This window comes from Phacochoerus africanus, chromosome 8, assembly GCF_016906955.1.
Source record: "Phacochoerus africanus isolate WHEZ1 chromosome 8, ROS_Pafr_v1, whole genome shotgun sequence".
Classification (NCBI taxonomy): Eukaryota; Metazoa; Chordata; class Mammalia; order Artiodactyla; family Suidae; genus Phacochoerus; species Phacochoerus africanus.
Window position 1 is genome coordinate 14,687,101 of NC_062551.1, and position 142,363 is coordinate 14,829,463.

The 142,363-nt window shown below is 44.3% G+C and overlaps 4 protein-coding genes and 2 long non-coding RNA genes across 19 annotated transcripts; 3 read left to right on the forward strand and 3 right to left on the reverse strand.

Annotated features, from left to right (window-relative positions):
• Positions 1-1,257: 1,257 nt before the first annotated feature.
• ATXN1L (ataxin 1 like) lies at positions 1,258-12,813 on the forward strand. Of its 2 annotated transcripts, XM_047790862.1 has the most exons (4): positions 1,258-1,390; positions 3,802-3,869; positions 3,969-4,332; positions 5,366-12,813. In XM_047790862.1, exon 4 carries the CDS (start codon positions 5,483-5,485, stop codon positions 7,547-7,549), a length of 2,067 nt encoding a protein of 688 aa, XP_047646818.1. In that variant the 5' UTR covers positions 1,258-1,390; positions 3,802-3,869; positions 3,969-4,332; positions 5,366-5,482; the 3' UTR covers positions 7,550-12,813. The 2 variants fall into 2 exon arrangements, with proteins under 2 accessions (XP_047646818.1, XP_047646817.1); XM_047790861.1 differs by lacking the exon at positions 3,969-4,332.
• A 2,004-nt stretch (positions 12,814-14,817) lies between these two features.
• ZNF821 (zinc finger protein 821) lies at positions 14,818-34,224 on the reverse strand. Of its 11 annotated transcripts, none has more exons than XM_047790867.1 (10): positions 34,095-34,224; positions 33,370-33,432; positions 31,673-31,790; positions 30,759-30,901; positions 29,933-30,047; positions 21,902-22,027; positions 18,629-18,774; positions 17,841-17,945; positions 16,505-16,671; positions 14,818-15,778 (listed from the first exon to the last, which is right to left on the reverse strand). In XM_047790867.1, exons 5-10 carry the CDS (start codon positions 29,970-29,972, stop codon positions 15,124-15,126), a joined length of 1,239 nt encoding a protein of 412 aa, XP_047646823.1. In that variant the 5' UTR covers positions 29,973-30,047; positions 30,759-30,901; positions 31,673-31,790; positions 33,370-33,432; positions 34,095-34,224; the 3' UTR covers positions 14,818-15,123. The 11 variants fall into 11 exon arrangements, with proteins under 11 accessions (XP_047646823.1, XP_047646822.1, XP_047646824.1 ...); XM_047790866.1 differs by having other exon boundaries at positions 31,596-31,790; XM_047790868.1 differs by lacking the exon at positions 30,759-30,901 and having other exon boundaries at positions 31,596-31,760.
• Positions 33,777-75,071, forward strand: IST1 (IST1 factor associated with ESCRT-III). Of its 3 annotated transcripts, none has more exons than XM_047790877.1 (10): positions 33,777-33,892; positions 60,243-60,345; positions 60,555-60,735; positions 61,901-61,988; positions 68,127-68,210; positions 68,725-68,835; positions 69,734-69,928; positions 70,608-70,700; positions 71,956-72,001; positions 73,729-75,071. In XM_047790877.1, the coding sequence occupies exons 2-10, from the start codon at positions 60,258-60,260 to the stop codon at positions 73,926-73,928; spliced, it is 1,086 nt and encodes a 361-aa protein (XP_047646833.1). In that variant the 5' UTR covers positions 33,777-33,892; positions 60,243-60,257; the 3' UTR covers positions 73,929-75,071. The 3 variants fall into 3 exon arrangements, with proteins under 3 accessions (XP_047646833.1, XP_047646832.1, XP_047646831.1); XM_047790876.1 differs by lacking the exon at positions 33,777-33,892 and adding an exon at positions 46,812-47,087 and having other exon boundaries at positions 71,995-72,001; XM_047790875.1 differs by lacking the exon at positions 33,777-33,892 and adding an exon at positions 46,814-47,087.
• An 89-nt stretch (positions 75,072-75,160) lies between these two features.
• On the reverse strand, positions 75,161-90,709 carry LOC125132969 (uncharacterized). The gene is made up of 6 exons (XR_007136364.1): positions 90,389-90,709; positions 88,862-89,163; positions 83,426-83,504; positions 80,510-80,734; positions 79,767-79,868; positions 75,161-75,777 (listed from the first exon to the last, which is right to left on the reverse strand). It is a non-coding gene; the product is annotated as an uncharacterized LOC125132969 (long non-coding RNA).
• A 15,593-nt stretch (positions 90,710-106,302) lies between these two features.
• DHODH (dihydroorotate dehydrogenase (quinone)) lies at positions 106,303-119,410 on the forward strand. The gene is made up of 9 exons (XM_047791977.1): positions 106,303-106,350; positions 108,798-109,010; positions 110,863-111,062; positions 113,376-113,458; positions 116,139-116,326; positions 116,858-116,971; positions 118,115-118,268; positions 118,403-118,562; positions 119,056-119,410. Exons 1-9 carry the CDS (start codon positions 106,330-106,332, stop codon positions 119,108-119,110), a joined length of 1,188 nt encoding a protein of 395 aa, XP_047647933.1. The 5' UTR covers positions 106,303-106,329; the 3' UTR covers positions 119,111-119,410.
• Positions 108,963-113,852, reverse strand: LOC125133629 (uncharacterized). The gene is made up of 4 exons (XR_007136483.1): positions 113,272-113,852; positions 112,073-112,214; positions 109,188-109,310; positions 108,963-109,029 (listed from the first exon to the last, which is right to left on the reverse strand). It is a non-coding gene; the product is annotated as an uncharacterized LOC125133629 (long non-coding RNA).
• Positions 119,411-142,363: the final 22,953 nt, after the last annotated feature.

A 142,363-nucleotide genomic window follows, 5' to 3' on the forward strand; every position in this document is an offset into this window, starting at 1 on the left:
GGTGTAGGTCACAGATGCAGCTTGGATCTGGTGTTGCCGTGGCACTGGCTGGCAGCTGTAGCTCCAAGTAGACCCCTAGCTTGGGAACCTCCATATGCCATAGGTGTGGCCATAAAAAAGCAAAAAAAAAAAGCAAAAAAAGAAAAAGTGGAAAAACCCAAGTCTCAAGTAGTAAAATGACTTTTTTTCCCCCCCCAGAGCTGCTCTCCACGGCATATGAAGGGGTCCAATTGGAGTTGTAGACCCCGACCTACACCAGAGCCACAGCAACACCAGATCTGAACCACGTTTGCAACCTACAACCACACCTCATGGAAATGCCAGATTCTTAACCCGCTGAGCAAGACCAGGGATCAAACCTGCAACCTCATGGTTCCTAGTCAGATTTGTTAACCACTGCACCACCACAGGAACTCTGTAAAGCAACTTTTGAAAGGCTGGATAGTACTTTCAAAATCAAACAAAAGTCAGCTACTACTTACTGAACAAAATTTGCAGCAACTGAAAAGGGGAAAATCTACTCAGAATCCAATCTCCCCAATAGCTAAAGTTATTTTCTTCTCAGCTCAGCTTCTGTCTGGACGCAGAACTACTTTTTGTACATAGTTGTAATCAAAGCACAAGTTCAACTGATGTTAATTTTTTTCCACTTAAGTTAATCAGATGTTTATATAAAGTCGACTAGTTAACTGGCAAGGAAGGGTGACCTAATAATAGCTCATCGAGTACTCAAGCCCTCTTCCCACTAAATTAGGCTGCTTGCCATCGTAACTAGCTAACCCCCTTCCTCTCATTCCTCAAGATATTCAAGTCAGTAGCTTCACCTTCCCCTGAATCCTGGGTCCTGTCCATTCTCACCCCTCTCAGAGCCATTTCTCAACTCCTAAATCTCTAGGGGAATCCCTTTACTCTCCTGGGCTGGGCTTGCCTCAAAGTTTCCCGAGGTTCCCAAGAAGAGCTTCACAAGATTGTCCAGGAAATGAGGATCGCTGACCGCCACGCCTCAGGGCTCTTTTTGTAGCCCCCAAAGTTCATTGAGTAGAGACTGCAGGGTCATTGTAGGGTCAGGGTGAGGACGCCTGGCCAGGCCCTATTCACGTGACCGGACCCAGGAGGAGGACTTCGTTTTCCCACCAGAGGGGGCGCTGGTGGCAATGGGCGGGTAGCCAGCCTCCTCCCTTCCCCGGTACTCCTGGGCATTGCTCGCCAGTCCGGGTCGTGACGTAATCTCCCCGCGCCGGGGGCGATACGCGCTTGACGCCATCTCCGGGCGCCCGGCTGGGGGGGCGCTGGGTGTGGGGCGGCTCCGGGGCCGGGGATGGCGGCGGCCGCGGTTGCGGCGGCTCCGGGACAAGCGGGAGGAGCCCGGGGAGCGCCGTGAGATGGGCCGGTGAGTGTCGCCGGGAGTGGGGGCTACCGAGTCGGCCTTACTGCGGCCAATGAGGCCTGGGCTCGCAGCTCTGGAGGAAGTGGCCCCCCGGAGCCGGTTGCCCCGCGGACCGAGGGAGCGAAAGAGGCCGCGCCTAGACCCCCGACCGCTTCTCACTGGCCCGGCCCAGAGAGCGGCCCCAGGCTGTGTCCCTGTGGGCCGAGGTATCCGAGTCCTGGGGGCGGGAAGCTGCCCCCAAACAAGGAAGCATTGCCTGCGGGGCCTCGCCCCTGCCCCTCTGCCTGAAAGGTCGACCCCGACTTTCTGACCGCAGATTTCCCAAATTCGGGCCCTTCCTCTGTTGTTGAGAGGACTGAGGGTTCACGGGAAGCCATAACCCCTAGTCTCTTCTAAGCTCCTCTCTTTCTGGCGGGCGCACCTCTCTCAGCGAATTCGAGTCTCAGGCTGGGATCAGCCTCTTGATTCCGGGCTCTGCTGGCAGTGTTGGCAGTTCTCCGGAATGGTCCCCCTTTCCTGTTAGCTCGGTTGGGCTCGCAAGCTAGGTCTTCCCTTGGAGAAATCCTCATTGAGCCCCTACAGAGAGGAGGTTTCAGATTCCGAAATGTGTTTTGCCGTCGTGGGAACCTGGTGCTCAGGCTTGGCTCTTTGTTGTCATTCCCGCAGACCTTTTACCTCTTTCAGTCCTTTTATTAGCTTGTGATTGGCTAACCCCTCAGTGACCTAGAGGCAGGTTTTCTTTAATATTTTAATTGTATGGAGCAAGGATCATTCTGGGATTGAATGTGTGACCCCAGTTTCTCTTGGAAATGAGGGAGAAAGCCAACTGCTTTTCACTTACTGGAACTGCTGGCAAAGAGGGTATACAGACTGTGCCCACTGTGAAAATTTGTGTTTATGGAACCAAAGATTTGTGTTTCTACCTTGTTTTCCTATCTTGTCGCATTTATTGTACCCACGCACCGTGTAGATCTTAAAAGAGAAATGTCTTCAGTTTGGTTTGAGGCTTGCAGGGTTCTGTAGGACTAGGGCAGCACAGTGGGTAGTTTCTCCAAGTACTGGTCAGTGCTGCTTTCTCTGTTTTCAGAGGTTAAGACTCTCTTCTTCAGTGCTTATTGTTTCTGGTGTGTGAAGATTCAGATATTGACAGCTTAACATGAATTTTGTTTCCCCATTGTTAGCTAGGTGAGGATGAAGGCAATGCTTTCAGTTTGTGTCACACTTGATTCAGCACTTAGTACAAAGTTGTCACTTAGAAAATTTTACACATGCACACAGACACAGGAACCTGTTATTTTTTTTTTTTTAAACCCTGGAAATCTGTTAATAATGCTTCCTCTTGAGTGACTCCCCCTTGACCTCTTTTTCTGCCCTAGAAACATAAATAATTGTTCTTTTTCCTCTAGTACCGCTTTTCTCGTTTAAATAACCTCCACATCTGTGTTTTCAACAGCGCTGAATACAGGTGAAATCCATGAGGTTGATTTTTCCTGCTTCCCTTTGTTCACATGGACACAATTTGAGTCTTCCACTTTTATTTGTGCATTTACCTGAAATTGGGATTGGAAGTAAATTTAATCTTTGGGAATAGGTACAGATAGAGAATGATGAATACAATGTAGTTCTCATCATGGCTCATTGGTGACAAACCCCCCTAGTATCCAAGAGGAGGCAGGTTTGATCCCTGGCCTCACTCAGTGGGTTAAATATCTGGCTTTGGCGTGAGCTGTGGTGTAGGACCCAGACGAGGCTCGGATCCCACATTGCTCTGCCTGTGGTGTAGGCCAGCACCTACAGCTCCGATTCCACCCCTAGCCTGTGCACTTCCATATGCTTTGGGTGTGGCCCTCAAAAGGCAAAAAAACAAAAAAAAAAAACAAAAAAAATGATGTTAATGAAAGCAGTGAAGTTTGACAGGTGGAAAATTTTTCGCAGGGATGTCTTCCTACAAATTAGAGCTTACTGGATGGCTTTTTCTCTGTTCAACTGCCTGGGCACTCTGGATAAATGTGCTGTTAACTCTGGAGAAAAGGACATGTCAGGGACTCCTAGACTTTTAATATCTTTGTGGTTTTGGAATTACCTTTCTTGATGATCCTGGAGAGGGTTAGATGCTAGACTCCTGCTTACTTTTTCTCTTTCCTTTTTTTTTTTTTAGGGCCGTACCCACAGCATATGGAAGTTCCCAGGCTAGAAGTCTGATCGGAGCTGCAGCTGCCAGCCTGTGCCACAACCTCAGCAATGCAGGATCTGAGCCATGTCTGTGACCTACACCACAGCTCACGGCAATGCTTAACCCACTGAGCAAGGCCAGGGATTGAACCAGCATCCTCCCGGATACTAGTAGGGTTCGTTGACCATTGAGCCATGACGGGAACTCCCTTGCTTACTTTATTTCTATTTCTGTCTTTTAGACTCCCAAGCCAGTGGGGAGGACACTGCTTCTTACTACAGCTGCTCAGAAGCACCACTGGAAGCTCAGGTAACACAGATGCTTTGGATACCTTGTTGTAGAGAAACATCTGAAATTCAGCAGTGGAAAAACCAAACAGAGTGTAATATCATAGAAATCTCTTTGCAGATCCAAAGACCTGAAGCCTGATTAGAAGAAATAGGTGACAAATTTCATATGGGTTGAAGCATTCAGACCAAAAAGACTACTTTATTACAATGGAAAAAAGCATGTGTGAAAGGTGACAGAGAAAAGGGGGAGAGAACTTTCTTATGAATCACACACACTTAAGAAATAAACAGGTATATTTGGAGGAATGGAACCAGAATTTTAAAAAGTGCTGCCTAGAGCAGACCTATAATGGAAAAGGAGCCACTGGCAAAGGAAAACACAAAGGAAAAAATAAAGGGAATGAATGAAGAAGGAAAATTAAAGGTGGTTAATGAGAAGAAAGAAGCATCGCCAGACTAGGGAGTCACCAAGTCTGTGTGAGGTCAGAAGGGGTTTGTTTTGTGTTTTGTGTTTTTTTTGTCTTTTTAGGGCCGCACCTGCGGCATATGGAGCTTCCCAGGCTAGGTGTCAAATTGGAACTACAGCTGCCAGCCTACACCACAGCCACAGCAACATAGGATCTGAGGTGTGTCTGCAAACTACTCTACAGCTCATAGCAACTCCAGATCCTTAACCCACTGGGCGAGGTCAGGGATCAAACCTGCATCCTCATGGATGCCAGTCAGATTCGTTTCCACTGAGCAACGAAGGGAACTCCATGGTCAGAAGTTTTGTTGCTTTTTGGGATAGAGAGATAAATTGTAGAAAATGCCAGAACAGTCACTCTCCCTATAGGGCCCAAGTTTGAATGTAGTATTTCATGGGCAAAGAAGATACTAATCTTTATAACATAACATGTTTAGGGAACAACATTGAACAAACAAAGAAGACAGTCAGACCTCAGGGCCCTTGACACCTGAGTCCTTGGGGTACTGGTGATAGGAGGAAAAGGAGGACAAGAATTTAGCCTGGCCTGGGGTCGTGGGGATGGAGATAAGGAAGATCATAACCCCGAATTAGGGTGGGGAAAGGAAACAAGGATGAGGTCATACATTCAGGAAAGGAGATAGCACAGTAGTCTTTGGTGGCAAAAGGAGAATCTTGGGAGAAGGAGCCAGCAGCAAAGACCTTGTATTCAAATTCCTCTTAGGGGAAAAGGCTTAGAATACTCAAGGTCCCCATTAGAGGCACAACTAATCACGAATTGTTGGTTTCCCTGAGCTTGTAGAGCCCACAGGTTATTTACGCATTGTCCTTGTAGGTCTTTGTGGTTCTGTGATTGTTTCTTTTGTGTCCTAGGCTGGATGAGTGAGAAGGGTAGCATTCTTTTCTGGCCCTTTCTCATTCCTCTCTCTTTTTTTTCCCCAGCAGTCTCTTTTGTTACATCTTTCTCCATGGGCGCAGTTTCTGCTCTTTCCTTTGACTTGGTTTACCCCTAGGTTATGTTTCTTTGCTTCTGATTTGTTCCCAAGCAGATGTGGGCGCCCCAGCCAGCAGCAGAGAGGGGTGCAGGGGAGCCACAAAGAAGCCCCTTCTGATGCCCCAAGGAGCAAGCCGACCACTTCCAGGCTCCAGGAACACCACAAAGCAATATGAAACCTGTTCATGAAAGGAGTCAGGAATGCCTTCCACCAAAGAAACGAGACCTCCCCGTGACCAGCGAGGATATGGGGAGAACTACCAGCTGCTCAACTAACCACACACCCTCCAGTGATGCCTCTGAATGGTCCCGAGGGATTGTGGTGGCGGGGCAGAGCCAGGCAGGAGCCAGAGTCAGCCTGGGGGGTGATGGAGCTGAGGCCATCACTGGTCTGACAGTGGACCAGTATGGCATGCTGTATAAGGTGGCTGTGCCACCTGCCACCTTCTCCCCAACTGGCCTCCCATCCGTGGTGAATATGAGCCCCTTGCCCCCCACATTTAATGTAGCGTCTTCACTGATTCAACATCCAGGAATCCACTATCCCCCAATTCACTATGCTCAGCTCCCATCCACCTCTCTGCAATTTATTGGTTCTCCTTATAGCCTTCCCTATGCTGTGCCACCTAATTTCCTTCCAAGTCCCCTCCTTTCTCCTTCTGCCAACCTCACCACATCTCACCTTCCACACTTTGTGCCATATGCCTCACTCCTGGCAGAAGGAGCCACTCCTCCCCCCCAGGCTTCATCCCCAGCCCATTCATTCAACAAAGCCCCCTCTGCCACCTCCCCACCTGGGCAGTTGCCACATCACTCGAGTACTCAGCCACTGGACCTTGCTCCAGGTCGGATGCCCATTTATTATCAGATGTCCAGGCTACCTGCTGGGTACACCTTGCATGAAACCCCTCCAGCAGGTGCCAGCCCAGTTCTTACCCCTCAGGAGGGCCAGTCTGCTCTGGAAGCAGCTGCTGCCAATGGACAGAGACAGCGAGAGCGAAATCTAGTGAGACGGGAAAGCGAAGCCCTCGATTCCCCCAGTAGCAAGGGCGAGGGCCAAGGACTGGTGCCAGTGGTAGAATGTGTGGTGGATGGACAGCTATTTTCAGGTTCTCAGACTGCGCAGGTGGAGGTGGCAGTGCCAGCACACCGAGGTACCCCAGACACCGACCTTGAGGTCCAGCGGGTGGTTGGCGCTTTAGCTTCTCAGGACTATCGCGTGGTGGCAGCTCAGAGGAAGGATGAGCCCAGCCCCCTCAACCTGTCCCATCATAACCCTGACCCTCAGGGTGAGGGGCGAGGCTCAGCCAGGAACCCTGCAGAGATGGCTGAGAAAAATCAGGCCCGAGGGCTCTACCCACAGTCCCATCAAGAACCCATGAAACATAGACCTGTACCCAAAGCAATGGTTGTAGCCAATGGCAACCTGGTGCCCTCTGGAACTGACCCAGGCCTGCTGCCCATGGGCTCGGAGATCCTGGTGGCATCAAGTTTGGACGTGCAGGCCAGAGCCACCTTCCCAGACAAGGAATCAACGCCACCCCCCATTACCTCTTCCCACTTGCCCTCCCACTTTATGAAAGGCGCCATCATCCAGCTGGCTACCGGGGAGCTGAAGCGGGTGGAGGACCTCCAGACCCAGGATTTTGTGCGCAGTGCCGAAGTGAGCGGGGGGCTGAAGATTGACTCTAGCACAGTCGTGGACATTCAGGAGAGCCAGTGGCCTGGATTTGTCATGCTGCATTTCGTGGTTGGTGAGCAGCAGAGCAAAGTGAGCATCGAGGTGCCGCCCGAGCACCCCTTCTTTGTATATGGCCAGGGTTGGTCCTCCTGCAGCCCTGGGCGGACTGCACAACTCTTCTCTCTGCCCTGCCATCGGCTCCAGGTGGGAGATGTCTGCATCTCTATCAGTTTACAGAGCTTGAACGGTAACTCAGTTTCTCAGGCCAGCTGTGCTCCCCCAGGCCAGCTGGGAACCCCCCGAGAAAGGCCTGAGAGGACAGTCTTGGGACCCCGAGAGCAATGTGACAGTGATGGGAAAAGCCAGCCGTCAGGTGAGAGCTCTCGAATGGCAGAGCCCTCGCAGCCAGAGCCAGGTGCTCAGGCCTGCTGGCCAGCCCCAAGCTTCCAAAGATACAGCATGCAAGGGGAGGAGGCACGGGCTGCGCTGCTCCGTCCCTCTTTCATTCCACAAGAGGTAAAGCTGTCCATCGAAGGGCGTTCCAATGCAGGAAAATGAACCTCTCCCAGACCCAGCCTGGGGCTCTGCCCCAGAGCTGGGCCTCACCGTGAGCAGGCAGAGGATTTGCACATGCCGAGCAGGGGGTGGCTCTCTTGGCGGTAAGGTTGCAGGGGAAGAGGAGGCATGAAGGCAGCCTCCCAAGGCAGAGTCTGTTGCCCATTACCCCATGGCCTCCTTTCAGGACAGCCACAGAGGGTGCTGTGATGGGGAGCAGAAGGCCTGGGCCAAGAAAGGAAGGGGGTGCACACAGAATGAGAAACATTCCAAATATCAGGGCCTCCCTGTTCTTTCCTCCCCATCCCTAGCTCCTGCAAGGGGAGAGTCAGGCTTTGGAGCAGGTGGCAGAGGGAGGGAGCAAAGAAAGAGCCAAAAATGATGATCCACAGCTTATAGTAGCAGTTCAACTGTCTGAAGTCTTTTTTCCTTTATTTTTGTGATGGGAGGGCGGGAGGCCCCATGGTTGGAAATAAGAGGGTTCCCACCCAGAACTCCTCTTTTGAGAGCCGTGCACTTTAAAGGGTAGTTTTGTTACAGACGACTGTGGCTGGTTTTGGCTGGGGGACTCCCCTTGATCCTCTACTTCAGCCCTTTCCCGTCTCTCCCCACCATCCCTCCCACAAGGCTTCTAGCACCATGAGAGAGAAGCCTCGCCAGGGTTCAGTGTGAAGTACTGCCTTGACGGGGACCCAATCAGGGGCTTTGGGAGAGAGACCTGATGGCCAGGCCGACTGGACTCTAGGCAGGGCTTCTAGAAAGGTAGCTGACCTAACAAAGCTCTTCCTACTCAACATGTCAGACCCACTTTGAAACTGTACCGAATCCCTAGTTGGTAATGATGACTTTTGAGAGAACCAGTGGACCCTTTCCCCAGAACCCTCCACCCCCTCCCTCCGTCTGTCTATGTTGTGCCTAAGTGCCTGCGCTGCCCCCACCCTCTCGCTGCCCTAACTTCTCTGCATGGTGTCTTGACTTGGGCCTAATTCGTAACTGCACTGCCTTTCCCCTTCTGCAAAACTGGTTTTGTCCACTCTGACCAAGACCTCTAGTTTTTGGTGTGTAGGGGTCTCTCTGGTTTCCCTCTCACTTATATTCTCTATTTTTAAAAACTCAGAATCATGTCCCTTTCTCTTCTGCAGCTGAGCTGTTTGGTGGTGAAACAAGAAGGGAACAGGGCAAATACAGCTGGCTGGGCAGTGCCCATCCTTGCTTTTTTATGGAGTCCGTCTCTTACGCTACTCCCTCTCCTAGGAGTTCAGACTTCTCCAGGCTGTCATTTCCCACAGCCAGCTCTAAGGTTCCAGGATGGTCTTGATAATCTTTCAATACCTGAAAAGTCTCCTAGATTTCATTTCATGGTGGAGTATTCCTCTGCAAAGAGTATTTTCAATCTTAGTTGCATTTGCCCCACTGTGTCTTAAAGTCCACTTTTTCTTCAAAACTTTTAGCATCAGCTTGGACAGTGGGATTCCAGTGGATATTGAGGATTAGACTCCCCCCATCTGCTTTCAGGTGGGTTGGGTGGGTTTTTTGTTTGTTTTTTGGGGGTCTTTAGACTCTTGAAGCAACTCAGGGTATTGTCCACTTAGCTCTCTGGTGAGGCTTCTCCCAGGGTCTAACCCTGGCATTTCCTTTCGAGATGGACTGGCCGAGGCCTGGCCTATCATCAGGAGTCCCAAACCTCCGAGGTCTGATCTCTGCTCTGTCAAAGACTTTAGGCAAGTCTTGTGACCTCTCGCTCTTTCACTTCCTCCCCAGCTGCCAAATGGGGATAAATAATCTTACCTACCTCCTGGGGGAGGGAGAGTTCTGAGAATGGAGTCATTCTTAATGTTCAGGTGCTACAGGTTGTTCTCCTGGGGGAACAAAGTGACTGAGATGGCTTGTTTGCTACAAGCCCTACACTCCATTGTTTCATTCCTTGAGAGCAGTTACCTGGTCAGCTTTTGGAGGCCCGCCCAAAGGAAGCTGCTGACCTGACCCCAAGTACTTAAGCATCCAGTTCACCTCAGAACCAAACACCGCCCCTGTCTGGAGAACACTCAGCCTTGTACGTGTTTGGGATCATGTCCTTTCCCTTCTCTGTCCCCATTCTCTTTGAATGCTGCTTTCTGTGGCTTGTTCCCTCCAGGGGGCCTGTGAGACTGAGTCCCGAGGAGTCTTCTCAGATGGCAGCCCCAGGAGAAGGCCTCACTAACTGTTCCATGAGCAACTCATTCCTAGTGTCTCATGCATGGGTTTCTCAGAGACATTCTCATTAGGAAGGCTCATCAGCTGAATATAGTGACAGGCACACAGTAGACACTCAAGAAATATCCACCAAGGATACCAACTGAGCTTCCTCCTTATGGGAGCAAACCTGTATCTAAAGCAGGCCAAGTAGTTAAAATCAAACAACCTTCAACTTCCTAGCCCGGCAACTTCCACTCAATCCTAGAAAGAGGAAATCTTGTGCACCTTGCCAAGTTGGGCCCTGAACTCTGCTAATATTCCTCTTCTGTCTCTTGCTGGTGAAGCAATACCAGCAGCTCCCCTAACACTGTGCTGTGCATTTGTGGTATGTTAATGCTTGATTCTGCTGAGCTGCAGAGGTGGCTTTCGTAAAGTATGGCCTCCAAGGGAAAGAAGCTCTGTGCCATAAAACTTGGCAAGAGCTGTGGCATTCCTCTTACCTTTTCCCTCTGGTTCAGTCTTTTCTTCCAGGCATGAGGAATAAGAAGAACCGATGGTGTGCCCATTCTTCCTTATAAGGATTTCTTAGGCTTTATTGTAAGAGACCTAAGAGCAGTTTTGAGAGAGAGCATTTTGGTGGCAAGCTATCAGGTTTGGGGGGAATTGGGCAATTGAACAAGGCCCACGTTAGTAGTAGAACAGCCTGAGAGCTTATGGATAGAAAGGAAAATGGCTAATTCTGGCACTAAACAGAAATGCCTATACCAATTTGGGCATTAGGGGAACCGGGTAGAGGACAGGTAATGCATTCAAGTCTTGAATCTTCATTCCTATCAAGATTAGTGTCAACAGGGCGGGGGGTGGGGAGTGTAGGGGGAGGGGAAACTGGGAGGTCAGAGCTGAGCACTCATACCCGAGGGAAGAGGTTCCAGTAGGTCTGGACTGACCTTTCTACACTCTTGGTCCCAGTTGGCTGTAACACCAAGGGCTGTGGTCTGTGCTGCTTTGCCACTGCTGCTGTCTGCTCACTGTCCTGCCTGCTGCCCTTTATAGCTCCCTGTCTTTCTGTCTTTGGCCATTTAAATGAAATTCAGGCATTCTGTCTATTCTTACATGTGCAGGTGTTATTTTATATCAAAGTCATTGAGTAGGGATAGTATGAAATGCTGCTGGTGGGCTGATAAATCCAAAGGGATATGGCTTCAGTGCTTGTTGGGAGCCCTTTGGCTCTAAATATCTGACTCTTTTGAAGCAGAGACAAGCAAGTCCTATTAGTGGGTGTTTTCTGTGTATTAACTTCTTTCCTTTATGCTATCTTGTATCCTGTTTTAAAAAATAAATGATGAGGAACCAGGTTAGGGCCCGTGTCAGCATCCCAGGAAAGTTTATCTGGCTCCAGTTATATGGATTCTGGGGTTGGGGAAGGGTTTGAGGTTTGAAATAGCCCCTCAACTGGGGTTCGGTTTTATTTTTACCACTGGGCACCGTAGGCGATACACAGGGTGGTGGTATAAAAACCTGCAACAAGCAGGCATGTTGAAGAGTTGAGTTTCACACTGGAGATAAAGGGTGGACATGGGTTGACTGGGAAAGCACCTGGGTCCATTAGAATAAAGATCACCTGATTGATTGGATTGGCCTTGGGAGAGTAAGTCAGTCTTAAAAGCAAAGTAAAATTGGGCAAAGGCCAAGTTTTTCGGGAGATGTCTTGGCCTCCTAGGGCTAAGTTTACCAAACCACACTGAAGCTACAGTACTTTCCAGATGGGAAAAAGTGAACACTACAGTTGAGCAAAACCGTGCTAGGTTGGATGTTGACCGGGAACCTATTAGCCCTTTGCTGGGAAGCCTTCATCCTTCAGCTTCCCTGGGGTAGGGAAGGCTTCCCACATTATGCAATAATAAAATAAGCATCTGGGTCTTCACAGCTGTCAGTTGCTCTTTCAGCTCTAGAATCCATCTTTGGGCCAGAAGCCTGGTCTGGGCCTAGAATGATACTGGCCCTTGAGATGCTAGAGTTGGCTGCACTCTCTCCTTACCTGCAGACTATGCACAGTGCCTGGGGCGGAAGAAGGAGAGGTGGTGCGCTTTGCCCTGCTGAGCCTCCCCAGCAGGAACAGTAGTAATAAATGCACTTTTCACACTAAGGTTTCTTTATTAGTCCTCCTGTTGAGCCTAGATCCTTCCCCGGTAGATTGCAAACTCAAAGTCTGTGTGATTTCCCCAAGCCATTCTACTGCAAATGCCCAGCAGTGAAGATGGCCTCAAATTGGGTTCCTGTCTGCAGTGTGTGTGGCGGCAGCCCATGTGCCTTTACCTATTGTCAGACTTGCAAACATTTATTTCTGTCTTTATGACTCTCATGGGGATTGAGGTTCTTTGGAGAGAGAGTGCGAGCGCAAGCGAGCTGATGACACAGTGGTTTTACACCCACTCCCTGGACAGGGAGCTTGCATGTAGTTGTGAGCTGTGAGTGGTTGGTGCATCGCTGGTGTTACTGAAGGCAGGGTTCATCCCTCATTTGCTTGACACTCGCATTCAAGAGAAGCTTGTATTGGGGAAGATACTGACTGTATTCGTGGCAAACTTGAAGTATTAAAAATAAGGTGTCCCTACAACCTTTCTAGTCACACACAGGTTCCCTGTAGCCAAAACAGTATATGTTCCAGCTGCAGAGAGCAGGTTGCTCTCAGCTTGCACAGCACCTTAGGGGAGGGAAGAATAAATGGATGGGGAATGGGGTGGAGAAAGGAGGATGGGAATGTTGTCATCCAGGTGGCTTTAGGGTCCTGAGGAGTAGAAGAGGACGCCACTGGGGAGGTCTGACGGATGGATCTAATTTGTGTAGGAGTTCCCTGTAGATAAATTACTGATCTCCCAACTACTATCCCCAGTATGTAATGGCTAAATTAATATGTAATCAACTGCATTGTATCTAAAGCCTTAGAACTAGTCAGGTGCTCCCCCCACCCAATACCATTTCTTACCCTCTAATCCTACCTGATCTTTAACAAAGCATTAATAATTCTGAGGATAATCTCTATTTTGTTGTGCTTTTTTGTAACTGTTTTAAATAAATCAATTTGTACTGTATATTTGTACTTTTGTGAGATCCTTTTTGCTGTTTTACCATTTTAAGTCTCTGTACTTGGCTACACACAGATTGTATTTTTATTGTTAATGCTCTTCTTATGGATACCTGCATTTAACTTGTGGACTATGTAAACACAATATATATATATATATCTCAATATCTATATATCTATATATATCTATCTATATAAACTACTAGCTTTTCCTTTTGGTGTTTGCGCCTTCTTCCTGTCCCAGCCTTAGATGGTGGCCATTGGGTGGGGGCTAGAAGCCCTAGGCGGCAGAGCTTGTAATAGCAAATGGTGCCCATCTTTGTGTGTTGGCCTGGGGGCATATTGTGCACGCTGGTCCTGGAGCATCGTCTGCAGGTTCTGTTGCTCTGTATCTTGGAGACCTGGAAGTCCACCTGTAGACTCAGATACTCTACTAACACAAACAGTCACACAGGGGCCTGTCGATGCCCCCACTGCTGGCCTCTTCTCCAGTTCTTTTCTCAGGAATACTGCTGGAAATTTCTGGAATAGGTCAGCTCCAATCATAGCTACTGCTTCTAATCTAGGAAGCTGCCACTAGTAAGAGGTCACTCAGATACGTGATAGTTACTCATACATTTATTGAGCACTTGCGGTGTGCCACCAACTATCCTAAGTGCATTATATATTAGCAACCATTTGTTGCTGGTACTATTTCCATTTTTGTTGTGGGTAGGGAAACCAAGATGTTTAAGTAACTTGCCCCGAGTTCCAGCTATTAATTGGCAGTACAGAATGTTAAATCCAGACATCTAATTCCTGAGTTAGTGTTAACTCACAGTTTGTTGTGAAAATTAAATGAGATAATCCACTAACGTGCTCAGAGCAGTCAATGACACAACCACTGCTCAACCATTTTGAAACATTCCAGATAGGACTTCAGTATGGGGCTCTGTGAGAGAAGGCCATTGGCTTCTGGCTCAATTAAATATATTCTTTTAAACGTCCAGTATTTTCTTATAAGCTTATTAATATTTTTGTATTTTTCAAAACGACTACTTAAGCCCGCCTCATAGGAATTAACTAGCTTGGTGGTTCGTAGGGGGAGGCGGGGAGTCAGTTAACACTCTTAAATAGCCGTGAACCTATGGAGGTCAGAGAGGAGTCCAAGTTTCCTTGTTATGATATTGGAAGAGATCCACATTCCTGGCATAGTTATTTTTCTGGCTGCAACTTAACTAGGGCACTTCCTTCTGGACCTCAAGATCTATAATTATCTAAACTGTACACAACCTTCGGTGCAGGCTAAGGAAAGTTCTGTGCTTGTTCTGTACCATCACAGAAGCTTTTTAGAAATGACCTCAGTTCTTGTCTCCTCCATGGTTTGGCAGCCAGCCAAAGTGCCAGAGTAGTCATTTTGCTCTGGCCTTGACCATCACTGACTGGAGAGCTCATATCCCCTTAATTTTGAATTTTCCTCCATGGGTTTTATTATCTTACTTTGGCTCTGGGGAATAAATAAAACCATGGGTTACCTCTTCTCTAAACATGAGTTCTTGGCACTATGGACCTTAACATTGCAGGTATTTCTATGACAATATTCCTTAAGGCAGCTGACTGCTATCTGGGGTAGAATTTTAAGTTTGGCAAAGTGAATTCTGATGGGAAAAGTAGCCAGTACCTAGTCTAAATGCTGCATCCTCTTTAGCAAACAACAGTTATGAGGAAAGGCGTCTACTTCTGAGTTTGGAAAGGTAAGTTAGGTTGAAAGAGCTCTTGGGACCACAGGTGATCTTCATTAGGGTCATGGGAAGGGACCCTTACAAACTCCACATCGGTTCGTTCTTCATGCCACCATTGACTTGTGAAGGCCCGAAGCGGGATCTCTGCCTGGAGAGCCTCTCTTGAGGACCACCCTCCCTCAGAAAAGGACAAGCTGCCAGAAGTCACTGACTGAAAATGTCCAGCCGGATCTCCCCTAGATCACGTCCCTTGCTGGAATGAAATCAATAGAAAGGCAGGAAAGGGCCAGAAAAGATAAAATTAATTTATTTGCCCTCGACTGGGAGGCTGCGGAGGGGGCTCCAGTCCTATGTGCATGCCCTGCAGCAGAGGGCGGGGAGTCCGTCTCTCTGGAGTGCCTGCTCCCTCGCCCATAGCTGCCTTGAGCCAGGTCCCTCCTGACCCCATCATCCTGCTCCCACATGCAAGGGGTACACAGGTCCACCTGCAACACACTCAAGCCGGCCTCCGGCAGCAAAGACAGAGCCCTGTGGGAGGCTGGAGCATGAATCCCTGTGGGCTGGGGTGGCTGGGGAGGCAGGCAGGAGGGTACGGTTCAGTGCAGAGAGCTATTGTTTTGCTCTTCAAAGGCCATCTTTCCCAGAAGCTGGCTGTCCAACTCCACCCCACTCACAGGTAGCTGGAAAAAGTTCATCTCAGCTGCTAAGGCTGCCATGGCAGAAGGGTCCTGGCCAAACTGAGCTCGCAACATCATGTCCATTTTCTCCAGCCTCCTCTTGAGCCGCTTGGCCTCCCGCTCCCGGATGAGCCGGGCCTGCCGCTTCTCCGGGGTTTCATTGGCGCGCTTCAGTCTCATGGCCTCCCGATCTCGCTGCAGCCGGCGTGCCCGCTGCTCGTCCGTCTCCTGCATGCGCTGTAGGCGCTTGGCTTCCCGGTCCCTCATGCGCCTTACCTCCCGCTCCTCGGGGGTCTCATTGTCCCGCCGACTCTTCTTCGCTGTGCGCTCTCGTTCCAGCCGCTGCAGCCGGACTTCCAAAGGCTCGTTCTGTCGACGCAGGGCCCACTTGCGTACACTGGGGGTCTGGGCCTCTAGCAGCTTCCGGTAGGCAGCACAGTTGTTGCACACAAGCAGAATTCCAGCAGGGTACACTGGAGGACTAAAGGCAATGTCCTTCCCCTCGGCACTGGAGGGGCCCTCACTGTGGGCTGGGGGCAGGGATTCCATATTAAGGACTTCGGGAAGCTTCTCGCTGGAAAGCAAAAATGGTGAATGGTTAGTGTCACCGTCTAGCAAGGCTCCAGTATCCAGGCCTGGGTAACTCTGTCCTACTAGGCCAGCTGCTCCAAGTTCACCAGTAGGGGCCAAAGAGAATGCTTGGGAAACCTCCCCTAGCTTTCCACCCTTGCCCTTCTCTGGGCTAGGGAGTCTACCAAGTCTTAAAGCCCACATGGAATTAGAGACTGAGCCAACCGCCACAGCCAGCCACCAGAAATCAGACAAGCCCCTACAATGCGCGGTCCGTTCAAGCCAGACTGGTGGTACTTATGGGAGCTGTGCAGGGCAGTCCCCTCTGAACTAGAGGCTGTCCAGTCTACTGGCTCAACCTCCCCTCCGCCCACCCTGTGTTGTACACGAGCAAACAGGACTCGGACACAATTCACATGGTTCTAATCCTCCGGGGACACAGTGGTACCCTATAATTCCTTTCTCCATGCTTATCATGAATGTTCTTGGACTTCCCCACATCTCTTTCTAGATGAAAACATTCTGACAGAGAAAAGAAATGGGAGTTCATTTTCCTTTGGGGAAATCTAATGGAAAGGGCCTATTTACCAGCCTCACGACTTGTATCTCCAAAGAGTCAAGGGTCAGTTGCCTTTGTGTTTCCTAGCTCTAGCCTTCACTTTGACTTGGGAAAGCAGAACCTACACCCAGTAATTTGTTCCCAGCACAGAGGGTTAGGTGCCCAGCTAACCTGTTAAATGTGGCATGGCTGGTGAAGCGGGCTCCACACACAGCACAGTTAGACCGCTGGTCCTCCGAGTGGATTAAGAGGTGGCGACCCAATGACCCTGGGGAGCTAAGGGCCCGGCCACAGACAGGACACATATAGCTCTTGGCGCTGACCACTGCTGCAGTGTGCTGTAAAAGAGAGCCTTAATCGGTCAACTCACGCCACGGCTAGGACAGTCTACACCCTCTTAGGAACTACTTTTGGGGAAATGTTCCCTTTCCTTAGTCTCAAGTAACAAGGGACTTATTTAGCACCTGGAAAAGTAAGAGTCTCTTGGGTCATAAAGGGTTGGACCATCCAGACCATTGTTCAGATTTCATTCATTTGCATTGTGACCACATTCTGGCTTGGGGAACAATGGGACTCCAGAGCCAGGGCCCTCTTCAGAGCCTGAGAAGAATTCCTGTTCAGGATAATTTCTCATGGTCTGCTTGCCTCATGTTGTGTAGGTACAAGAGCATTTTGAGGGAAGGTTGAAGGCCAACTCCAGAAGCTGGTTTGGAAGACTGGTCTCCAAAACGTATTTAAATGCACTGCTTTTCCTTCAGTCTTTTAAAATCAGTCTTCTGAAGAAATGCTTCTCCTCATGAACCAATTATCTTTATGGTAAAAGTCAGGCTGCCATATGTGCTGATGCCTGTTCAATACACATCCTAAGGCGCACGTGCTTTGCAACTGGATCAGGGGGAAAAAAATCAAAAGTTTGTCTTGTTCTGATACCCTGGTGTTTACTAACTTTCTCCAGGATTTCAGAAACAGTTAATTCATTTTTTTCTTCTTTGAAACAAAGCCCTCATGCTTAATGAATGTTTCTATTCCTGTATTTACAATATGCATTAATTAATTTAGAGAAAAAAGAGACTTTTCTTTCTTTTTTTTTTTGCTGCACCCATAGACTATGGAAGTTTCCGGGCCAGGGATCAAATGTGAGCTACAGCTGCAATCTATACCACAGCTGCAGCAATGCCAGATCCTTAACCACTGCACCAGGTCCGGGATGGAACCCTTGCTGCCACAGAGGCAAAGCTAGATCCTTAACTCCTTAACCTGCTATGCCACAGTGGGAACTCCTTTCTTTCTCTTTCTCTTTTTGTGATACTTAATTTTCACAGTGTGTCTGCCTGGAAATCCAGAACATATTCACCCAACATATCCCACTTATTCTGTAAAACGTTCTGAGGATTGGAGTGGAGTCTTGGTGGACGCGACAACCCAAGGTTCTTTCACAAGCTGGTGATTAACCAAGTTGCTGGCCCTCGTGTCCCCACACACGTGCACGCAGCTCCCCATGCCATACCTGGTATACGTGCGCAATCAGCTGCTCCCGACTCCCACAGTCTAGCTGGCAGAGGGGACACTGGCAGAGCCCAAGTAAGGGGTCAGAATTCAAATTCTCTGTGACCTGCAATTTAAAAGCAGGCAATTCATTAGGACAGTTTACCAGTCTCTTTCCTGCCCCTACTTCTTTTAAGATAGTATCCTGTTAAAAGGAACACAACCACTTATCACACGTTATTGCTAGGGTCCCCTTGTGAGTTGAAGGAAAAAGTAATATGGGAAAGGGAATTAAATTTGCTCCCATCTTCATTTTCTCCAAGGCTTCCTGCCATGAAGACACAGGATTCCTCCAGAGAGAGCTTATCTATTTTTTTCCTTAGTGTAAACTTTATAGAGAGAAGATTAGCTTCCCTCCTGCCATGCCTTTTGCGGGAATCCTCAGGAAACAATTTGGTGAAAAGATGGCACCTCAGTTAACACTTCCACTTAAATTTGCAAGCATATGCAAGAGTACACCTCAGGAAATCAGCTAATAGTTTTACAAAGGTGGATGTTCTTCTGGAAAGGAGTGGGGAGCTTACGAAGGAGAGCTGTGTGTGGGTGTTGTGATGTGTGGGTGGAAAAGGAAAGCTGGGTGTGAAGAGAACTGTGTGTCTGAGGTTTGGGTAACTGCTGTTGTGAAGAGAGAGGCTTCCTATGAAGGCCCAGGAGAGCTTCAGAGGCAAGAGTGGTACACGTGGAAGAGAGGCATCAGGGCAGAGCAGACGGGTAAGGGGCTCCCGGACTCAGGAGCCATTTGTCACTTGCCTCATGCTCTACCACTTTGTTCCCACCAACAGGCTGTTCTGCATTTTCTAACTCTTTTTCCACTTTGACCACCCCTCCATCTTCCTCTGATGTGTGGGAAGAAACTTCATCTTGTGTGGTCTCCTCTTCATCACCCTCACTGTCACCTGGAACACACAAACTGGTCACTTGTTCTGACTTTTGCATGAATACATCTTGCGTTGCTTTCCACTCTAGAATTTGCAGCTATAATGGAAAATACTTTCAGATCTTCCATAATATAGTTTGTATCAGTGCTTATTTGGGTACAAATCATGTTAAGTGGAAGCCAGCTATAACTGTTGTTTATAATGTCATATACACACTAAAGAGAAAATCGGAGGCAAACTGCAGTGGAAAATGGTTATTAGGCCCTGTGTATTATCATTAAAAATGATAACTTCTTTCACGTAGTTCCCAAATATCTCACACTTCAAATCACACCTCCCACGCACCTCATACCATGCTCATTCCCACACATCGCTTCTGACTTACCAATACTTCTCATTGATTTTATTACTTAGTCTTCTCTGTAACCTCCCTGCACAATTTCCCCATGGTGTCACACATGCTATTCTATTCTGAGACCCACTAATCTGTCCTCTCCCAACAAACTCCAAGGCACACTTACAGAAACGCCAATAGGTTTTTCTTTCCTCTTATCAATAAAGGTGACAGTAGGAAACTAGGTGGAAATGTTACTTTATTGGGAAAAAGCTGCTCAGTACAGTGGAAAAGTTAGTTCAGCAAGAAACACTGGGCATTTTGCGATGGTATTCGACTCACTGTGTCCTTACCCTGCTAGTAACTCATCATTCTAAGCTAAATGAGTCCATTGTTTCTGTTAGTTCTTTGGGTGATCTGATGGACAATTGAATGCATTTAAGTGGAGGGAATGGGACATTCATTACTTTAGGATGAAATATAATTTCTTGTGACTAAGGTAAGACCTGTATTTGTTTTACTTTAGAGGCCAGAATGTGGCTATATGGAGGTTGGCCTATGGCTGGAGACCTATGGCTGCAAGGTTTGTATGAGCTGATTTTTTTCCCTATTATTTATCAAATAGGAGAAAATGATTAAAAAAACCACATAATAACATAGGGAATTCTTTCTCCAAAAAAAAAAAAATGAGTTCTAGTACTCTGAAGGTCAGGAGAGGAAGCCAAGCCTAGGGAAGCTATCAGACTCTGGTCCCATCTCAACAACACCTAGATCCTGGACTCCTGGGCATGACGGTCAGCAAGGGAAATACAGGATAGAGTTTTACCAGGCTCTCCGCATCAGCAGTGAGACTCCACTTTCCTAGCTAACAGTGCTTATCTTTTCTCTGCTATCTCTTGTATAATTTCTAAATATACCAGTAACTGGACAAATCTGGTTATATTCCCTGTCTTCAAAAGAAAATTGAAATCTAACCAAATTATCTGGTAGTAGTTACATGTGTCTGTCAAATACTCCACTTGGTTGGTGGACTGGATGTGTGCCCTAGAAAGATCTATAGTATGTATGCCTTATTCCTCAGTCCAAAGCTTTAGTTTGAATCCATCTCAGTAATAAGGATTGGCACAGATTAAATCATACCACATTTTCTCACCAGCTTATTTGGAATACTTGTAGTCTAAGACAATATTGTATCAAACACTTTTTGTAATTTATCAAAAATATCCAAATATATCTCTCTACTAGAAAGATTTTTTTAAAAAATTAAGTATGCCATCTAGAGGGATGATGCAACTCTTCCAGAATGGAAACCTACCAGACTTTTATAGATGCTTCCATTCCTACCTATTACTCAAACTCATGGCTCCCATAGGCCTTCTAGATTATGTGGGTTCATTTTTCTGTACTTAAGCAATTACTTGTTAAATTACTATTATTTTTGTTGCTGAAGTGTTAGTTTGAGTAGAAACTGCATTTCTACTTGAGAAGAATGCAGAACTCTCTCCCTCTTCTTTCTTTTTCAACCCCAAATGTGGAGAAAAATCAGAAATGCCAATTTGAATTGACTCTAATAATAACCACTATCAGAAGGATCAGATGAATAAAGTGTGGAAATCATCCTAGGAGATAAGACATCTCAGAGTGACTTTGTTCAGGTAAGCTATGGAACAGATGATCCACGAGGCTCAACAGGTTACCAGCCACTGTCTTTTCCATCTCTTAACCAAAGGGATCTACTTAGGACTTAAGACCTTGACATTAGCATTTTATATGCTGCATAATCTCACTAGTAAAGAAATCCTTGGGAGCTCCCATCAGTGGCTCAGCAGAAACAAATCTGACTAGCATCCATGAGGATGCAGGTTCGATCCCTGGCCTCGCTCAGTGGGTTAAGAATCTGGCGTTGCCATGAGCAGTGGTGTAGGTGGCAGATGTGCCTTGGATCTGGCATTGCTGTGGCTGTGGTGTAGGCTGGTGGCTACAGCTCTGATTAGACCCCTAGCCTAGGAACCTCCACAGGCTGTGGGCGCGGCCATAAAAAGCAAAAAAGAAAAGAGGGAGTTCCCGTCGTGGCGCAGTGGTTAACGAATCCAACTAGGAACCATGAGGTTGTGGGTTCGGTCCCTGCCCTTGCTCAGTGGGTTAACGATCCGGCGTTGCTGTGAGCTGTGGTGTAGGTTGCAGACGCGGCTCGGATCCTGCATTGCTGTGGCTCTGGCGTAGGCCGGTGGCTACAGCTCCGATTAGACCCCTAGCCTGGGAACCTCCATATGCCGTGGAAGCGGCCCAAAGGAATAGCAAAAAAAAGACAAAAAATAAAAAATAAAAATAAATAAATAAATAAGTAAATAAATAAATAAATAAAAAGAAAAGAAATCCTCTTGTAGCACATTAAAACTGGGTCCTCAGGCAAAACTTTCATTAATACCACTCTTACATTTTATTAATTATGAATAAAAAGATCCTAGGAAATAGGGATTTTTTTTCTTTTAATTTGACCTAACCTAGGGACTGCCTGAGCACTAATTATTCTTATGCCCTATCAACGTCACAGCAAACCTATCTCTATGTGGCACTGTGCCAAGTACTGCAGTCCAGGAGCTTAAAAAAAAAACAAAACATAATGCCAAACCTGTTCTCTCTAGACAAGCATATGCCCATACACCTTAGAACACCTTGGGGAACCTGAGGATCCACAAATCTCCTTCTTCATGTCTTCCTCCCAACCCCCATGCACAACCCCAGAGCACACACACCCTGATAATTCTTCTCCCATTGCCCTGAGTCATTACCAGAAGGTGCAGAACTCACTGCTACTGGAGTCCTGATCTCTTAGTTGTTGGATAGCTTGTCGCTGACTGCCAAGGTCTCCAGGAAAATCAGTTTTCATCATCGCCTGGCGGGCTTGCTCTTCTAGCCCAGCAAATACTTGATCCCCTGGTGGTCATAAGGAAAAATAGTCAGGCCACCAGCTGGGCAGCACATCCCCAGGCAAGCTGGTTGGAAAGTCAGACCATTCAAAGGCAGGGGACAGCCAGGTACCCTGTGGTGGGACCATTCATCTCCAAGTCAGCTTGTTGCCTCCAACTGTTTCTGGGCACAGCTACTCTTCCTGGGCAATAAGCCAGATGCTCTAGGAAGCATCATTTGCTTCTTTTAAATCCTAAACTTGACTCCATTTAAAAGGTCATCAATTGCGCCTTTACCAATTTAACTTCAAAATCTCAATCCCATTTATAACCTTCCATCAGAAGTGGGGAGACAGAGGCAAGAGAAGGCAAAGTAATGGAGTGAAGACAGAACAACAAACCTGGGCACAATCTCTGAACCTCAGCGTAGTAGCAACATGGCCCTGACTCTGTCTCCTTCTGATTATAAACAAGTGCTTCAAATACTCCATCTAAAAACAGTACCTCTTGGAGTTCCCATCATCGCTGAGTGGTTAACGAACCTCACTAGCATCCATGAGGATGGCGGTTCGATCCCTGGCTTTGCTCAGTGGGTTAAGGATCCGGCATTTCCGTGAGCTGTGATGTAGGTTGCAGACACAGCTCGGATTTGGTGTTGCTGTGGCTCTGGCGTAGGCCGACACCACAGCTACAACTGGACCCTAACCTGGAAACCTCCACAGGCTGCCGGTGTGGCCCTAAAAAAAAATAAAAATAAAAACAGTATCTCTCACCCCATCTTTTATCCATTCTCCTTACAAGACATACTCTAGAAGTTCTCCCTTAACTTTCTCCCATTTATCAGAATTAGTCATGAGCAAACAAAAACATTGGCTGAATAATGGATTGAAAGGAGAACAGGTAATACTGGATCTCATTTCTGCTGAGGAACGAACTTCCTGAAACATTCCAACCAACTGGCAATGAATATTTCACCTTATCTCCTTGGTCTACTATTTTTTTTTTTTTTTTAAGTATGGAGTATCCAAAAGCCCTGGGCACATCCGTGACCATGCATTTACTCTGAGGGACCCTGTCTGGGATCTGTGGTTACTGAAGAGTTAACATCTAAGTGCTCTTTTATTTCCAAGAGGCCAGGCATAAGGAGAAAAGAGAATTGGGTTTCTCCAGGTTTCCATTATCTCAGTCAGAGTGGAAACTACAGTCCCCATTCTCTAACCACCAAGAGAGAATAATAAAAAGCTCTGGTGAGATGTCTGACAATAGACTAGGTGCTTTCTTACTGAAGTCAGAAAGAAAAGTAAACAGGCTCAGGTTCCAGGGCTGATACAGTGATGTAGGAGGAACAAACTGGTCAGGTGACCGGTACAACTAGTCCCTGGGCAACGAAAGAACGGATGTGAAGTAGGTTTCATGTGCGATTCACTTAGGTATTTGTCCAGCAGTCACTGAACATCTACTATATGCTAAGGGCTGGAGGCTCCTAATAGTGATTATTTGATACTTCCTAGTTCCAAGCTTTATGTTAAGTCCTTTATAGTTACTACTTCACCTTAATTCTCTGCAAAACTCTCTGTGATAGGTATTACTATCTGTATTTTAGTTATGAGAAAACGAAAGTCTCTGGTGGAACTAAGTATTCAAACCCCGGTCTGTCCAAATCTAATAACCATATTTTTCAATTGCTTTCTAGTAGAGATGTAAAGAGAAGTTTAAGCAGTTCATTAAATGGTTTTACCAAAACCAAATGCTTGTTTCTGTGTGAAAAGGATGGCTCTGATCCTTGCATCAGTGCTACCTTCCTACCATGAGAAAGTGATACACAGAACTCAAATATCTCAGTAACGTTCTCAGGGCCAGTACTGACAAAAGGAACCATCATTTTTACGGTTCTGATTCCTTGGGATGATCTACCATGCCTGGGTTAGAAGGTACTAATATTACGGCTACTCTGATACTGTGAGTGGGCATAAAAGACTTCAAGTGTACCTCTAGCCACACGGTCCTCAAGGAAAGGAAAAACAGGCTACTTTAAGTCCATTTTCATAATATTCAAAATGACATACTGGATATAAATTATCACTAGGGAGAGAAAAAAATGAGTTCTGTGTTATAGCGCCTTCTCTTTCCTTTTTGCAAGAATAAAGCGTTTAATTTCTCCATGTTGGTTCCTCTGTAACCACAAGACTGTAGCCAACTGGAGTAGTTACTGAATTCTTCTAAGGAAATGCATGTTTTTGGACCTAGTGGCCATGGGCAGTTATAACATTAAGGAACGTTATATGTAGCAGCATATAATTATCAAGGGGCAGAGCATTCTCATCAGTGACATCTCCCCCTCTTTCTTTTTTTTCTTTTTTTTTTTTTTTTTTTGCCATTTCTTGGGCCGCTTCCCGCCGCATATGGAGGTTCCCAGGCTAGGGGTCAAATCGGAGCTGTAGCCACCAGCCTACACCTCAGCCACAGCAACGCCAAATCCGAGCCACGTCTGCAACCCATACCATAGCTCACAGCAACACCACTGAGCAAGGCCAGGGATCAAACCTGCAACCTCACGGTTCCTAGTCGGATTCGTTAACCACTGAGCCAGGACGGGAACTCCCTCTCCCTCTTTCTTAATAGGGAATCAGCACTGGATTAGAAGGATATCTAAAAGATATGTACCTTTCAAGATCAGCTATAATCCAGTTTAGCCTCCATCAACTTGAGCTGAAAATTTCTGTCTGTTGAAGTTGTCTAAATATTTAGATCCTCATAGAACAGAGTCTGTTTGATATAGCTGCCTATCTAGGATTGTGGGGCGACCTCACCTAGGATAGTTGGAATATATTTATTCTGTCATTCCTTTTTGGCAGTTTGGAAAGAAAAGCTATGCTCTTCTATTTTATTCTATTCCTGACCTGGGAAAAGGCTAAGGCAGACTTTATTCCTCAGGGCTATTCCTCTTTTGAATATCAACATAAAGTAGGGAGTTACCATCGTAGCTCAGTGGAAACAAATCTGACTAGCATCTATGAGGATGCAGGTTTGATTCCTGGCCTCACTCAGTGGGCTAAGGATCCAGCATTGCCATGAGCTGTGGTGTAGGTTGCAGACATGGCTTAGATCTGGCATTGCTGTGGCTGTGGTGTAGACCAGAGGCTACAGCTCTGATTCAGCCCCTAGCCAGGGAACCTCCACATGCCGAGGGTGTGGCCCCAAGAAGACAAAAAATAAAAAATAAATAAATATCAACATAAAGCAAAAATATAAAAACCATAAAGAAGTGATTCTGGCAGACCTCATTAAAAAAAGATATGTGAATGATCTCCCAGTAGTCATTATTTACCTAATCCCTAAATCTGGCTACCCAGAATTATCCTTCCAAAGGAAGACAGAGGAGTTCCCACTGTGGTGCAAGAGGATCCCTAGTGTCTCTGGAGCAGTGGGACACAGGTTCAATCCCTGGCCCAGCACAGGGGGTTAAGGCTCTGGTGTTGTTGCAAGCTGTGGCATAGGTCACAACTGTGGCTCAGATCCAATCCCTGGCCTGGGAACACCATATGCCTCAGGGTGACCAAAAAAGAAAAAAAAAAAAAAGAAGGTAGAGATACTTGCTAAAAGTATGTCATATTAACTCAAGTACAATGTGATCTATAGAGATACTAGTGATTAAAAAGTATTATACAGGAGTTCCCGTCATGGTGCAATGGAAACGAATCTGACTAGGAGCCATGAGGTTTCAGATTCAACCCTTGGCCTCACTCAGTGGGTTAAAAGATCTGGCATTGCCATGAGCTATGGTGTAGGTCGAAGACTCAGCTCGGATCCTGCGTTGCTGTAGCTGTGGTGTAGGGTTGCAGCTGTGGCTCTGATTCTACCCCTAGCCTGGGAGCCTCCACATGCCACGGGTGTGGCCCTAAAAAAAAAAAAAAAAAGGATTATACAATTGCATGCTTTTATAATGTAGTATTATTATTTCTTCTATTTGGAGACTGTTGGAGTAAGTTAGAAAAAAATCCTCTGGTCTCTAGATATTAAGGTAGGGCAACCATCTTACTTAACATGGGTATTTATTTGTCTCTTAATAGTTGAGAAAGTCATCTAAGCTCCATAGTGAAAAGCAAGCAAGGAGACGTGCTACCTCTCCTTTTTGTGGTATGATTTTGGCTAAGGTTTGTCACACCAGATAAGAACAAGGCCATGCAAGTAAGTTTATAGAACGGAAACAAAGCTTGAGATGAGTTACTGGAGAGGCCAAGATTTTATAATTCTCTTTCTTGAGTCCTTGGTGCAGTTAAATAATGCAATGTCTGGCTGACAAATTAAGTAAAGCAGCTGAGATGTATTCTAAGAGAGAAGATGTCAAATTCAGAAAAAATGAGCTAGTATTGGGAGTGAGGCACTTAGGATTCCACCTCTAGCTGATGGTCTCTATAACCCAAAGTGCTATCGCTTGTTGGGGACAGAAACATTTCCCTCACAAGGACACTGATAGAATGAATGAAGACAAAACAAGCTGCAGTTTTTAGAAGAAAAGGGACTTTAAAGGCTTTTTTACCTACTTTTTTGTAAAAGGGGAAAACTTTAATTGAAGTTGGAAGCTTTTAGTCTCATATATACTCTGTAATCTGAAAACCAAAGTCTCTAAAAAAAAGTTTTCCTTTACTTAGTGGTTTGCTTGGAACAAAGTATGCAAAGGATTGCATTTTCAACCTCTCTAGGAACAGTTTACACAAATCTGTACTCAGAAGGGGGTGAGATGAGGAAGGAGGGAGGGGAGAGGTCTAACAGCAGCAGTTCCTCTATGACTAACAATAATTCTAGAGTTATATTCCAATAGCTCTGCATCAAGTCTATTAACAAACTGGGCAAAACACAAGAGTCTGCCTAGATGTTTCTGGGGAAAGGAGAGATCATGATGGAAATTTAGATACAAAGACAGTCCCGAGGAAAGCCAAGTATATGCCAAAGCAGCCTGCCCGCTGGCTTCGAAAGTGGATCTGACAGATGCTGCTAGGCTACAGCAGTGAGATTCTTAATATATTCTTTAAGGCGGGCTTTGAGCTTCATGCCACACAATCCTCTTCTTCCCAGAAAGCAGATCTAATGGAGCTCAGCCACTACTCTGCTCAAATGCCGACTGGCTCTGACATTTACGCAAAGCTTCTGCAGACTTCCTGCCTCACAGACCTTGAGTCCATTCCACTTACTTTAAATAGATGAGCAGCATTAAATTCAATATGTTTGACTGGTTCTGTTTCACTGCTAGGGGACAGGAGACTCACAGTGAGAAGACTGAAATTACCTATTTCTATTTGTCATTATTGTCAATAAGAAGTATTATGAGAAGTCAATGGACAATGAGAAGATGACCTTTTAAAAAAGACAGGATCAGCTTCAGGTCCAAGATAGTAAATAAGCAGAAGGCCTTCAGAGACCAGCAAACCCCAGTGACTTTCTTCTTTCTTGGCCCATCACTGGAGATGCCTTCACGATTCCCTGCCCAAAAGCGTCACTGACAATAGTCCCTCCCTGAGGGGTCTGCTTTTGAACTGCACCTGTTCATAGCCCTCTTAACAGTCACCACTGCAGAATCTGCAAAGTCCAACCAGCTCCACAATACCACAATGTTCACTCGATCAGCTCTGGAAAATACATTTCTGTAGTTGAGGATATGATACTCTCTCCTTCTCTGAGGCCTTTTGTCCATCTGTTTTCCAACTCCAATACCAGCTCATCCTGGCTTTGACTGACTACGGTGGGAGGAGATGCAGCTGATGGATTTATGCTATGTGGGCGCAGGCACAGGCAACACAAGCATTTACTGGCTCCCCTGGGTGCTTACCACATCCCTGCCAGCTATTTTCTTCCAAGTCTCTTTGGGCAGGTGGCTTTCATAGGTAAATGCTCAACTCCTATGACTGCCTTATTTGTGAACCTGTCACTCTACGAAAAGTTTCTTTCCTGCCCTGCCTTCTTGGGGTCACATCTGTGTCTTTTATCAATACACATCTCCAGCCAGAGAGGAGACAATCCTCCTGAGCCTCTGAGCTGGATTCCCTAAGTTAGAAAGAATTCATTTGATTTTTCTTGACAATCCTCACATTCAAGGCCCACTAAATTTTACTGTTTAGCAGCAGTTTCTAAATCCTTCATGAACTTCTTACCCAAATACTAAGCAGCCTTCCAATCCACCTATCCCAGAACACTCTCCTAGAAGCATCCAACTTGATCTGTCCTATAAAACTTTTCTGGGACTTTGAAGAATTAATTGTATATGAAGGTTTGCTCCCTAATCTCATTTAATCTTTAAAACGTTGTGGGGGTTTTTTTGTCTTTTTTTTTTAGGGACGCACCCTCAGCATATGGAGGTTCCCAGGCTAGGGGTCCAATTGGAGCTGTAGCCGTCGGCCTACGCCACAGCCACAGCAACACTAGATCCGAGCTGCATCTGCGACCTGCACTACAGCTCACAGCAACGCCAGATCCTTAACCCACTGAGCGAGGCCAGGGATCAAACCTGCGTCCTCATGGATCCTAGTCAGATTCATTTCCACTTAGACATGAAAGGAACTCCAATCTATAAAACGTTGAAGTCTTCTTAATTCCTCTGTTCCTACTGTTTAATCTCCTACTCTTCAAATTACCCAATAAGATAAGGAACATACTGCCTGGCATATAGTATGTTTTTAATAAATTTTAGTCCTCTTAACTCCTTGACTAATCTCTCCTTTCAAATGTCGATTTTTTCCCTAAAAAAAACCACTTTCATATGTTATATCACTGAATTCTCCTCAAATGTTGCTGTACTTTCATCAGCCCTTCATAGTAACAGGGAGCTATTTGTCTCTTTTATGGGTATTTAGATGAGGATACTAATATCCCCAGATCACAGGAAACTGGTTAACAGTCTAAAATCTGCATATTAAGTTAATTTAATAAGGCACTTTTGAACACCCTCTATGAGAAGTGGCAGAAGTAGAGGGACCACGGGAATACACATGCGACACAGTGTCTGCCCCCTCTCAATTTGCAATTCAATAAAACATACATATGACACTGCTGGAAATAATGCAAGGCAACAGTGCATAGCTGGTCTTCCTGTTACCAGTCTCTACCTCATGTGATCCATCCCACACACGATTGTGCAGTCCCAAAACACTGCATTCTAAATGTCACTCCACTTTCCCTGCTTAAAAACCTTCAGTAGCTCCTTACAGAATGAAGTCTGATCTTGGCCTGGCCTTCAGGCCTCTACAACATAGAGTTAAATGAAACATATGAAACTTCTGCTTCATAAAGTCTTCTTGTCCCCTGAACATATCACATACATTCTATCTTTACTCACGTAGTTTTTCCCTACCTGCTTTTACCTCTCCTTTCCTCTTTTTAAAAAAATCCACTTTCTACCCTCTAAGGTCCAGTTCAAGTTCATGGTCTAGGTTCCAGTTCAAGGGCCTCTTCCATGAAGTATTCCCTCACCACCTCAGTCCATGGAGCTCTCTCCCTCCTTTTAACTTCTGTAGTATACACAGTCTGTAGCATCCCTATTTGGCACTTGGCATATATTATCTTGCTATGTGCCTGCCTATTTCTCTATCTATCTATCTATCTATCTATCTATCTTATCTATCTGTCTGTCTGTCTATAGCTGTGGCTACATTATAATCCTATAAATCTTTCTATTGTTTTATAGCCTTGGCATCTAGCACAAGGCTTTGCACACAGTAGGAATCCTATAAACGTCTGTGACTACGAACACTAAGGATGAATTAAGTACACCTATTCCTAAGACAGCTTTCTAACATCTCCAACACAAACACGTTTTAAATCCATCATGTTCAACACCTTTAAGCCTTTTTTCTTCACAAATTAGTGTGAGCCTCTCACCTACTCTTCCATTCCAACCCTCAATGCTCCCAGGTTCCAGGAGACAAAGACCAATACTCACAGTGAACTTTATTTGGATTTGTCTGTTTCCGACGGGACATGTTTCTCTGATCCAAGAGATCTGGTCTTTCCCAGTTTCAGGACTGGATGTTACTATCTCCTTGCAAGGTGCTAACCTACAATAAAAAGGGTAATGTTAGCACACGTCCAGAAATTATACACAATTAAAAGACAGAAAGACTTAAAAAAAATAGTTCCTAGTTCCCGTTGTGGCTCAGCAGTTAAAGAACCCAACTAGCATCCATGAGGATGCAGGTTCGATCCCTGGCCTCACTCAGTGGGTTAAGGATCCGATGTTGCCATGAGCTGCAGCGTGGGTCGCAGGCGTGGCTTGGATCCCACATTGCTGTGGCTCTGGCATAGGCCGGTGGCTTCAGCTCCGACTGGACCCCTAGCCTGGGAACCTCCATATGCCTTGGGTGCGGGCCTAAAAAAAGAAAAAAAGACATTTAAAAATAAATAAATAGTTCTTTATCATATGAAACTCACCAGTTAACAATCACTGAACTACTTAAAGAAAGAAATGAATAAATCTCTAGCATCAAGGTTCCAAGAAGTCTGGAAGGCAGTTAGGCTCACCACGGTACCACCAATGCTAGATTCCAAGAATTTTGAGAGGGGACTTCAGAGGATTTAGGGTATTCCACTCTAAATCCACCTGTGGAATCCAGAATATTGTTAAGTGATCACAGTCAAGGTCACAGAGTAGATAGAAAAGGAAGGAAAAAATTCAGGCAACCAGCGTTAGAAGCACCTCGGGCTCAAAGGGATCATCCCCATGAATTGTAAAAGGAAGCAAAAAGAAGCTAAGGAGGGTGGCAGCTCACATGTCACATGCCCTCTGAAATCAAGCCCTGCAATCTGCACCAATGGGAGCCTCCAGATGTTTTTTTCAAGAAGTTATCTCTCCCGGAGGTGACAAAGGCATCATATCCTTGTGGGACAGGAAACATCTCAAAACTCTTAGGCTCTGTAAATGAAAACATGAGAAAAAGAGCCTCTGTCTAGTGATGCGGACACAGTGCTAGGCACTGAGGATGACAGGGCACTAAAGCAAATCAGACTTGCAATGCTGAAGATGCACTTTCACCAGAAGAGCCAAGTGCTGTCCACATTGTTGAGTACTAATTCAACACCCCAATGTGAAACATCGGCCTAAACCTGCTCACATGTTTCTGAGCAGTGGTCAAAGTTAATAACTTTAGTGCCTCTTCTCAATCCAGCCTCTATGTAACAAAGAGTAGGAAGAATAAAGAGAAAAGGTGCCCAGATGAGAAGTGCTGCAGAGACATGCACCTGCTTTCATGAAATAGGAGGGAAGAGATACTTCAGCCTGGAGGTACCTGGTTAGTTATAGGAAAGATTTTCCCAGCATTAGGGGGTATTAGAGAGTCTGAAATGGATTAGTAGTGGAAGCTATGAATTTTCTTTGAAGGATAGAGGCAATAAACAGATAAAGATTAAAAAGAAAGATTTTTCTCTTTCCTACTAAAAACAAGAACATGGATCTGGTCATCCTCTACCTTTTCTTCCAGTTCCTGCCTTCTCAAATTGTACTTACACTGAATAAGCAAATATAAAATTGTAGCTTATTGCCTTAAGAGGAATTACGGGAGACTACGTACTACCAGCTATACTTTGCACTCTAGTTAGTGAAGACTCACCTCCTGTTACGCCAACTAACTCCTCTCTGTAGCTAGAAAGGACCTCAGACCTGTAATCAGATCCTGCCTTCCCTTACCAAAAGAAGAAAGAAACCGCAAATGGCAAAGACAGGCCTCCACAGGAAGTGGTAAAGGAAGCAGCTTTCAGGCAGTCTTCTATCATATCTGCATATCAAACACAGTTCTTTTTCAGACCTTTAATTAAAAAAAAAAAAAACAACAACTCCAAATGTATACAGTAAAAATCAATTTTAACTATTTAGGGGGGCACTATGCTGAAGGCTAATGCTAATGAAATGTGTTCTCTAAGTTCTGTTTGTGTAGATCATCAGCATCAGCAGTTATTTATTAACCAAAGCAGTGAATGAATTTTACACTCTTGGTTTTTTCCTGTAAGTTTGTGGAACCACAAGTGGAAAGCTGAATCAAGTGCAGGATGCCTATCATTACTTTTCCTAAAATTTGTAAAGCTACAGCTCTCTATTGTATGAGAAAGAAAATGAATTCTTAACTATTCCTTTTTTTTTTGTCTTTTTGTCTTTTCTAGGGCCACTCTCACAGCATGTGGAGGTTCCCAAGCTAGGGGTCCAATCGGAGCCACAGCGGCCGGTCTACACCACAGCCACAGCAACGCCGGATCCTCAACCCACTGAGCAAGGCCAGGGATCGAACCCGCAACCTCATGGTTCCTAGTCAGGTTCGCTAACCACCATGCCACGATGGGAACTCCCTTAACTATTCTTTAAATTTTCTTCCCATCAAGATCAGAAATTAGGAGTTCCCAACATGGCTCAGTGGTCAATGAAACCGACTAGTATCCATGAGGACACAGGTTGGATCCTGGGCCTTGCTCAGTGGGTTAAGGATCTGGCATTGCCCTGAGCTGTGGTGTAGGTTGCAGACATGGCTTGGATCTGATGTTGCTGTGGCTGTGGTATAGCCAGGAGCTGTAGCTCCGATTCCATCCCTAGCCTGGGAACCTCCATATGCTGCAGGTGTGACTCTCAAAAGCCAAAAAAAAAAAAAAAAATGCAGATAATCTTGGTGAGACAACAGTTCTATACTAAAGCTACAAGTCAGAAACAAAAATCACCATCTGCATATTTAAATCGCCAGTGTCCACTGCATCTCACAATCCTCCTAGTGGCCAAATGGGGAACCAAGCAGATGGTACCCAGTGAGACTTCACACCTGAGGGATTAAGGGGAAAAAATAAGGAAATACTCTTTCCTCCCTTTAAAAAAAGAAAGCCTATGGAGCTGTGGACTCCGGAAAATAAGCTAAAAATTATTTAATTAATTAACAATAAATAACTAGCCCTGGAGCTACATTCTCGATTGCACAACAAGATCTCTGAGGTTAAACAACTGTTTTATAGGCAGTAAAAGCTAATAAAGCCATGGATACATTGCCCTATAGTTCACTAACTCAGTTTTACTTTCAACACTGCCTCAATTCCCAGGGTTGAATCTGAAACCAACATAAAAATGTAAAAGGAGAGCCTGAACATCACCATCTGGAAGAAAAACAGGATGGGAAGAAAGGTAACCGGTGAGATTCAGGTCTACAAGAGGTTCCATTTACAAAGGGAGGCAGTTTTGTCTGTCTTAAGAACGAGGTTAAGAATCCTTGGGAGCGGGACCAACGTCTCCCTTTAACACTATTCCTGCTCTCCCACAGGTGTTAGGTTGCAGCTTCCAGGACACACCATAGACTTTAGCAAGGAAAAAAATGGGTGAAATCCAACCTTTCAAAAAAGAGGGTGCATTCTTACCTCCAGCTCTGGTGCAGTTCCCACGGAGCAAAGTTAATTTGCCTGAATCCCAGTGATTTGTATCTGCCAAAAAGGAGAGGACAGGAAAGCCGGTCACGTAGCCGCCTCACTGCTCACCCTGTTCCCACTTGTGTTTGGTCTGGAGCGTGCGTATAATCAGCCGAGATGGTCCCTCCGGCATCTTCAAGCGTGAGCACAGGTAGATTCCCGGGAATTATCATACAAGAGACAGAGGTCTTCCGATGCGGCTCAGACAAACCCCAGACAACACGGGCTACTCAGAAATCTAAATTTAGAAGCCCGTTTGCGAGACCCAGACGCGGGACAGATACCCCGATCTGCACTCCCACGCCCATCCTCCCCCTCCCCCAGAACAGCCTGTCAGACGCCGGGGCCGTCCCGGCGGTGCCCACTGAGCCCGACCTGGGCCCACGCGGGGAGGGCGGCGGCGCGGACGCCCCTCCCTCGCCCGAGACCGCCGGAGAGACGGAAAGAGGAACGGCCGCCGCGGGGAGGCAGCCAGGTCAGGCCTCGTCGCGGGAGCCCGGGGCAGGGGGAGGGTCAGAGCCTGGGCTGCCCCCGCCCCCCAAGCCGGAGCGAGCCCCTGGTCCCCTCCCCAGACACAGACAGACAAAAGGGCCGACAGCCGGCGACCGAGGGTGGGGGGTGAGGAGCCCTGCATCCTCTGTCTGGCCTGGGAGGGAAAGAGTCGAGGGTCTTTTTACCCGGCGCCTCCGCGCTCCGCGGCTCTCCGGGTCCTTGGGCCCCGCCTACGGACAGACGGACCGCCGGACAATGGGCCCCGGGCCGCAGCTCAGGCCGGCCGAACCGGGGCTTTCCGGGACTGGGCCCCAGCGGGCAGAGGGCAGCTCCGGGCCGAGCCGGTGGCGGGGAGCCGAGGGGTGGCGCTGCAGACGGACAAAGCCCACGGCAGACAGACAGACGGAGGGGGAAAAGATGGCGACGCGGGCGGCGGGAGCGCGCAGCTCGCGCACCCGCAGCGAGTGGGGCGCGTGCACGAGCCTCTCCTCTCCCTCCCCCTCCCCCCTTCTCCAGTTCGGTCCCCCTCCCCGCTCCCAGGCGCGCGCCCGGTGGCGTGGGCGGGGCTTGAAAGGCAAGGGGTCCCGGGAGGTGGGCCTTAAGGGAGCATCCAATCTCAGACATTGGAGAGGGGCCTCGCCTCCATCCTCGCGCCGGAGAGACCCCCCCAGCCTCGTACACTCCCACGTCGCGCTATGGCCCTGTCGGCCCCTCAGCTCCCCTATCCTCTCCTGAACCTGAAACCTCCACCGGGACTGTCAGCTCTGAACCTGGTTTCTTACCCCACCTTCGAGTGCAGCCACAAAACCCACATCCCCCAACCACAGCTCCACCGCAGCCACCCCTTCTCCTTCGTTCAACCTTAGTATCCACCTCCTTTCCCCAACCCAAGCCCTCTTCCCTTCATTTTCCCTCACCTCACGGTTTCTTCGGCCCCCAGGGAGTTTAATGTGACGTAGACCTAGGGTCCACGGGCCTTTGTGGGAGGGGCTAAGTTCAGCTGTCAGAACCTAAGAGAAAAAGATTTAGATTTTTTTGACATTTGTGTCTCCTACATAATTTTTTTTTTTTTTTTCTTTTTAGGGCCGCACCTGTGGCATATGGAGATTCTCAGGCTAGGGATGGAATCAGAGCTGCAGCTACCGGCCTACGCCACAGCCACAGCAACGCCAGATGCGAGCTGCATCTGCGACCTGCACCACAGCTCATGGCAACGCAGGATCCTTATTAACCCACTGAGCCAGACCAGGGATCGAACCCGCGTCCTCGTGGATACTGGTCTCTCCTACATGATTCTTAACTAATAAAATAACAGTAGCTGTAGACCTAGGGGCATAGGATTGATTTAGAAGGGTAGCTTGTGCCTCTTTTGCCACTAAAGAGGCATTTTGGGATAATTGAGAGTGGTTAAGCTCACCTCCTAATAAAACACTTCCCCTCTCATCATCCCCTTCTATTTCCTCACCACTTTCCTTCCTTTCCTCCCATTCTGTCGCCCTGTAGAGTGCCTAAGCCTGCCTTTGATATAGCGCACTTGGAGAAGGAGGGCATGCAATGGAAAGAAGATTGGGTCTGACTTTAGAATATCCAGCTTTGAGTCTCAGCTCTCTGCTACTGACCAGCCTGATTACTTTGGGCAAGCCACTTCCCTATTCTGAACTACTTGGTAAAATATAAAATGGATAACGATGTAATAATTCCTGGCCTCTACTCTCTTATAGTTGTTGTGCTAATTAAGTAAAATGAATATATGAAAGTATTATGCAAATATTCCTTGTGGTCACTGGCCCCACAAAGACAGAGCTAATGAGGATACCGAGCTTTGCTTATAAAGCAACAAGTCCTTGTATTTGCATAAAGCGTTCTTGCAAAATGTTTTTTTTCAGAAATCTCTAAGGAGATGATCCCATTGTCTTCATCCTGTGTTTAATGTGAAAGGATCTTGGTCCTTCAAATTCTGTGGTGAATGTCTTACTTACTCATTCATTTCTTTGGCTGGGATATGAGCTGGGAGTTATTCTTAATTTCAGTTAAGAAAACTTGTAAATTTCATTGAAAATTTTAATTCCTGGGTAGCCAGAAAATGGATTATTCTTATCCCCCTAGAAGGTTTTCAGACAGTGTAAGAATGCAAGCTGGAATAAATATTGGCTTTTATACTTAACAGTAATTCTTGATGAGTTTAGACTGAGGAATACAGATATAGCTTTATTATGTCACTTTAAATTTGATGTAGTTGATATTTTCAACATGAAAATAGCTATCAGGTAAAGCATTAGGAGAGAGCCTCCAGTGAAATTTCTTGGCTTCTTCAAATAATAATGTGTAACACTGGGCTGCTTGTTTCATCTCCTTGAGCTGAAAAAAAAAAAAAAAGGAATTGTAATAAATGTTCATGTGTCCTAGAAACAGCTCTGAAGTGTTGTGATTCAGGATTATAGTCAACTGAGGGGAAAATTGTTGAATAAAGAATTAGTTTATTTTTCCTCTGTTCTCACCTAAACTTGTTCTGAATCTAGAAGACTTTTTCATGAATCATGGATTTTTTTTCAGCTTCATTTTTAATTTCTACTTTCCCAGTCTACTCATGGAATTATGCTATTCTGACACTTTAAGTATATAAACTTTCCCTTGAAATAGCTTCTGGTTTATGTTTATTGGCTCCTAGGAAGAACTTGTTAGGACTTTACAACAGTATTGGTAGGACAATTTAAACTTCATTTAAAAATTTATTAGGATATAATTCACATACAATGAAATTCACCCTTTTAGAGTGTAAAAATGAAATTTTTTTTTCAGTATCTTCACAGGTTGTGTAACATCACCGGTATCTAATTCCAAAACATTTTCATCACTATAAAGAGAAACCCCATACTAATCACTTCCCATTTTTCTTCCTTCCAGCCCCTGGCAATCACTAATCTTTCTGTTTCTATGAATTTGCATATTCTGAGCATTTCACATAAATGGAATCATACAATATGGGGCCTCTGTGTCTGGCTCCTTTAACTTAGCATGACGTTTTCAAGGTTAATGCATGTTGTAGTATGTGGATCAGTTCTTTGTTCGTTTTTATGGCCAAATAATATTCCGTTGTATAGATATAATACCACATTGTCCTTTGATTAGTCAGTTGATATTTGTGTTTCCACTTTTTGGCTGTTTTAAATAATGTTGCTATGAACATTTGTGTACATTTTTGTGTGAATATGTGTTTTCACTTCTCTCCAGTATAATATAGCTAGGAGTGGAATTGCTGGTACATATGGTAACTGTGTTTTACACCTTGAGTAACTGTCAAAGAGCCTGCATCATTTTATATTCCTACCGGTGAGGCATGAGAGTTCCCATTTCTCCACATCCTCTGCGAGGCTTGTTATTGTCTATCATTTTTGTTACAGTTATTGTAGTGGGTATAAAGTGATATTGCACTGTGGTTTTGATTTACATTTCTCTGAGGTCTAAGAATGCATGTGGAAATTCCTGGGCGAGGGATCAAACCCTTGCCATGGTAGTGACTCAGGCTGCTGCAGTGACATGTCCTTAATCTGCTGTGCTACAAGGGAACTCCTTGAACATCTTCTTGTATACTTATTATTGACCATTTGAAGAGTGCCTATACAAATTCTTTCTCCATTTTTGCATTGAGCTATTTGTCTTTTTGTTGTTTTGTAAGATTCGTTTTTCTAATATTCTTGGTACTAGACCGTTATGGCGTATGTGATTTACAAAAATCTTCTTCTGTTCTGTAGGCCGTCTTTTCACTTTCTTGATAGTGTCCTTTGAAGCACCAAAGTTTGTGGGGTTTGTTTTTGTTTTTGTTTTTTCTTTTTTAGGGCTGAACCCACGGCATATGGAAGTTCCTAGGCTAGGGGTTGAATCAGAGCTGCAGCTGCTGGCCAGCATAGCAATACCAGATCTGAGCCATGTCTGCAACCTATACCGCAGGTCACAGCAATGTCAGATCCTTAACCCACTGAGTGAGGCCAGGGTTTGAACCTGCATCCTCATGGATACTAGTTGGGTTCATTACATCTGAGCCACCACAGAATCTCCTATACACCTATATTTTCTCCTAAGAATTTTATAGTTTTAGCTCATATATTCAACTCTTTGATTCATTTTGAGTTAATTTTTGTGTAGGTGTAAGGTAGGTAATTTCAACTTTACTTTTTTGCATGCAGATATGCAGTGTTCTCAGTACTATTTGTTGAAAAGTTTATTCGTTCCCCATTGAGCTATATTGTTATCCCTGTTCAAAATCAAGTGATCACAGGAGTTCCTTGGTGGCACAGTGGGTGTTGTCACTGCTGTGGCTCAAGTCACTGCTCTTATGAGGGTTTAATCCCTGGCCCAGGAACTTCTGTATGCTGTGGGAGTGCTCCCCCCCTCCCCCACCACTAAAAATCAAGTACAAAATCAAGTGACCACAAATACATGGATTTGTATCTGGGATTTTCATTTCCCTTCCATTGACCTATGTCTGTCCTTATATCTGAGTCATAGTCTTGATAAGAGGCTCATATTTCAAGAAGATAGTTTAAACTTTTAAGTTTATATTTAGAATCTAGAGTTATAAGTTTTCATTCCTTTTTTTTTTTAAGGGCTGCACGCAACATGTGGAGGTTCCCAGGCCAGGGGTCCAACTGGAGCTGTGACTGCCAGCCTACACCACAGTTACAGCAATGCCAGAGCCAAGCTGCGTCTATGACTGACACAAAGCTCTCCGCAACACCAGATCCTTAACCCACTGATCATGGCCAGTGATTGAACCTGTATCCTCATAGATACTAGTCAGGTTCCCTTTTTTCTTTTGGTCTTTTTAGGGCCGCACCCGCGGCATATGGAGGTTCCCAGGCTAGGGGTCTAATTGGAGCTGTAGCTGCCAGCCTATACCCCTAGTCGGGTTCTTTACTGGTGAGCCATGACAGGAACTCCAAGTTTTCACTCCTTTGAACTCACTTAAGGAGAAAAATTAAGTTTTTAGGATGATTGCAATTATGATAAATGTCATGAAAACAATCTGATTTGAGAACTCCCTTTTGATCTGATCTGTGAACCCAAGTCAATATTTATAACTGTGATTTAATGCATTTTTCAATGCATTTTTCTTTTCATTTATTGAGAAATTCTGTATACACAAATTGAAGGTAAAACTGGAATGCAAAATATTATGAAAATATGGATATATGAAAATCGTATGATGTGGAGTCTCAAGATCTGTGTTTAATACCTGATCTTGGCACTTAATGATATATATACATATTTTTTTTTGGCCTCACCTGTGGCATGCAGAACTTCTGGGGCCAGGGATCAAACCTGCATCACAGCAGTACCTTAGCCACTGCAGTGACAATGCCAGATCTTTAACCCATTGAGCTACCAGGGAACTCCACTGCTGTTGATCTTAGATTGGTCACTTTACAGCTCTAAGCTTCATTTTCCTCCTATAAAAACTAAAAGACATTTCTAACCTACAGCTGCTTCATAGGAATGTTGTAAGCCTCCAGTTGAGGTATTGTGCTTGTAAATACCCTGTAAACTGAAAAATACCATGGAAATATTTAATATGTGTACATTACCCTAATTGTTGATATTGGTAAATTCTCTGAGGAATCATTTCATAGGTGCTCTTTAAAAAATTCTCTCAATTTTTTTCTAGGTCTTAGGAAGTTCAGTTTCTATTTCATTTTATATTTTTTAGTCTAAAAACTTTATGAGACTTTCCTATTTCTAAACATTAGTATCTAAAAAAAAGGGCAGAGTTCCCGTCGTGGCACAGTGGTTAATGAATCTGACTAGGAACCTTGAGGTTGCAGGTTCAATTCCTGGCCTTGCTCAGTGGGTTGAGGATCCGGCGTTGCCGTGAGCTGTGGGGTAGGTCGCAGACGCAGCTCAGATCCCGTGTGCTGTGGCTGAGGTGTAGGCTGGCAGCTACAGCTCCTATTAGACCCCTAGCCTGGGAACCTCCACATGCCTCGGGAGCGACCCTAGAAAAGGCAAAAAAGGGGGGGGGCAAATTACTCAATTCTCATCATCTTTCCCTTCTCTCTCATACAATGTGTGAGTCAGCACACATTCTACTGTGGGAGTCAGCAAACTTTTCCTGTGAAGGGTCAGGTAGTAAATATTTTAGGGTTCTGAGTTCTGTCACATATTCTTCTTCCTTTTTTTTTTTTTTGGTTTTGTTTTATTCTTTACAACCCATTAACAATGTAAAAGCCATTCTCAGCTGGAAGATCTGTAGAAAAACAGGCCTGCCTGATTTTTGTCCTACCTGCCTGTCACAGATTTTTATTTTAATGGGTTTCGGTACTAACTATATCATGTTTTGGTAGCAGCCACTAGTTACAATTGTGTACGTAATAAAGTGTTAGTGGTTAGTTAACCTAAGAAATGTTATGTGTTATTTTTTATCCTAACAGCGAAACAGGATTTTCTAGAGAAACAGTGTGAGTCAGTTTGTTTTTTTGGATTATGTTCAGCTTCTGATTGAAACTGGTCTGTTCAGCCAGGGACAGAGACATTGTTTTGAATAATTGGTTGGTTGTGGTACAATTCACACTGGTATATTTTAGGCTGTAAATAATTAGGGCAGAACACAGGTGAAGAGTGCTGAATCCAAGCAACTGCTGAGTAGGAATCAATTTTTTTAAGGTAATGTCATTTTTAGCAAGACCTGGGCTCAATGACACTTTTTACCCTACTTTTAAGGTTTGTTCAGGATGCAGTAATGTCAAGGATTCCAAAAATTATCTAAGCACATGGTGTTACCGAAAGCATGGGGAAATAGAAACCTCACATACATTGGTGGTGGTGGTGGTGGTGTAAATTGCTACTTCCTCTCTGAAGGGTAATTTGGCAATATCTATCCACATTAAAAATATACCTACCCTTTGACCCAGTTCTTCTGCTTCTGGGAATTTACCCAATAAATGCAATCCATGCAAGCAAATATCTGGTTATTGTAGCATTGTTTATAAAGGCAAGATTTTGGAAATGACCTAAATGCCCATCAATAGAGCAGTGCTTAAAAAACATGGTACAGGAGTTCCCATCCTGGTGCAGTGGAAACGAATCCGACTAGGAACCATGAGGTTTCGGATTTGATCCCTGGCCTCACTTAGTGGGTTAAGGATCTCAAGTTGCCATGAGCTGTGGTGTAGGTCACAGATGCGGCTCAGATCTGGTGTTGCCGTGGCTGTGGTGTAGGCCAGCAGCTACAGCTCCAATTTGACCCCTAGCCTGGGAACCTCCATATGCCACAGGTGCAGCACTAAAAAGCCAAAAAAAAAAAAAAAAAGGTACACATATGCAATGGACTATTATGCGGCCCTTTAAAAGAATTATTGATAACTACTAACATGGAGCAATATCCAAGAGACTTTTTTTTTTCCTTTTTAGGCCTACACCTGTAGCATATGGAGGTTTCCAGGCTAGGGGTTGAATCAGAGCTGCAGCCTACACTTCAGGTTGCAGCAACACCAGATCCTTAACCCACTGAGTGAGGCCAGGAATTGAACCCACACCCTCATGCATACTAGTCAGGTTCTTAATCTTCGGAGCCACAACAGGAACTCCTCCAAGATGTATCTTTTTAAAAAAAATTTTGGAGTTCCTGTCGTGGTGCGGTGGAAATGAATCCGACTAGGAACCATGAGGTTGCAGGTTCAATCCCTGTCCTCATTCAGTAGGTTAAGGATCTGGCATTGCTGTGAGCTGTGGTGGAGGTTGCAGACGTGGCTCGGATCCCACATTGCTGTAGCTGTGGCACATATCCCACGGGTTCGGGAACCTCCATATGCCGAGGATGCAGGCCCCCCCCCCATTTTTTTTTTTTTTTGCCTTTCTTTAGGGCTGCATCTGCAGCATGTGGAAGTTCCTAGGCTAGGGGTTGAATCAGAGCTATAGCTGCAGCCCTATGCTACAGCAACATGGCATCTGAGCCGTGTCCGAGACCTACACCACAGCTCACAACAACGTTGGCACCTTAACCCATTGAGCGAGTCCAGGGATTGAACCCACATCCTCACATTTACTAGTCGGATTCGTTTCCATTGTGCCACAACAGGAACTCCATAAGATATCTATCTTAAAGCAAGTTGTAATAGTATAAACGAGTTGCAGGATACAGTCAGCCCTCCGTATCTTAAAAGTTCCACATCCACAGATTCAATCGACCTCAGATCGAAACCATTGGAAAAGAAACTTCCAGAAAGCTTCTAGAGGCAAATATTGAATTTTCTTCACACTGGTGACTATTTTCATAGCATTTACATTGTTTGGGGCATTATAAGTAATTTAGAGATGATTCAAAATATATTGGAGGATGTGCACAGGTTATATGCAAATACTACAGCATTTTATGTAAGGGACTTGAGATTTTAATATCCTTGGGAGGTCCTGGAACCAATCTGCTGCTGACACTGGGTGACAACTGTAGTATGTATGGTATTTGTTAAAAAAAAAAAAAAGAGCGTTATGTATACAAATCGTTTTACATGCAGATAATATCACTGGAAGGATTTTGATAGCATTAAACATTGTCTGTCTGACACTGTTTTAAGAGCTTTTCATAATTAATATATTTAATCCTGGTAGCAATTTTATTAAGGTAGGTAATGTTATTCCCATTTTACGTTGAAGAAAGTGAAGCACAGAGAGATTAAGTAGCTTCCTCAAAGGCACAAGACTCTGATAATGATGGTTTCTCATAGAGCAAGGGACTGAAGGACTAAGAGTCAGAAAGAAGAGACAATTTTCAATATACATCTTTTCCAGCTGTGTGTTACTGGGGGGTGTTTTGACTTGTTTATATAATACTTTAACGGTTATTTTTAGGAGGTCCCATCGTGGTGCAGGGGAAACGAGTCCGACTAGGAACTATGAGGTTGTAGGTTTGATCCCTGGCCTCTTCAGTGGGTTAAGGATCCAGCGTTGCTGTGAGCTGTGGTGTAGGTCACACACGCATTGCTGTGGCTGTGGCTGTGGCTGGCAGCTACAGTTCCAGTTCTAGCCTGAGAACCTCCATATGCCTCGGGTGCGGCCCTAAGAAGGCCAAAAAAAAAAAAATTATTTTTATTATTTTTTGTTGCTGTGTTTTGGTTTTTTTGGCCACATCCATGGCATGTGGAAGTTCTGAACCCCTGCCACAGCAGTGACCCAAGCCACTGCAGTGAGAATACTGGATCCTTAACTCATTGAGCCACACAGGAACTCCTAAACATTATTTTTTAAAGCATCTGCACCATTAGGAAAATGGGCAAAAGACTATCATGAGTACTATTTATAAGAGAGTCAATCCTATAACTTCTTAGCTTCAAAAGATTAGAAAGGTTGACAGTACCTGCTGTTGGGGAGTATGAGGAACTGGACATTAGGTGGATAAAGTCATACAACCTTTTGGGAGAGAAGTCTGTTAATGAGTTTTGCTAGTTTGCCTGTGATGCCATAACAAAGGACCACAAACTGGTATGTATGTGTGTGTGTGTGTGTGTGTGTGTGTGTCTGACTTCAATTCACCTTTCTATAGGGTCACAAATCATACTGGATTAGGGCACACACTGGTGACCTCATTTTAATTTGAGTACCTCTATAAAGAGTCTATCTCCAAACAAAGTCACAAAGTGAGATACTAGGGGTTGGAACTTCAACATGTAAATTTTCATGGAAACACAAATCAAACCACAAATAACATGTGTACCAAAGTTTTATACATGCATGCCTTCTGAACTGGCAATGCCACTTATGGGAATCTGTCTTTAAGAAATAATCTGGGAGTTCCCGTCGTGGCGCAGTGGTTAACGAATCCGACTAGGAACCGTGAGGTTGTGGGTTCGGTCCCTGCCCTTGCTCAGTGGGTTAACTATCCGGCATTGCCGTGAGCTGTGGTGTAGGTTGCAGACTCGGCTCAGATCCCGCGTTGCTGTGGCTCTGGCGTAGGCCGGCGGCTACAGCTCTGATTCGACCCCTAGCCTGGGAACCTCCATATGCCGCGGGAGCGGCCCAAGAAATAGCAAAAAAAAAAAAAAAAAAGAAATAATCTGTGTTGTGGCACAGTAGAAATGAATCCAACTAGGAACCATGAGGTTGCAGGTTTGATCCCTGGCCTCGCTCAGTGGGTTAAGGATCCAGCTTGCCTGAGTTGTGGTGTAGATCACAGACACGGCTCAGATCTGGTATTGCAGTGGCTGTAGCTGCGGCCAGCAGCTGTAGCTCCGTTTCAGCCCCTAGCCTGGAAACCTCCATATGCTGAGGGTGTGGCCCTAAAAAAAAAAGCCAAAAAAAAAAATAATAATCTGAGGAGTTTTCATTGTGGCTCAGCAGGTTAAGGACCCGATGTTGTCTCTGTGAGGATGTGAGTTTGATCTCTAGCCTTGCTCAGTGGGCTAAGGATCTGGCATTGCTGAAAGCGGTGGCGTAGGTCTCAGACATGGCTTGGATCCATTGCTGTGGCGTGGTGTAGGCTGGCAGCTACAGCTCCGATTCAACTCCTAGCCTGGGAACTTCCATATGCTACAGGTGCGGCCATAAAAAGCCAAACAAACAACCCTCAAGATGCATTAAAGACCTAAATTTAAGACTGGAAACTATAAAACTCCAAGAGGAAAACAGGCAGAACACTTTGACATAAATTGCAGGAATATTTTTCTAGATCAGTGACTCAAGGCAAAAGAAATAAAAGCAAAAATAAATGGGCCTTATTAAGCTTTGCATAGCAAAGGAAACCATTAACAAATGAAATGAACAGACAACCTATGGAATGGGAGAAAATGCTTGCAAATGATGCAACCGATGAAGGGTTAATATCCAACATACACAGACAACCCATACAACTCAATATTAAAAAAAAAAAAATCAAAAAATGGGTAGAAGGATTGGCCATTTTTCCAAAGTACGGATGGCTAACAGGCATATGAAAAGATGCTCAACATCTCTATTTATTAGAGCAATGCAAATCAAGGCTGTGGTGTAGGCTGGTGGCTACAGCTCCAATTGGATTCCTAGCCTGGGAACCTCCATATGCTGTGGATGGGTCCCTAAATAGACAAAACAAAAAACAAACAAACAAAAAAACCCCAACAAACCATAATACAAATGACTGTATAAACAAAACAGAAGCAGACTCACAGACCTAAGAGGGGGAAGGGTCAAATTAGTGTATGAGATTAACAGACACAAACTAATATACATAAAATAAACAATGCTGTAAATCAATTGTACTTCAGTTAAAAAAAAAGAAAAATTTCCCTTTTTAACTGGTTATGCTGAAACAAAATCAGTAAAAGTTAAAAAAATACTTGATAGAGAAAATAGTACAAAAATAACTGTCATCTAATTCAACCATTATCAAGACTTTTGCCACCATTTTACCCCTATGTACAGTGTATGTTTTTTTAAAAAAATTAAAAAGGGCTTTTTGGGGGAGGCTGCTGTCAGCAGAAGCAAGTAACAGAGCTAGGGATCCAGCCAAAACCACAGCAGAGCCTCCAGCTGCTGCAGTGACATTGCCAGATTTTTCACCCGACACACACAAGCGAAGTCCAGAAAAAGGGACATTTTCTTACAAAATCTCGATGACATTTTCATGCTTAACAAAATAACTCTTTGACATCATATAATACTTGGTCCACAAACGAATTTTTCCAATTGTCTAAAAAATGTCTTTGTTAAGAGACTGTCCTGGCTCAGTGGAAACGAATCTGACTAGAGGATAGAGGTTTGATCCCTGGCCTAGCTCAGTGGTTTAAGGATCTCACATAGCGGTCAACTATGGTGTAGGTTGCAGATGCAGCTCAAATCTGGCGTTGCTGTTGGTGAGGGGTAGGTCGGCAGCTACAGCTAGGATTCTACCCCTAGCCTGGGAACCTCCATATGCTGCGAATGCAGCACAAAAATTTTAAAAAAGATTAAAAAAAAAAAGGTCCATATATTTGTGTTTCTAAGGCTCTTTAAATTTGAGCAAGCCGCCTCCCTCCCTTTTTTAAGAGGCCATTATTTTATTGCAGAATGGACTCAATTCGTATATGTATGTATTTACAAAAAACAAACAAAACCCACACATTTTAAAGGACCCAAACACTGTGTATTTTGAGGTTCTGGAAGCTGGTTTTAATTTAGAAATAATGCAAGTGGTTGTAAAGACACATTATTTCTAAATTCATGTAAACCTCATATGGTTGAGTGTAGCTCCATCCTTGTCATATGACCGCATCACAATTTAGCAAACCACAATTTTGGGCTCGTAGATGCAGCCTGTACAGCAGGGGGCAGGATTACCTCATTCTGGAAGCCAAGAGCTCAGGAAAGCCCTTCCAATGCTAGACAGAGAGAATGGCTTTCAGGTTAAACACAAAGATAAATGAAAAAGTTTTCTCTAAATACAGAGTTAAGGTAAATTCCCAGAAAACGTGGTACTGAGTAAACATCTTAAATAATACAGATTGAAAGAGCAACCAGACTTGGTTTAAAAGCAGGGTAGAGAATATCAGAGTGGAGATGAGGGCTGGTGGGCAACCTAAGGGTCTGAAGAGTTGGATAATGACCGAGTTGCCCGAGAAGGGTGGTCAAATCTCCTCAGCAGGTCATCCTCCCCGCCCCCCTACCCATGAAAGAAACTGAGACTCAGGAGGAAAACGCCCACGGCAAGTGGAATCGAGAGAGGGAGAGAGCAAATCTCAGGGACTGTGAGCGTTTGAGAGTGCTGAAACCGACTGTAATGTTTAAAAGGCAGTGCTGAAGCCGGTTTTTCCAGGAACTGGAACAAACCGGAGCAAGGCACTGGGCGCGGACTCTGAGACTAAGCCTCCGCGGCCATCCTGGCGCCCAGGGCAAGACCTATGACACCCAGGGCGCGCCCAAGTAGGTGACTCAGACGGCGAGAGGGAACTCTGCCGCGGACAGTATCTCTGCAGTCGCAAGTAGTCCCCAGCCACCCAGCTAGGAAAGGAGCTGAGTGAGAGAACCCGTAAGGCCTCGGAGCGGTGAGTCCCGGGCCCTGCGGGCGCGCAGCCAATCCCTGGAAAGGGGGCGTGGTTATCTCCCCTCCCCCCGCTCCCGCCGCCGCGGATCCCTCCGCCCGCTCTAGCAGTGCTGAGGCCGAAGGAGCGGCCATTTTGGATTTTAAGCCCGGATTTCGAAGTCGAGTCTCTGCCTTTTTCGCGTCCAGATTTGGCCAGGTGAGTGTGGCTTCTTCAGCGTCGACGGTCTTTGTTTTCATCCTCCCTCTGCGCTCTGATATTAGTAGTCCCTACCCCCGGGTTGGAACGAGGTGGCAGGTGAGAGAAAAGGCTTCCGGATGTGGGGGTCGGGCCGGAGGGCCGCGGCACCGGAGGCTGGTTAGGCCCGGCCCGGGGGCGTGGCAGGGCCGCGAGCCGCTTGGAGACCGCTGGTCCCGGATTCTTGACGCTGCCAAACTTTGCTGTTGTTCTCCCTGCCCCGAGGCGTCTCCTTACTGGGGTGGAAACGCCGCGGCCTGGGCTTTGGCCCCCTCCCGTGACAGGGCCGGGGCAGCGCTCTCGGCGACTCCCTTAGCCAGCCTCTTATGTCCCGAACAGACTTCGCTAAAGCTCTGTCTCCACTGCCCGCAGGAGTCTGTTCGCCTCCGACTCCGGGAGCCTCCCCTGGGCGGACTCCTTGCTGGGGTGGTACCTGGGGGCCCCGTACGAAATTGTATTTTTCTTTAGCGGAAGCAAAAAGCGATCTCTGCCCCGTTTCACCGATTCCTGCCTGTCTGATAAGCAGTCTTGAGAGGAGCCTGTGGCCCCCCTCTTCTTTCTGTTTTCAGCGCTCCTCTTCCGGGGGGCTGGAGATGAGAGGACTTGAGAGTCGATTGCATAAAGTTTTACAAGGATCCAGAGGCAAGAGCGCGTTTTTAATAATTAGATAGTAGGAAGGGCACCGCCACTACCACTCTCTGTAGTAGTAAAATTGAAATTAAGAGCTGGTCTTGACTTTTGGAGGGATTGTAGTTTAACTTACTGGTAAAATTTCAGACAGACCAAGCTGAAGAGTGTAACGAATTCCCTCCTCGTCTAGCTTCATTAACAATCAGTTCATCGCCAATCTTGCTTCATCTATACCCCCGTTATGCATTTAATAAAATAATTATTTATATATATATTTCCCACCCCGCCCCACACAGGCCTTTTGACTCCTATGCCTACGGAGAAATTAACATGGGAAATTGTGTTTACGTTCTCAGAACCCCATCTTCTGGGATAAGAGGACTTAGTAATACCCTTTTATTAGAGGAGAGTGTTTTGAAACATCAGTGTTAGTATTCCTTTTTTTAAAATTTTTTTCTTGGCCGCACCCGTTAAGGATCCGAAGTTGCCCCTGATCTGTGGTGTAGATTGCAGACGTGGCTCGGATTCGCAGTTGCTGTGGCTAGGCCTGCAGCTTCAGCTCTTATTCCACCCCTAGCCTGGGATCTTCCGTAGCCACAGGTGCAGCCCTAAAAAAAAGTACACCTTAAGGGAAATTTTTTGTAAAAAGCACACCCAATGAATTTTTTGTTTTGTTTTGTTGTTGTCTTTTTAGGGCCACACCTGCAGCATATGGAGGTTCCTAGGCTAGGGGTGGAATTGGAGCTGTAGCTGCTGGCCTACACCGCAGCAACGTGGGATCTAAGCCACGTCTGCAACCTACACCACAGCTCATTGCAACGTAGGGTCCTTAACCCATTGAGCAAGGCCAGGGATCAAACCTGTATCCTCATGGATGCTAGTCAGATTCGTTTCTGCTGAGCCAGGGCAGGAACTCCCCCAATTGATTTTTTTGTAATTTTTTATATTTCATTGAGAAACAAGATAAAGTGCTTTCATAATGCCTACGCATTTCAGTATTTATAGCTTCTTCCAGAAAATCTTGGTGGCTTCTGAATGCTGAAGCCTGCACTTTTTTTGTGAGTTACACATGCTGCTACTGGTTTTGTGGTCCTTTATTAAAATTTTCAATTTTAGCTTAGTCAGTGAAGATTTGATTACAGTTTGTAGTGTGAAAATAGAGTGAACTTGGCCTTCTGTAAATGAAACAGTTTTAAGAATTTGACGGTATTTAGAAGTGCCTTCTAGCTGGTTTCTACCTTTGTCACACCTTCATATCTGCAGTACCTAAATCATGCCTAAATATGTTCCTACCACTTACAACAAAGAAGTATACAGGATAAATAAAATAATACATTTCAAAATGGAAGTTTTCCTATATACTACAAAATTATTCTAGCTACTCTTGCCTCCCTCCCCACTTGGTTCTTTTGGAGCCACAAGCTGATGTCTTAGGACCTAAGGGCGTTTTTTTTTTTTTTTTTTTTGCTATTTTTAGCTACATTAACTTTCAGGATTACTGCCTCTGGGCAGCTTTACTGTTTTGGGTAGCTGTTCTCAGCTACAGCAGTCTATCCCTTCTTCCCTAAATAACATGAGGAATGACCCAATCCATAGTTTTGCACTTTCCCTTATTCAGAATGGAGAGATAATCCAGTTTTTTGTTTGTTTTTTTGTTGTTGTTGTTTTCTTTTCTTGGCTGCCCTGCAGCATATAGAGTTCCTGGGCCAGGGATCAGGTGTGGCAGTGCTGGATCCCTAACCCACAAGTGCAGGGTCAGGAATTGAACATGCCTCCCAGCACTCCTGAGAGGCTCCCAGTTTTATTTATTTAATTATTTATTTTGTTCTTTTTTTGACCACACCTGCTGTATTCTGAAATTCTTGGGTCAGGCATTGAACCTGTGCCACAGCAGCAACTGGAACTGCAGTGACAACACTGGATCCTTAACCTGCTGAGCCACATGGGAACTCTGAGATTATCCACTTTTTGTTGTTGTTTTGTTTTGTTTTTGTCTTTTTAGGGCTGCATCCACGGCATATGGAGGTTTCCAGGCCAGGGGGCGACTCCAAGCTGTAGCTGCTGACCTGTATACCACAGCCACAGCCATGCTGGATCCGAGCTGCGTCTGCGACCTACACCACAGCTCATGGGCAACGCCGGCTCCTTGACCCACTGAATGAGGTCAGGAGTCCATCCTGCATCCTCGTGGATGCTAGTCAGATTCGTTTCTGTTGAGCCACGATGGGAACTCCATTTTTTCTTTTTTTAAGTCCAGTTTTAAAAGGCTTCTGGAGCTGAGTGTTGCAAGAGAGACTAGATAAGTTTGTTGTTCCAATGTTAAGGACTGGGTTAAAGTGAGGGGTTGGAAAGAGCCAAGAAGAGCGCATGAGATTGCTGATAAATGTGTGACATAATGGTGTTACATTAATAAAAATAGTATAATACTGAGAACTAGGTTTGCAATCACTAGTTCATAATCCTTTTATAAAGTTTATGTTACACTTGTTTATGCGTCGTATAGTTTTTAGATTGTGAGCCCCTTGAAGCACTAGGGTCATGTCTGTCTTGGGGTCATGTCTCTTGTCTGTGTTGGCTTAGCACAGTACTTGATAGAATAGTGATCACCATATTTGTGAGTGAATGAATGACAGTAAAGATTGAGGCACCAAGTGATCTCTCTGAATCAAAAGGGACTTTTAACTTCGCTATCAGACAGTATTAATATGTGGTAATGTATTCACATATACATATATTTGCTTAAATGTATGTTTTATGTGTGTAGATGTTTGTATATGTATAAAACAGTTATTTATCAGAATAAGACTAGTTTATTGACTTTTAGGTTATTCCTGAAATTAATATTACTATTGAAGTGAGGTAAAAAGTTTATGGTAAATAGCTGTGGAACCACAGGTTCAAATCCTGAAATTAAATTGATCTTTTGTATTAGGTTAGTTTTGGGTCTCATGATGTTTTACATATATTGGTAATTATTTAGGACATAGCCTAAATAAAGTAAATAATAGTCATTACCTTTGTGTTTTTGTTTGGTTTTTGGGCTGCATTTGCAACATGCAGATGTTTCCAGGCCAGGGATTGTACCTGCATCATAGTTGGGACCTGCGCCACAGCTGAGGCAACACCACATCTTTAACCCTGTGCACCACAAGGGAACGTCTGCCTTTGTGTTAGTGTCATTCTCTTTAATGATTAGTTTTTGTAGGATAGAAATCGCAAAGTTGAAAATCCTCAGAACTTAAGTTACAAAATATTTCAACGAATATTCCTTTCCTTTCTTTCAATCTAAAACAAAACTAGATTTTGTAGGTTAGTGGGATTCAAGAAAACAACATTACATTTAGTTAAATTTCCTATTAATTAACATAATAAGTGAGTGACATCTTTCTACTAAGTGCTATACTAGCAGTATGGGAATAACAGTTATACTGATTATATACAGTTGAAGTCCTCCAATGAGGTCAAAGGTCAAAACAGGTTAATCAAAAAAGTTAAAGCAGGGGGAAAAAAAGATAAAAAGCATACCTTGAACCTTTTATTTTAACCTAAAACACATAAAAGTCAGTAAGAGGAGTATAACCTTTAAAAATTGTGAATCACTATATTGTACATCGATTATACTTCAATTTTTTTTGTGTTTTTGACTGGACCATGTGGACTTTTCCTGGACCAGGGATCGAAACCACACTGCAGCTATGGCAACACCAGATCCTTAACCCACTTTGCCATAAAGGAACTTCCTATACTTCAGTTTTTTTTAAAAGCTCATTTATCACCTTTTCTTTAGATGATTAGATCTTTTCTTTGAGTATGAGTCGGTTGACTAGAGTTTATTTTAACAAATGTTTATACAGTGCTTACTGTGTACCTATAACCCTATGTGCTAGGCGCTGTCCTCAATTCTACAAATTTTTATATTGGTGCTAATTTTCCTTAAATGTTTGATAGAATTTTCTTAAATGTTTAACAGAGAAGCTACCTGGGCTTTGATTTTCTTTTGGAATGGTTCTAAACTTGAATTCAATTTTTGTAATGTATGGGGCAGTTACATTTTTTGTTTCTTTGTGTCTGTTTTGGTAAAATGAGTTTCTAAGAGATATGTCCTTTTTGTTTCATTGTTGAATTTATAGGTGTATGTTAGTAATAATGTTTACTTTTAATATCTGTAGTTTTAATATCTATAATGATAATCCTCTCTTTCAGTCCTGATACTGGTAATTTGTATCTTCTCTCTTTCCCTCTCCTAACCTTCCCCTCCCTCCTCCTTTTCTCTTCCAGCATTTGGTTTTATTGATTTTTCTGTTTTTCCTTTTTTCACTTTCATTATTTTTTCCCACTTTTTTCATTATAGTTGATTTAGTGTTCTGTCAATTTCTACTATATAGCAAAGTGACCCAGTCATACATATATATATATTCTTTTTTTCACGTTATCCTCCATCACGTTCCATAACAAGTGACTAGATATAGTTCCCTGTGCTATACCACCATATCTCATTGCTTATCCAAAGGCAGTAGTTTGCATCTATTAACCCCAGACTCCCAATCCGTCCCATTCCCTCCCCCTTGGCAACCACAAGTCTGTTCTCCAAGTCCATGTGTTTCTTTTCTGTGGAAAGGTTCATTTGTGCCATATATTAGGATTCCAGATAAAAAGTGACATTATATGGTATTTGTCTTTCTCTTTCTTTTTTTTTTTTTTTTGCCATTTCTTGGGCCGCACTCATGGCATATGGAGGTTCCCAGGCTAGGGGTCAAATCAGAGCTGTAGCCACCGGCCTACACCAGAGCCACAGCAACGCAGGATCCGAGCCACGTCTGCGACCTACACCACAGCTCCCGGCAACGCCAGATCCTTAACCCACTGAGCAAGGCCAGGGATCGAACCTGCAACCTCATTGTTCTTAGTCAGATTCGTTAACCACTGAGCCACAATGAGAACTCCTGTCTTTCTCTTTCCGACTTCACTTAGTTTTGAGAGTCTCTAGTTCCATCCATGTTGCTACAAATGGCATTATTTTGTTCTTTTTTATGGCTGATAATATTCCACTGTGTATGTATACTATATCTTCTTAATCCATTCATCTGTTGATGGACAGTTGGGTTGTTTCCATGTCTTGCCTTTTGTGAATAGTGTTGCAGTGAACATAGGGGTGCATGTATCTTTTTCAGTGAAAGTTTTGTCTGGATATATGCCCAAGAGTGGGATTGCTGGATGGTGTGGTAGTTCTATATTTAGTTTCCTGAGATACCTCCATACTGTTTTCCATAGTGGTTGTACCAATTTACATTCCCAGCAACAGTGTAGGAGGGTTCCCTTTTCTCCACACCCTCCCCAGCATTTGTTATTTGTAGACTTACTTCATGCCATTCTGACTGGCATGAAGTGGTGCCTCATTGTAATTTTGATTTGCATTTTTCTGAAAATTGGTGATGTTGAGCAGTTTGTCATGTGCCTGTTGGCCGTTCATATTTCTTTGGAGAAATGTCTCTTTGAGACCTCTGCCCATTTTTCTTTTCCCTTTTTTTTGTCTTTTTGCCTTTTCTAGGGCCGCTCCCGTGGCACATGGAGGTTCCCAGGCTAGGGATCTAATTGGAGCTCTAGCCACCAGCCTACGCCAGAGCCAGAGCAACGCGGGATCTGAGCCGAATCAGTGACCTACCCCACAGCTCACAGCAACGCCGGATCCTTAACCCACTGAGCAATGCCAGGGATCAAACCCGCAACCTCATGGTGCCTAATTGGATTCGTTAACCACTGTGCCACGACGGAAACTCCTGCCCATTTTTCAATTGGGTTTTTTTTTTTGTTTTGTTTGTTTGTTTGTTTTTTGCTATTGAGCTGTTTTGTATATTTTGGAGATTAGGCCCTTGTCAGTTGCATCATTTGAAACTATCTTTTCTCATTCTGTAGGTTGTCTTTTTTTGTTTGTTTGTTTGTTTTTTATGGTTTCCTTTGCTGTGCAAAAGCTTTTCAGTTTGATTGGGTCCCATTGATTTTTTGTTTTTTTTTTTCTATTGCTTTGGGAGATCTCTTTTTTGGGCTGCAAGTGGGGCATATGGAAGTTCTCAGGCTAGGGGTCGAATCGGAGCTACAGCTGCTGGCCTACATGACAGCCACAGCAATAATGCAGGATCCAAGCCTCGTCTGTGACCTACACCGCAGCTCACAGCAGTGCTGGGTCCTTAAAACACCGAGTGAAGTCAGGGATCAAACCTGCATCCTCATGGATAGTAGTCAGATTCCTTTCTGCTGAGCTACAATGAGAACTACCACTTTGTTTTTTTTTTTTTTTTAACTTGGTTTTATTGTTTCCTTCTGCTTATTTTGGGGTTAATTTTGCTCTTTTTACAGTCAGATTAGGTTACTAATTGGAGACCTTTCTTTCTCTTTTTTGTTTGCTTTTTAGGGCCCCACGTGGGGCTTATGGAGGTTCCCAGGCTAGGGGGCCAATCACAGCTACAGCTGCCAGCCTACACCACAGCCACAGCAATGTGGGATCTGAGCCGAATCTGTGATGCACACCATAGCACACAGCTACTCCAGATCCTTAACCCACTGAGCAAGGCTAGGGATCGAACCTGCGTCCTCATGAGTACTATTCAGGTTCATTTCACTGAGCCATGACGGGAACTCTCTTAATTTTTTTTTTTCCTTTTGATGAGAACTTTTAAGATTTATTCTCTTAGCAGCTTTCAGACATGCAGTACAGTATTGACCATAGAAGCACACTACATGACATGCTCATTATTTATTTATAAGTGGAAGTTTGTAACAAAATGGCTGGTGGGGCATCAAAAGGTACAACTTCCAACTTTCTTTTGATAAATGTTTGTCTGATACGCTTTTTCATTCTTTTAACCTACTTATTGAAGTAAGTTGCTTGTTGACAGTATATAGTTGAATCATTTTTTGAACCATTCAGATGCTCTCTCTTTTAATTGTCATCTTTAGATCATTTCTGTTTAATTATTTCTGTAATTATTAGTATATTTGAATTTAGGGCTACCATTTTATCATTGTTTTCTGTTTTTTCTCTTTTTCATTTCTTTTTATCTTTTTTAAAAATTTTATTTATTTTTTTGGCTGGGCCTGTGGCATGTGGAAGTTCCTGGGCCTGGGATTTAACCCATGTGCCCCTGTGCCACAGCTGCAGCAACACCAGATCCTTAACCCACTGTGAAACAGGGAACTCCTGTTTTCATTTTTGATGTATGATGTATGTGAGTTGACTTCCTTGGTTTGGGCAGAGAGACTCCAAATCTCTGTATACACCAGGAGTCGCGTTTTTGGTTTCTCAAGGCAGGATGATAGAGGTTCTCTTGATGCTCTTGCTTTCTGTGCCAATGCTGATTTCTGGGTTTCAGGTTGCTTTTCATCTAGGCCAAGAGTATGAGAAGGAAAAAAAGTGATGTTTATTGCCACTTTAATGGTATGTCACATTCTGGTCTTTCTCCATCTAGCTTCTATTATTTACTTTTCAGACTCCTTAGACAGCTCTTCTGCACATGCTCTTCAGGATTTATAGCTTCATCCAGTGGCAGAAATTCTGAACCTAGAACCCAGTTTTTCACTTTTTTTGTTTACATTTCTAAGGACTACTCATATTGCTCTAAGTGTAGCTAGTTCGTTAATTTTGACTGCTGCATAGTACTGTCATGTTTCTGTTATATTTTATATGTCTTGTAATAGACTTAGTATTCTTCTAAGGCCTTACTACCATAGAATCTATATACATGTGTCTTAATGGTTCTATGTACAAATTTCTGTATGTTCAGCAATGGGATTGCTTGATCCTTAGGGTATGCATACATTTACCAATAAGACATTATTTAAAAAAAAAATTGGAGTTCCCGTTGTGGTGCAGCAGAAAAGAACCAGACTGGTGTCCTTGAGGATGTGGGTTTGATCCCTGGACTCACTTAGTGGGTTAAGGATCTGGCATTGCTGTGGTTGTGGTGTAGGCCGGCAGTTGTAGCTCTGATTCAAACGCTAGCCTGGGAACTTCCATATGCCGTGGGTTCGGCCCTAAAAAAACCCCAAAACAACAACAACAAAAAGATTTCCAAGAGTTGGCTTGGATTAATCTCAATTATCTATGCCTTTTTGCCTATTTCATATAATTCAGCACCATTGGATATTTAGCACCCTGCAGAATCTTAGGATTAAAAGGGACTTCAGAGATTATATTGTAGGAACTTCAGTTATGTTCACTGTACTGTGTTTTATTATTGTAGAAAGGACATATAAACACTCATTTTTATTTTTTCGGACAATTCATTTACCTACAGTTTTCTAGCCTGGTTAACTGAAGTCGTAGTACAGTGTAAGTCTGTGGATGCTTTGGTGGATCTAGGTCCTGCCTTTTTTGTTCTTGTGTAAAAATGCAGCCCTTGTGCTGGACATCTTCTCTTTCCTCCTCCAGAGCCATTTATCATCCCTCCCCCTCTGATCTATATCCCTGGAGGTACACTGGTGCACAGTGTGTATCAATTCCTTTGGTTTCTTCTTCCAACAGGGGTAGGGGGTTAATACCAGCAGGAGTGAGAGCTAAGTATTTATCCTCCTGCTCCTTCCGGCGAGGTTGTTGCAAGTTGTCTGCATGCCTCTACCAGTGATTCTTATTTGGTGGCCTTTTCCATATAGTGATCCTCTAGAGGGTTCCATTTCCTCATCTTTCCTCTTCAGACCTAAAGCTGTTAATGGTTCTATGGCAATACACTGTCCTTTGTTGGTTTCTCTAAACCTTATGCACACCTTTGTAGATAAGAGCTTATTAAAATTCTCCCCACATCACGCAGGTGTGGATACAGTGTGTTTCTAGCTGGTCTCCTGATTGTTAGACTTCTTGAAAGGGCCTATGATTTTATTCACTTTTGTAAATTTGAAAAAAATAAATGTTATTACTGAATCATAATACTTGTAATATGTGTTCGTTTTTACCTGCTTTCTACAATACACTTGTAGTAGGATTTTGAGGGAGTGAAACTCCTCCACACATTCTCCACCAAGAGATTAACAGCGAAATGTAGACCTAACTGGAGTTCCCATTGTGGCCCATGGAACAGAATCCATCTAGTGTACATGAGGATTCAAGTTCCATCCCAGGCCTTGCTCAGTGGCTTGAGGATCCCACATAGCCCTGAGCTGTGGTGCAGGTCCCAGACCCAGCTTGGATCCTACATTTCTCTGGCAGTGGTGTAGGCCTGCAATGATAGCTGCAATTTTACCTCACCACCAGGATATTCCACATGCCTTGGATACGGGCCTGAAAAGCAAAAAAAAGAAAAAGAAAAACATAGAATTCATTTGAATATTTTCAACTTTATTCACAAGTTGGATTTATCTTTGCAACATGCTTTTTTTTTTCTTCTCTTTTTAAGGACCACACCTGCGGTATGTGGAAGTTCCCGGGCTAGGGGTTGAGTGGGAGCTGCCGAGCTGCCTGCTTCTGCCACAGCCAGAGCCAGATGGGAGCCGTGTCGTGTACCTGCCTCACGGCTCACGACAAACTCAGACGCTTAAAACCCACTGAGGGGGCCCAGGGATCAGACCTGCATCCTTGTGGATGCTACTCTGGTTTGTTACCACTGAGCCACAGTGGAACGTTTTAAAGATCTTCATCTCTGCTCATGCACTCAGCCCCTCCTTGAGTGAGTGAAAATCATTTTGGAAACATATTAGACGTTTTATGGTAAATTCCGGGTTTGAGAGCTCCCCGTTTGAGGTTGCTATGAATCTGATCATGCAGTTTTGACTCCTACTGTCTGTCCGACATTCATCTTGGGACGATGGTAGTGCCTCACATTGGCCACAAGGTGGCGGCCTTGCCCTTCCGAAGAAGTCTCCCTCTTCTTGCCCATCCCAACTCAGCTCCCTCTGTAGCCTGGAAGAGAGGAGTGGCATAGACGCACCGGTTGATAGAAGCGGGCAGAGTTCATCGCCCAGTCCCCCTTTGTGAGACCTGAGGTGTCTGGCTCCAGACGTTTTTGCTTCTTTTCCTCATTCCAGAGTTTGGGGAGAAATGATTGAGTAGAGCCCTGGGTATAAGTTTCAGGTGTACAGTGTGGTTGGACCTGCATACATCATGCAGGGTCATTCATGGCTCCCTGTTTTTCTATATATGTTTTGTGATTCAAGACTGCGAGTCCATTCTTCTTAGGAAGGTCATTTCCTCCAGGCAGGATTTGTGATTGCTTCTACCAGGTGCCTGGAAGCACCATTAACCCGGGACCAATATAAAGTAGATTTTTAGCTTGCAGTTTTGGGGCGCACCCAGGCACTGTGAATTCACATTGCAGAGCCACAGAGGGACCGGCTCGTGGTCCTCATTTTTCGTGGGTGATCTTTTCCATGTCTTCCCCTCATGGCCAAGGATTGGAACGGGCAGTTTACCTTGCAGTCTCGACCAGGAGGGTGTTGACACCTGGAGTCCCAGTTCCAATCGGCCTGTGTGTGTGTGTGTGTCTGTGCCCATGCGCGGCTCCCCGCCCACCAGAGGGCTCTTAGAGACCCTGCTTTGGATGGGCTTTGAGTTTGGTCCCCTGGTGCCTGTGATTTCAGGACCGAGGAAGATACAGCTCAAGTTTGCCTCCTCACTTTCAAATGACTGCCAGGTGAAGACTAGCTTTCAGTGTTCTTCCCTGCAAAGTTATCACTTTGGCTTCTTTTTTGGCCTGTGTGTTCCTTCCTGGTTTTCCAGCTTTCGGTGCCTTTAGTTGTGGAATGGGCACTGTTGAGCTGCCAGCTTTCATCGCAGCCATGTCCGTAGCCGGATGGGAGCCGTTTGGTCTGTGTGACTTACACTTCAGCTCTCTGCAACTTGGTATCCTTGACCCACTGAGTGATTCTTTGGATCATACCCATCCTCACGGACCCTGTACCATGTCCACACAGTCCCAATAGATATATTTACCTATACAACTGATTCCCTTTCGTGTATACCTGAAAGTAATACATCATTGTACATCAACTATGGTGCGGAGAAATTACATTTAAACATTTGTATCAATTTTGATCATTTAAAACATTTATGTATGTCATATTACAATTTTTAGTGCCTAAAATAGTGTTGTACTATATGACTAAGATCATTCACTTGCGTTTAAGAGTTCAGATGCTCTTAGGTTTTTTCTTATCTCTGCTGCCTTGTTACTTACTCTTATTGGGCAAGTGTCTGGTAGAAGAAATGACTGTAGTAGTTACTGTTTTTCTGGCTGTCTTTCTACTTCTCAACCATTTTTGGTTTTGAATACTTGGAGAATAAAAATATTGTCTGTAGCTTGTCAGCACTAGAACCTCCTGTAGCACCTGACATCTTATAAATAGTTGTTGAATCGAAGTTTTAAACTTAGGATTATGAGATGTGTGACATTAGCTATAATTAATGCCATGCTTTAACTGTACTAAATTTGTGTTTCTCATAAACCTTCTTCTTCTCTCTGGTACTTGGATTTTACATACAACACTCCCTACCTCTTCTTCCTGGGTTAGGATAGTCTCACCCTCTTTTTACCTCATGAATATCTTGTTTGTCCTTCAGGACTTGGTTTGGGCTTTTTTTTCTGTTAGAGAGCCTTCTGTAACATCCCTAGTCAGATTTCATGTCTCTTTTCTAGGTTTTTTTATCTTGGAACCTTTGACATTTGGGGCTGGATATTCTTTGTTTGGGGTTGAGTGTTGTCCTTTTCATTGTCGGATGTTTAATAGTGTCACTGCCCTCTATCCACCAGATACAAGTAGCATGGCCTCCAATCATGACAACCCAAAATGTCTCTAGTCATTGCCAGTTGTCTCCTATGGGCAAAATCACTTCTGGTTGAGAATCACTCCAGAATTATAGTCCTTACGAATAATACTGTAGTTGCCAGATTTTCTTTCTTTTCTTTTTTTGTCTTTTTAGGGCTGCACCTGAGACACATGGAGGTTCCCAGGCTAAGGGTGAATCGGAGCTGTAGCTGTCAGCCTACGCCACAGCCACAGCAGTGAGGGATCCAAGCTGCGTCCTACACCACAGCTCACAGCAACGCCGGATCCCTAACCATCGGGAACTCCAAGGTGATAATATTTTTTAATTTGGTTCTAAATTTTATAATCTTTTACTACCTGTCATGTGATTTTTAGGAGAAGCAGGATTGGTACTCTTTCATCCATTACTAAGTTTCATCTCTGTATTCATGATAGAGCTCAAATCCCATCACTTCCATCATCACCACTTTCTCAGTCTAAGCTAATTTCCGTCTTTTGTTTGGACTATTGTAGTAGTCTTGTCCTTGGACCTCTTGCTCCCATGTTAGCCTTCCCTAATCAGTTCTTCCCACAGCCGGCCAAATGACCTTTAAAAAATGTGAATCAGATCCTGTCATTTGCCTATATAAGAAAACTTCTGTGGTTTATGATGTAAGATGATCCACCCTCTAATTGGTTTTAGGTCCTGAACTAAGTTTCACTTGAAAATAGTCATTGTGCTTCTTAATCATTTTCTAGGAGGAACAGCACAGCATGTTGGGCTCTGGATTTAAAGCTGAGCGTTTACGAGTCAATTTGAGATTAGTCATAAACCGTCTTAAACTATTGGAGAAAAAAAAAAGTGAGTAATGAATGAATGCCTTTCATTTTATTTCCCAGATAACAAGGTAGCACATTCTAGACTAGATGGGATGGGACTGAATTTGATAAGGGAGAGCGACCCAGGATATAGTAGAAACACACACTTCTCTCTTGTGGGGTGGCTGGCTGCCTGCAGGCCAGGGCCAAGTATACTACTGCTGGGTGACTGGAGTGGGATTTGTGCTTTAGCGGAACTGGCCCAGAAAGCAAGAAAAGAGATTGCTGACTATCTGGCTGCTGGGAAAGATGAACGAGCTCGAATCCGAGTGGAGCACATTATTCGAGAAGACTACCTTGTGGAGGCCATGGAGATCCTGGAGCTGTACTGTGACCTGCTGCTGGCTCGGTTTGGCCTCATCCAGTCTATGAAGTGAGATTTTAAAATCTTTTTTCTTACGCTTCATTGAGGTATAATTGATAGAGAAAAAGTCTGCACATGTTTAATGTATACAGTTTGATGAGTTTAGACATAGGCATGTATCTGTATACCATCATCGCAATCAAGTTAATAGTCGTCACCTCCAAAAATTGCCTTGTTTCCCTTTCTTTTTTTTTTTTTGCTAAGAATACTTAAAATGAGATCTCCCTCTTAAAAAATTTTAAGCATTCAGTGCAGTATTGTTTAAGAAGTAAGATATTTTGAAGACCTAAATCAAATCACCTCTGGAATTTGAGAAAGGAGTATAATACTGGTCTCTTCTTAAACATAGGAGGCTAGCACCAAAGGACATACCCAATGACCTTTCCCTACTGTTCACTTTGAGGGTTTGATCTCAGTGTAGACAACTGTTGAAAAGAAAATGTGGAGTCTGAAATCAAGAGGCCTGGGCGGTGCTGTTGTGCCTCAGCTATAACGAATCTGACTAGTATCCATAAGGAGACGGGTTTGATCCCTTTCCTTGCTCAGCGGGTTAAGGATCCAGCATTGTTGTAGGCCGGCAGTCACAGCTCCAGTTCGACCCTTAGCATGGGAACTTCCATATACCGTGGGTGTGGCCCTAAAAAGACAAAACAAAAAAAAGAGGGAGTTCCCGTCGTGGCGAAGTGGTTAGCGAATCCGACTAGGAACCATGAGGTTGCTGGTTCCATCCTGCCCTTGCTCCGTGGGTCGACGATCTGGCGTTGTAGTGAGCTGTGGTGTAGGTTGCAGACGCAGCTCGGATCCCTAGCTGCTATGGCTCTGGTGTGGGCCGGTGGCTACAGCTCCAATTGGACCCCTAGCCTGGGAACCTCCATATGCCACGGGATCGGCCCTAGAAAAGGCAAAAAGACAAAAAAAAAAGAAAAGAGAAATCAAGAGGCCTAAGTCTGAGTCTTGGCTTAACCATTTTATGATTTTGTGACTTTGGGTTTGTCACTTAGTTTGAGTTGTGTCCGTCCCAACAGGATGACAGAGGTGGCTAGAAACCTAGAGTTACCGTGAGAATCCAGTGAGATTTGTGAAACAGTTCTGGAGGCTTTCAAGTATATAATACAAATGATAGGGTTTTGTTGGTTTAACAATGTTAAATTTTATTAATTTTTTCCTTAATTAGGGAGTTAGATTCTGGTTTGGCTGAATCTGTGTCTACGCTGATTTGGGCTGCTCCTCGCCTCCAGTCAGAGGTGGCTGAGTTGAAAATAGTGAGTATAACTTCTTTCAGTGATGTATGTAGTTTTTCATATTGTTAGGAAGGTTGGTTAACATAAGTTATTTCTGCTTATTTGACCCGGTTTTTGATGCTCTTCCCATGCTGCCTTTGAAAAAGGCTTTATAAATTTGTGTTTTCCTTCTTTTCAGCCCCTATGTCATAGAATAGAATAGTTTTGCAAACTTGAGTAATTTTTCTAAGGGGCAAAGTTACGCATACCCCTGTTTTTTGTTGTTTTTTGTGTGTGTGTGTGTGTGTGTGTCTTTTTTACATCTGCACCCATGGCATATGGAGGTTCCCAGGCTAGGGGTCCAGTCGGAGCTGTAGCTACCGGCCTCTGTCACAGCCACAGCAACGTGGGATCCAAGCCATGTCTGCATCCTACACCACAACTCAGAGTGACGCCGGATCCTTAACCCACTAAGTGAGGCCAGGGATCGAACCCTCGTCCTCATGGTTGCTAGTCAGGTTCGTTACCACTGAGCCATGACGGGAACTCCACATACCCCTGGTTTTGCCTTATTTTTATTGAAATGTTTTTTAAGTAAATGAAAATAGAAAAGTTCTTAATGGTTAACCAGTAAAGTTAAAATGACATTAAAGGAACAGATGTTTTGCTTTATTCATTCCACTAATATTTATTAAGCAGATGTTATCAGTTAGGATGGCTCTAGGTACAGTGGTGAGCAAAATATGACACCAGTCCCACTCTTGTAGCCTGGAGTCTAGTAGAAAAGAGAGATTAACTGAAAAATTGCCTGCTACAACATGTCTGTGGTACTGACTGCTGAGGTACAAATTCAGTTGAGTTGCTTTCTCTACTGTTTTTGCCAGTTACTCACTAGGAGATTGTCTCAGTCTTATCTCTCAAACTATCTTTTCAGATTTCCTTTATCTTCTGTTCGTTTTTATTTTTATTTTGGTTTTTCCTTTTAGGGCTGCACCTGTGGCATATGGAAGTTCCAGGCCAGGGGCCAAATCAGAGCTGCAGCTGCCAGCCTACGCTATAGCCACAGCAACACTGGATGCATGCCAAAGTCTGTGACCTATGTCATAGCAGCCTTGAAGCCACAGTGGATCCTTAACCCACTGAGCGAGGCGAAGGATCAAACCCAAATCCCCATGGATACTAGATGGATTCTTAACCCACTGAGCCACATCAGGAACTCCTTTTTTATTTCTTAAGAGCTCTTTTTTTTTTTTTTTGGCTTTTTGCTATTTCTTTGGGCCGATCCCGCTGCATATGGAGGTTCCCAGGCTAGGGGTCGAATCGGAGCTGTAGCCGCCAGCCTACGCCAGAGCCACAGCAACGCAGGATCCGAGCCACGTCTGCAACCTACACCACAGCTCACGGCAACGCTGGATCCTTAACCCACTGAGCAAGGGCAGGGACCGAACCCGCAACCTCATGGTTCCTAGTCGGATTCGTTAACCACTGCGCCACGACGGGAACTCCAAGAGCTCTTTTTAATTCTCCAAATATCTTCTTTTTTTTTGGCTGTGCCCATGGCATGGGGAAGTTCCTGGGCCAGGGATTGAATCTGAGCCACTGCATTGACCCAAACTGCTGCATTGATAACGCTGGATTCTTAACCTGCTGCACCACAAGAGAACTCCAAATACCTATTTTATTAATAGTTATTTTTTCTTCATGGCTGTAGTATCTCGTAACTCGCTAAGAATTTTATGGTTCCTTTTTAACTTTTCTTGTTTTTGTAATGTTTGTTTCCTTTTTTTTTTCTTTTTTCTGTTTGTCATAAGTATTTATTTTTATTTATTTTTTAAATTTAAATGATTTTTATTTTTCATTATAGTTGGTTTACAGTGTTCTGTCAGTTTCTACTCTACAGCAAAGTGACCCAGTCACACATACATATGTACATTCTTTTTCTCACATTGTCTTCTATCATGCTTCATAATAAGGGACCAGTTACAGTTCCCAATGCTATATAGCAGGATCTCGTTGCTTATCCATTCCAAAGGCAATAATTTGCATCTACCAACCCGATTCCCTCCCCCACGGCAACCACAAGTCTGTTCTCCAAGTCCATGTGTTTCTTTTCTGTGGAAAGGTTCATTTGTGCCATATATTAGATTCCAGATATAAGCGATATCATATGGTATTTGTCTTTCTCTTTCTGACCTAACTTAGCATGAGAGTCTCTAGTTCCATCCATATTGCTGCAAATGGCATTATTTTGTTCTTTTTATGGCTGGATAGTATTCCATTGTGTGTGTGTGTGTGTGTGTGTGCGTGCGCGTGTGCATATATAGATACACACACACCACATCTTCTTAATCTGTTGATGGACGTTTAGGTGGTTTCCATGTCTTGGCTATTGTGAATAGTGCTGCAGTGAATATACGGGTGCGTGTGTCTTTCTCAAGGAAAGTTTTGTCCAGATGCATGCCCAGGAATGGGATTGCTGGATCATATGGTAGTTCTATATTTAGTTTTCTGAGGTACCTCCCTACTGTTTTCCATCGTGGTTGTACCAATTTACATTCCCAGCAACAGTGTAGGAGGGTTCTCTTTTCTCCACACCCTCTTCAGTATTTGTTATTGGTGAATTTGTTAATGATGCCCATTCTGACTGGTGTGAGATGGTGTTTCCTTTCTGTTTCCTAGATTTAGACTATTTTTATTTTTTTTAATTTAATTTAATTTTTTTTTTGTCTTTTTGCTATTTCTTTGGGCCGCTCCTGCAGCATATAGAGCTTCCCAGGCTGGGGGTCGAATCGGAGCTGTAGCCACTGGCCTACGCCAGAGCCACAGCAACGCGGGATCCGAGCCGCGTCTGCAGCCTACACCACAGCTCACGGCAACGCCGGATCCTTAACCCACTGAGCAAGGGCAGGGACCGAACCCGCAACCTCATGGTTCCTAGTCGGATTTGTTAACCACTGCGCCACGACGGGAACGCCTAGACTATTTTTATAATAGAGACTCCTCTTAAAGCTTGGTGATGACCCTTGGCTGTCTATATTTAAGAGTGAAGTACTAGAGAGAATTCATTACTAGTGGTAATGAATCCGATTAGTATCCATGAGGACGTGGGTTCAATCCCTGGCCTTGCTCAGTGGGTTAAGGATCCCATGTTGCCGTGAGCTGTGGTTAGGTTGCAGTCTCGGCTCAGATCTGGCGTTGCTGTGGCTCTGGTGTAGGCTGGCAGCTGCAGCTCTGATTCAGTCTCTAGCCTGGGAACTTCCATATTTGGAGTTTTTAAAATTTTTGCTTTGTTTTCCTTGCCTGAGGAGACATATCCAAAAAAAAACTACCAAGACTGATGTGAAAGAGCATGTCAACTTTTTTTTTATGGTTTCAGTTTTATGGTTTCAGTTTTTAAATTTAAGTCTTTTAAATTCAAAAAATAAATTTTGAATTTATTTTTGTGCATGGTGTGAAAGTATCCCATTTGATTCTTTTGCATGTAGCTGTTCAGTTTTCCCAAAACCATTTATTGAAGAGACTGTCTTTCCCCATTGTATATTCTTGCTTCTGTTGTAGATTAATTGCCCACATAAATGTGGATTCATTTGGGGGCTTTTTATTGTATACTGTTGGTCTCTTTTGTCTGTTTTTGTACCAGTACTCTACTGTTTTGATTACTGTCACTTTTTAGTATAGCTTGAAATCAGGGAGCATGATTCCTCCAGTACTAACTCACTGTTGAATTATCTAAGACCATGAGGAAACTCCAGACTGTCAAGAACTGGTTTTCTTTCCTTGGGTTGGTAATTTCCCCAGAGAGGAAGTCTTTCTTCTACCTGGAAGGTTTAAGTATTGGCTGGCTGCATTTTTGAGAGCACAGGGGAGAAGGAATCCAAAGGTATCATTCTTCTCCTGTAGAAGCCTTAACACTTAATTCTTCGATTGCCAATATTTATCTCTGCTCTCTGTGCTGGGAGTCGAGTTCCTTTAGTTTAAGCCCTGCCAGAGAGCAAGCCTCCTGTGTTGTGATCGGGTAGGGAGCGTGGTCACAGAGCTTTGTGGGTAGAGGAATGGGAATGTGGAGGCAACCGCTTCTTAAATTTTTAACCTAAATCTCGTCTGTTGGCTTTCCTATACTCCTCCTTTATATCAAGATTAATTCCAGATAGAGGTTTACATGTTTTTAAAAAATCATAAAATAATTAGAAGAAAATTTGGCAAATTTGAAAAAATAATCTCGTAGTGGGAAGAGCCTGAATATGCCACAAAATCCATAAGCCATAAAGAAAGAGTGATAAATTAATATAAGTAAAATAAAATTTTCTACACATTATAAAGCAAAACAAAAACCATTATCAAAAGACAAGTAACAGGGAGTTCTCACTGTGGTGCAGCAGAAATGAATCCAACCAGGAACCGTGAGGTTTCGGGTTTGATCCCTGGCCTCACTCAGCAGGTTAAGGGTCCAGAGTTGCCGTTAGCTGTGGTGTAAGTCACAAATGCGGCTCAGATCCTTTGTTGCTGTGGCATAGACCAGCGGCTACAGCTCCGATTAGACCCCTAGCCTGGGAGCCTCCATGTGCTGAGGGTGCGGCCCTAAAAAGACAAGTAACAGGAGTTCTCTTGTGGTGCAGTGGGTTAAGGATCTAGCATTGTCACCGCAGTGGCTTGGGTTGCTTCTGTGGTGTAGGGTTCAATCCTTGGTTTGGGAACTTACACATGCCACGGTGCACCCCCTCCTCCCAGAAAAGAAAAAGTCACAAACTTACAAGTACCAGGTATCCCGGAAAGTCTGCCTATTAAACTTTGGGTGCTGTCTCACTGAACTAGGTGTTGGGACCACTCTGGTCCAGTAGCACTTGTCATGTCCTTCCTGTACTGTTTAGTAACTTTTTTTTTTTTTTGGCTTTTTACGGCCGCACTCGAAGCATATGGAGTTTCCCAGTCTAGGGGTCTAATTGGCGCTGTAGCTGCTGGCCTTCACTACAGCCACACCAGATCCGAGCCATGTCTGTGACCTATACCACAGCTCACAGTAACACTGGATCCTTAACCTGCTGATCGAGGCCAGGGATCAATCCTGCAACCTCACAGTTCCTTGTTGGATTTGCTTCCACTGCACCATGATGGAACTCCATCATGTTGTAACGTCTTAAATGTTCTTTCTTCGTCTGCTTTTGCTTCCTTTAGTTTCTTCAACATTCCAACAAAGCACTGATCTGATCCTGTTGCTGCCCCTTGCTTTACAGCCCTCTAGTATCTTTCTGTTATACTTGTAATAGAAACGAAACTCCTGATAAAGCCTGCATGGCCCTGCATTATCTGTCCCCCATCTACCTTCATTTCCTACCACCCTCTTCCTTTGGGCTTTGCACTCGAGGCTCACTTGATTTTATTTCGGTTTGAGGATTGGCCTTGTTTTCCAGTAGAGGCCTCTGCACATAGTGATTTCTTTTCTTCCTTCCCTCCGTGTTTAGTTAACTCCTAATCATCCTTACATCTCAGTGAAGCATTGCTTTCTTCAGGAAGCTTTTATCTGAACTTGCTGATCAGATCTGATTCTACCGTCGTCAGCTGATAGCGTGGCGTACTTTTCCCCTTACCACAACTGCGTTTGCCCCTTTATCTTTGTGATTATTTGAGTCATGATTGTTTTTCCCTAGAGACTGTAAGATTCTATAAGATTAGGGATAATGTTTGTTTTTGTGCATCATTTATAGAGTATAGTTTATGCTTATAATAGAGTTTGGCACATAATTGCAGCTCAGTGGATGAATAAGTAAATGAATTAATATTTACCTTTTAAATAAAAGCTTCACAGACCCAGTCTTTAGGAAATCTTGTAATAGAAGTATGTTTCCTGTTTTTTAATTTTTGTTTTTGGTCTTTTTAGGGCTGCACCTAGCCAGAGGTTCCCAGGCAAGGGGTCAGTCAGAACTATAGCCTACACCACAGCCACAACAAAGCGGGATGCAAGCCGAGTCTTCGACCTACACCACAGCTCATGGCAACACTGGATCATTAACCCACTTAGTGAGGCCAGAGATTGAACCTTCGTCCTCATGGATACTAGTCAGATTCTTTTCTGTTGAGCCACGACGGGAACTCCAGAAATATGTTTACTGTTGTTAGGAGGAAGCTTGAAACCCTCTGTAGGAGTGGTTTCCATTTTTATTTACTGTTCTTTTTTCTCTGTAGGTTGCTGATCAACTCTGTGCTAAGTATAGCAAGGAGTATGGCAAGTTGTGTAGGACCAACCAGATTGGAACTGTGAATGACAGGGTAAGAGACATACTTGTTAAACATGAAGCAGTGGGTAGGGTGGGGGCAGATTATTTTATTACCTGCGGTTATTCTACTGGCCTCTCTGAAGTAGGGTTAATCTAGGGTGGCACATTTCACAGTGAGAAAGGGAAGAGGGCTGTCTGGTCGGCAGTACAGTCATTTCCTTACACTTAAGATTGTGGGACTCTGTCATTGTGTGTCATTCTTGATTTTGTCTCCTGTCCTTTGCGATGCCTGTGCTCTGTGGAGGTAGAAGTAAGGTGGGGGGAAAAGTGGACACATTCCAGTGTGGAAGGCAGCAGTATCCATCTTTTACCAGAATTTGGGGCATATGTAACCCATTAAACACATGGGTCTTGTAATGTGTTTTATGATTGAAAAAAATAATTTAACTGGTTGGAGCTTTTTTCCCCTCAGTTTACTTGTAAAATGAGAGGAACCAAGTTCAGAAGTGAGACAGATTAGGCTTAGGTTGGTTGATATAGATCCAGCTCAACTCTTTTACTTACAGCTAATGCACAAACTGAGTGTGGAAGCCCCACCCAAAATCCTGGTGGAGAGATACCTGATTGAAATTGCGAAGAACTACAACGTGCCCTATGAGCCTGACTCTGTGGTCATGGTAAGTTTAGTCTTTTAGAGTACCAAGGAAAATGAGTCTGAAGATAGCACCATCTTTGGAAAAGAACCATATTCTTTGCACTCAAGTTTGTGTTTGGGAGTTTAAGCCTTTGTCCAGTTATTGCCTTTTGCAGTAACAATAAATATGCCTGTGAGAGAATGAATCAAAGCACTAGGAAAAGGTAGACACCCTGAAACAAATATAAAATGGCATTATTGTTACTTTTCGATGAAGTTCGAGCAATTGAAAGATCCCCCTGTGTTCTGCCCTCATACCCGGAACAGATCCTGAAACATTTTTTGGATGCCTGCCATGTGCACAGTGCACAGAAAGCTCAGAATATAGAGAAAACATGTTAACAAGGTCCCTGTTCTGAATAGGCTTACAGTGTAAGAAGGGCAGGTATGCAGATAGTAATTCAGCAGTTCACATTGATGGGGTGTAGAAGATACTTTGATGCACTACTCAGAGAACCATCCCCCAAGCAAATATATTCACACTTGAGAACAGTAGTATATATTCCCCCAGCTCTTGAGACTCTCACTTGTGGTTCATACACAAGTGGTTGTCCCTCCAGCAGGAGCCGTCAGGAGAAGAGTGCTTCCTTACCCAAAGTCTTCTCCTGGGGCAGCTTGTATTTGGTAACTGGTCATTGCAGCAGTTTAAGGCTTCTGCCCCTTTGCCCCAGTTGGGGACACACGCTGTAGGCTGTCTTAGTTCCACAGCTCTCTAGGGGATTCAGCTGAGGCCTGTGTTGTGACTGCATGGCAGCCCCGCTTCCTTCCCTTCCCCGCAGGTCTCAAGGCCAGGAAACCGCTAATCTCTGTCTCAGTGTGTGCTTCCTAAGGAACCTGGCCTGTGACAGGGCCTAATGGTCTGGGTTCTCTCTTTCTCTTAGGCAGAAGCTCCTCCTGGAGTAGAGACGGATCTTATTGATGTTGGATTCACAGATGATGTGAAGAAAGGGGGCTCTGGAAGAGGAGGCGGGGGTGGGTTCACAGCACCAGTTGGGGGACCTGACGGAACGGTGCCAATGCCTATGCCCATGCCATCTCCAAGTACTCCTTTCTCGTACCCGCTTCCAAAGGGACCAGTAAGTATACCTACAAATAAGTATAGATATAAACTCCAGAACACGTAACAGAAGATGACAATTTGGTTCTGTGAATAACTCAGGAATTGTAAGCTGTCAACAGAAATTAGCCGTAACAACACTTGGTATTACCCTAGGAATCATTTTTTTTCCACAATATATCATTGGGATGCAGAGAAGGTCTTTTGGTTCACCTATTGGTAATTGTAAGTTGGACAGTCTTGATAGAAAAAAAATTTCTCGCTAGGTTTATCGAACATCTTTGGGACTTGTTGTAGGCACACGAGTAGCTTTTTCCAAATGTCAGTTGTTACCACTTATTACCAGGTAGAAAAACTTCCTTTATAAACAAGATGGAAGTCATTGTTAGTAAGAAAGTCTGGTAAGAATCTTCTCCTGTAGATATTGAGGAATTTAGTAATCAGAAGAATAGCCTTTAGCTACAAATCTTTAAAAGTCTGGAATGCTCCTGATCACACGTGGTATATTTAGGCACGTTTTTTCCCTTTGGGGGCTCTTGAATATATTTAATATATCTTAAATGTATGTATTCACTGTAAATATATTCACATTGAGAAAATAGTTCCACAAACACCCTTATTTCTCCCTTCCCATACACAGACTTCAGAAATTGCAGATCGAGGGCAGTGTGTCTGACGTTGCCTTTTTCCTCTTGCAGTCGGATTTCAATGGATTGCCACTGGGAACTTATCAGGCCTTTCCCAATATTCATCCACCTCAGATTCCAGCAACTCCCCCATCGTATGAATCTGTAAGTGCCTGAGCCTCTTTTATAAGCATCGGGAGAGTGAATCCCATGAAGAGAGAGCAAAATAATGGCTACAGGGAAGGCAAAGTTTTGATCAACTCCTCATACCAGCATTGCTCTGTGCTTTGGAATCTTAAGTTGCTTTAGAATTTCCCTGGAAATGGGGAGTGGTGGTGGTGGTGGCAGCAGCATCATTGGCAGTGCTTTGTCTGCAGTCAAGCCAGGAATTGGGAAGGAGCTGCAGATCCCAGAAAGTTCTGGGATGGCACTTAACCAGACTTTTTTTTCTTTCCAGACTAACTAGGCAGAGAATCATGTTGAACTGGTACAATTTTGGTGCAAAAATAATTAAAATGTTTTGTAAATTCTGAACACTGTAAAGGAATGACAACCAGATTTTAACCTTAAACAGAAGTGTCTATAAATTACAGCCGATAGCATCAATTTTATATTTTCATCTTGTAGTTAAAACTTGCTGTACTAGCAAATAAGGCAATGATGCCTTGAACAGTAGTGTAAGACCTGTGGTTCAGAATTAGATGATTTCTCCCTGCCTTGTTTCCTTAACTAGGGAGATCTCCCTGTTCCTGAGCTCACTTAGTGTTCTTCCCTTTGGTTTTTATGTTTTGCTTTTGCATGCATCGAAGCATTGCCTGCAACTGTTCCTGGCAATGAGGTAGAAGATCTTCGTTGCTATTTGAGGACTTGGTTCTTAGAGATGGATTTGGTGGTTTAGCGCTTTTTCTCTGACTGGAAGGTGAAGGTTTCAGATGAAAGAGAGGTACTGTGGTGTGGTAAGAATTTTTTTTTTTTTGATTTTTAGGGCCGCACCCTCAGCTTATGAAGCTTCCCAGACAAGGGGGTCCAGTGAGAGCTACAGCTGCCAGTCTGCACCACAGCAACACCAGATCCAAGCTGCATCTATGACCTACACCACAGCTCACGGCAACGCCAGATCCTTAACCCACTGAGTGAGGCCAGGGATTGAACCCAAAACCTCATGGTTCCTAGTTGGATTGTTTGTTGTGCCACGACGGGAACTCCCAGAATTTTCTTTTTCTGTGCTTGGCACTTAACACGTTCAAAATGTTATCGACCTGGTTGGAAGATCGGGAAGGTAGTGGAAGGCCATTTTCTTTGGAAGAGGTTTTGTTGCTTTTGCTGAGCAGCTAGCTTTTGCAAAACACATGGGCTAAAACCATTGCTTTCACCCGTGGTGCCTTTGCTTTCTCCTGTGGTAATGACCTTTGTGTTTCAGGTTGATGACATTAATGCTGATAAGAATGTCTCTTCGCAGATCGTTGGTGAGTGTGGGTCAGAAACCCTCAGTGGTCAGTACTCAACCCTCTGCTGTGTTTTCTCAACGCTGCTCCCTTAGACTGTTTTTATGTTTGGGGATTCTACCCACGCACCCTGTCCCTCCCACATGTCATGGTGAAAACCAAACTCATGATTTCCTTCTTATAAAAAGAAAAGATCTTGCCTGGCTCCAAAAAAACCTCCCAACTTCCCTGTTTCTAGTAGTGGTATCATTATTCTTTGTCACTGTCTAGTTTCTAGTCACCCTCACGTTCTTTATGTTCTCATTGCTTCACCTTTCACTGTGCTGGGAAATACCAATTTTTTTAAAAAAAATTTGGGCTTTAGGAGTTCCCATCATGGTGCAGCAGAAACGAATCCGACTAGGAACCATGAGGTTGCAGATTTGCTCTCTGGCCTTGCTCAGTGGGTTGAGGATCTGGTGTTGCCATGAGCTGTGGTGTAGGTTGCAGACATGGCTTCGATCTGGTGTGGCTGTGGTGTAGGCTGGCAGCTGTAGCTCTGATTGGACCCCTAGCCTGGGAACCTCCATATGCCATAGGTGCAGCCCTAGAAAGACAAAAACAAACAAAAAATGGGCTTTAAATAGGTGGAAATAGACAAAAATCATAAGTAAGTAGCTCAATGACTTTCACAAAGCAGGCATGCTCATGAAACCATTCACTCAAAAAGTAAAACACTACCAGCACTCTAGAAACCCAGATTGAGGGTACTTTTAAAAATTGGGGATATGGAGTTCCCGTTGTGGCGCAGTGGTTAACGAATCCGACTAGGAGCCATGAGGTTGCGGGTTCGGTCCCTGCCCTTGCTCAGTGGGTTAACGATCCGGCGTTGCCGTGAGCTGTGGTGTAGGTTGCAGACGCGGCTCGGATCCCACGTTGCTGTGGCTCTGGCGGAGGCCGGTGGCTACAGCTCTGATTAGACCCCTAGCCTGGGAACCTCCATATGCCGTGGGAGCGGCCCAAGAAATAGCAACAACAAAAGACAAAAAAAAAAATGGGGATAGTTTAATTTACATACAGAAAATACACTGGAGTGTATGTTTTCTTGAGTTTCTATGTCGGTGTGTACACAAATGTATGTTATGTAACCACCATCTCAGTAAAGATACAGAACGTTTCCATCGCTCCAAAAGGTTACCTTGTGTTCTTTCCCAGTCCCGTTCCACTCCAGGTGCAAGCACTGTTCTTATTTCCTAAAACTACAGTTTAGGTTTGTTCTAGGACTTAGATCAACATAGAAACATACCGTAAGTAGTGAGGGCAGGAAGTATAAAAGCTAGGACTAGGAATCACATTGTGTCACATTAGACATTCCTTGTCAAATTTTTTTCCCTTTAAAGAGTAACTCATCCCAACAGAATTCTAGTACCACTCCTTGGTCTTTGTTACTGTGGGAACAGACCTTTGTGAAAGGCAACCACCCATTTAAATGAGTCTAGCCCCATGCACCACACCTTGACTTTCCCTTAAAACGTTTTTCTCATGATGGGAAAATAAAACAGACTCAACTGTAATTAGAAAATTTAACAGTTAAATTGTCCTGAAAACTTACTTACCTTTAGAATTAAGTAATAATAATTGTTTAAAAACCAGTGTTTCCTCCAGTAAGTATTTGGATTGTTTTTGCCAAAGGGGATTGTGGGCTTTGAGGATCTGAGCCATTTCTTTGGGGTCTTTTAACACCATGCTCTTTACCCTAATTCATCTAGGTCCCGGACCCAAGCCAGAAGCTTCTGCAAAGACCCCTTCCAGGCCCGTGGATACCTATGACAACTTTGTACTGCCAGAACTGCCATCTGTGCCAGACACCCTACCAGCTGCATCTGCTGGTGCCAACACCTCAGCATCTGAGGATATTGACTTTGATGATCTTTCCCGGAGATTTGAAGAGTTGAAAAAGAAAACATAGGACTCCTAAACCAGGCTATGTCCAAGTTCTGGGAATTGAGACTGAGCAGTTTCTCCTTGTAACAAAGAATCTCCGTGAAATTGTTTCATCTATTAACCATCTCTGAGCACTCTCTTCCTCTGGACTCTCTTTCTGCTCTGTCCAACTCTCCTGCTTTCCAGTTCTGTCGCTGCTGGAGACTAACAACTGGAAATACTAAGGTTGGAGCACTTGGCTGCTGGCAACTGTGCTTGTCCATTTCCTGTCAGCTTGATGCCTGGTTCTCTTTGCCTTTTCCACTGTCCCTCCACAGGGAGTGAGAAGGTCAAAGTATTGTGAGGAGAGCTGTCAAAGATGGCTGGATAGTGGATAAGAGTGCTTCACAAAGTATCTCAGTCCTGTACAGAAGGATTTGTGGTGCGATCCAAGGCCATGGTGTGTACTTTCTCACTTTAATAGAAATGGGAGAGCGAGCAGATGGCTCAGGAAGCCAATTTACCAGTTCTTGGAAGCTGGGTCTTTCCATTGACATATACACTACTCTTTGCTGCAGGGCACTGCTGTTCCACCTGGATCCAGTTGCAAAGTTTATTTGGAAAGTTGAAGGTCTCTCTTAGTCTACTGGATTCTCAGGGAGCCCTCTGTGGCCTTTTGCTTTGAGTGCTGCGTCTCCCTGTTTAGTAGAGGCAGCACTATATAAATTCCTGTTTTTCCTCATGCATGTTCTGTTGGATTGCATTACTGGCCAGGGAAGGACAGATCACATGATGGGCAAAAGTCACCATTCAAGGCTAAGGTGGGCTTCCAGTAGCCTTAATAGAAATATTCAAGTTTCTTGGGTAGTGATCTGGAAAGCCTACAGGGGAAATAGGGTTCCTGTTTTCATTTGAAAACTTTATGATTAGAGAACCTTTCAGAATTGAGCGCAGATAAATTCTGCTGCCGAGGGCTGTAGGTGTCTTCTGCTTTCCTTGATGGATAACTGTCTTGCCCCCTTGGTAAGGCCATTTTTCCCCACAGGGGTGGCTTTGGGATTGGAAAATATGACTTCGGCTTCCGTGTGGTATATCTGTACATACTTGTTTCAGGCAACTTTTCTTTAATGTTTTTGATTGATTTGTATCTCACATCACAATAGCTGCTAATAAAGGTAAAAATTCTGTGCCCTGCTTTCTCCACTGTTTTGGTCAAATCATGAGGGGACACATTTGGATTTTAGTGGAGATGATTTTTAAGTAAGTGACCCATACTGGGCACAGGCTAACCTTACCTTTGGTTCCTTGGGTAGTGTGAATGGAAGCCTACAGCAGTGAGGAGCCCATTTCAATCTCTGTATTTAAGCCCAGGTGGTATCTCTGAGTTGGCTTGGTTACCTCTGTGCCAGGGCTCCCCATTAGCCTAATCTCATGCTTGTGTCTTTAAGTAAATTGCAGTGAGCTTACTTCTGACTCATTCATGTTTTCCACAGTCGTCCTGGAACCTGAGTGGTCAGTGCTCTCTTGCTGTTTGGCAGCAGAGCTGGTTTATCCTGTTACCACTCTTGCAGTTTTAACCCTTTTCTGACAGTACCAAGTTCCATAAAGAACAATTTGTAGCCAAGGCGATTTTGATTCTTCCCTAACAAAATTAACAAAGTATGTTATACATATATGATTTTCTAAAGTACACCATGCAAAGATCAGTATTAATATACTAAGACGTAATAAGCCAAGGTAACAGGATTAAAATAGTTCCTCTTGTAAAAACTTCATTTGTCAATGGCCATTGCTGGTAAAGATGTTTGCTCACGTGTATTCTGGTGCTGGATTCCTAACAAACTTGAGAGCTTCTGTAGCAGCCTATCTACCAGTGCAGCTTCTTTCTTCTGAGTCTATTCGAAAACAAAAGGAGAAAAGCAAGGAAACAAATTGTTGTTCATATGTTGGGGAAAAAAGAACCAAAAATATATTTTTTAAAAAGTAGCTATTAGAGTGTTTCTGCTACTTAGTTGAGGGCCAGCTGTTTAGGGGACAGGGGATATGGAACACAATGTAGTCTTGCTGAATTGGGTTTCCTAGGAAGATGGTGGGCAGACCTATAGAAACCAGTAAAGGGAATATGCTGATAGTGTGCCTTGTGTCTGCAATCATAGGAGCAGCTAATTTTGAGTTTTCCCAGTGATAGAAAAATCATAATGTGGTTTATATTTCAATTATTAAGCCATAGAGTTACCTACTTTAGAGACTTTGTTTACCGAGGCCATTAAAATGGCAGGAACAGAAAGGTTAATGATCACAAATACCATCAAGACGACACTGGCAAGGATAAGAAAGGAGCCCAGGACTGGCTTTAAAGCAATAACCTGGAAGACAGTGGAACACTTTGCATGTCAACAATGACAGTTTAATTTCTACTTAAAAAATTTAAGTTACATGGTAATGTTTGGGATATATTTTTACATAAAACATTTTTGTCTCATGGAAGGTAGGGAGAGAAGCAAAAATACTTAAAAGGAAAATACTCTTGAGTGGACAGAAGAGCAAAAATGACTGACTCTAAGGATGTGTAAATAGGAGTTCCATTGTGGCACAGTGGAAATAAATCTGACTAGTGTCCATGAGGATGCGGGTTCAATCCCTGGCTTCACTCAGTGGGTCGGGGATCTGCATCGCTGTGGCCGTGGTGTAGGCCTGCAGCTGTAGCTCCAATTTGACCCCTAGCCTGGGATCTTACATATGCCATGAGGGTGGCCCTTAAAAAAAAGGGTTGTGTCCATCATTGTGCCTTCAGAGTTTTCACAAGAAGAAAGCAGATGAGTTGCAATCAAATTATAACTCAAAGCCCATGTGAGTTTTGGCAAGGCTAGAAAATTGTCTCAACACGGAATCTTCAAGGAGCAGCAAAAGTATATTCAAAGAGTTCCCGGGTGACTCAGTGCATTAAGGATCTGGCATTGTTGCTGCCATAGCATGGGTTTGATCCCTGGCCTGGGAACTTCCCTGGGCTCTGCCAAACCAAGAAAGTATATTAGAAGAATATAAAGATACCAAGAAATGATAATGAAAAACTGTCTCCACCATTCCTTGCACTTTCTACTGACACAAGAGTATTCCAGTAAGATTTAACATGTTAGCCATAAAAAACTGGTCTTTCATGGTTTTGGCAGGGAGGGGTTGGTTTTGTTTTGTTTTTTTTTTTTGGTCTCATTGTTATCTTGAGAAGTGTCATTACTGAATTTTTTTCCATTATTTACTTTTCAGCACAGAGATCTTTCTGAAATTTAGGGCTTAGAATGGTTTCCATGACAGTATTCTTTTATTTTAGGTATTCCTTTTAAAAATGATTATGGAAGTTCCCATTGTGGCTCAGTGGTAATAAGCCCGACCAGCATCTGTGAGGATGCGGGTTTGATCCCTGGCCTTGCTCAGTGGGTTAAGGGTCCAGTGTTCCCATGAGCTGTAGTGTAGGCTGCAGACGTGGCTCGGATCCGATGTTGCTGTGGCTGTGGCGTAGGCCAGCAGCTGTAGCTCTGATTTGACACGTAGCCTTGGACTTCCATATGCTGCAAGTGCAGCCCTAAAAAGCAAAATGGAAAAAAAAAGGCTTTTCTTTGGTATTGCCTCACCCATCGTCCACTGGGCTCTGTTTTAATAAGACACCCAACAACTTAGAGAATGAATACCTGTAATAAATACCACGGTGATGGGAAATCTGTATGACAACATTTTTCCAGTACTACCTTTTTATTAATAAAGAGCTTAATCGTAACTCCAGGTCACACAAGTAGCCTGGCAATCTGCAAGTTTGTGATGTAAGACTTTTCCCAGTATGTTATACTCCATTTTCCCTTCACATTGTGTGATCTGACTAGAACAGGAAAAAAATTTAGGTCAAAAGTAAGTGTTGAAGGCACCTGGTGGCAGGGTCCAGGGCAGTAGGCTCCATGTCGGGCCATGGAGGTGTCAAGGAGCAGCCCCAGAAACAGGCCAAGGAGACGGAGGAGGAAGATGCGGCATTCAAGCAGAAACAGGAGGAGCAGAAGGAACGTGAGGAGCTGAAAGCGAAGGCTGGTGGGGGGAAAGGCCCCTTGGCCACAAGTGGAATTAAGAAATCTGGCAAAAAGTACACTGTTCATTGTGCCTAAGGAAATGATGGTTCCATTATTCCTGTTTAAACATCTGGATTCCCTGCTGTTTTTTGCCACCTACAACTAGAATGAAGTGTTGTCTTGGAACCTATTGTACATTTAAGAATAAACTTTTACCAAAAACAACAACAACAACAACAAAACCCAGAAAAGAAGTAGGTGTTAAAGTTCCCATCATGGCTCAGTGGAAACAAATCTGACTCGCATCCATGAGGATGTAGGTTCGATCCCTGGCCTGCCTCAGTGGGTTAAGGACCTGGCATTTGCTGTGAGCTGTGGTGTAGGTCAGATCTGACTTTACCGTAGTGGTGGCATAGGCCAATGGCTACAGCTCTGATTCAACCTCTAGCCAGGGAACCTCCATACACCTTGGGTGTGGCCCTAAAATAAATAAAATAAAAAAGTAGGTGTTGACAAAAGTTTATTATTCTGATTAAAGGTCTTAAGGAAGTTAACAGTGTTCCAGAGGTGAGGGCTTCATCCCTAGTGGCTGGGGCTAGAATCACATCAAAACAGTCTACCCAAAGGAGCAGTTGTATTAATCTTTCTTAGATCTCAGGAGGGGGCTAACATTCTACTTTAGAAACTATATTAATTTACCCATTTTATTTATTTGCTTTTTAGTGCAGCCCCCGTGCACTAAAGTTGGAAGTTCCCAGGCCAGGGGTCAAACTGGATCTATAGCTGCTGGCCTACACCACAGCCACAGCCACGCCAGATCCTTAACCCACTGAGTGAGGCCAGGGATCAAATTGGAATCCTCATGGATACTAGTTCGAATTGTTACCACTGAGCCACAACAGGAACTCCAATTTACCCATTTTAATTAGTAACATGTGGTTTTTAGATTATCAGAATGGTACAGTTTGATGAAAATCCTGGCAGTTTCACTTTTTTGGGGGTGGGGGGAGGGAGGTTCTTTTAGGGCTGCACCAGCAGCATATGGAAATTCCCAGCCTAGGGGTCGAATTAGAGCTGTAGCCAGTGGCCTGCGCTACAGCCATGGCAAGGTGGATCTGAGCTACATCTGAGATCTACACCAGAACTCATGGCAGTGCCAGATCCTTTAGGCCACTGAGCGAGATCAGGGATCGAACCCGTGTCCTCATGGATAGTAGTTGGGTTCATTACACTGAGCCACAATGGGAACTCCCAGTTTCACTTTTAAAATTTTACTTTTTTTCTTTGATCAAACCTATATATGCTATTGTTTGGGAACCAAATCCTCATCTGGGTTTCCTACTTTATTTATTTTTTAACTAGAAAGGGATTTGGTAGGTAGTCCCTGGGAGAATATAATAGCCTCTCTGAATGAGTTTAACTCTAAAACAGAAATACTGTGTTCTTCCTGGAATTGTACTTGATTTTTCTTGTAACTTATGTCCAGTATACACTTAAAAGGGCCATTGAGAAAGCAGCACAAATCATGTTAATCTGGCTAAATATGAGAGTACACGTCCAGGCTCAGTGTCTTCGGCAGTAAGGTCAAGGATACGAGAAGTGAGGAAGGGGGCACTATGTGCTTAGAAAAGGAAAGGATTTCTGAAAGTAACAGCCACTCAGAAGCTATAAGCATAAGTAGTACCATAAAGTAATAGCAAAGGATCTAAGATCTCTCCTGTTTCCAGTATGTGGTAGTTCAGTAGGGATTTGCTTCTATAAGCAGTTCCCTCCTTGTTAAATATATTAAGCCAAATAGAATTCTGCAGGGAAATCAAGATGAGGGTTTTTACCTTCTTATGATGAGAGATTCCCATCAGGGGACCGACGACAGTGACTGCTGAGCTGAAGAAAGTCCAGTAGTTGGAGCTGCTCCATCCAAACAGCAGGTTAAACTGAAAAGGAGAGAGAACAGTCAGGGGTGAAGGGCAGCAGAACAGACTGCAGCTCATTTGGTCCTGGGCTGCTTGGTGAGTCACTGTAAGACCAATGCGATGAAACTCAAATTCCTTAGTGGTCAAATCCCCAGGCCTAAAAACTACAAAAACGGAGTTCCCATGGTGGCTCAGCGGTAACGAACACAACTAGTATATATGAGGACGTGGGTTCCATCCCTGGTCTTGCTCAGTGGGCTAAGGATCTGGCATAGCTGTGAGATGCAGTGAGCTGCAGATGCGGCTCGGATCCTGCGTTGTTGTGGCAGCTGCAGCTCTGATTCGACCCCTAGCCTGGGAACTTACATATGCTACAGGTGTGGGCCTAAAAAAAACAAAAAACAAACCAAAAAAAAAACAAAACCCAACAAAAACCCCAAAAACCTACCCCCCAAAAACTAAATAAAATTCCTCTGTAATAAGTGTTTTTGCATAATTTTTTTGACTTTCACACCCTGTGATTTAAATTTTATCCCCATTGAGAGATGAGACTAATGTCCTGAGTTTCCCATGCTTCTATTTAAGTACGGACCTACACAAATAACATCATCTCTCTTACGTCACTCGGTACTCTCCAGAACCCAGTGCCAACTTCCACCTACGGTTTTCCATGAAGTGACCGCTTCTAAAGGATCAGCAGCATCAGGATGACCAGCAAGAAGCCCTGCACCTCGGCCCAGGCTTTGCTATGAGCTCTGCCAATGACTTGCGGTCCGGAGATTTGACACAGCAGGTTCCATAGCTGAACAGTTGCCAATAGAACCAGGAAGCCCATGAGGTGAATGACAGCTAAGTTCACGTTTCTTGCCTCACAGAAGCACATGAGCCTGTACCAAGGAAAAGCTGACAGTCACTCAGCCTGAAGTGCATGCCATCATCAGGTCCTGCGATGTCAGCATCTCCATCGCTCCTACTGCTCAAGTGCAGCAACTCAGTCCCATGAGGTCACGTCCAGTGTTCATTGATGCTGCTTGCCAGTGTGGCCGCTTTTACTTGTGAACGTGACAGTGTTGGCACAGGCCACATATTCAATGGGGAGCTGTGCTAAAAAACCTTAAAATGTGACCCCTAGCTGATCACTCAAGATTCAGATTCACCCTCTGAATTGAGCCATTAAGAATTGGGACGGACCAGCCTCTTCCACTGCTCTGGTTTGAGTTAAATCTCTCCTCTCAAAAAGAAGAGGAGGAGTTCCTGTCGTGGCTCAGTGGCTAACAAATCCAACTAGGAACCGTGAGATTGCAGGTTCGATCCCTGGCCTTGCTCAGTGGGTTAGGGATCCAGCGTCGCCGAGAGCTGTGGTGTGGGTCGCGGATGTGGCTCGGATCCTGAGTTGCTGTGGCTCTGGTGTAGGCTGGTGGCTATAGCTCCGATTGGACCCCAGGTCTGGGAACCTCCATGTGCCGAGGGTGCTGCCCTAGAAAGACGAAAGACAACAAAAAATAGATTAAAAAATAAAAAAGAGGTAACCTAATGAGATTGGTAATTAGTCTGTTTTCTGTAACAACACTCTAATCCTATTGTTCTCTGACAGTAGATAACTGATCCTATAATAGGTTAACAGTGCTGAGAGGTGATTAAACTAGAAGTGAGGCGTGTTACTTAGCAATCAAGTTTTGTTGGTTTTTGTTTAACCCATGAGGGTTTTGTTTTGTGAGAGATGCATTCATAATTTTATGTTGCAGCAACTAGCGTACTTGGAGAACCCCCATAGGGATTAGCAAGTTGGCACTCCATCACAGCTCTCTTTATTGTCTAAGACCAAGGCAGTGTCACAGCAACAGGCTAGACCTCAGATGACAACGCCGGTCAAACCGCACAGACCCCCGACCCTGCATGAACAGCTCCCTATAATGCCTCCCTGGGACAGTGCCTCAGTCATCGATAGAGCAGTGGCCCAGACTGTTGACCACTGAAGGGCTGGAAAAGCACCACAGGTCAATACGTGGTCTGGGAAACAAACATTCTTCCCCACGAGAAAAACCAGAAAAGGTGCCTAAGAGGCACCAGACTGTTTCCCGGGAAGGATGAACGAACACATCAACTCCTACCCACTAAGCAACCCCCGTGGATGAGAGGGTGTTCTGTTGTGTTTGTACTTCAAGGATGATCATTTCTCATTTTCAAGGCTTTATTCCTTGGCAAGGGTGCAAAACAAAGGCCCAATTCCAGGCCCTTGGCTTTGTGAAATTTAAGGGCCTTATCCTTGATAAGCGCACCCCTGAGTACTACGAAGGCTGAAGAGCTTTTCACAGGTGATTAGCAGTATAGATGGTTTCTAGCTCATTGTTTTCTCTGCAGTGCACAGTGGTCTGAATTCTGTGTTTAACTCTGGTGTTTTACAGATAGAGATCTGACGGAGCAGTAGAGGAGGAGGAAGAGTTTGAGCGAGTATTTGTATCAGCAGCAAATTCTGGACACTGCTCCTTAAGTTCCGTCTTACCTGTCGTGGTCATAGCAGTACTGTGCCGCGTTTCTCTTATGTAGAGAAAGCAGCTTCACGTCAAGGCCCGAGATGACAAAGCGACTGAGGCTTATGCTCATGCTTAGAATGTTTCTTTTCCCAGTGAAGAACTTCCGCCTCTGCTCTTTCAGCTGGAGACCCTAAGCATAGACCCCACAGTCGCTATCGCTTGCCTCAAGGCCTGGCTAGATCCTTCCCCGGTGAAGTGTTAGGAACACTGGCAGAGCTCTCAGCCAGGGACTGTTTAGATGCCTGACTTGGGCACAGTGGCTTACGGTGCTGCTCTGTAGTCACTCAGGGCTGCTACTCAGAGAAATTTTGGCCTTCTCTAATACAACCTGCATTCATCTTTTCCTTGTTGCTTCAACTTAAGGATAAATAATAAAGTTTCTAAATCAGCAACTCTGAAAACCAAACACTGGGTTTGGCTTACGGGATGTTCTCCTTTGGGTGCAGTCATCTGTATTTTTCAGTACTTGTGCTGTGGACCATGCTATTACCTTGCTAATACCTTGCTATTATTACCTGGCATAGGGGTAATGTAATTCTACAAAAAATATTCTTTCTATAAACTTTTTTTTTCTTTTTAGGGCTGCACTTGCCAGCGTATGAAGGTTCCCAGGTTAGGGGTTGAATCAGAGCTGTAGCTGCCGGCCTACATCACAGCCGCAGCAACATCAGATCCAAGCTGTGTCTGTGACCCACACCACAGCTCATGGCAATGCCGGATCCTTAACCCACTGAGCAAGGCCAGGGATTGAACCCGTGACCTCATGGTTCCTAGTCGGATTCGTTCCCACTGAGCCACGACGGGAACTCCAAACTTAATTCTTGAAATCTTGAAAACTCAAAGAGCTACTTGGTGGATAGGCAGTAGCTTTAACTGAATTCAGGGTTCTGGAAAAGACCAAAATCATAGCCATAATCCTAATAACAGCTCATTGTGGAGCTCCCCAAATAAGACCTGTCGACCTTGAGACTTCCTTAAATCTGACATTTTCAGTTCACCTGTACAAAGGCATAGTAACAGACTAGCAGATAATCGGTGACTTACGAGATGATAGACCAGGCAAGGTCCTTTGATGTCCGAAGACAAGTTAAAATGTCCAGTCTCACCGAGGTGGAGAAAGCACCTGAGAGTAACAAAGAACACGTGGAGTCAAAAGCCTCTGCAAGTTTTGCCCCCTTCCCTTCCAGCTCCATCTTTGAAATAACCCCAACTCTTCCCTGTATCATCAATTTCAAGTATTCCTGAGCCTCTACACTCCACTTAGGATTTCCTCTCGAGCAGTCAGGAATATTCAACGGGATCTTGTATGCAGAGCTATGTGAGACACGTGCTGACTGCACCAGATATCAGTGGAGGGAGAGGATTATACTGCGGATCCCACGTAGAGGGCAGCGTCAGCGCCTTCACAGCGGCTGCAGGTGTGACTCTCGCCAACTCGGAATGGCTGCGGAGGTGCAATGACGTTTCCAGGAGAGAAGCAGTGACTACAGGGTAAAACCCGGGGAGGATGGAGTTACATGTAAGCAGGGAGCTTTGCTTAAGGCTATTTAGATACGTTTCTGAAATTAGTATAATGAAAACGCTTTGAGCCTTTTCAAACTTAGAGAGTTCTATATGTAAAGCACCACTGTTATCCCATGATGATAAGAGCAGCATCCTGGCATATTCAGATGTTCTGGGAATAGACTAAAAAGCCTCAGACGCCACCTTGAAGGACAGTGAGATTGTTCAAGGGTGTCAGATCATGACATGTGTACACTTTTTACAAAGTCCCCAAAACAGTAAAACTAAGACAGGCCTCCCTGTAGTACATTTAAGAACAAAAGCAACTCCTACTTTACACGGCTAGCTGCTAGGACTTTCCTAGTTTCCACATTTTGGGGGTCGTTACTAACAATAAAAACCCCATGCAGACCCTCAGGAAGGCTTCATGTTTCATTTAGAAATAAGTCTAGCTGGAGTTCCTGTTGTGGCTCAGCGGTAATGCACCTGATGAGTATCCATGAGGATGTGGGTTCGATCCCTCGCCTCGCTCAGTGGGTTAAGGATCCAGCGTTGCTGTGAGCTGTGTTGCAGGTCACAAATGTGGCTTGGATCCTGCATTGCTGTGGCTATGGTGTAGGCCAGCAGCTGTAGCTCTGATTCGACCCCTAGCCTGGGATATGCCGCAAGTGCGGCCCGAGAAATAAAATAAAATAATTAAGTATAGCAGAAATGGTCTACTTTGTGTGGGTTTGGGAGGGAAAAAATTCTGATTACAAGTTAACACCTAGTGGGCAAATTCTGGGGGAGAGAAGAAAGGAAGGAGGGGCAAAGCGGTAGAATTAGGACAAACTTCCCGTTATAGGTAAGGGGACTGAATGTCCCCGTTTCCCTCCCGTCTCTTACTAAATGCCCCCATGACAGGCTAGAGTAAAAAGTGACCCAGGGAGTTCCCGTCGTGGCGCAGTGGTTAACGAATCCGACTAGGAACCATGAGGTTGCGGGTTCGGTCCCTGCCCTTGCTCAGTGGGTTAACGACCCGGCGTTGCCGTGAGCTGCGGTGTAGGTTGCAGACGCGGCTCGGATCCCGCGTTGCTGTGGCTCTGGCGGAGGCCGGTGGCTACCTACAGCTCCGATTCGATCCTTAGCCTGGGAACCTCCATATGCCGCAAGAGTGGCCCAAGAAATGGCAAAAATACAAAAAAAAAAAAAGTGACCCAAAGCTAAGAGGAGGGCAGATGAAGGTGACAAACTGTTGAAAACCAGAAAATAGATGAATGATGCTACCTTCGCCGATTCAAGAAAGCTGAAACCTAAGCCAGCAGCGCAGGAAACCCAGATGTGAGCCAATTCTTACCACAAAAGCCCTACAAAGGCTGAGAAACTGGAGGTTATCAGGTACCTCTGAAGCTAGAAAGTCAAATGGAACCAAAAACAGAATTTATTTCAAGTGTGAACATCATCATTTAAATCCCAGGTTTCCTCTATTCCCTGTGACACCAGGTATTTACTACCTATCCTGCCTTCTACCACCCCAAGACTCAAGGGCTCGTTATTTCCTAGGAATGTTCAACTAGAGAGAAGCTGACCTCAGGACACCAGGGACATCTGCGAGCAGTTGTCTGCTGGAAAAGGGGATGCAGAGGCAGTTCATGTACTGCACGGCCAGGTCCTTCCCACTCCCCTTCCTTTGACGGGCTCTTCAATTCTCATGGCAGGAGCCTGGAGGGGCCCTCTCTGTGCAAACCGACTACCCAATAGCATTTATTTGCTTTCTACTGCCTCCCTCATGAATATGAAAGAACAACCACCTCTAACATTGAAAACTGGAGATCAAAACACCAAAAAATTAAAGAAGCCAACAGGAATTATAGGAAGTGAAGAAGCAGAAAAAAAAAACAAAAACCAAACCTATAATATCCTTAGAGAGTAGAGAGGATGTTGCATCCATAAAAGAAACATTGAAAAAGAAGCATTAGGGCAGTTCCCATTGCGGCTCAGTGGTTAACGAATCTGACTAGGAACCATGAGGTTGCGGGTTCGGTCCCTGGCCTTGCTCAGTGGGTTAACGATCCGGCTTTGCTGTACGCTGTGGCGTAGGTTGCAGACACGGCTCAGATCCTGCGTTGCTGTGGCTCTGGTGTGGGCTGGCAGCTACAGCTCTGATTCGACCCCTAGCCTGGGAACCTCCACACGCTGCGGGAGCAGCCCAAAAAATGGCAAAAAATAAAAATTAAAAAAATTAAAAAAAAAGCATTAGGTATTTATCCTTGTGGCACAGCAGAAACAAATCCGCCTGGTATCCATGAGGACAAGAGTTTGATCCCTGGCCTTGATCAGTGGGTTAAGGATCCAGTGTTGCCATGAGCTGTGGTGTAGGCTGTAGACGCAGCTTGGATCCCATGTTGCTGTGGCTCTGGTGTAGGCCGGTAGCTGTAGCTCTGTTGACCCCTAGCCTGGGAACTTCCATGTGTGGTGGGTGGGGCCTTGAAAAAGCAAAAAAAGAAAAAGACATTATGAGAACAAACAATTTTTGGGAATTAAAATATTCCAAAAATGGCTTGAAAACTGAACAGTTTTGAAATTGAAGTAATTTCTCAGAAACTAGAAGGAAAAAATGAAAAATAAAACCAAAGATGTAAGCAAGTCAGAGGATCAGGTCATGAGTTCCAACATCAATTGCCAAGAAAAATCAGGAAGAAAAAAAAAATAGAGAAATTAAAAAAAAAACCCTCTCAGAACTTAAGGACCCATTTCCAGATCAAAGGACTCACCATGAATTCCTCTTATAACTCTGGGGACAAAGAGACAATGCTAAAAACCTTTAGGAGCAAGGGCATCATCATACTTCTTTATGGCAATATGAGAAGCTAGAAGACAGAGGAGCTATACTTTTTAAAACTCTGAGGGGTAATTGTATCCTGACAGATGAACAATCAAATGTGATGGGGAAAAAAAAAAAGTTGGACATAGAAGGCTTCAAAAAATGTTACTTCTTGAAGTTCCCGTCATGGCTCAGTGGTTAACAAATCCGCCTGGTATTCATGAGGACGAGAGTTTGACCCTGGGCCTCACTCAGTGGGTTAAGGATCCAGCATTGCCACGAGCTGTGGTGTAGGTCGCAGACGTGGCTCGGATCTGCCGTGGCTGTTGTGTAGGCTGGCGGCTGGCGGCTACAGCCCCGATTCGACCCCTTGCCTCAGAACCTCCACAGGCCGCAGGTGCGGCCCCCGAAAAACAAGCAACTTAACTTTCTGGAAATGCACAAGAGAAGTGTTAGAGCATATGCTCCAGCAAAGTGGGAGAGTCAACCAAGAGAGGAAGACGGGGACTGAGGAGGAAGGTGATTCAGGAGAGGAGACGGGAGACAGTCGAGGGAGCGTCCAGGCTAAGAGCCCCCGAGGAGGCCTCGAGGTGTATTTTCCACACCAAAACAATGAAGGGCCTCCAGAGAAAGTCTCTAACAAGATACAGTGATAGGTTACTTGATAGTTTTGAACAGAATGAGATTTTTACTTCTAGGAAGAGTCTGGAGGTCAATGACAGATGCATGTAAAACCCAGCAAATGAAAACAAAATTGTCAATTCTAGGGCAAACAAGAAGTGGAAGAAAGGAAATTTAATTGTAATACATGCCTCATCTTTGAAAACATTTATATAATCACAGTAATGAAACTTATTAATCACTGATTATATTACTATGTTGGGAGAATGAGCATTACTACATTGGGGGAATGTTTTCATATGTTTCTATGTTGGGATATATGTGGGTTTAAGAAATGTGAATTCTCTACCTTCATCAAATGCTTTCACTGACAGGTGGAATCTGAAAAAAGGACAGACTGAACTTCTTTGCAGAACAGATGCTGACTCACAGACTTTGAAAAACTTACGGTCTCTGGAGGAGACAGTTTGGGGGGTGGGGGGATGTGCCTGGGCTGTGGGATGGAAATCCTGTGAAATCCGATTGTTATGATCATTGTACAACTACAGATGTGATAAATTCATCTGAGTAATAAAAAAAAAATAAAACAAAATCTGAATTCTCATCATAAAAAGAGATAGTATCTAAAACTGAAGATTCATGAAATAGCTAATAAGCACGTTAGTAATTTTTTTGTGAGTTTTTTTTTTTTTTTTGGCTATGCCTGTAGCATGCAGACGTTCCTGTGCCAGGGATTGAAATCATACCGCAGCTCCAACCAGAGCCACAGCAGTGCCGATGCCAGAGCCTTAGCCCACTGAGCCATGAGGGAACTCCTTTTTTGTTTTTTTTTTTTCCTCTAATTCATTTACAGTGTCAGTTTCAAGTGTACAGCAAAGTGACTCAGTTACACATATATGTTCTTTTTCAGATTCTTTTCCATTGCAAGTTGTTAAAAATATTGAGTACAGTTCTTTGTGCTATAAATTGGGTCCTTATTGTTTATCTATTTCATATATAATAGTGTGTTTATGTTACTTCAAAAGTAATTTATCTCAGAGTTCCCCTTGTGGCTCATCAGAAACGAATCTGACTAGCATCCAACAGTACACAGGTTCGAACCCTGGCCTCACTCAGTGGGTTAAAGATCCGGGGTTGCTGTGAGCTGTGGTGTAGGTTGCAGATGCGGCTTGGATCTGGCGTAGGCCGGCAGCTGTATTTCCGATTTGACCCCTAGGCTTGGGAACGTCCATATGCCGTGGGGGCGGCCCTAAAAAGCAAGAAAAAAATTTAAAAATAAGAACCCTAATTTACTTCCCCCACAACCTGAAACATGTTCATTTTTAAACTCTACAGAATCAGTTAAATATACCTGCCTCTGGAGAGCAGTAATGAAGCGGACACGAAGGGAGGGCTGCTAGTAGTTCCTGCCTGGAACTATTTCGCTTTTAAAATTGTGTAATGACTTTAATTTAAATAATGTCATTTAATGGCGTAAGATAGAGAAAGAAATAGGGTCTTCTCCTGAGACACGCAGGTCACAGAGGGCGGAGAAGGGAGGCCTTCGTACCCACCTTGCTGGACTCCAAAGTCAGGGTCTCTCCACAGAACAGGTTCACGCTGGAAAGTGAGGACCGCAAATTCCGCAAAGAGGCTTTCGGTGCAGCGCTCTAGCCAGCGGCTCTGCTCACGCGGCTGCGGAACTCAGGGAAGACGCCAGGGACAGGCCAGCCGCCTTCTCCGGCAGGGGAGGAAAAGGCCTCGGCCTCCCGCCACCGAGGAGGTGACGTGAGAAGCTGCGTTTCCCCATCTCGTCCGCCTGCAAAGTAGGATTTCTAACGTCCCACCTTTCACTCGTGTTAACACGAATGTAAGACTACAAAAATAAAAAAAAATAAAAAAATCAACGTTTTCACAATAGTATTCACACCAAAGATAAATGTTCAATAAAATGCGTCTGGCATTTAAGGTCTGAAGCAGAATTTCATACGCAATGTCAACTACTTGTATCTGAAATGTTCAATGCTGCGCTTCGCCAACAGCTATTCAGGTGCAAGGAGCTAAAGTGCCTCTGTCGGTTCTGAGTAATTTCTTGCTGTGAATATCAATGAAGAGAAAATCATTTTCACCTGGGATTTTTCACACATAATGACAGAGGCGCTCAGGATTCACGACAGTACCACTCTCTCTGGCAACCGATTTTGGCATTTGAACTTTGGACTGATCATGGCTCATGAAGGTCAGTGTTGCCTCTTCAATTTAATACAGTTTGCTCAAGCTAGAGTTTGAGTTCAACTGCAGCTAGAATTGAAACTACTTTGTTTTTCCAGATGAGAAAACGAAGGAGATTTGGCAGAGTTGCAAACCAAAACATACTTGTAGTTTGAAGTTGAACAGGGAATTTTTAAAGATACATTTCCTTAAAAATCTACAAAGTGTCTACAGGAGTTCTTGTCATGGTGCAGCGGAAACGAATCTGACTAGGAACCATGAGGTTTGGGTTCGATCCCTGGCCCTGATCAGTGGGTTAAGGATCCGGTGTTGCCGTGAGCTGTGGTGTAGGTCGCAGATGCAGCTCGGATCTGGCGTTGCTGTGGCTGTAGTGCAGGCTGGCAGCTACAGCTCTGATTCGACCCCTAGCCTGGGAACCTCCATATGCTGTGGGTGCAGGCCTAGAATGACAAAAAATAAAATTAAAAAAAAAAAAAAAAGAAACTGTATACAAGTGTCACAGACAGTATAGTAGCTGTCAAAACTACTTAAAGGGATTCTTATTATTTTTTTGTGTGTTCTTTTAGGGCCACACTTGTGCCATATGGAAGTTCCCAGGCTAGGAATTGAATCAGAGCTGTAGCGGTGGGCCTATGCCACAGCCACAGCCACAGCGGATCTGAGCCGTGTCTGTGACCTACACCACAGCTCACAGCAACACTGGATCCTTAACCCACTGAGGGAGGCCAGGGATCGAACCCACAACCTCATGGATACTCGCCAGGATCGTTACCCCTGAGCCACAATGGGAACTCCAGGTCCCTAATCCCCAGTTGTCCTAAAAATGAACTTAAGCAAACATCTTCATCCTCTGGTTCAGGTTCACTCACCTGACTGCAGGACTGGAGTTTCTTCCAAGTCTCACAGCGTATCCTCCTCCTGAGTAAGTGGCAAATTCCCCTTGATGGGATGGCCACCCACCATCTCTGGATTCTGATCATGCCAAAGGCAGCCTGTTTTTGTGTTGTTTGCATCAGGGGGCCCCCGAGTCAACCCCATGGTTCTCTGTATCATCCTGATCTTGGTGAGACGCTTCGCCTGTTCTTGGAGAGACACTGTAGTTAGAAGGAGTGTGGCACCAGGAATGCGAATCTGATGAAGCAGAACATCACCCAGAAGAAAGGAGTTCCCATCAGTAATAAACCCTAATGAGAGAGTACAGGAAAACATTTTAAAAATTGCTTTATTAAGTTAGGAACAAAGCAGGCATATTTTCACCACTACTTAAAAAAAATTTTTGGAGTTGCTAGCTAATACAATCAGATAAGCAAACTAAATGATACAGACATTTTTTAAAAGATAAGAAACTGGAGTTTCCTTTGTGGCTCAGCAGTAATGAACCTGACTAGTATCCATGAGGATTCAGTTCAACCCCTGGCATTGCTCAGTGGACTAAGGTGGGATGGACTGGGAGTCTGGGGTTAGTAGATGGAAACGATTACATCTGGAGTGGATACGCAATGAGGCTCTGCGGTAGAGCGACTCTATCTTGTCACGTGCGATGGAACATGATGGAGGATAATGTGAGAAGAAGAATGTATATAGCTTATGTGTGACTGGGTCTCTTTGCTGTATATAGCAGAAATTGACAGAATAATGTAAATCAACTATAATAGAAAAAATAAAAACCTGAAAAAAAAAAAAAAGGATCCATCATTGATGCCAGCTGTGGCTTACATCTGGCGTTGTGGCATAGGCCAATAGGTGCAATTCCGATTCAACCCCTAGCCTGGGAACTTCCATATGCCACAGGTGCAGCCCTTAAAAAGAAAAGAAAAAGCAATGAAAAAAAGAAAGGAAGTTTCTCAGAGAAACTAAAGATGGGGGAGTTCATCCCTGCTGGATCTGCCTCCCAAGGGATGCTAAAGGGGATTCTTCCGGTTGAAAGGGAAGGATGCTATGTAACAACCTGAAAATACGTCAAAGCATAAAATTCACCGGTCAGGGTAAATACTTCGTCAAATTCAAATACTGTATGGTGGGGTGTAAACTGCTTTTATTTCTAATATCAAAGTTTAAAGACAATAGTATTAAAATAATCTTCACTACAATAATTCGTTAATGAATACATAATATTAAAAAGAAGTGAAGTGTGACATCAGTAGCATAAAATGGGGAGGAGAAGTAAAGTTAGTTTTGTAGGTGACTGAAGCTATCAGGTTGTTACTGGCTTCAAGTACCCTGTAATAATTCTAAGATGCTTTATGTCAACCTTATGGTAACTGCCCAACAAAATCTGTAGTAGATACATAAAAGAAAGGGAATTAAATCACTACAAAATTAATCACACAGGAAGACAATAACAAAGAAACGACAAATGAGAAAACAACAAATTAGCAAGATGAAATTCTTACCTATTATGGAGTTCCTACTGTGGCTCAGTGGGTTAAGAACCTGACTAGTATCCAGTGAGGATGCAGGTTCAATCCCTGCTTTTGCTCAGTGGGTTAAGGATCTGGCTGAGCCCTACAGGACCAAATGGACCTAGCAGACATGCAACACATTCCCTCCAGCAGCACCGAATACACATTCTCCTCCACTGCACATGGACCGTTCTCCAGGATGGATCATATGTTGCACCTCAAAGCAAGTCCGAACAAATTGAAGACCGAAATCACATCATGCATCTTTTCTGACCACAACAGTTCAACCTAGAGATCAGCTGCAGGAAGAGAGCTGGAAAAGTCCCAAGTACATGGAAATTAAACAACATACTCCTGAACAATCAATGTGTCGAAGAGAAATAAAAACGGAAATCAAAGTATCTTGAGACAAATGAAAATGGGAAGTACAAACATCATACCAAACTTAGGAGATGCAGCAAAAGAGGGAAGTTTACTGCGATAAATGTTTACATTCAGAAAAGATAATCTGAATTATACAACCGAGCTTTACTTCTCAAGGAACTTATCAAGAACTGAGCCCAAAGTTATAAGGAGGAATGAAATAAAGATTAGAGTCGAATGAAGGACTAGGAGGACAAGAGTTGGTTTTCTTGAAAAACGAAAGTGACAAGTCTTCAGCTAGACTAACCAAGGGAAAAAAAGAGGACTCAAAATTTTAACTGAAAGAGGAGAGATTAAAACTTGTATCACAGAAATACAAAGGCTCGTAAGAGCCTAATATGAACAATTACATGCCAACAAACTGGGTAACCTAGAAGAAACGGATAAATTCCTAAAAGCCCAACAACCTCTCAAGACTGAACAGACTAAGTAAGGAGATGGAAGCAGTGATCAACAACCTCCCAACAAAGAAAAGCCCAGGACTGCAGCGTTCATCAGTCAGTTCTATCAAAGATTTAAATCCTTCTCAAACTCCTCCCAAAAATTAAACAGGAGGGAATACTTCAAAACTCATTTTATGTGGCATTACTCTCATACCAAAGCCAGACACTTCAAGAAGAGAAAATTAGAGATCAGTATCCCTGACGAACAGAGACACAAAAATCCTCAACAAAATACTAATAAACTGGGAGTTGCCATCATGGTGCGGCAGAAACGAATCCCACTAGGAACCATGGGCTTGTGGGTTCGATCCCTGGCCTTGCTCAATGAGTTAAGGATCTGGCGTTGGCGTGTAGGTCGCAGATGTGGCTCAGATCCGGCGTTGCTGTGGCTGTGGTGTAAGCCGGCAGCTGTAGCTCTGATGCAACCCCTAGCCTGGGAACTTCCATATGCTGTGGGTGCGGCCCTAAAAAAATAAAAAATACTAGCAAGCCGAAACTCAACAGCACATTAAAAGGGTCATACATTACAACCAAGTGGGATTTATCTCTGGGATGCAAGGCTGATTCCAAATACAGAAGTCCAGAGTTCCCACTGTGGCTCAGCAGGAACAAATTGGATTAGTATCCACGAGGACACAGGTTCAATCCCTGGACTCGCTCAGTGGGTTAAGGATCTGGCGTTGCAGTGAGCTGTGAACTGTGCAGGTCACAGATGTGGCTTGGATCCCGCATTGCCAGTGGCTACATCTCCAATTTGACCCCTAGCTTGGGAACCGCCATATACCACAGATGCGGCCCTAAAAAGACAAAGACCAAAAAAAAAAAACCAAAAACCCCAAAACAAACAAACACCTGGAGTTCCTGTCATGGCTCAGTGGTTAACGAATCCAACTAGGAACCATGAGGTTGTGGGTCCAATCCCTGGCCTTGCTCAGTGGGTTAAGGATCTGGTGTTGCTGTGAGCTGTGGTGTAGGTCGAAGATGCAGTTCAGATCCTGAATTGCTGAGGCTTTGGCATAGGCTGGTGGCTACTGCTCTGATTAGACCCCTAGCCTGGGAACCTCCATATGCCATGGGTGTGGCCCTAGAAAAGGCAAAAAGACAAAACAAACAAAAAACACCAAACAGAAGTCAATGAACATGATGCTCCATATTAACAGAATGAAAGATTAAAATCATATGATGATCTCAATAGATGCAAAAAGAGTATTTGACAAAATTCAGCATCCTTTCCTGATAAAAACAAATTAGGGAAGAAGAAATATACCTCAACATGATAAAGGCCATATATGTCAAGCTCACAGCTAACATCACCTTTGAATGCGAAAAGCTAAGAACTTTTCCTCTAAGATAGGCAACAAGGCAAGGATGCTTACTCTTGCCATGTCTATTCAACACAGTCCTGGAAGTCCTAACCAGGGAAGTTAGGCAAGAAAAATGAACAGGGAGTTCCCTTGCGGTGCAGTGGGTTAAGGACCTAGTGCCACTGCAGTGGCTTGGGATGCTGCTGTAGCACAGTTTCAATCCCTGGTCTGGGAATTTCCACATGCTGTGGGTGAGGCCAAAAATAAATAAGAAAAAGGAGTAAAAGGCATCTAAATAGGGAAGGAGGAAGTAAAACTGCCTCTGTTTATAGATAATGTGATCTTATACATAAAAATCCTTCAGGACTCCACCCAAAAACAGTTGCTAAAACAAATTTAGTAAAGTTACAAAAATCAAAATCAATATATAAAAGTCAGTTGCATTCTGTTATACTAACAATGAACTATCTGAACAAGAAGTTAAGAAAACAATCTTATTTAGGATAGCATCAAAAAGATTAATACACTTCAAAATAATTTTAACTGATAGCCAAAAAAAAAAAAAATAATTTTAACTGAGGTGAAAAATCTGTCTGATGAAAATCTATAAAACACTGATGAAAAATACAAAGAAGACGCAAGAGGGAAGATGTCCCACACTCATGGATTGGAAGAGTTAATATAATTAAAATGTCCATAGTACACAAAGGGATCTCACAGATTCAAAGCTATCTCCATCAAAATTCCAATGACATTTTTCGCAGCCATAGAGAAAACAATCCTAAAATTTGGGTGGAACCACAAAAATTCCCTGAGTAGCCAAAGTAATCTTGTTAAAGCAGAACAAAGCTAGAAGCATAACACTCCTTGATTTCAAACTATATTATGAATGTGTAGAAATCAAAATAGCATGGTATTGGGCTAAAAATAGATATATATAAATGGAACTGAATAAATGGAACTGAACAGAACCCAGAATTAAACCCACCTTATTTGGTAACTAATCTATAACAAGGATGGCAAGAATATACAAAGGAGGGAGTTCCTGTTGTGGTTATGAAGCCAACTAGTATCCATGAGGACACAGGTTCAATCTCTGGCCTTGATCAGTGGGCTAAGGATCTGGCATTGCCATGAGCTGTGGTGTAGGTTGTAGACTCGGCTTGGTTCTGGTATTGCTGTGGCTGTGTTGTAGGCTGGCAGCTGCAGGTCCGACTCTGCTGCTAGCCTGGAACTTTTCTATGCCCCAGGTGCGGCCCTAAAAAGGAAAAAAAAAAAAAAAAGCATGCACAATGGGGTTAGTCTCTTCCACAAATATTGCTGGGCAAATTGGATTTCTACATGCAAATGAATGCATTGGACCCCGTTTTTGAATGCCATATACAAAAAGTTGATCCAAATGGATATACAATTTAAACCTTAGACCTAAAACTATAAAAATCCTACAAGAAAACGGAGAAATTCCTTGATGCAGGTCTTGGAAATTTGGGGGCAATTTTGACACTAAAATTACATGCAACAAAATCCAAAACAAACAAGTGGGGCTACATCAAACTAAAGTTTTTGCACAGCAAAGGAAGCAATCAACAAAATGAAAAGGCAATCTATGAAATGGGAGGAAGTATTTACAAATTACGTATCTGGTTAAGAGGTTAAAATCCAAAACCCATAAGGAACTCATACAACTGAATACAAAAAAAAAAAAAAAAACCTGATAAAAATATGAGTAAAGGACCTGGAAATGCATTTCTCTAAAGATGACATATAAATGGCCAACAAGTATATGTAAAAATCACTAATCATCAGGAGTTCCCATCGTGGCTCAGTGGTTAACAAATCCGACTGGGAACCATGAGGTTGCGGGTTCGGTCCCTGCCCTTGCTCAGTGGGTTGAGGATCTGGCATTGCCGTGAGCTGTGGTATAGGTTGCAGACGTGGCTCGGATCCTGCGTTGCTGTGGCTCTGGCGTAGGCTGGTGGCTACAGCTCTAACTGGACCGCTAGCCTGGGAACCTCCATATGCCACCAGAGCAGCCCTAGAAAAAGACCAAAAAAAAAAAATCACTAATCATCAGGGAAATACAAATCAAAACTGCAACGTGGTATCAGCTCACATCTGTTAGGATGGCTGCTATAAAACCGCCAAGAAACACAAGCATTGGTGAGGGCTGAAGGAGCCAACTCTAGGTAGTAATGTAGACTGGTACAGCCATTGTGGGAAACAGCATGGAGGGAGTTCCCTGATGGTCTCATGGTTAGGATTTGGAGCTTTTACTGTTGTGTCCTGGGATCAATCCCTGGTTGGGGAACTGAGATCCTGCAAGCTGAGTAGTATAGCCAAAATAAAAAAATAAAAGTCTCACCAAACAAACAAACAAACACAAAAAACCAGCATAGAATTTCCTCAAAAAAAAAAAAAAATAGATCTACTAGGGAGTTCCCGTCGTGGCTCAATGGAAATGAATCTGACTAGTGACCATAAGGATGTGGGTTTGATCTCTGGTCTCACTCAGTGGGTTAAGGATCCAGTGTGGCCATGAGCTGTGACATAGGCTGGCAGCTGTAGCTCTGACTTGACCCCTAGACTGGGAACTTCCACATGCTGTGGATGCAGCCCTGGCTTTGTCACCTCCTACGGGCTGAGGCAAGTCACCCAATTAATCCAGCTTTCTCATCTTTCCAAAACGAAGTGTATACTGAAGGCTCTCTAGCCGGAAGGATCTATTCCAGCTCCAAATGACATGGTACAACCGCCAAGATCACTAACAACAGAGTGGATGTTCTGAATCAGCAAAGAGCCTGCGAGGGTGCGGGCAGAACTTACAACTGGCAGCCCAGCAGTGAAGAGGTGCCTTTTCAGCAGCTCTGTTCCTGTTAGGCCTATGCCAGAGCCAGAAAAATCTCCTTCAACAGGAGAAGCCTGTGGATAAGAGATAGGCTTTATCCATTCTGATTATTTTCCAATATATATATTTTTAATACAAAAGAGTAGCCCTTTACCAAGACTTTTCATACTACATGTTACATTTATATCCAGAATATTTTTTTTTTTTTTGGTCAAAAATATATCTAGGTCCTACTTATATATATCAGAAAGACCTAACTTTTTTTTTCCTTTTGGTCTTTTTAGAGCCATACCCATGGCACATTGCAAGTTCCCAGGCTGGGGGTCAAATCAGAGCCAGCTGCTGGCCTACACCACAGCCATAGCAACTCAGGGTCCGAGCCTTGTCTGTGACCTCTACCACAGCTCATGGCAATACCAGATCCTTAACCCACTGAGCGAGGGCAGGGATCGAACCCACATCTTCATGGATACTGGTCATATGCGTTACTGCTAAGCCATGATGAGAACTCCATTTTTAATGTTTCTAAACTACAATGTAGCCCTCCTGATCTTGTACTAAGACTTACTGAGCTATCTCTGGGCACTATCTAAATCTAAGATCAGAAATAAAATTCAAATATTACATTGCATATATACTCACGATATAAAGTTTGAAATAGGCATGACCCATTGACTTAATTGATACTTTCAGGACATTACATCCCCAAATCCCACTTTTAAAGAGTGCTTGGAACATTCTCAAAGATCGACCACAAACTGGGGCACAAAACTAACCTCAACAAATTTCAGAGTATAGAAATTATTTCAAGCATCTTCTCTGACCACAATGGCATGAAACTAGACATCAACCACAGGAAAAGAAATACCAAAATCGGACTACCTGGAGACTAAACAACATGCTACGAAAAAACCAATGGGTCAAGGAAGGAATCAGAAGAGAAATTAAAGATACCTCAAGAAAGAAAAAGAAAACAAATTACCTCAAGAACAATGACCATGAAAACACAACCATTAGAAATCTATGGGATTGGAGTTCCTGTTGTGGCTCAGCAGTAATAAACACAACTGATATCCATGAGGATGTGGGTTTGACCCCTGGCCTCCATCAGTGGGTTTAGGGTCCAGCACTGTTGTGAGCTGTGGTATAAGTCAGAGACATGGCTTGGATCCTGTGCTGCTGTGCCTGTGGCGAAGCTGGCAGCTGCAGCTCTGATTCAACCACTAGCCTGGGAACTTCCATGTGCCACAGGTGTGGCCCTAAGCAAACAAACAAAACTATGGGATGCCGCAAAAGTAGCTTTTTTTTTTTTTCCCCCCTTTTCTAGGGCCGCTTCCCATGGCATGTGGAGGTTCTCAGGCTAGGGGTCGAATTGGAGCTGTAGCCACCGGCCTACGCCAGTCACAGCAACATGGGATCCAAGCCACGTCTGCGGTCTACACCACAGCTCATGGCAACACCAGATCCTTAACCCACTGAGCAAGGCCAGGGATCGAACATGCAACCCAATGGTTCCTAGTCAGATTCGTTAACCACTGCGCCACGACCGGAACTCCACAAGTAGCTCTTAGAGGGAAGTTCATAGCAATACAGGCCTCCCTCAAAAAAAGAGGAAAAAGCTCAAATCAACAATTTAACCTATCACATGAAAGAATTAGAAAAAGAATAAAACCTAAAGTCAGCAGAAGGAATTCATAAAGATCAGAGAGGTAATCAATAAAATACAAATTAAAAAAACAATAGAAAAAAAATCAATAAAACCAAGAGCTTGTTCTCTGAAAGGGTAAACAAAATTGACAACCTCTGGCCAGACTCACCAAGAAGAGAGAAAGAACTCAAACAAAATAAGAAATCAAAAAGGAGAGGAGTTCCTGTTATGGGTCAGTGGTAATGAACCTGACTAGTATCCATGAGGACTTGGGTTCTATCCCTGGCCTCGCTCAGGATTAAGGATCCGGCATTGTCATGAGCTGTGGTTCTAGGTCTCAGACTTGGCTCAGATCTAATGATGCTGTGACTATGGTGTAGGCTAGCAACTGCTGCTCTGATTTGACCCCTAACCTGGGAACCTCCATACGCCACAGGTGCAGCCCTAAAGAGACAAAATAAGAAAAAAAAAAAAAAAGAAAGAAATGAAAAAGGAGAACTCTCAACAGATACTGCAGAAATACAAAAAAACATAAGCAAATACTATGAACAATTATGTGCCAATGAATTGGACAACCTAGAAGAAATGTACAACTTCCTAGAGACATACAGCCTGCCAAAACTGAATCAAGAAGAAATACATCAACTCAACAGACTGAACGCTAGAAATGAAATTAAGTATGTAATAAAAACACCCTACCAACACAAGTCCAGGACCAGATGTTTTCACAGGTAAATTCTACCAAATGTACAAAGAACCTATACCCATCTGACATTTTTTGTTTTGAATTGGAGTGGAATTTTTTTTGAATTGGGTTGAATTGGAGCTGCAGCTGCCTGTCTACACCACAGCTCACGGCAACATGGGATCCTTAACCCACTGAGCCAAGGATCGAACCCACATCCTCATGGATACTAGTTGGGCTTACTACCACTGAACCTCAACAGGAACTTCCAATATACTCATCCTTCTTAAACTTTCCCCAAAGTTTTTTTTGTTTGTTTGTTTGTTTTTTTGTCCTTTTCCCATTTCTTGGGCCACTCCTGAGGCATATGGAGGTTCCCAGGCTAGGGGTCTAATCGGAGCTGTAGCCGCCAGCTTATGCCAGAGCCACAGCAACACGGGATCCGAGCCGTGGCTGCAACCTACACCACAGCTCACTGCAACGCCAGATCGTTAACCCACTGAGCAAGGGCAGGGATCAAACCCGCAACCTCATGGTTCCTAGTTGGATTCATTAACCACTGTACCATGACAGGAACTCCTCCCAAAAGATTGAAGAAGGAATAAAAATCCCAAAGACATTCTATGAAGCCACCATCATCCTAATACCAAAACTTGACAAAGATACCACCAAAAAAGAAAATTACAGGCCACTATCTTTGATGAATATAGACATAAAAATCAACAAAACTTTAGCCAATCGAATCCACTAACACATAAAAAAAAATCATATAGCATGACCTAGTGGGTTTCATCCCAGTTCACAAGGATGCTTCAACATATGCAAATGAATCAACATCATACACCACATTAACAAAAGCAAAGTCAAAAGCCACATGATCATCTCAATAAATACAGAAAAAGCATTTGACAAAATCCAACATCTATTCATGATAAAAGTGGGTACAGAGGGAACATACCTTAACATAAGCAAAGTCATTTACGACAAATGCACAGCCAATATAATACTCAACGGAGAGAAGCCAAAAGCCTTCCTGACAAAATGTGGAACAAGACAAGGATGCCCACTCCCACCACTTTTACTCAACACAGTATCAACATCAACACAACATCAGCCTTATAAATGTTATCTTCTGTCTGTCTTTCAAGGTAATAGAAATAAAAACAAAAGTAAAACCAATGGGACCTAATCAAACCAAAAAACCTTTACACAACAGAGCAAACCATAAAAAAAAAAAAAAAGACATCCTATGGAATGGGAGAAAATAACTGTAAATGATGCAACTGACAAGGGATTAATCTCCAAAATACACGAACAACTCGTACAACTCAACATCAAAGAACCAAACAACCCAAGTGAAAAACAGGTCTCCAAAGAAGACATAAAGATGGCCAATAGGCACATGGAAAAATGCTCATCATCACTAGTTATTGGAAAAATGTACATCAAAACTACAAAGAAGGAGTTCCCATCATGGTGCAGCAGAAATTAATCCACGAGGTGTGGGTTCAATCCCTGGTCTTGATCAGTGGGTTAAGGATCTGGCATTGCCGTGACCTGTGGTGTAGGTCACAGACGTGGCTCAGATCCCACGTTGCTGTGGCTGTGGTGTAGGCCGGTGGCTACAGCTCTGATTAGACCCCAGCCTGGGAACCTCCATATGCCACAGGAGCGGCCCTAGGAAAGGCACAAAGACAAAAAAAAAAAAAAAAAGTTCTTTAATAAAGCATCCACCAAAACTGATTTTTTTTGCACTTAAGTACTTTCCTATCCTTTTTAGTCAACTATATCCAGAGCACTCAACAAGACAGAGTAGAATTCTGGCAGGGGACTCACCAGGAGTGTCAAAGAGAGGAATATTCCAAGATGTGCACCATGAGGGTAAGAAAGTACTGATGAGGTTGGCATAAGCAGGCTGGTGACACAGGGTTGAAAGATGAGTGGCTACAATAGGAAAAAGAAAGTCGGTTAAGTTGAAAAGTCTGGGATACAAGTATTTCTATTTTACTTGATTATTCTTGGCTAAAAACAATGCAAAGTGTTGAATACAGTAAATCAAAGTGATCCTTTCCACTGCTGATGCACCTGCCGACAAAGCCAAAATCCTGGAGCAGAAGCATCACATCATTAAGGTCCAACCCCTTGCTGACTCTACCAAGAACCAGAACTTCTATGAAAGTAAAGTTAGATCAATTATAAAGTCATCAGAATATAAACATTACTGCAGCTCTATCTGCCTCATAATTTTACCCGAAGGAGAAGCTCTTAATTAGTCAAGAGCATATTTATTTCTTTTTTCTTTTATTTTTTTTCCCACACCTGAGGCATGTGGAAGTCCAGGTCAGGGATCGAACCCACCCCACAGCAGTGACAACACAGGATCCTTAACCCACTGCACCACAAGAGAACTCCCAGAGCATATTTCATTTCTTTTTTCTTTTTTTCCTTTTTTTAGGGCCACACCCTTTGCATATGAAGTTCCCAGGCTAGGGATCCAATTGGAGCTGTAGCTGCTGGCCTATACCTCATCCACAGTAATGCCAGATCCAAGCTACATCTGAGGTCTACACCACAGATCACGGCAACACTGGATCCTTAACACACTGAGAGAGGCCAGGGATCAAACCTGCATCCTCAGAGATGCGAGTCAGATTCATTTCCACTGAGCCATGCTGGAAACTCCAGGTAGAGAGTACTTCTGATAGACTTTGAGAAAATGATCATTTACAACATTTGACCAGATCACCATTTTTGCTTTCATTTTCTTTCCCATATTTTTCCAGTAAGAAAGCTGATCTGAGGGCACTATCAGGGTATGAATATGCCTATTTGCTGCGAATTTATTAAGTTGACTTCTTTCAAGGCCTAAGCATCTAGACTCGTTCAAAGTGACCTGGCTACAGCAAGCCTACTTTGCCCCCTCTCTTCTTCTACCATTCCTTCTGTTGTTCACTGGACTGAGCTGTGTGTTTAGCAGCAAAACTCGCTGCAGCTACCACTGTTCTGAGAGGTTCTCCTGACCAGATGCCATGTTTTTTCCTACCAAATGAGCAGGATGGAGGATTGAAGAAAGAAACTGGATTCTGAGTCAAAGACTTGGGGTCCAGAGCTGGCTTGTCTTTACTAAAAGTATGTAGCCTTGAGCAAGTGACTTAACCTCTTCGTTTTCTCATCTGGAGAATGGGTGTACTAGTATCCAACAATATGCAAACTGAAGTTATGAACGTAGAATTCACTAAACCAGCACCTCAGATTCGGGTCATTAGGATGATCGCTCCCTGAGCAGAGGGAACTGACCCTGAACTTCAACTGCAGATCCGATGAGGGGTTATGACCACTAAACAAGCCAAAAGGCTGCTCATCTTAGGGTGATCCAATTTCTTATTCGTAGACAAACATTGTTTTGACACATCTTGCCTTAAAGATAGGAAAAAATAAACAAAAGGAAGCCTACTAATAGCACTTCAGAACCTGGGAATTGCCTCCAAAAGACTCAGAGGAAAATGTACACCTCTGAAAATTATGAACAGCAAAATCCAGGAAAACACTTCAGAAAGCCATCAAACGTCCTTAATTGAAACAGAAAGACTTAGAAGATAAACAAAGTGAAGCTAAAATGCACAAGAATGAGGTAGATTAAAAGAGAATTAATGGTATTTGAGGATTTTAAGAAAACCAAAAATGCTACAGAAAACTTAAAATCCGTGTTGGAGGTAACACACAACAGGACTCGTGGAGAAGTCATATCAGCGGTACACAAGGTCAGTGTGAGGCGTTCTCTAGAATGCAACAGAAAGAACACTTTTGACAGGAAAAACATGGAGGGCAGAAACCATCGGATACTACAGCGATAACTGGTACTTCTTATGGACAAAATCAGAGCAAATGAACTAGAGGGGATAAACGTAGAATAAAACTTTCCTGAGCCAAGAAAGATGTATACATGTAACATCACATTCTAGGCAAAAATCAGAATCATGCTAAGAAAGTTTCTCTACTACAAGGATTAAACAATTCTGATGGTAGAATTCATCCATGGCTACAGTCTGGTCCAAGACACTTTCATCTATCCTGGGCTTCCCCCCGCCCCTTTCTTTTTTAATACGGTGGAATAGTAGGACTGGGGCTCAACTTCTCTCCTAAAAACAACAAAATTCACAACCAAATGCTGAGCAATCTTCAACCAAATGGACTGGAAACTTTCAAAAATATATTCTACTCTAGAAGACAAAGACGAGGCCACATCAAAAGGTAGCAGGGGTGATTATGTGATATAAGCAACCCCATACCTCCCAGGTGGGAAGCCCCACAGACTGGAAAGTCACTGTATCACAGAGACTCACCTAACAGGAGTGAAAGTTCTGAGCCCCACATTAAAACCCAACATGTGGGGATCTGGCACTGGGAGAAGGAGCCCCTGGAGCATCTGGCATTGAAGGCCAGTGGGGCTTGTGCACAGGAGCTTCACGGGACTGGAGAAAACGGAGACCTCATTCTTAAAAGGCACACCGATTTTCACATGCACTGGGTCCCAGGGCAAAGCAAAGTCTCCATAGGAATCTGGGTCAGACCTGACTCAGTTCGTGGAGGTCCTCCTGGGAAAACAGGGGTGAATGTGGCTTGTTGTGGGGGAAGGACATTGGAAGCAAAGCTCTTGGGAATATTCATCAGCGTGCCTTTCTCTGGAGGTGGCCATTTTGGGAAAATCTGGCTCCACCCATAAGCACTGAGAAGCCCCTGGTCAAACAACAATCCAGGTGGGATCACAGCCCCACCCCTCAGTAAACTGGCAGCCCCAAGACCCCCCCCCCCCAGGCACACAGCTGCCTCTAATCTCACCCAGAGACAAAGCCACACCCACCAGAGGGATAGGAATCAGCTCCCCAGACCAAAGGGCAGGCACCAGTCCCTCCCATCAGGAAGCCTACAGCAAGCCTGCCCCATACCAACTTCAGCCACAAGGGGGGCAGACGCCAGAAGTAAGAGAAGCTACAACTCTATTATCTGTAAAAAGATCACCACACCAAAAACCTGTAAAAATGAAAAGGCAGAATTATAACTCAGATGAGGGAGAAAGAAAAAAACCCAGAAAAACAGCTAAGTCATCAGAAGATTCTCAGCCTCCAGGGAAAAGACTTTAGACCGTTGATGCTGAAGATGATGCAAGACATTGGAAATAAACTGGAGACAAAGATGGATAATTTATGGGAAACACTGAGCAAAGAGACACAACATATAAAACTTAAGCAGAGATGCAAAATACAGTAACTGAAATGAAAAATTCACTAGAAGCAGCTAATAGCAGAATACAGGAGGCAGAAGAACGAATAAACGAGGTGGAGGACAGATTAGTGGAAATACAGTTGGATGTGGAACAGAAAAGAGAAAAAACATTGGAAACAAATGAAGAGAGTCTCAGAGAACTCTGGGACAATGTTAAACCCACCAACATCTGTACTATAGGGGTGACAGAAGAAGAAGAGAGAGAGAAGGGGACAGAAAAAATATTTGAAGAGATAATAGCCGAAAACTTCCCTAACGTGGGAAAGGAACCACTCACTCAAATCTAGGAGCGCAACGAGTTACCATATAAAATAAACCCAAGGAGGAATGCCCCAAGACACGTATTAATCAAACTGACCAAAATTAAAGACAAAGAGAAAATATTGAAAGCAGCTAGGGAAAAGAAACAAATAACATACAAGGGGACCCCAATAAGGTTATGGCAGATTTTTCAGCAGAAACTCTGCAGGCCAGAAGGGAGTGGCATGATATGCTTAACGTGATGAAAAAACCTCCAACCAAGATGACTACCCAGCAGCTACAGCTTAGATTTCACACCTAGCATAGGAACCTCCATAGGCCACTGATGCAGCCCTAAAAAGACAAAATAAATAAGTAATTTTAAAAAAAAAGGACACAATATGCTATTTGCCCAAGACAAACTGACTCACAGACATTTAAAAACCTTAAAAAGGGGCAGGTTGGGGCCAGGAGAGATGGGCTGTGGATTTGGGACAGAAATGTAAAATTAGGTTGTGACGATGGTTGTACAATGCAATTTAATATTCCGAGTTAAAAAAAAATATTAAAAAAAAAGATGAAAATAGGCACCTTGGCAGATGAATCCATCAGAATAAACACACAGAAGTGAGACAGCAGCTTTATAAAGAAATAATGCTCTCTGTGTGGGGGGGATGGGGAGGGTCAGTAGTGGGAACTAAAATGTTTCAAATACCAAGAAAATAAGAGTTTGCTATTTAGGTACAAGCTTTCTGAGCAGAGGACTCAGTCGGGGCTACAATGAGATTGGTGCCAGGACATTTTCAGTTTTCAAAGTTCACTAAGTCTTCATTTCCTGACACCCTTATAAACATACTTACATACGTTTTAGGCTTTTTTTGGGGGGGGGGTGTCTTTCGTCCTTTTTAGGGAGGCTAGGGGTCTAATCGGAGCTGTAGCCACTGGCCTAGGCCAGAGCCACAACAACGCCAGATCCGAGCTGTGTCTGCGACCTACACCACAGCTCAGTTGCCGGATCCTTAACCCACTGAGCGAGGCCAGAGATCGAACCCGCAACTTCATGGTTCCTAGTCAGATTCGTTAACCACTGAGCCATGATGGGAACTCCCAGATATACTCTCAATCCATTCTTTACCTAAAGCACAAGCACTCCACCAAAATGTTTAACTTAAATGATCCAAAAAAAACTGGTTAGAGTGTTGTTCAGACTCAAAGAACCAACCAGTAGGCAGTCAGAAGTCCAGATTACAAACCACAGGAAAGTTCGCACACATGCCCTAGCTGCGCGTTCTGCCTCTGGGCGACTCTCCGCCCAGACGCCGGGAGGTCGATTTGCTGGCGGAAGAGGCGTGATCATCGTGCAAAGCGTCCAACCAGCTCCTAAGGGCAGAGCAGGGCCTTTTCCCGCCTCGGAGGAAGCCAGCCCCACCCTCCTGCCCGGCGATTGGTGAGTCGGAAAAGGGGCGGGGATTAGAGGACTCACCACCATCCTCTCCAATGGAAACGAGGCAGAGGCGGGCCCAGTGGAGGAAGAAGCATGGCGTGGCGACAGCTCAAAGTGAGTCTAGCTGGTGCTGATGTACGGCCGAGAGGGAGGACTACTGGGATGCGGACCGAGGGGAGGATGGAGGGCTAGCCTGGGCCAGGTGTGGACCAGAGGCGCTCCAAGAGCATAGACCTCTTTGGCACATTGTCTGACTTTGAGGGCAGCTGCAAATGATCGTGCGTGTGCATTTACACGTGTGCTTGGTCACTGTGTGTAAACGGCAAATGTAAGCCGATCTGTGTCAGCGCACTCGGGCCTTTGTTAAGCCTGGCATAGGGACGCTAGTGAACACAGGACCGCCTAGCCCCGTGTGTTGGATCCAACCTGGAACTAACTTTAGTAAGACACTGCCCCAACCCCTTTAGATAAAATTTTAGGGCAGGGTCTGTGTAGCGGCGCTCAGCTATTTGTTGATCGATCTGAGGGGCGTTCCTACAATCTGGAGGAGTCTAGAAGCAAGAAAGTAACTGCTAGAGCTATGTTGAGGGCTAGGAATGCGCCTTAAAGGCACATCGGATTAGGTCTTTATAACTCCCTTGTTTAGGGAACAAAACATCTTTATGCTGGCCAAAAATCCCTGCCTGTCTCCCCAGCTTCTTTTTAAGCCATACTTTTCCTCACTCCTTGGTTCCAAATAAACCTCTCCCCATCCCTCATTACTTGGATGCAGCTCATTTTCCTGTGCAGCCAGAGAGAAAACCTGTACACACAGCCATCCCCCCATGTCCCGAAGTAACTTCTATTTATCCTATGAACATCGGCTTTAAGGCACTTCCTCAAGGAAGCCTTTCTCTTACCTCTCAGATCGGGTAGGTTCTGCCATCACCCTTTACTCTTTTTCATAGCACTGTCACAGTTATGTCTGCATGATCATCAATTTGTCTCCTCCTGAGGTTGTACTTTCTCATTAAGACAGGGACTGATAGGAGTTCCCGTCATGGCTCAGTGATTAGTGAATCCAAAGGAACCCTGAGGTTTCGGGTTCGATCCCTGGCCTTGCTCAGAGAGTTAAGGATCCTGCGTTGCTGTGAGCTGTTGTGTAAGTTGCAGACGCGGCTCGGATCCAGCATTGCTGTGGCTCTGGCATAGGCTGGCGGCTACAGCTCTGATTCGACCCCTAGCCCAGGAAACTCCATATGCCGAGGGAGCGGCCTAAGAAATGGCAAAAAAGACAAAAAAAAAAAAGACAAAAAAAGACAGGGATAGGTTTAGCCTATCTTTGTTCAGTCACTATGCACTGAATGATTGCATTAATGGATTAGTGACTCAGCATCTGGCAGTGATACAGAAAAGCATTATGAGCAACATCTGAGCTTGATCCTAGAAGACCCGATGCTCCTTTAAAAAAATTTTTTTTGCAACTTTATTATCTTGAAATGGAATTTACATATGTCATCTTTCTATATATAATTTACAAAATTTATTTCAAAATTTAAAAAGCATCATAATGTCCTAACTTGGATATAAAACAGAAATGAATTTATAATAAAATATGTATTTTGACCCATCAATGTTACGGCATGAGTCACCTAGGTAGTGAGTCTGGTGTTTAAACCTCTACTTAGAAATTCTAGTGTGACAGGTACATTTTATTGTCAAACTCAAGCAAAGCACTGAACCATTCCAGATGGGATTTTCTGAAATGGTGAGTGATTCTTGGTAACATTCTGTGCAAAACAGTACAGTCATTCATCAATCTACAAGGTAACTGCATTCCTAGAAAGTCAATGCACATGAAAACCAGACAGGAGTAGGCATTCCCATTGTGGCTCAGCAGTAACAAACCTGACTAGTAACCATGAGAATGCGGGTTTGATCCCCGGCCTCCATCAGTGGGTTAAATATCTGGCGTTGCTGTGCACTGTGGTATAGGTTGTAGACGCAGCTTGGATCCTGCGTGGCTGTGGCTGTGGTGTAGGCCAGCAGCTGCAGCTCTTATTCGGCCCCTAGCCTGGAAACTTCCATATGCCACAGGTGTGGCCCTAAAACTCAACAACAACAGAACAAAAACAACAAAACCACACACAGGAGATTGTGTTGATAAATACAATAAATAGAGTTGGTGGCTCTAGGCTCAGGTATTATGAACAGCTATTTTTACCTAGTGAATGTCAGTAGGATGTTCAAATGTCATACGGGTTGGAGACAATTCTGACTTTACCGGTTGCTGCTCACTAAAAGGATTAGCATTCTCCTCCAGATGCCTACCGCATGTCCCTAGAGGGCAGTACTGCCCCTCTTGAAACCTCTAGCCTGCAGGCCCTCGGCCAGAGGAATGTGTGTCAGCACAAGTGGAGATACAACCTCCGACCGTGAGGCAAAAACGGAGGAGACCAGGGTTAGCACAAGGCAAGGGACACGGCTTCCCTCGAAAGGCTGTCATGTCCTCTCTGTGCAAAGGGCTCCGAGAGGGCGCTGCAGCCTCACCCTGAGGGGGACCCACTGGCTCTTTTTTCCAGAAGCGGGCCCAGGATGCCATGGTGATCCTGGGGGGCGGAGGACTTCTCTTCGCCTCCTACCTGACAGCCACGGGGGATGAGCGTTTCTACAGGGAACACCTGATGCCGGCTCTGCAGGGGCTGCTGGACCCGGAGACAGCTCACAGGCTGGCCATTTGCTTCACATCCCTGGGGCTCCTTCCTCGGGCCACGTTTCAAGACTCTGACATGCTGGTAGGTGCTCCTGTAACACCTTGGGCAATAGATACAAGGGTCAAGGTCAGAGTCCCCTAATGTATTCAGCTGGGGCTGATCCTCTTGAAAACTAGAGCCCCAGGTTAGCCCCTCCAAAAGAGTCATCCCCATCTACAGATCAGGAACACTGAGGCACAGGGTAGTTAAGCGACTTACCCAACGGCACACAGCTGGGAAGTAATGGAGCCAGGATTCAAACCCATGGAGTCTGGCTCGGCATCTGTCCCCTTGGCCACCATTTGCCTGGCCGAGGTCTCAGTAGCTTGGGGCTCACCTCTGCTGAAAAGGGAAGCGTGTCAACATTTAACATGACGTCAGCACGTCTAGCCAAGCCCTTCGAGGAGAGCATGCAGCTCCTGTCCCAGCCTCATTCCGTGCTTCATTCAACACACTGGCCACAGCATGGGTCCCCTACTTTTCTGTGTGCTGGGGTCTCTGCAGCTAACAACGTGGAAGCCTCCACGTCCTCATCTCTTGACAGTTTTGAGAGGCTTCTTACCAAATTGGGGGTGGGGGGGGATTACAAGGATTATGAGCATGAAGACAACATCAACAAGCAGCACTCACCTCCTTGGGGAAGGGTTACTTTATCCAAGAGGCCTTTTCTCCATTTTCCCTTTTCATTTTAGAATCTCTTTCACTTCCCGTCTTAGAGTTTTCAGCAGTTGTGTCACCTTTTTTTTCAAGAGGTGAAAATCCTCATCGTATTCCTTTCAGTTCAAGAAAACGGGTACTAAGGTAGCTCTTTCCTCAAAGCCAAGTGGCATAAAGAGACCTTTGGCAAAGTAGGGGGGTCCCTCTACACAGAGGCTCTGGCCTCGTGCCAGCCCCATCTAACCTCCATTGCTGGGCATCAGGACTGAAGGCCCCCTGGGGGACCTGTTGTGCAGCCACCCTCCCTGCCACCCAGCCCCTGGGGCACGCTCTCAGCTTGGTTTCCCCACTTTTGGGGGGCAGCCTTTCTTCCTCCTGCTTCCAAGAGCAGAGGGTGCCCACCCTGGACCCTTGCTAGTTCCGGCACAGGCCTTCCTGCCACATCAGCTGACAGTGCCGATTCCATCGTCAACCACTGACTTTATGATACCCCGATTCCTCTCCCACCTTTTCACGTTTGGGTCTTGCTACTTGATTTGTTGACTCCATCAGGGTGGGAATCCTGAACCATTCAGGACTCCGGCTGGACCTGACAGTAAATAGGCCCCGGTCACTTTCATTCTGGCCTAACAACCTGGAATCCGCCCCCCCCCCCAATCTACCAGGGATGAACCTGCCTCCAGCCCCCTCTGGTTCTGGGGCCCAGCAGCAGGTTCTGCCTGGCCCAGTGCTCTCCTCCCTCTCATACCCTCAGGAGTCAAGGGGACACTGCTGGGGCTTCCTATCGGCTGCCTGAGGAGGGGCGGAGTGGGGGTTGCCTTACTAAAATGATTAAAGGGTTTTGCTGCCTCACTGGTTCACAGTAGTACGATTTGGGGGATGAAACCAACCAGCCACTCTCATCCACCAAGGAAAATGGCTAAGAAGGTGCAATTCTTAACTGTAATTGGAAAAGATAGCACCCTTCTCCTGCTCAATAGTGGAAATGCTGTTTTTCTCCTCAGTGATGATAAAGCCTTTGATGCCTCAAACTGGCTGGCATCAGAATCACCTGGAGAGCACTGTTAAAAATAGAAGCCATCAGACTTCCATCCTGCCCCAGAGATTGATTCCTTGGTCCAGGAATGGGCCCTGGGATCGGATGTTTAATAAGCAGGATGCAGGTGTGCTGGTGAACATGTTTTGAGAGATACCAGCATAGCCCTGTGTGCTGGTAACTTTGTCTTCTGCTCCTTAGGAAGTGAGAGTCCTGGGACATAAATTCCGAAATCCAGTAGGAATCGCTGCAGGATTTGATAAGCACGGGGAAGCTGTGGATGGCCTTTACAAGATGGGCTTCGGTTTTGTTGAGATAGGCAGTGTTACCCCCAAACCTCAGGAAGGAAACCCCAGACCCAGGGTCTTCCGTCTCCCCGAGGACCAAGCCGTCATTAACAGGTAGGTGAGCCAACAAAGGTAAGGCGGCCTTCTTCCCAGCCGGGCGCTCCGGGCTTTTTATGTCACGCAAGATGGGCATTTTTCTGTTACTTAGAGTGTTTGGGAGCCTTGCTTAGCTTCCACTCTGTGTAAGCACGAAAGCAGGTTTTATGATTTCAGTTTAACACAGACACCCGATGAGGCTCAGAGAGCTGCACAACTTAGCTAGTGTCAGAAGCAGCAGGAGAACATGGGTATGGATTTTGGCCTCTGTTACTTTAGAGTTGGTGCTTTTCCTACACTGTTACTGCAGTGCCTCTGCCCAGCTCCGCCATGTATATAATTGCAAATATTCTAATAATCATACTAAAAGTGAAGTCAGACAGTGGGACACAAACGTCATATGCTATCACCTATGTGGAATCTAAAAAAAGGGTACAGTACACTTATTTGCAGAACAGCAAACTCAGACTTTGAAAAACTTACGGTTACCAAAGGAGACAGGTTGGGGGTGGGGGGAGAGATGGGCTCAGGGATGGAGATGGAAATGCTGTGAAATTGGGTTGAGATGATAGTTATACAACTATAATACAATTCACTGGGTTTAAAAAATTCTAATAGCCACAAGAAAATAGTAAAAAGAAATAGGTGAATATATATATATTTGATTTTTTAGGGCCAGACCTGCAGCATTTGGAAGTTCCCAGGTTAGAGGTTGCATCAGAGCTGTACCTACTAGACCTCGAGGTTGAATCGCCGGCCTGCACCACAGCCACAGCAACGCAGGATCCGAGCCCCGTCTGCAGCCTACACCATAGCTCACGGCAACGCGGGATCCTTAACCCACTGAGCAAGGCCAGGGATTGAACCCGTGTCTTTACGGATCCTAGTTGGGTTTGTTAACCACTGATCCACAAAGGGAACTCACAATAATGTATTCTATTTATTATTTGCAGTAGTTATACTGAATACTTTATTCTAAATATTGTAATTTTGGCATATGAGCAGTACAAACATGATGAGCTATTTACCTTCTTTTACTTGTCCCAAATCTTGAAATGCGCTGTTTTCCTTATAGCTCTCAGGTTGGACTGGCCGGCTTCACATGCTCCACGGCCACATGTGACTAGTAGCTCTGCTCAGACCTCAGAGCGTGGTTCTAGCCTTTAGTACCTGGAAAATTTAATCGGTACAGACAGCTGCTTTTAGGAGGAGACATCCTTCAAAAGTGTGTAAAGCCCTTCTCTTCATAATCCCTGGCAGTTTTCATGGCAGCCAACTCAGCAAGTGAAGAAGTTCCGCTGTTTTGGTAACAGAATTTTGAGAGCCTCCTGGAGGGGATTTTGATGGGCACCTTTGAAACCATCAGTGACCTCCTGGGAGGCTGGCGTAAGGGAAGTTAAATTGGCCTGCATATCCTGTTTTATGCTGCTTGTTTCAAGGACAAGGGACACATCGCCATTATCTGCCACTAGACAGAGAGGCAGGAGTCCCTTGTTCTCAACTGTAACCCAGTAGGGGAACTGAAGCACACACACACCTCCTGAGCCAAGAGAAAGAGGTATGATGTGCTTCAGGAATGCCAGCGGGTGAGCAGTCATTTGTGGCTGAGAGATCTATGCAAGGAGGGGGAGCCTTTGACCTGGGCCAGGAAGAGGCCATTTAACAGGCAGAAAGGATGGGGAAAGGGAGCAGCAGGATGGGTTCCAGGAGGCACGTTCTTGGGGCACAGGCAGGTGGGAAGATGGGTTATCAGCAAGGGGTGGGGGCAGGTGGGCAGCGGGGAGTAAGGAGGAGTGGGCTGGACCCCGACAGGGCTGATTACAGGGCTAGTTGGCCCATTTTCATCTTTCCTTTTGCATTTGATGGTGTTCTGGCATGTTCTCTAGGAGTTCCAAGGATGTTTAGAAGGCTAAAAATTGATTTTTTCTTTTCAGCTTTTAAAGTCTTAAGTAGGAGCTCCCGTCATGGCACAGTGGTTAACAAACCCGACTAGGATCGATGTGGATGTGGGTTTTATCTCCGGCCTTGCTCAGTGGGTTAAGGATCCAGCATTGCCATTAGCCGTGGTATAGGTTGCGGATGCGGCTTGGATCCTGCATTGCTGTGTCTGTGGTATAGGCCGGCAGCTGTAACTGTTTCGACCTCCTAGCCTGGGAGCCTCCATATGCCGTAGGTGCAGCCCTAAAAAGACAAAAGACAAAAACAAAACCAAAACCCCCAAACAAACCTAAGTAGATGTTGAAAACAGCCACGTAGCTGTCTCTCCAGAGTCCTTGCTTTCCACCTGAGGGCTCTAACCTTGTCCCCTCTCCATCTTCTTCTGTGCTACAGATACGGATTCAACAGTCACGGGCTCTCAGTGGTGGAACACAGATTACGGGCCAGGCAGCAGACGCAGGCCAGGCTCACAAAAGGTACGGCGGCACTGCATTAGAGGGCCTTTCCTCCACTGGAAAGGAAGGAAACATGCAGGAGAATGTCCAGAACATTCCTGGTAAAAATCAACATGGTTGAGCAATAGGAAAAACACTGCAGGTCAGGGCTCTTCTCCCAGAGAGATTTTCTTGGCTTGACAACAGCTTCCAAGCTTTTAAGTGAATTTCACAATTGAGCAAAGATGCACTTGGTTCCTACCTCGTTACATAACCTGTGTGAGGTCCTAACTGAGGCAGCCTGGAAGCAGGCAGCGCCTGTGAGCACGTAGGCGGTGGAGATGGAGCAGCGCCTGCGCGCCATCTTCCTGCATCCTGTTCTGTTGTCCTTTTTCTGTTATATAAATGACACAGGTTAATCCTAGATGCATTAGTGAATACAGCGAAGCATAAAGAACAACACTTAAATTACTCACATGCTTCCTCACTCAGGAATAAGCACTCCTGGCCTTGAGCAAATATCCTTCACGTGTTCAGAAACACCAGGCATTTTTGAAGGCTGCCTCCTGAAGTGCTGATGCGCTTTTCCTGGGGCCTGCCCTCCCTCCCCTCCCTCTCATTGTCTCTCAGCCACCTTCCTTGTGGCCCCTCTGGACCTCCTCTGTGGAGTTTAGCCTCCTTAGACATCTTGGTGGTGGGAGGAGAAAAACCTTTGCATACATATGGGAGTCATTTCGGGAAGCAAGGTTAAAAGGCCCGAGGCAGGGAGTTCACTGATGGCCTAGCGGGTTGAGGCTCCTGCGTTCTCACCGCTGTGGCTCTGGTTGCTGCTCTGCGGCGTAGGTTCAATCCCTGGCCCAGGAATTCCCACATACTGCCTGTGTGGCAAAAAAGAAAAAAAAAAAAGGGGGGCCAAGGCAGTTAGCAACCTCCGATCTGGGGAGTAGGAAGTGACCTTGTTTGGACTCCCCAGCTCTGGTAGCGCCAGACCCCGCTGTCCTGCACACCTTCCCATCGGGGGACGCAGGTGGTTTGTGGTCCTCTCCTACCTTGTCTCCCTTCATTGTCCACAGGGACCATTGTACCACTTGGCTTTGCCTCTCCCCTCCCCCTACTCTGATGCTTGCATTTGTTTTGGTGAAAAGCAGCCCATCGCAGAACTCTGCGCATCCTGTTTACCAACTGGTAGAAGCCTTGAAGGCAGCTAATGCTAGCACCGTACCAAGTAGTGTGAGTTGTTACAAGCAGTGGTGCCCTTGGGGATGGAGTCATTCATCAGTTTTGTCTCAAAATCTTCTCATTTTGGGCAGATGACTACTAGTGCAAGACCCATCAGCTACATCCAAGTGCTACTTCTTTTAAGCCTTTTTACCTGTGTGGTCAAGAGTTAGCACTTCCAAGGCATCTTCACTTGGAGAAGCTTGGAGAGCTTGTTATAGAACTTGTCTCACAGGCTTCCACACCCCTCCCCACCGCCACCCATGGACCTAGCTGCATCAATCTCATTGACTTTCGGGCTGATGTTAAAACAGGTGATTATACTGAGGGTATGAGAAGGCAGTGAGCAGGACTGGATGTTGTTTTTGATCCTTCCTGACCTGACACTTTTACTGGGCGTCCCAGGTCTTTTTCCAGCCAACAAGTGGAAAAAAAAAAAAAAAAAAAATCAGCCGGTACCATGGATACATTTTAGCCTTAGGAGAAATACATAGAAGCCCTTGCTTTCCCACAGAGCAGGTTTCTGAAATGCCTTTTTCTCAAAGTTGAAAATTCAAGTCAGGTGATTAATTCCCTGGATTTTAAAGTAAGGTGGCCAGCGAGTTAAGAACCCAACTAGGAGCCACGAGGATGCAGGTTTGACCCCAGCCTCACTCAGTGCATTAAGCTTCTGGTGTTGCCGCCGGCATTGGTTGCAGATGCCGCTAGGATCTGGCATTGCTGTGGCTCTGGCCTAGGCTGGCAATTGCAGCTTGGATTCTACCCCTAGCTCGAGAACTTCTATATATCGCAGGTGTGGCAGTTATAAAAAAAAAAAAAAAGTCAAGGGAAGTGACCCCATTAGTGTGCAAATTGAGACAACACTTTTGGGAGTGGAAGGGGTACAGGCAGGACTAGTCGTGCCGAGGCTTCAGGGGTCATCAGGGCTGTCCTGGGAGCAATGGGCTTGTGCTCACCCTGCTAACAAGGGAGAGACCCTTCTCAGAGAGCAGAAATCAGACCCTTATGCCTCTTCATCTTAGTCATGAGAATTCAAAGTATCTTCCAGGATTTTCTGCATCCTCTTTGATTTTGCTTTTTCTTCCCAACTGTACACCCAGTCACTCGACCCAAGTCCAACAAGCAGCCCCTGAAGGTAAACACTTGCCCCTCTGGCATGCTATCCATTTCTCCTTTTTGGTTGCATTGCATTTATTGGCTTACTTTCTCCATCACTAGTGTTTGCATTCCTCATTTCTCCATTTCTCACTAAATTAAAAAAAAAAAAAAAAGGGACAAAGCAGTAAACATCCTAGTAGATACCCCAGCGTGGTCACGAAGGTGGAGGGTGGGTTCTTGGTCAGCAGGCAACAGCACCTCACACAGTTCGTGCTTATCAGCTGGGGCAGGGAAGTTCCCACGTGGAGCTGGAAGGGCCTCTAAGGCTGTTTAGTCAAGGATGGCTTCAGAATCTTGCACAGGAAATGGTGTGTGGGGATAAAATCCTGACCCGTGATGTTTACAGATGGGCTGCCACTGGGAATAAACCTGGGGAAGAATAAGACCTCGGTGGACGCTGCCTTGGACTACGCAGAGGGGGTTCGAGTCCTGGGCCCCTTGGCTGACTACTTGGTCGTGAATGTGTCTAGTCCCAACACAGCTGGGCTGCGGAGCCTTCAGGGGAAGGCTGAGTTGCGCTGCCTGCTGACCAAGGTGGGCAATTACATCTACAGGCCCCACTCCACCAGCCTGTCCTACCTGTTTATTCTCCACTGCGAAGCTTCAACACCAGTTATCCACTATCAAGGAGTTGTCCTTAACACTGGGCCCAGTTAGGATCCCTCACTCGCCTCTCACCCCCTGTATGACACTGATTGTGCTCAGTAGTGATCAGTTGCTCAATTTTCCCTGCTGTTAATCCATCCTGTGAGAGCAGGGACCACACACCCCTCATTTACCACTCTGTCACTAGCCTCTAACGCACTGAATGAATGAACATTCAGAGGGTACTTGTGACAGTATCTGTTCTTTTAGGAACCAAAGTCTAAAAGCTAATATATTAGCCAGTGATATCAAGGACTTGGTGCAGGGGAAAGGAATCAAAATCCTTCTTGATGGGGTCTTTAGCGTAACTGACAGCTGTTTCCTGAAAAGGAGAAACTGCTTTAGTTTGACAGCTGGTATGGAAACTGATCTGCAGCTGCAGTCTCTGGGGTCCCCCTCTCTGGCTCCATGTTGCTACAGGTGCTACAGGAGAGGGACGCCTTGAAGGTAGCCCACAAGCCGGCCGTGCTGGTAAAGATCGCTCCTGACCTCACGGCACAAGACAAGGAAGATATCGCCAGTGTGGTGAGAGAGGTGCGCGTCAGGGCCTGGGGGACACCCTCATTGCCTGCAGAGGTCAGCTGGCTTAGGCCAGACCGCAGTCTTTGTGGCTTCCTTTCTGTTATATTGAGGGCTGGTTGGGTCTGTCATGATGTCACTCACTGCATAACAGGCATACCTTGGAGATATTGCTGGTTCGGTTCTAGACCACTGCAGTCAAGCGAGTCACATGAACTTTTTGGTTTCCAGTGCATATAAAAGTTTATACTATACTGTAGTAAGTGTGCAACAGCATTGTGCTAAAAAGTACCTATCTTGGAGTTCCCGTCGTGGCGCAGTGGTTAACGAATCCGACTATGAACCATAGGTTGCGGGTTCAATCCCTGCCCTTGCTCAGTGGGTTAACGATCCGGCGTTGCCGTGAGCTGTGGTGTAGGTTGCAGACGCGGCTCGGATCCCGCGTTGCTGTGGCTCTGGCGTAGGCTGGTGGCTACGGCTCCAATTGGACCCCTAGCCTGGGAATCTCCATATGCCGCGGGAGCGGCCCAAGAAATAGACAAAAAAAAAGAAAAAAACTTCTAAAAAAAAAAAAAACCTATTTTAATTAGAAATACTGTATTGCTTAAAAAAAACTAACCTGACCACAAAGAATTGCCACTAACCTTCCAATTGTAAAAAACTATCTGTAAAGCGTGATACAGTGAAGTGCAATAGCTCGAGGTATGTCTATAGTGAAAAGTACATGTTTGAATGGGTCCTGTTTTCCTCCCGCCTCCCTCCTCTTCATCCCGCAAGGGCTTTAAGGTCCTGCTTGCATCCTTTCATCTTGGTCAGACTGCCGTGTTCTGTCTCCAGTCTAAAACTAGGTTTCTGTCTTAGGGGAGAGTCCTGGAGACAAACAGTCCAGCAGACTTGGGTTCAAATCATAGTTCCACCACTTACTCCCTGGGGGCTGTAGGATTAAATTCTGACCTGGGGCAACTACACAGGTGGTTTCTCCTGTCGTGTTGAGGCTCATCCGGACACTTGCCCTAGAAGCATAGTGAGGCAAACTCTAGCTCTTGCATCTGGGGGCTTAGGTGTGGGTACCCAGCCCGACTGCTGGCTCAGACCCCCAGGGAAGCTTCTCTAAGCCTGGGGTGCCCTAACCAGGGGACTCTTTCTCTGGCACTGCAGCTGGGCGTCGATGGACTGATTGTCACGAACACCACAGTGAGCCGCCCTGCCAGCCTGCGGGGTGCCTTGCGCTCTGAAACTGGAGGGCTGAGCGGGAGGCCCCTCCGGGACTTATCAACGCAAACCATCCGGGAGATGTATGCACTCACCCAAGGCAAGAATTCCGCCTCCTCATCTGCGGATCCACATGGCTCGGGCTCTGGGGCCGTGAACCGCCGCGCTCAGAAGGGGGCCGGGGCTGGAGCCAAACAGCTCCAAGTTCTCCATGCGGCCGGTGCTTCTCTGCAGGCAGCGTTCCCATCATCGGAGTCGGCGGCATCAGCAGCGGGCAGGACGCGCTGGAGAAGATCCGGGCCGGAGCCTCCCTGGTGCAGCTGTACACGGCGCTCACCTTCCGCGGGCCGCCCGTGGTGGGCGGCGTCAAGCGCGAGCTGGAGGCCCTTTTGAAGTGAGCGGGGTCACGTGCGGCTCGGACCGGGAGACGTTAATGTGGTATCAACTCACATCAGCTTGATTTGAGTGACCCAACTCAAGGAGATGCCATTCACCTGTCTCTATTTAGTCTTTATTTAGAAAGCATTTCAAGGGCGCACCCCAAATGCCGGGGGAAATTGCTCGGTTGCTTCTTTGGCAGAGGACAGCTGGCGCCAAGGAACTCAAGATTACCTTCCAAGGCAACGGTGTTTATAGGCCAGAGGCGTTCTGGCGGCATTCCCACAGATTCGGTATCGTTGGCTTGATGTCAGGGAGCTGTCGGTACTTAACACTGATTCCCCTCCTGGTCTGAAGAGCTGGGTGGATTCCTGGCAGGAGGCAGGGCGTTAGGGAGAGTGAGGCAGGTGCAGCTGGGGACCAGACAGAGCCCGGCTGAACGTGGGCTTCCGGTAAGAATGGGCCCTTCTTTCGCCATTTGCTGAAATTGCTTTATTTTCTTTTTTTAGGGAGCAAGGTTTTACCAGAGTCACAGACGCCATTGGAGCAGATCATCGGAGGTGAGGACAGGTCCGTGGGAAGCCTGATGTGGATGGAACCTTCCTGCTAAATCAGGCGAGCCTTCCTGGCTGATGGAGAGAGGAGAGTCACAGCCCGCAAACCACAAGGGCCCCTCCTCCACCTGGATTGTAAAAGCCAAGCCCGAGAATCACCAGAAGCAATACGAGGCTTTAATTTCTTGTCAGACCATGAACTGCATCCATGATCTTTTTCTAGATTCAAATTCTACGATCCTTTAATATTACAAGGACATTAGACATTTGGGGGGAAATCATGATAAAATAAAGTCATTTAAAAACTGGACTTGGAGTTCTCTTGTGGTGCAGCAGTGTGGGTCACTGCTGTGGCAAGGGTTCAGTCCTGGCCTGGGAACTTCCACATGCCGCCAGTGTGGCCAAAATACAAAAACAAAAAAACTGGATTTGAATCCCAGCCCTCTCTCAAGGCCACAGGCTTCACCCAAACTCTACAGGTCTTTCTAGGCCTCTGCTCCCTGGGGTCTGCAGTGGGCTGCCCAGGAGCTTGACTCTCTTTCATTCTATCTGTATTATTATTATTATTATTTGTATTTTGCCTTTTCTAGGGCTGCTTCCCACGGCATACGGAGGTTCCCAGGCTAGGGGTCCAATTGGATCTGTAGCCACCGGCCTATGCCAGAGTCACAGCAATGCAGGATCTGAGCCACATCTGCAACCTACACCACAGCTCATGGCAACGCCAGATCCTTAACCCACTGAACAAGGCCAGGGATCGAACCTGCAACCTCATGGTTCCTAGTCAGATTCATTAACCACTGCACCACGACAGGAACTCCTCATTCTATCTTTATTTTTAAGTTTTTAACCGTATTTTGAAACTACTTCCACTTTAGATACAAGTTGCAAGAATAGAGCTGGTGGCTGACTGTCCTTTCAGCGTCCCACATGGTCTTCCCTCTGCGTGTGTCTGGGTCCTGACCTCTCCTTAGAGGGACACTGGTCATGCTGAATGAGCACCCTCCCCAGTGACCTCATTTCAACTCGACTACTTCTGTTAAAGGCCCTGTATCCAAACAAAGTCATGTTTTGAGGTACTGTGGGTCCAGATTTCAATATTCCAATTTTAGAGATTAGGAGGTAGGCTTGCTGTCCCCCTGCTTTAATATCTGTGACTAGGAAGCCACTGGGTGGGCAGGCCCCTGGGGTGCTTGAAGATACCAGACAAGGCTAAAGAGTCTAGCCATGAACTAAAGAAACGGAAACACTAACCTTTTCAGAACTGAAAAGCAAACGGTGACAAGACGTTGAAACCTTGTCTGGGAAGTGCTGTTGATGTCACCACGCCTTCATAGCCAAGAGAAAATTACCTTCATTCCCTTCGTCTCAGTACAGGTTTTTTTAAAAAATTTATTTCTTGGTAGCTCTGTGAAGATGCCTGTAGCTGCTGAAGAGATAACGCGTCCTGTTGCCTCATTATTTAATCTCAGCCTCAGCCTGTGCCCACTCCCTCTGGCAAGAAACCACAGCCAGTCTCCTGCTTCCTTTTTCAAAAATCTTTTTCTGCTTTTTTTTTTTTTTTTTTTTTTTTTTTTTAATGGCTGTACCCACAGCACATGGAAGTTCCCAAGCCGCAGCTGTGGCAATGTCGGATCCTTTAACCCACTGTGTCTAGCCAGGGATTGGACCCAGACCTTTGTAGAGATCCAAGCTGCTCCAGTTGGATTCTTAATCCACTGCACCATGGCGAGAACTCCTCTTTTTCCTGTTTTTTTTTTTAAAAAGACTCTTAGTATGAAAAGAATATCTACTGATAAATTAAACAGTATAGCCCCCAAATAAATGTTGTCTTACTTCCTTCCCCCTGCCAAACAATTCCGTGTCAGAGATAATCATCGTTCACTTTTTTATCTGTCTAAACTTTTCTAGACATTTTTCATTGAATATGAAAGCTCATATCCGTAGATATTCTATCTTTTTTTAAATCTTCACACATACACATACACACATGCGCACACACACTTTTCAGGAAGAATAGTACAAAGAACTATTTTTAAATACTGAATCACATGAGATTGCTAATCTGAGGCCCCATCACCCCAAATATTTTAGCGTGGATTTCTTAGAAACAAGTAAATTCTCAGCCAACCATAATACAACCAACCAAATCAGAATATCTGCCCTGATACATTAATTCCATCTAATCTTCAGGCCTGGGGTAGGAAGAATTTCTAAAATGGCTTCTCTCTCGCCAAATGCCCCATAGTAGTCTCCATGAGGATGCGGGTTTGATCCCTGGCCTCTCTCATGGGTTAAGAATCTGGTGAAATATCATAATACAGCAATCCCACTCCCAGGCATATATCCGGACAAAACTTTCATTGAAAAACATACATATACCCCTGTGTTCACGGCAGTACTTCACAATAGCCAAGACATGGAAAAACCCTAAATGTCCATTGACAGATGAATGGATTAAGATAATGTGATACATATACACAATGGAATACTACTTGGCCATAAAAAAGAACAAAATAATGCCATTTGCAGCAACATGGATGGAACTAGAGACTCTCATATTAACTGAAGTCAGAAAGAGAAAGACAAATACCAAATGAGATCATGTATATCTGAAATCTAATATATGGCACAGATGAACCTATCTATAGAAAAGAAACTCATGGACATGTAGAACAGACGTGTGGTTGTTCTGGGGGAGAAGGAGGGGGTGGGATGGACTGGGAGTTTGGGGTTAGTAGATGCAAACTATAGCATTTGGAAAGGATAAGCAATGAGGTCCTGCGTATAGCCCAGGGAACTGTATCTAATCACTTGTGATGGAACAGGATGGAGGATAATGTGAGAAAAAGAATGTATGTATAACTGAGTCACATTGCTGTACAGCAGAAATTGACAGAACACTTAAATCAACTATAATTAAAAAAAAAAGAATCTGGTATTGCCACACAAACTGCAACATAGATGATAGATGTGGCTCAGATCTGGTGTAGCTGTGGCTGTGGTGACCTCTAGCCCAGGAACTTCCATATGCCATGGGTGTGGCCCTAAAAAGACAAAAGAAACAAAAAAAGCAAAAAAAGCTAGGAGCCTCCTTGAAGACGGGAAGTTATTTGGGTGAGTCTGATCTAATCACACCAGCCTATTTATTTATTTATTGACCTATGACCCTGCCAAAGCATGGGGAAGGTTCCTGGGCCATGGATCCACCCAAGCCACAGCAGTGATGACGCTGAACCCTGAACCACTAGGCCACCAGGGAATTCCACACCAACCCCTTCACAAGCAGCTTTCTCTGGCTGGGGGAGGAAGACACTGCAGACAGTGCAGACGCAGAGCATGAGAGGGACACAAAGCGACGCTGCTGCTTGCTTTGAAGATGGGGGTTGGGGGCCCGTGAGAAGGAGTGCCTTGGCCTCTGGCTGACAGCCAGCAAGGAAACTGGACCTCAGACATATGGCCACAAAGAGCTGGACTTTGCTAACGATCTGAATGTTGATTGGAAGCAAAGCGGATTCTTTTCCACGTCTGGATAAGAACTCAACCTGGCCAACACCTGGATGCTGGCCTTGTGACATGGTGAGCAAAGCACCCAGCCAGGCCTCAGCTTCTAACATAAAACTGTGAGCTGCTAAGTGAGTGTTGCTTCAAACCACTAAGCTGTGCTAACGTGTTACACAGCCGCAGGAAGCTCAGGCAGGCCGGCTTCAGGACCATCATATCCTCCACGCGTGATAGCCAGCCCAGAATCCCAGGGTGCATGGGCTTGTCGTGTCTCTTTAGTCTCCTTCTGTCTGGACGAGTTCCTACCTGTCCTTGACTTCGTGTCTTTGACAGGTTTAAAGAGGATGGGCCCCTCACGGGGAGAAAGTCCCGCATTTGGGGTTGTCTGGGTTCTTCTGTGTTTGGAGTCAGGCTGTGCCGCTTTGGCAGAAACATGACAGAAGCTGTGCTGTGTCCTCAGTATGTCCCACCAGGTGACACATGATTACTGGCAATGTTTGCGTGGATCACTTTCAAGGCGTGTCTCCCAGCCTTTTTCACTGTAAAGTTACTCAGTTTTCTTTGTAAGTAATCAAAGAATATACGTTGTTCTTTCTTTCTTTCTTTTTTTTTTTTTTTCAGTGACAACACAAGATCCTTCACCCACTGGACCCGGAGGGAATTCCTTGTAGACTTTTGAATGATGGCCGTTCTTAGCAGCGTGAGGTAGTACCTCATTGTCGTTTTGATTTGCACTTCTCTAATAATTAGCGATGTCGAACATCTTTTCATGTGCCTGATGGCCATCTGTCTTGTCTTTGGAGAAATGTCTGTTTAGGTCTTCTGCCCATTTTTTGCTTGGGTTGCTTGTTTCGTGGTTATTGAGTTGTATGAGCTCTTTGTACATTTTGGAAATGAAGCCCTTGATGGTTGCATCATTTGTAAATATTTTCTCTCATTACATAGGTTGTCTTTTCATTCTCTTTATGCTTTCCTTTGCTGTGCAAAAGCTTATAGGTTTGATTAGGTCTCATTTGGTTTTTTACGGGTTTTGTTTGTTTGTTTCTTTTATGGCCACATCTGTGGCACATGGAAGTTCTTGGGCCAGGGGTTGAATTGGAGCTGCAGCTGTGGCCTACACCACAGCCACAGCAACACCAGATCCAAGCCACATCTACAAACTATGCTGCAGCTTGCAGCAATGCCGGGGTCGAACCCACATCCTCAAAGAGACAACGTCGGGTCCTTAACTCACTGAGCCACAACAGGAACTCCCCGTTTATTAATTTTTTATTTTATCCCTATTGCCTTGGGAGGCTGACCTAGGAGAACATTGTTTGTGTCATCACATAAACATAATTTACATCAGAGAATGGTTTACCTGTGTTGACGAACCGTTGTGAAGGAAGCAGTAGATGTCGGAACACTTAACTCCTAAGCTAATTCGTCGCCCGCATCTGCCAAAAGTGGGAATAGATACAGAAACATAATTCTATGATCTCAGCAAAGAAAATTAGCCCTGATTCTCTATTATCATCTAACGTTCAGTCCATATTCCCAGTTTTCCTATTGTCCTAAAAATAAATTCTATCATCAATCAAGGCTCACCTCTATGTCTCTTTAGTCTTTTAAAATCTAGAGCAGTCACCTCTGAAGAGGTTAGGCCAGTTGTCTTATAAACGGTTCTAGATACTGGAGTCCCAGAAACAAGGCTGTATCTCCTTTAGCCTTTGACCTTCCTTGCAGCTGGGTGGGGTTAGAGACCAAATTGTACTCAGTGAGATGACTGTGAAAGTGCTGTGTGCAGCTTCTGGGAAGCCTGCTGCCGTCCAGAACATGATATCTGGGGCTTTGGCAGCCTTCTGAGACCTGAGGATCAGGGTCACCTCAGAGGCAGAAGCTGGAAAGGGCTTCACGCTGGCTCTGCTTACCTCCCCCTTCTTTTATTTGAGAAGTAAAACCTTGTGTGTTGAAGTCACTGTTAAGTGGGAGTTTTGCTCAGAGTTAGCCAAATTTAATCCCAGCTAATAAAGAAGTCAGATTGAGGCCTACCTTAATCTTGTACTTGTCTGGAAGATACCTTATCTGCTTTCTACTTGGCTAAGACACATTTCAAAATCTCTCTTTCCTCCAGGGGCAGATCTCTGGTGGCAGCACACTGTGCGATATGCCCAGACTATCATGTTACCTGACCTCTAGTGTGGTATGAATCTTGGCAGTCAGGGATATTTTTTGTAAGTAACTTGTGGCATGAGTGTGGGAAATGAAGTCAGTGTGGCTTGTCATCTGTAAGGGTAGGAGTGGCCTGGAATTGGCACACAGCCGGTGTTTGTGAAACACCTGGGCAGCAATACCAGGGCCAGGTGCTATAGGGCAAGGCTCTTCAGAGAGGAAATGCAATGAACTTGCAAACTCCCTGCGTTCTTGCCAGCCAGGCAGAGGTTTCCTGCATGTTGAAAACTCCATTTGGAAAGTGTCCCCCAGGAAACAGGAGTTACAGCATGTGAAGGCAACCTGCCCACACCCTCTGCCACCCATTTAATCACTAGAGTTGACTTGACTGGGAGGAACAAAGCTGTACCTGGAGGGTCAGCATGGTCCCCTTCCAGCCCAGGCGAGCACAAGGCATCACTGTGGTGCTGCCTTTTCGGGCCTTGGTTATCTGAACAGCTGGCCAGCCTTTCAACCCTTCTCCTGGATGTTGAATTTGCAGGGTTCCTGGATCTAGTGACACCATCCTACCTTGACAGAGCAAAAAGTGTGGAATCTATGTTTTGGATCCTTAAAAATTCACTCTGGTTAGACCAGAATTTCAGCTACAGCAGAGATTAATATCACTGTTAAAAAACAAAACCATACAATCATATATGTATATGCACACATAAACACACATATGTGTATACGTGTGCATGAATACAGCTGACCCGTATTTACTTGTTCCTTCACTCAGGCAGCCTTCCAAGAATCATTTATTGAGATCCTACTTCCTTCTGGTGGCTGTGCTATGGGCTGGGGATGAAGATAACGGACTTTCCCGCTGTCTTTCCAAATCTCAGAAGACACCAATACAGCTGCCCCTTGAACAAGGTGGGGTTGGTGCAGTCAAAAATCCATGTATAACTTGATAGTCAACCAACCATGGACCATGCAGCACTGTAGTATGTATTCATGGAAAAAAATCCACATATAAGTGGACCATGCAGTTCAAACCCTTGTTCAAGGGTCAACTGTATAAGCACCACTGGCCAGGACCCATGAGGTCACATCTGACAGCAAAAGAAGGAGTCCAGGGCTCCCCTGGTTGCCAGGAGGGCCACTTGGCGGCTTGCCAAGTTACAGCTACACTGATTTCTCTGTGGCCAGGACTAATTTTATACTATTTCCTGGAGCTGTCCTTATGCAAATCCCTGATTTCTTGTGCTGACTCAAAAGCAGAGCCCCTTTTTAACACCGTTCCTTTCTAGAGAGATCTGTAATGGGACTGGGATAGATGTCTCAACTCCTGCCAAAACCTGTCTGGGGCCCAGGGTTGACGGTTCCCAAATGCGTGCCAAGCAGTTTCCCCGATCTACTTCCTATGCATTCTGAAACCATGCTCTTTTCCTGCTTCCCTGCTGTGGTGCCCCCAGGCCCAGACAGGAGCTCATGCCTGGAAATAGCCAGTGCTTTAGGGTTCTCCTTGGCCTCTTCCTTGCCCGCTCTGCTGAGTATCACTGTCTGGGTCCTGGTTTTAATGATACACATGGCTCTGCATGGACTTTGATAGCCACTCAGAACTGATACCTTTGGCCTGACGACTGCGGTTTGCTAACATGTGTGTTATCCCTTTGCGCGAGTAATACCCTTAATTCAGTAAAGGATTTGTCTCTAGGTGACCCTTGAAAGTGACTCTAATTGAGATAAGCCCAGGCTGATTGTGAGAGGAAGCCTTGAAAATCCTGTAAAGTGCATCTCCTCGGAGAGGCAGTGCCTTAGGCTGGCCAAGAGCTCTGCCTAGGTGTGAATTCTGCCTCCTCTACTTACTGGTTGTGTTACCTCGAGCAAATTCCTTATGCTCTTTGTGCCCAGCTGTAAAAATAGGGTTATGAAACAATAAAAGGATCTACTCTTTAGGGGTTGTTGAAGAATTAAATGAACATACAGAGAAAGGTCACCCAACGGTGCCTGGTGCATAGGAAGGGCTCTGACATGTTAGTGGTTATTACTGCGAACCGAGTGCCCACTCTCCTAAGGTACGTGTAGGGCTGGTGCTGCCAGGAGCTTACATGTCTCTGAGGGCCTGATCTTTATTGCAGATAGAAGCTGATGTGGCAGGAAGCATTCGCCATGTTGCAGTACTCGTTTCTTCCCAACCCTGAACTCTGAGGGCAGAGGTTCTGTTAATCACCTGTTCAGTTAACAGAACTGAGTTTGGTGCATGTGTGCCAGGCACTGCTGAGTGTAGTGGTTCACCTAGTGTATTGCTGGATGGAAAACGAATGCCATTATGGCCCTGATCTTGTTTCCTGGGACATAAAAGAAATCTTGCTTGCTTTCTGTCTCCTAAATTCAGTTGAAGAAACTGAGGAAAGTTAATGTGAATTCTTTTGACTATAGATTCAAGGTTTTTGGGTTTTTGTTTGTTTGTTTGTTTTGTCTTTTTAGGGCCGTACCTGCGGCATATGAAGTTCCCAGGCTAGGGGTCAAGTTGAAGCTTCAGCTGCTGACTTACCACAGCCACAGCAACACCAGATCTGACCCGTTTCTGGGACCTACACCACAGCTCATGGCAGCACTGGATACTCAACCCACTGAGCAGGGCCAGGGATTGAACCTGCATCCTCACGGATACTAGACAGGTTTGTTACTGCTGAGCCACAACAGGAAATCCAAGATTCAAGTTTTAAAACTTATCCTAAGATCAAATATAATACTCAATGCAGAAAAGCTGAAAGCCTTCCCACTAAAACCCGGGACAAGATTGCCCACTCTTAGCACTTTTGTTCGATACAGTATTGGAAGTCCTAGCCATAGCAATCAGACAAACGAAAGAAACAAAAGGTTTCCAAATTGGAAGAGAAGAGGTAAAAGTGGCACTCTATGCAAATGGCAGGATACTATATCTAGAAAACCCTAAGGAGGCCACACAAAAACTACTTGAACTGATCAACAAAATTCAGCAAAGTAGCAGGATACAAGATGAACATTCAGAAATCAGTTGCATTTCTGTATACTATAATGAAACATTAGAAAAGGAATACAAAAATAAAATACATTTTAAAATAGCACTCCCCAAAATTAAATACCTAGGAATAAACTTTACCAAGGAGGTGAAAGACTTATATGCTGAGAACTATAAAACATTAATAGAGGAAATTAAAGAGAATTCAAAGAAATGGAAAGATATGCCATGCTCCTGGGTTGGAAGGATTATCATTGTAAAAACAGTCATGTTACCCAAAGCAATCTACAGATTCAAGGCAATCTCTATCAAATTTCCCATGACATTCTTCACAGAACTAGAACAAACAATCCAAAAATTTATATGGAACCATAAAAGACCCAGAATTGCCAAAGCAATCCTCAAGAACCAAAACCAAGCAAGAGGCATAACTCTCCTGGACTTCACGCAATATTACAAAGCCACAGTAACCAAGACAGTGTGGTACTGGTACCAAAACAGACCAATGGAACATACAGACCAATGGAACAGAACAGAAAACCCAGAAATAAAACGAGACACATATGGTCAATTAATCTTTGATAAAGAAGGCAGTAATATAAAATGGGAAAAAGACAGTCTTTTCAGCAAGTATTGCTGGGAAGCCTGGACAGCCGCATGCAAATCAATGAAACTAGAACATACCCTCACACTCTGCACAAAAATAAACTCAAAATGTCCTAAAGACTTAAATATAAGACAAGACACCATAAAACTCATAGAAGAGAATACAGGCAAAACATTATCTGACATCAACCTTACGAATGCAAATGTTTTCTTAGGTCAGTCTCCCAAGGCAAGAGAAATAAATAAAAAATAAACCAATGGGGCCTAACCAAACTGACAAGCTTTTGCACAGCAAAGGAAACCATAGGAAAAAACCTAAAAAGATAACCTATGGAATGAGAGAAAATAGTTTCAAAAGATGCAATCGACAAGGGCTTAATCTCTAAAATATACAAAAAACTTATACAATTAACAGCAAAAAAACCAACAACCCAATTGAAAAATGGGCAAAAGACCTGAATAGGCATTTCTCCAAAGAAGATATACAGATGGCCAACAGGCACATGAAAAAACGCTCAACATCACTCATTATTAGAGAAATGCAAATCAAAACTACTACGAGGTACCACCTCACATGTGTCAGAATGGCCATCATTAATAAGTCCACAAATAACAAATACAGGAGAGTGTGTAGAGAAAAGGGAACCCTCCTGCACTGTTGGTGGGAATGTAAATTGGTGCAACCACTGTGGAAGAGTGTGGATAAATATAGAACTACCATACGACCCAGCAATCCCACTCTTGGCATATATCCAGACAAAACTTTGCTTGAAAAAGACACAAGCAGCCATATGTTCACTGCAGCACTATTCACAATAGCCAAGCATGGAAACAACCTAAATGTCCATCAACAGATGAATGGATTAAGAAGATGTGATATGTATACTACTCAGCCATAAGAAAGAACGAAATAATGCCACTTGCAGCAACATGGATGGAACTAGAGACTCTCATACTAAGTGAAGTAAATCAGAAAGAGAAAGAAAAATACCATATGATATCACTTATATCTGGAATCTAATATATGGCACAAATGAACCTTTCCACAGAAAAGAAACTCATGGACTTGGAGAACAGACTTGTGGTTGTTCTGGGGGAGGAGGAGGGAGAGGAATGAACTGGGAGTCCGGGATTAATAGATGCGAACTATTGTATTTGGGGTGGATAAGCAATGAGATACGGTGGTATAGCACAGGGTGCTATACCTAGTCACTTATGATGGAACATGATGGAGGATAATGTGAGAAAAAGAATGTGTGTGTATGTATATATATATATATATATATATATATATATGTGACTGGGTCACTTTGCTGTACAATAGAAATTGACAGAACACTATAAACCAACTATAACTGAAAAAATAAAAATCATTAAAAAAATTAAACTTATCCTAAGATCTTTATACCTTTCACCTCTAACCAATTTCATAAAGGGAAAGGCAGATTATATTTGAAATTTTGATAGATTGTGGGTTTACCACCTCTGGTTGGCTGTCTTTACTGATAGGAAACTAGTCTGAGGATAATAGTTGATTGAGAAGCCTGAACTTGGGCGTTCCTTACTTATAAAGTGTCAGGGTTATGTCACTTCAGAGAAGCTTAAAAAAAAAAAAAAAAAAAAAAAAGCTTAAAGCACCTGTGTGTATGTCTGCCAGTGGCCCAGTTTTCAAGAAAAGAATTGCTGGCATTAGGAAGTAATATGCATGTTCCAGGCACAGTAGGATTTCAGTCTCTGGGCTCTGGTTCCTGAGGAAAAGGTAGATAACCCAGAAAGAGACGTAACAGTGGGAATGTCTTTGTTTAATTTTCTTATCGAGACAAACTGAAATTGTGAACAACATGTACTGTTCTGATTTTAATGCTCAATTAATCATTCTGTTCCAAGGTCATGTACACTCCTGGGAAAATTCAATGGTTCTCATTCCATGGCTGCCTTTGTGCTTGTGATCACAGAGTTTCACCAATTCTAAGATGTTGATTATTGTTCCATTACAACATTTCTGAAATTGAGATGCACCTTGCACTGACAGTATCAAGCATTTTGTTGGAGTTTAATTGGCAGAATTTTCTCTTTCTTAAAATTCATAGCATATTAAATTTGATGAAATATGGCAGTGGTTCCCAAACTTTGCTGCCTTCAGAATCTTTAAAAAATACTGGTGGCAGGCGCCTACCCTCATGCATCCTGATGTAATAGGAGGGGGGTATGTCCTGGGCATCAGATTTTTTTTTTTCCTTTTTGGCCGCCCCGCAGCATATGGAGTTCCCAGGCCAGGGATCAGATCTGAGCTGCAGTTTCGACTTACGTCACAACTGCAGCAATGCCAGATCCAAGCTGGGGATCAAACTTGCATCCTGGTGCTGCAGAGACACCACTGATCCCATTACACCACACTGGGAACTCCTCGGCACCAGATTTTTAAAAGCCTCCCAGGACATTCCAAAGTAGAGCAAAATTTGGGAGTCATTGAAATATAGCATTTCTCTTTATTCAGGTTTTTCTTCAACTTTTAGCTTTCGTGGATAGCATCTTTACAGATTCTGTTTACTGCTCACTCCTCTGTCTCAGTTATGATGTCTTTTCAACTCCAACCACTAATCATCCTTTTTCTTTCTTTCCTTCTTTCTTCCTTTCTTCCTTTCTCTTTTCAGGGCCCCACCCGCGGCATGTGGAAGTTCCTGGGCTAGGAGTCGAATCAGAGCTACAGCTGCTGGCCTATACCACAGCCACAGCAACGCCAGATCCAAGCCACGTCTGTGACCTACACCACAGCTCATGGAAATGCTGGATCCTCAACCCACTGAGTGAGGCCAGGGATCGAACCCGAAACCTCATGGTTCCCAGTCAGATTCGTTTCCCCTGCGCCACAAGGGAACTCTGCAACCGCTAATCATTCTTCATATTCCCATTGAATGTCAGCTCCAGAAGGGCAAGGGTTTTGTTTGATTTGTTCTCTGTTACATTCTTAGCATCTAGAACACTTAGGCACATTGTAGACACTTGATAAATATTTGATGAATGAATGGATATTCCTCCTTTTATATTCAGGCAACTTCTAGTAAAAGTGTTTCCCCAGCCTAGCAGGGGGGGGGGGGGCGGTTTACAGGATCTGGCATTGCTGCAGCTGTGGTGTAGGCTGCTACTACGACTCAGATTTGATCCCTGCTGGAAACCCCCCATATGCCATGGGGAAGCCAAAAAGAAAAAAACAAAACCAAAAAATTGAGCTCAATGTTTTCTCTCCCCACCCACACCCCACCATCCCAATCCTAGTCTTTTCAGATCCATCCACTTGACACCCCGAGTCTCAAGTTTATAACCTTGAGTTATTTTCAAGCCTTGTCTTTCCTTTTCCATCTCCATATATGACTACTCACTGTGTTTTACAATTTGTTTTTCTGAAAATTCTCTTAAGTTTGTCCCTTTCTTTTAATTCTTACAACAGTGAATTTGTCTTTTTGGCTTCTATTTAGTCGCATTTCAAAATATTTACCTGCTAGCAATTGTTTTTTTAAAAATGAGTTTGGGCATTATAATATGTAGCATGAAGTTGATAATATGCTGCAGAAAGGATGATAGAAGGTAAAGAGATTTAAATTGCTGTGGGGGGAAGGGAAAAAATTAATTGCTGTAAAATTCTTGTGTTATTTGGGCAGTAGTAAAGGCATTAACTTAAAGTAGATTATTATGAGTCAAGGATGCATACCTTGAAATCTTTGGGGTAACCACTAGAAAAGCAACACAAGAATATATTAAAAAAAAAACCACTAACGGAGTGGGTTTTGTTTTTTTTTTTGTCTTTTTGTCTTTTTGTCTTTTTCTAGGGCCACACTGAGGCACATGGAGGCTCCCAGGCTAGGGGTCCAGTCCGAGCTGTAGCGACCAGCCTATGCCAGAGCCACAGCAATGTGGAATCTGAGCTGCACCTGCGACCTACACCAGATCCTTAACCCACTGAATGAGGCCAGGGATCGAACCTGCAACCTCATTGTTCCCAGTTGGACTTGTCAACCACTGAGCCACGATGGGAACTCCCAAGCATATTTTTAAAAACAGAGTAATACCAATAAAAAGGCAGGAAAGGAGAAATAAAGAGACAAGAGCTTATGGATTAAATACAAAACAAATAGCACAGTGGTAGATGAAACAAATTCTATTAGTAATTGCACTAAAGATAAATAAGCTACACATTCCAATCAAAAGGCAAAGAACTGATTAAAAAAAAATCAAGTGCAGGAGTTCCCATCGTGGCTCAGCAGTAACAAATCTGACTAGTATGCATGAAGATGCAGGTTCGATCCCTGGCCTCACTGAGCCGTTAAGGATCTGGCATTGCCATGAGCTATGGTATAGGTCACAGATGCAACTTGGATCCCATGTTGCAGCGGCTGTGGTGTAGGCCAGCAGCTGTAGCTCTGATTTGACCCCTAGCCTGGCAACCTCCATATGCTGTGGTCCTAAAAAGCTATATATGTGTGTATGTGTGTGTGCCAATTATATGGTAATTAACCAGGAGAAAGTTGGTGTGTCTTGAGTAATATTGGACCAAGAGACTTTATGGGAAGACGAATTACTAGAGATAAACAATGACATTTCATAATGATAAATGGTTAATTTAAAAGGAAGACATAATAGGAGTTCCTGTCGTGGCTCAGTGGTTAACGAATCTGACTAGGAACCATGAGGTTGTGGGTTTGATCCCTGGCCTTGTTCAGTGGGTTAAGGATCTGGCGTTGCTGTGAGCTGTGGTGTAGGTCACAGATGTGGCTCAGATCCTGAGTTGCTGTGGCTGTGGGCATAGGCCAGCAACTGTAGCTCTGATTCAACTCCTAGCCTGGGAACTTCCATATGCCATAGGTGCAGCCTTAAAAAGACAAAAAAATTTATAATATATTAAAACTTATGGGAGTTCCCAATAAGGCACAATGGAATTGGTGGCATCTTGGGAGTATTGGGGCACAGGTTCGATTCCTGGTCTGGTGCAGCTTAGGTTGCAGCTGCAGCGCTTGGATCTGATCCCTGGCCCAGGAACTCCATATGCTGCAGGGTGGCCAAAAAAGAAAAAAAGAAAAAAAACTTATGGGATAAATAAAGGAGTATGTAGGGGAAAAATACATAGTTTTAAATGTATGCATTAGAAGTGAAAAGTTAGAATTGATAAAAGTTTCTACTTTAAGAAACTAAAAAAAATTTTTTTAATTAAAGTAAGTAAGAAAAAAAGAAGGAACTAATAAAGGCAAGAGTGAGAATCACTGAAATAGAAAAGAGGCAAACAATAGAAACAATCAACTAAAGCAAAAGTTCGAATTTAAAAAAACTTAATACAACTGATAAATCCCTAGCAAGATTTTTCAAGAAAAAAGGGAAAGCACAATGACCAATATCAAGAGTGGGGCACTACTATCAATCCTACTGATATAATAATTACGGGAACAGCTTTATGCCAATAAATCTGACATTGCTGAAATGAGTAAATTTCTAGACAAACACAACTTACCACCAGAAAAAACAGAAAATCTGAATCGTTCCTTTTCTGTTCAAGAAATTGAATCTGATATTTAAAAACTTCCCACAAGAAACTATAGGCCTATAGGCTTTCACTGCCAAGCTCCTCCAAACAATTAAGGAAACAATAATATTAATCTTATCTAAACTCTTTATGGAATAGAGAAATAAGGTACACTCTCTAACTTGAATGAAGAAATCAACATAACCTTAATAGGAAATCCGGATATTACAAGACATCACAAGAAAGGAAAATCATAGGTGAATATTTATCATGAACTCAGATGGAAAGATCTTTGGAAAAAAATCAGAAAATCAAACACAGCCATATTTAAAAATTATCCTACATCATAAGAAATTGAAATTTGGTTTAACATTCAGAAATAGATCAATGTAATTCACCACATTAACACAATACAGAGAAGATTTTAATGGATAAAGAAGCATTTGACATATCTTTATGTTAAAAAAGAAACCCACTTCAACAAAGAATAGAAAGGAACTTCCTTACTCTTATAAAGGACATATATATTTTAAAAAAACCAACCTGCAAACAAAACAAAGCAAACCTAAAACTAACATAATACTTAAGAGTGAAATCCAGAATGCTTTCTGCCTCTCTGTGTTTGGGAATAAGACAAGAATGTCCATTCCCCACTTCTATTTAACACTCCAATGAAAATCCTAATTTGTGCAGTAAAATGAGAAGAAGAAATAATACATAAAGATAAAAGATTAGATAGAGCCTAAGGAGCCATTATTTCCAAATGGCATGACTATGCACCTAAAAAAATGTAGTAATCAAAGTATAAGATTTAATTAGTGAATTTATCAAGGTTCCTGGATACAGGTAATATATGAAAATCAATTGTACGTTTCTATATTAGTAATAAATGATTAGCACATTAAATGAAAATATTTACAAAAGCATAGAAATCAAATACATAGGAACAAATCTAATAAAAGAGGTGCAAGAGATCTATACTAAAGTACACAAGGCATTGAAATTAAAGACAATCTAAGTAAACGAAGAGATACACTATGTTGATAGAATGGAAGACAATATTATATTGTTAAGATATTAACTGTCCCCAAATTGATCTAGAGATTCAATGCGATCCCAATCAAAATCCCAGAAGGCTATTTTGTGAAAATTGAAAGACGATCCTAAAATTTATATGAAATGCAAAGGACCTAGAATAGTCCGAGCAATCTTGAGGGAGAAGAATAAATTTGGAACACTTAAAATACCAGAGTGCGGCGTTTCCATCATGACTCAGAGGTAACGAACCTGACTATCCATGAGGACTCAGGTTTGATCCCTGGCCTCGCTCAGTGAGTTAAGGATTTGGCGTGGCTGTGGCTGTCATGTAGGCTGGCAGCTACAACTCCAATTCTACCCCTAGCCTGGTAACTTCCATATGCTGTGGGGCGTGGCCCTAAAAAAAAAAAAAAAAATCCAGATAGCAAGATTTACTATTAATTATTCCTTGTCAAGACAGTGGCATTGGCCCAAGATTAAACAAATAGATTCATGGAACAAAATAAAGAATATAGAAAGAGATCAACACACATATGGTCCCCTAACTTCTGACAAAGATACCATGGCAGGAGTTCCTGTTGTGGCTCAGTGGTTAATGAATCTGACTAGGAACTATTAGGTTGTGGGTTTGATCCCTGGCCTTGCTCAGTGGGTTAGGGATCCGGCGTTGCTGTGAGCTGTGGTGTAAACTGCAGATGCGGCTCAGATCCTGCGTTGTTGTGGCTCTGGTGTAGGCCAGCGGTTACAGCTCCGATTGGACCCCTAGCCTGGGAACCTCCATATGCCTTGTGAATGGCCCAAGAAATAGCAAAAATACAAGAGCAAGAACAAGAACAAGAACAAGAACAACAACAACAAGATACAAGATACCACAGCAATTTAGAGGCAAAGGATAATCCTTTCAGTACATGATACCAGAGCAATTGCATATCTAAATGGAAAAAATGAAACTGAACGGGTTTTTTTTGGCTGCACCCAAAGCATGAACTTTAACTTTTATCTCATATCATACACCAATGTTAATTCCGCATGGACCAAATGTGAAAAGTGCAACAATAGACTTTTAGAATAAAATTTATGAGAACGTTGCCATAATCTTCTAGGCAAATATTTCTTATTCAGGACTCTCTCTCACACACACACACACACACACACACACACACAAAACCCACTAACCATAAAATTTAAAAACTGATAAATCAGAACTTATGAAAATTCAGAACTTCTGTATTTTTTTTTTCTTTTTTGGGCTGCACCTGTGGCATATGGAAGTTCTTGGGCTAGGGGTCTAATCGGAGCTGTAGCCACCAGCCTAGGCCACAGCCACAGCCACGCCAGATCTGAGCCGTGTCCGCGACCTACACCATAGCTCATAGCAACACCAGATCCTTAACCCACTGAGCAAGGCCGGGGATCAAACTTGCATCCTCAAAGATACTAGTTGGGCTCACTACAACTGGCCCTCAATGGGAACTTCCAGAACTTCTGTACTTCAGTTCATCAAAATACACAACTACAAGAATGAAAAGACAAGTCTTAGAATGGAAGAAAATGTTGATAATACATTGATCTAACAATGTATTATCAACATTGTGGCTCAGCAGTTAGCGAACCTGACTAGCATCCATGAGGACGTGGGTTCGATCCTTGGCCTGGCTGTGGTGTAGGTCACAGACGCAGCTTGGATCCAGTGTTGCTGTGGCTGTGGCATAGGCTGGCAGGTACAGCTCTGAACCCCTTGCCTGGGAACCTCCACATGCCATAAGTGCGGCCCTAAAAAGACCAAAAAAAAAAAAAAAGAAAAGCTTTAAAAATTAAAACAAAACTCCTAACAAATAAACAAGGAAAGGAAATTTCATAGAGAGGATATTTAAGTAGACAAATAACAATATAAAAAGTGTTTTACATATCATTTGATGTCTGAGAAATGCAAATTAAACAATTATTATATTTTGCTACATATGCACCAGAATGGATGAAATTAAAATGTACTAGCAAGGATATGGATCAACTGGGAACTTTGCTATATTGCTGCTGGGAGTGTGTACTGGGGAGCTGTTTGGCAGTACCTAAATATTTCCTTACTTTTGACTCAACAAAATATTTTTCCAGGAGATATGAGTACATGCATCCACCAAAAGACATGCAAGAATGTTCACAGCAACTTTATTTATAATAGCCCGAATTGGAATAAACTCAAACATCCATAAACAGGAGAATGGATAAATCAACTGTGGTTTATTCATTCCATGGAATAATTTTCAACAGTAAAAAAAAGAAGGAGTTCCCATCATGGCTCAGCAGTAACGAACCGGACTAGTACCCTTGAGGGCTCGGGTTCAATCCCTGGCCTTTCTCAGTGGTTGAGGATCCATTGTTGCCGTGAGCTGTGGTGTAGTTCATAGAAGCAGCTCGGATCTGGCGTTACGGTGGCTGTGGTGTAGGCCGGCAGCTGTAGCTCCAATCTGACCCCTAGCCTGGGAACTTCCATATGCCGCTGGTGCAGCCCTGGGGGGGAAAAAAAAAGACAAAGAAAAAGAAGTAAACTAATATGACAACATGGATGATTCTCACAGACATAAAGTGTGCAATAGAAGCCAGAAAAGTTCAAGACGAGGCAAATCTATAGAGAAGTGAGAAAAATGGTTACTTTTGGGGGCTGGGGTGCTGCCTGGAAGGAACCCGAAGAAGTTTTCTGGGGTGCTGGAAACATTCCATAGTTTGAGCTGAGGGTTGATTACCCAGGTGTTATACATTTGTAAGGATTCATCAGCTGAACACTTAAGATTTGGTGTTTTTAGTAAATGATGCTGTAATCAATTGGACATTCACATGTAATAAAGTGAACTGGCCTCTTCCTTCCCTATGTTTATGTAAGATATTTATAACAGACTAGTTAGAATCATATTAAATTTGGAACAATGAGCGGGATACTTAGCGTATATATGAGATACACCCTTAAGGTAGAAATACAGCGTGGTATTAAAAGTGTTTTAAAGAGATTTGTTGCAAGATGGAAAATCCCTGTAACAATGGGTGAAAAAGGCAGACCACACAAAAATTCTGCATAAAGAATTATCAAAACTATGTCAAAATGTGTACAAAGAAAGGACTGGAAGGAAGTAACACTAAAGTGTTAATAGTGGTTAGCTACTGGATGTCATGGAGTGGGGAAATAATGGGAGAACTTTTTCTTATTTTTATTTTTCTGTAGCATGCAAAATTTCAAGACTTTCATAACGGTAGAACAAACTTTGTTTATTTGGCTCTTTAGGGCCGCACCCGTGGCATAAGAAAGTTCCCAGGCTAAGGGTCTAACTGGAGCTACAGCTGCTGGCCTACACCACAGCCACAGCAAGGCAGGATCCGCATGAGCCGTGTCTGCAACCTACACTACAGCTCACTGCAACGCCAGATCCTTAACCTACTGAGCGGGGCCAGAGATCAAATCTGCAACCTCATGGTTCCTAGTCGGATTCGTTTCCTCTGTGCCACGATGGGAACTCCAGAACAAACTTTGAAAAATAATTTTTTCTTCCAAAGTCAAAACTGCCCTTCCATCTCCTCCATGAACTGCTGTTCTGGTTTATTCTTTTAAACTTTTATGCTTTCTGATCTCCCTACAAAATGTATTCACTGCTTCCTGCGGCTGGCTACACAGAGCCTTCTCACTTTTCACCTCATCTTTTTTTTTTTTTTCTTCTTCCTTTTTTGGCTGCACCCGCACCAGGGATTGAATCCAATCTCTGACCCAACAGCTGCAGCAACACGGGATCCTTAAACCACTGCACCAGGCTGGGATTGAACCCATGCCACCACAGAGACAAGGCTGGATCCCCAACCTGCTGTGCCACAGTGGGAACTCTTTCACCTTATTTTGACCCGTCCTGATTCTCAATTAAGAGATAACACCTTTGGGCTGGATACTCTATTCTTTTCTTCTCTTTTTTTGCTTTTTAGGGCCGTACCTGCGGCATATGGAGGTTCCCAGGCTAGGGGTCGACTTGGAGCTGCAGCTGCTGGCCTATGCCACAGCCACAGCAACGCAGGATCAGAGCCGTGTCTGTGACCAACACCACAGGTCATAGCACTGTCGGATCCTTAACCCGCTGAGCGGGGCCAGGGATCGAACCCATATCCTCATGGATCCTACTTGGGTTCGTTACTGCTGGGCCACAACGGGAACTCCTGGATAATCTTTATCATCAAGTTAATAAAGGATACTCAGGGCCGAGAGGGTGTAAATTTCCCTGTTGCCCAAGATTGGGGTTGAAGTAAGAGAGTTCAGGTGCTGTTTGGCTGAGGAATGCAAATTTTTGTTCATCTGGTGGGTGAGCATTTATTCTACAGAGGTGGTGAGAAATATTTCATTTTAGATCCTAACTTAGGAGAGGTGGCTGCAGCCCATGGATAAAGCCTCCCCCTCCATTTCATAGGACCATGAGCTGCCTGGTCACATTGCAGTGTGCACATAGAGTGGGACAAGTTATGGCCATTTAAAAGGCAGATTTGCAGGTCTTTCCCAGATCTGTTGAATCAAATCTCTAGAGGGAGGCCTGGGTTTGCTTCCTACTAAGTCTGTGAGGTTCTCTCTCCTTCATATTTTTAAATGTTATTTGACACCTATAAATATTGTGAGATGTATATGCATGTGTGATGTGTCTTTTTAAATAATAAAGCACAGGAGTTCCTGTCGTAGTGCAGTGGTTAACGAATCCGACTAGGAACCATGAAGTTGTGGGTTCGATTCCTGGCCATGCTCAGTGGGTTAACGATCGGGCATTGCTGTGAACTATGGTGTAGGTCACAGACGAGGCTCGGATCTGTCGTTGCTGTGACTGTGGTGTAGGCCGGCGGCTACAGATCCGATTCGACCCCTAGTCTGGGAACCTCCATGTGCCGCGGGTGCAGCCCTAGAAAAGACAAAAATAAATAAATAAAGCACAATAAAGTGTACTTTCATGAACCTAGCACCTAGCCCAAAAGTTGGATCATTAACAATTTAGGTGTATATATTTATGGGGAACTCCCATACTTATGTTTACTTACATGCTTCTCTCTTAAGCCTTCCTTCTGCCTCCCTATGAGAGGTAACATTTTACCTTTTCTGTTTTCCAAAGTGTTAAAATTTTTAGGGAGTTCCTGCTGTGGCTCAGTGGGTTAAGGATCCCACATTGCCACAAGCTGTGTGTAGGTTGCAGATGTGGGTTGTAGATGCGGCTCTGATCCAGTGTTGCTGTGGCTGTGGCATAGGCCTCAGATGCAGCTCGGATTTGACCCTCAGCCTGGAAACTTACATATGCCATGTGTGTGTCCATAAAAGGAAAAAACCCTACATACATACATATGTAAATATGAATTTTAAAAATAAAAGTTTCTGTCTTCTTGGCATCTATGCCTATAAAATATATTGTTTAGTTTTGCTTTTTTTTTTTAAGTTTTCTTATGGCGTTCCCGCTGTGGCGTGGTAGGTTAAGAATCCAACTGCAGGAGTTCCCGTCGTGGCTTAGCAGTTAGCGAACCTGACTAGCATCCATGAGGACTCGGGTTTGATCCCTGGCCTCAGTCAGTGGGTTAAGGATCCAGGGTTGCCATGAGCTGTGGTGTAAGTTACAGATGTGGCTCAGATCCCACGTTGCTGTGGCTGTGGCGTAGGCCAGTGGCTACAGCTCCAATTCGACCCCTAGCCTGGGAACTTCCATATGCTGCCAGTGACGCCCTAAAAAGACCAGGAAAAAAAAAAAAAAAGAATCCAACTGCAGCCGCTTGGGTCACTGCAGAGGCATGGGTTTGATCCCTGGTCTGGTGCAGTGGGTTAAATCATCCAGCACTGCTGCACCTGTGGTATAGGTTGCAGTGGTAGCTCTGATTCAATCCCTGGTTCAGGAACTTCCATGTGGTGCAGTGTGGCCATGAAAAAAAAAGCTTACTTTTTTGAATTTTTTATTGTGTTAAAAATATATAAAATTTCTGATTTTAATAATTCTAAAGAATACAATTCAGCGGCATTGACTACCTTCGCGATGTTGCGCAACCTTCAGTTTCCAAAGTTTCCAAAGCTTTTTCATCATCCCCAGCAGAAACTCTGTACCTGTTAAGCAATAACTCCTCTTCCCTCTCTCCCCTTGGCCCCTGGCAGACCCGACTCTACCTTCTGCCTCTATGAATTAACCTTTTCTAGGTACTTCATACAGGTAGAAGCAGATCGTGCTTGTCTTTTTGTTTCTGGTTTCCTTCACGTAGCAGGATGTTTTCAAAGTTTATTCATGTTGTGGCGTCTACCAGAACTTCTCATACATGAATGCTATTCCCCTGTATGTATTTTTCAGAGTCTTTATCCACTCATCTGTTGAACTGCATTTGGGTGGGTTCTACCTCGTGGATGATATTGTGGTAACGCTGCAGTGAACTGTGGTACGCAAGAATCTGTTTGAATCACTTTTCGATTATTTTGTGTACATACTTAGAAGGGGAATTTCTGGATCATATGGCGATTCTAGTTTAGCTTTTTGAGGAACCAGCATACTCTTTTCCAGGGACTACATCATTTTACATTCCCATCAGCACTTCCAGCTTCTCATCCTCGCCAAGGCTTATGACATTTTTTTTTTTTCTTTTAACTGTAGCTATACTTGTAGGTGTGAGGTGGTCTTGTGGTCTGGATTTGAATTTTCCTAATGACATTCTCTAGAAATATTGAGTATCTTTTCACGTATTTATTGACAATTTGGGTCTCTTCTTTGGAAACATATTAAAATCACTGGCCCATGTTTCACTTGGGGTGTCTTTTTATTGCTGTTGTTGCTGTAGGAATTCTTTATATATTCTGGATATTAAGTCCTTATCAGATATATCATTTGTAAATATTTTCTCGCATTCATAGGTTATCTTTTTACATTTATTTTTGGCTTTTGTCTTTTTTAGGGCCACACCTGCAGCATATGGAGTTTCACAGGCTAGGGGTCTAATCAGAGCTGTTGTTGCTGGCCTACACCACAGTCACAGCCATGCCAGATCTGAGCTGCGTCTGCGATCTATACCACGACTCACAGCAATGCCGGATCCTTAACCCACTGAGTGAGGCCAAGGGTGGAACCCGCAACCTCGTGGTTCCTAGTCGGATTCATTTCTGATTCGCCACGATGGGAACTCCTTTTTTTACATTCTTGATACTGACCTTTGGTGAACAAAACTTTTTAATTTTGATGAAGTCCAATTTATCTATTTTTCCTTTCGTTGCTTGGGATTTTGGTGTCGTATCTTACTGCTGAGTTTGCTTGGTTTTCGGCTCTATAAAAGTGGCATCATTCTTCATGTAATTTCCTCAAACTTACAATTCTCTTTCAAGATTAGGTTTATAAAACTATCCATGTTCTTTCATAGTTCATTCACTCTCAAGCCTGCATAATGTCCTATCACACAAATACACCACACATTATCTAGCCATTCTACTATCAACAGAC

What these genes read in the sequence shown, in the direction of transcription:
- ZNF821 (XM_047790864.1), bottom strand. Translation starts at nt 29,972, where the DNA reads ATGTCCCGTCGGAAACAGACAAATCCAAATAAAGTTCACT. An exon ending in TGATTGCGCACGTATACCAG is followed by an intron (nt 16,672 to 17,840) that starts GTATGGCATGGG and finishes TCTCTTTTACAG; the next exon opens with CACACTGCAGCAGTGGTCAG. An exon ending in AGCCATGCCACATTTAACAG is followed by an intron (nt 15,779 to 16,504) that starts GTTAGCTGGGCA and finishes TTTGCTTTCCAG; the next exon opens with CGAGAAGCTTCCCGAAGTCC.
- ATXN1L (XM_047790862.1), top strand. Translation starts at nt 5,483, where the DNA reads ATGAAACCTGTTCATGAAAGGAGTCAGGAATGCCTTCCACCAAAGAAA.
- IST1 (XM_047790877.1), top strand. Translation starts at nt 60,258, where the DNA reads ATGTTGGGCTCTGGATTTAAAGCTGAGCGTTTACGAGTCAATTTGAGA. An exon ending in AGGTGGCTGAGTTGAAAATA is followed by an intron (nt 61,989 to 68,126) that starts GTGAGTATAACT and finishes TTTTCTCTGTAG; the next exon opens with GTTGCTGATCAACTCTGTGC. An exon ending in CTCCCCCATCGTATGAATCT is followed by an intron (nt 70,701 to 71,955) that starts GTAAGTGCCTGA and finishes TTTGTGTTTCAG; the next exon opens with GTTGATGACATTAATGCTGA.
- DHODH (XM_047791977.1), top strand. Translation starts at nt 106,330, where the DNA reads ATGGCGTGGCGACAGCTCAAA. An exon ending in GACCAAGCCGTCATTAACAG is followed by an intron (nt 111,063 to 113,375) that starts GTAGGTGAGCCA and finishes TCTGTGCTACAG; the next exon opens with ATACGGATTCAACAGTCACG. An exon ending in GAGCTGGAGGCCCTTTTGAA is followed by an intron (nt 118,563 to 119,055) that starts GTGAGCGGGGTC and finishes TTCTTTTTTTAG; the next exon opens with GGAGCAAGGTTTTACCAGAG.